The 144,179-nt window shown below is 45.6% G+C and overlaps 1 protein-coding gene across 1 annotated transcript; it reads left to right on the top strand.

The window, feature by feature from the left end:
- The first annotated feature begins 54,360 nt into the window (after positions 1 to 54,360).
- On the top strand, positions 54,361 to 123,005 carry LOC138516599 (sodium-dependent phosphate transport protein 2B-like). Its single transcript, XM_069631853.1, has 13 exons — positions 54,361 to 54,505; positions 71,265 to 71,377; positions 71,479 to 71,637; positions 74,170 to 74,298; positions 79,749 to 79,889; positions 83,815 to 83,926; positions 85,142 to 85,337; positions 91,532 to 91,627; positions 112,131 to 112,251; positions 112,959 to 113,126; positions 115,602 to 115,718; positions 115,801 to 115,925; positions 121,789 to 123,005. The coding sequence occupies exons 2-13, from the start codon at positions 71,272 to 71,274 to the stop codon at positions 122,347 to 122,349; spliced, it is 2,031 nt and encodes a 676-aa protein (XP_069487954.1). The 5' UTR covers positions 54,361 to 54,505; positions 71,265 to 71,271; the 3' UTR covers positions 122,350 to 123,005.
- The last annotated feature ends 21,174 nt before the right edge of the window (positions 123,006 to 144,179 follow it).

Here is a 144,179-nt window from a genome sequence, read left to right as displayed (position 1 = left end):
ACATTAAAAATGGTAGTGTATTTTGTATTTTCCACATGCTAAGCAAGCTAGCGAGAACTAATGAAGCTTGAGGTATTCTCAGGTAACATTGGACACTGCACCATTAAACCCGTATTGGCATACTTTGTACTGGTTACTTTGTGTATCCCTCCCATCAAATCGACCAGAATAGGGGTATCCTCCTTTTCCGTCCAAGCACCCACAATATGGAACATGATTCCCCTTAGAATCCTCTGTTTAGAGGATCGCCTTGCCTTCCGGAAAGGCCCTCAAGACCTGGCTTTTCCCCCCACTCGATCCTGATTGACCCACTCTGCCACTTGGGCTATTTAACTCCCTGCCAGATAGGTTTAGGCAGCAAGGAGTGCCTCAAAAAATGTACTCTATAACAAGGGGGGTTGTCCTACCCTCTATGGATCTTGGGGGTGCACGGGTTAAATTCCGTGCACACTGGTTTTAGACCCTAATGGGTGCCCGTGCAGTTTGGGCAACTGTTAAAGGAGGCAGCATCGTTGCTGCTGTCAAACAGATATCTCTAATGTACTATTGATGTACAACATTCCAATTCTTTTATACATAATTGCAGCTTTGTATTAATTAGCTGATACTTATTTTCTTTGTGCGAAGCATTTTAGTACATTGTTTACATATAACAATCTATAATGTACGTTGTGGAACACAGAAGCATAGTTCGACATTCACTATGACATCAATGTGGAAATAAATGGTCAAAGTAAAAGGCATGGCAACTAAAACATTCATTTATAAAATTTAACTAACAGTTTGTTTGTGAAGATGTTTCATGCCACTGAGTGTGCAGAACACAGGGTAAAAGTTCAGATGTAGGAGACGTTGGAGATCAGTCTCTAATGCCCGGCTATAGTCTGACCTCATATTTGGTCTAAAAATAGAACACTCAAGTTTATTGTCTTTCGGTGCAATGGTGAGGTCCAGGAAGTTAATCTTCTGGTTACTCCTGTTAATGGTGAATTGAATGGCAGTGGTGCGCAAGTTAAGCCATTGAAAAAATTCCATCAGGGTCGTGTCTTCTCCTTTCCAAAGAAAGAGAATATCATCAATGTATCGAGACCATAAGGTAACCGAGTCAAGATACGGGTTAGTCATGTTGAGGACATGTGTCAGTTTGAATTCGGACATGAAGATGATGGCCATGCTGGGGGCGAACACTGCGCCCATGGCTGTCCCACAGGTTTGGAGGTAAAAGGTGTTGTTGAACTCGAAGAAATTGTTTGTAAGTGCCAATTCGAGGAGTTCAATGATCAGGTTGATCGGCACCTGTCTCTGTGTCATGTGTTGTGTCAAGTGATGTCTCATACATTCCAGTGCTTCTTGGTGAGGAATAGACATGTAGAGGCTTTTGATGTCTAAGGAAACCAGAAGATCTTCTCAGGAATGGAATGGTTGGTTTTCGAATTTGGTGATAGTGTCCATGGTGTCCCTTAGGTATGTAGGAGTCTGCTGGCTCAGAGGTTTGAGGAAGTGATCGATGAAAATACCAATGGGTTCAAGAATAGAACCACATCCCGATACGATGGGTCTCCCAGGGGGTGTTTGACTATTTTTGTGGATTTTGGGAAGGGCATAGAGAACGGGTGTTCTGCCTTCAGATGTATTAAGAAAGGCTTCTTCCTTCTTGGTGATCCAATTATGTTCCTGTTATTTCCTGGATCTTGTGTTTTATTTCTGATGTGGGATCTTTTTTCAATTTCTTATAGTTGCCTTCCTCTTCGAGGAGTGACATCACCATGGTATTGTACTGGATGCTGCTTTGAATGACGATGCCCCCACCCTTGTCGGCTGGTTTGATCACGACAGTGTTGTTTGCGCCTAGGGTGGCGAGGGCTTTTCTTTCTCCTGAGGTCGGGTTCTGTCTATGTTGTTTTGTGACGGACTGTAATTTCCCAATTTCTTGCCGAATACATTTCTCAAACGAGAGGATGGACGCGGGGGACTCAGAGTCTCTAGGTTGAAAGTCTGATTTTGGTCTCAGGCCGGTGTCCTCAGGTCCCGGCGGGACGTCTTTGTCAAGGAAGTACACCTTCCTTCTAATATTACGGAAAAAACTGGTCAGTTCCAGGTCCAATTTGAACCAATCGGTGTGATTGGTCGGCACGAAGGATAATCCTTTTGCTAGTAGTGAATTTTCATCTTTGGAAAGTAGGGAGCCGGAGAGATTGAAGATGGGACTCATTGTTAGCGCCTCCGGTTGCTCCTGCGGCGTTGGTTGGGTACCCCCATTGGGGGAAATTGTAGAAGGGAAATTGAGGAGGATGGGGTGGGCCCGAGTACCCTCCTCTGGGGCCCCCCTGGCCTAAAAAAGGCAAGTTGGGAGGTTGTAAAAAAAGGTTGATTACGGCCTAAGTTGGCTTGGCGTCCTGTTGCCTGTGGTTGTTCACCTGTTGAGGAGTCGGAGCTTGAGGTGTCGGAGAAAGAGACGCCTCTGCATCTATTTCTTGAGGCCCCACCTTGTTTGGCCATGCATTATTTATCCTTGATGTCTTTATAATCTGCAGCGAGGTAAGGGTAGATATGCTCTATCTTGAAATTCTTGATGTCTTTCGCAAGTTTTTAATGCTTTTTTTCTAAGGTTGTTGCCATGAAGGTGTCAAGCTCTTTGTCGATATCTTTCAGTTTCTCGCGTGCGTTTGTTAGGGTATCGTCCGCTAGAAATTTGGTCTCTTCTGTCTTAAGATCTTTAAGAATGTGTGAATGTGTTCTCTGTGCAGTGGTGATTGTAAGAGCCATGAGGTCTCGGCTGCATTTCGTTGCTATTTTGCTAAAACCATTGAGGTATTCTTGATCATCTAGAAATAGTGCTGGCTCGTTCCGTATTGTGAGACCAAGGGGAATCATGTTCACACGAAGATATTCTCTGAGGAAGTGTCCGTGCACCTCCGTCCTGAAGCAGCGCTTCTTAAGGTTCAGAAGGTCTTCGCCTGTTGCTGTCGATGCTAGGTGTTGCTGGGCCCCTACTATATTGAACATGGATGGGCCTTGAATGATGTCGTTGATTTCTGTTTCTGAGAAACTCAAGGTGTGCTCCATAATCGTAGGTTAAGAAGCAGCTAGATTCGAAGGGATTGAATCAAAAGAGCATGAAGTGTGGATGAAAGGAGAGTGAGACTGGAACTTAGGAAATAGGAAATGTGGTAGCCCTATTGTAATAGGGGATGTCCGTGGAGTGGACCTTAAAGAGAAAAGTAAGGTTTAGAGGCCTCTATTATAGCAAGCGCTATATCATGACACAATAGAACAAAAAGGGGCTGCCCTGAATCGGGAAGGACAGGAGGGCTGGCCAAGCTATAACAAGGGGGGTTGTCCTACCCTCTATGGATCATGGGGGTGCACAGGTTAAATTCTGTGCACACTGGTTTTAGACCGTAATGGGTGCCCGTGCAGTTTGGGCAACTGTTAAAGGAGGCAGCATCGTTGCTGCCGGCAAACAGATATCTCTAATGTACTATTGATGTACAAAATTCCAATTCTTTTATACACAATTGCAGCTTTTTATTAATTAGCTGATACTTAAAAATGTAGATGCAGAGAAAGGACTCCAGCAGACCACAGGACAGGATCCGTACCACATCAACGAAACAAGAAACCAGCCAGGACTCACAGGTAAGTATGACACTTCATGTCAATGGAAAATAGCTGCAGTCAAGCCACCCACCAGCACACATCTGCAATCATACACTACGCTACTTGATGGCACATCGCAAAACACCTCTGCCATCAGAATGCAGCTAGGCCCCACTCCAAACATTTTATCTAGCTGGATACATCATTCTCCTGAACTCGCAGACTCTCCCCACAACCTCCCAGCACAGATCCACAGGCCAGCTCGACATGGGTCACTAGCAGTGACCTTGGCCACCCTGCCTACCTTCGTCTTGGCTAAATGCACACACGCATTCTAAACATCTCTGACAAACCTCCCCCACCACGGGCTTTGGTCCCATGGTGGGCATTCACCTACAGATATTTAAGGCCATACCAATGGGAATAGGCAATATGCAAATGACATATTACATTACATTCCGGGCCAGTCAGCCTAAGCAGCTATATTGAAGTGACTGTCCTGGCACTACATAGAGGTTGCAGAACAAATGTTTAGACTCTATGGGAGACAAATAGAAAAAACAACTTGCTTTCCAATGGGGTGTTTTTAAATCTTACACTACAATATGCTTTTAAAAGAACATGCAATATTTTTTAAATTACAGATGCCCACGTTAAGATTGTCCATGGCTAACACTGAGACCATATTTCATTCAACAGTATGTGTGAATAAGATTTGCTTTCCTAAAATGCATCTTTCAGCAAGGCTAGAAACGCGAACTGTTTCCATTTATAGAGCTTTTTATGATCCCTGCTAGAAATGTCTCTGTATCAGAGACATGGGTTCTCCCATACAACACCATGGTCGCTGACTCTCTGACTCCCTCGTAGACCTCTTTTTGCCATGTCTCACGTCCCATTGCTCAGGGAGGGCGTATTGGTATTCTCTATCAATCCTCTTTCTCACTCATTTCTTCATCTTTGGTTCTCCCTACTTACCCTTTGCTTGAATTCTCTTCCAATATGTTTTCTAAACCCTATCCTATTTCCTTTCTACTTATTTACCGACCACCCAGCCCCGTTGGCTCCTTTTGTGATGATATTGATCATCTTCTTTGCTATATTCTTCCTACCTCCAACCCTTTAAAACTGTTGGGCGATTTCAATCTCCACCTTTTGTCAACACACTCTATTATCCCTCTTTTCTCAATTCTTGGCTCTCATTTTCTCCACCCTCTTTCTACTCCTCCATCTCATAATTCCAGTTCCTGTCTTGATCTCATGTTTACCTCATCCTTTTGTGCTTCCCCTGTTTCCTCTCTCCCAGTTTATCTCTCTGATTACTATCTTCTTTCTGTATCACTGTTTCCTCAAGTTTCTTTGCATTCCTCTGTCTTCTCCCCCACGTCATCATTCAATCGGCGTGATTTACGTAACTTTAACTCCTCACTCTTAACCTCCACTTCCTCCCCATTCCTCTTTTTCATCCCTAACACCTGATGAGGCTACCTTCACTATTTCTTCGCCTCTCTCCTCCTCTCTTGATTCACTTTACCCCTTATTGCCTTTCCATCCCACTCACAAATCTTCTCAAGCACGGCTTTCCCTCCATCTCTGTTCTATGCGCCATTTCCTCTATCGTCTTGAAAGACGTTGGTTCAAGACCAAATTTACAGTGGATCATTCTTCATACTTTTCCTAAAATGCTTACTATGAGGACTGTTTATTCACTGCTAAACGTCTCTACTTTTCTGATCTCTTGCACACTCAGTCTGCCCACCCTAGGCATCTTTTTCAAATTCGTTCTCGACTTCTGTCTCCTCTCACTCTTGACTACTCTGCTAATTCTATTCTGTCAGCCTCTGACTTTGCCCAATTCTTCTCCTCTAAGGTAGCTTCTCTTCACTCTGTTATTGAAGCTTCCATTTCACCTGAAGTCACAACTTGTTTTAACCATGCTTCTTTTACTTCCATGTCCTGTTTTCAACCAATCTCCAATGCTGACACTTCTCTCCTACTGGCCAAAGCTCACCCCACTGCATCTCCTACTGATCCAATCCCGTCTTCACTCATTCTTAAAGTCTACCCTGCATTAGTGTCTTACCTAACCTCCTTCTTCAATATCTGTCTCTCAACTTCCACCTTCCCTTCGTCTTTTAAGCATGCATCTATTAATCCAATTTTAAAGAAACCTACATCGACCCAGTAATTCTTTATTTTCATCCTATTTCCCTGCTACCCTATCTCTCTAAATTAATTGAACGGTTGGTCGATTACTAATTTTCTACCTTTGTTTCTAACTCTTCTATTCTCCCACAATTTCAGTCTGGCTTTCGTCCTCTGCACTTCACAGAAACTGCTCTTCTTTCTATTTTGGACTCACTCCTTACTGCACATCTCTTCTTATTCTTTTGGATCTATCTGCTGCCTTTCGACACTGTCGACCACTCTCTTCTACTGGCGTCTCTTTCTTCTTTTGGTTTCGCGGGCTCCAATCTATCCTGGTTTCAATTTTATCTATCTCAGAGAACTTTCTCTGTGTGGTGGGCTAGTAAATCATGTGAATCTTTTTTGCTAGCCCATGGTGCTCTGCAATGGTCCGTCTTGGGCCCTTTTCTGTTCTCTCTCTACACTTCCCGTCTTGCTGCCGTTATTTCTTCCTTTGGTTTGTCACATAATTTTTATGCTGATGACACTCAACTTTTTCTCTTCTTTTCTTCTTTTTCTTCTGAGATTCACCACACTCAGCATGTCTTCTGGGCATTAAATCTTGGATGTCTTCTCACTATCTTATACTTAATTCTTGGAAAACTGAGGTTCTCTTTTCCCCCACTAAACCCTTTTCTCCTCTTGCCCCCGTCCTTTATCTCATTCCCTCCATCTCAGCTCCCAATCTCATCTGTGGCACAAAACCTTGGGTTCTACCTCGACTCTAGTCTTTCATTCTCTCATTAGATTTCTCTAACTTCGCACACTTGCCGCTTTCACCTACACAATATCCGTAAAGCTCATCTATTTCTTACTTTTCAAGCCTCTAAATTGTTGATTTCCTCTTTGATATTTTCCTAACTCCTTTATTGTTCTTCTGCTCTTTTCGGGCTCCCAATATCTCGTCCTGCCCCTCTCAAATCAGTTTTTAACTCTTCTACTTGTCTTCTTTTCCTACTTCCTTTACGAGACTCTATCTCTTCCTCTCTTGCTACTTTTGGCTGGTTATCTTTTCACAATCAACTTAAATTTAATTTCCTATGCCTTGTCTTCAAATGCCTCTATGGTCTTACTCCTGACAATATCTCTGCTCTGGTGTCATTCTATACCCCTTCTCAAACTCTCTGCTCCACCTCTCAATTTCTCTTGGTGCCACCTCGGCCCACTGGTGCTCAATCTCGTTTTTGTACTTTCACTCTTTTAGCTCCCTTGCACTGGAACACCCTTGCTTACTCTCTTCGCTCTATCTCTGTCTATTCTTTGTTTCATAAGTCATTGAAGACTCACCTCTTGCAACATGCTTGATTGGTTGTTTTCTCATTATTGTTTGCTCATTCATTTTATTGTACCATTCCCTGTTCTCTGTACAGCGCTTTGGCTTAAGGCACTATATAAAACATAAATAAATGCAGAAAAATACAAATACAATTTGCATGGTCCTGCAGATAAGGCAGCCATACCAGGCCTGCATTCCAGGCATAGCATTACTTCACTCAATGAAGTTTAAACTGAGAATTCTCCTTTTTTCTCTATGAAAATGAATGTCCGGTGTGCATTTCTTTGCTACTTATTTCCATCTGCACCAACCAATAAAGAAGCGTATGAGACTTCAAAAGCAAATGCACTGTTCCACCTCTGCATTATACTTCCAGTTAGTCCAATAAAACACGTCAACACATCCATTTTGTGTGGTTTTGAAATTGTACTAACAGTGTCAATCCTCTGTATTTTGTAAAGGCAGGCTTCTCTGAATGAGATTCATGGTTAAACACTGACAAATATTTCTGGATAAAAAGAAAGATAATGATATTCCTGGATAAAAAGATAATGCAACACTATTTTCCATTGACACAAATTAGAACATCTAATGTTAAATAAAGAAACCCGAAATACAGAGGGGAAGCATGACATCTTTGCAAAAGAGGGCAAAATGGTGACTGCCTCATGTTGAACACTCTCTTATATGACCTGCAGCTATTGAAGAAGCAGGGCAACTATGAACGTGTGGAGGGGTGAGAATTGTAGAATATTGTCTCTAAGAGAAACTTCACTTTTTGGCTGCCATATACATGTTCTGGGGTTATTTTCAGGAATTGTGATAGGTATTCAGCTGTTTTTAGGTTTTTATGATGGGAGTCCATGCCTTCCAAAGCACACTACCGACTACTGAATTGTGGAAATGGAGCGGTGTAAGTATTTCCGAGTAATAAGTGTGAGCAACCAGGTGTAGCAGAAACAAATCAGTGGTGCTCAGGGTGGTTCCCAAACCCTGACAAATATTTTAAATGAATGGGTTGAACAGAGGCAGTTTGGTACACTTTCTGGGAAACTTGTATAAAATGGCATATCGTTCTCAATTGGTTCTGGGTAACATGAACAAATCCAATAGATTCCAGAGCATCAACAAAGGACAGGTGCATTTACCAGTGCATTGTCAGGATGCCAGCGCCCACTCCATATACCAGAATTTCCACTGTAAGAACAATCTCATTTTAGCATCCCATCTCGGGAAAACTTCTCTAACCAAGAACTTTGCCCCTCTAAGAGCATCGGCATGTGAATAGGAACCGGCCTCAATCCATATGGCGATTGGGCAAACAACCACTATCATGTAGCGGTATCCCTGGCAGACCTGGATCATATCCAAATAATCCATGTGTAAATGTAGAAATGGGCCTACTGGTCTTGGTATGGCTCCTCTCACAACTCTCAGAGTAGGTCCTGCTGTAAACTGCTGCCAAGTGAAGCAATTACTTACAAATTCGTCCACGTGTTCCGTCAACTCAGGACAGCACTATGTTTCTCCAATGAGTGTAGCAATGACCTCCTTCCCCGTGTGTGTTGGATAGTGTAATTGTGCTAATGCTGTCTTCAATAGTGCTACTGGCATGACCACTTTTCCTGTCTTGTTCTGTTGCCATAAGGCATCTTTCGGAGACTTTGAGTACCCCCTCCTTACTCATAGCTCCTTCTCCTCCTTTGGTGCAGCTCCCTGCAACTCCATGAGCTGCGTCTCTGGTAATACATTGTAACCATTCTTTAGTACCATGGTTCTCAATCTTCCTTGTGCACTGTGTCTCTCTCTTAGTTCCCCTAAATATGCTGCACATTTTGCCTCCAAATCTGCTGCTTCATTCCCTCTTGAGATATGATCTTCTCCTTTTGTGTGGGCTTGATACTTCACTATTGTTACCTGTGTTAGATAAGCAATTACCTCAATCAATCTGTCCAGTAATGTTGCATGCTACACTGGAGTCATGTTTGCTCTCCTGAACCCTCCCCTGAGCCATTGTGCCAGTCCTGAGTGTACTGTTGACGTCACGTAGGTGTAGTCAGAATATATTGTTCACTTCCCTCTCTACGCTGTTTTCCAGTGCTAGTATGAGGGCCACTAGTTCTGCTGCTTGTGCTGAATAATGGGATAGTAGTTGTATACTTACAACCACCTCACTTGTTCTGTCTTCCTTCAGTCTTACCACTGCAGTCCCAGTATGTCTGACCCCATCCGTTTAATCAATTGTTGAAGAACCATCAATGTAGAGGACATCTCCCCCCTCAGGTGCATTCTCCTCTACCTTGCTTGTCTCACTGAACATCTCTATGTTCTTTGTGCAGTCGTGTGCATAGTCTCCTGCATGGAGGATATCTGCCAAAAATGTTGCTGGGTTTAGAGACCTGCATCTCACTATCTTCAAGCCTATATTGGATATTATCACCTCATACCCTGATGCTCTCTGCATGGTCAGCATGCTCTTTGGCTTCTGCAGTATCGCAAAGAGGGCGTGCTCCACGTAAAGACTGGTGGTGCACCCCATTGTCACTGCAGCTGAATTGTCAACTGTGAATGCGGCAGCTGCCAAAGCTCGTTTACACGAATAATGTCCTCTCATTACTGGGTCGAGTTGCCCACTGTAGTAAGCTATTGGCTTCTGGCCCATGCTTGTCCTTTGTGTCAGTGCCGCCTTCATCTCCACACCGTCAGTGTGGGAGAATAGGAAACATTCCTTCTTGTAGTCGGGGATCCCTAGCACTGGTGCTGTGCTTATGGCCATGTTCAGTTCCTCAAAGGCCTCAGCCATCGCTGTGGTTCACGTCAGTGTCTTTGTTCCTTTCTGGGCTTCTTTCAGTGTGCCTAATAGTGGCCTTGTGTATGTGCTGTAGTCAAAGATCCACGATCTGCAATAGTTGTGAAACCCTAGGAAGGCATCTCCCTCACTGTTGTGGGCTTGGGTGTCTTGCGTATTGTCTCTGCTCTCTGTGGGTTGATCTGTCGTCCATTTTGGGATATCGTTTGTCCAATGTATAGTACCTCCTTCTGACAGTACTGTAACTTGGCCTTGTCTACCTTGTACTCTTTGTAAGCTACCAGCGACAACATGTGAACTGAGTCCTTTCTACACTGGTCCCCTCTCGTGACGCAAATCACAATGTCATCTACATATTGCAAAACTGTGCTGTCCATCTGTATGTTGCTGAAGTACATCTGTATCACTCTGTTAAAAATAGATGGTGACTTGCAGTACCCTTGTGGTAAATGTGTGTGTTTCTACTCTGATTTCTATACATAATGTTGGTCAAGTCTTGTGGGTCCGGGTGGAGTGGCAATGGAAAGAATGCATTCTTCAAATCAATGACTGTGAAGCAGGCAGCTTCCGCTGGAATGCTGCACAAAATTGACGCTGGATTTGCAACTTAAGAATACTGTGCTTCTACAATGTGGTTAAGAAGCCTTAGATGAAACAACATGACCCCCCTGTTGCCTTACGCACTGGGGGTTAAAGTATAGTTCACATAATACCGCCTGATAATAAACATTTGCCTAAGCGCATTCGCATCGCACTGAAAATCGCATTTGAATGAACCTGGATAAGGCTGACTACACCGCCATTTTAGAATCATTGTAACGCTCACCTGATTCCCGTAGAGGCGCCGGTCTTGACTGGGCGTATACCGTATCTGCAAAGGTGATGTGTAACACACGGCTGGCTCTTTGGGCTGGACCTCTGTGCACTGTATGTCTGACTTGAAGGGTAAGATGTCTGCAGATAGAAAATATGGGATTAAGGAACTGGGTTATTGAATGTCTCTCTCTTCTTCCCTTTCTCTTCTCCTGTAGAACCCCAAAGGTTAACGCTCTCACCTTAGGTAAGGGAACGCCGTGCTCTCCATCTGCCTCGGGGCAGGGTGCTGTAACCAGTTTCTTCACTGGATAAGGGGAGCAGGCCTCTTGACTTCAGAGGACTGCTGTCCGTCAATTACTGCACGAACGGTAAGTTTCGAGTAATTCTAATGTCTTTAAAGTCTTTAGTAATGATGTTTCTTGTTTTGCAGGGTTCCGGCGATGGCGGATGACGGGCTGAAGTGAGTTGAAGATGGAGCCCGTGTGATGAATAGAAGCGCCTGGAAGCACGTAAGTAAGCGCTTGTTGCCTGCTTCACGATGCGCTCTAACTGTCTTTTTATTTTGCAGGTACAAGTTCGGAGCGGCTGCAGGGTGCCGGAATACCCACTGGGTTAGATGTGGAAAGGAGTAATGGCACGTGAGTATTAAAGTTCCCCAATGTCTTTAAACGCACCTTGTTTTGTCTTTCAGATGCAGGATGCAGTGCCGAAGGCCTCCGGAGCGTGCGAAGAGTTGGTAAGCCTTTGTCTTTCAGATGCCGGAATGCAGCGCGAGGCGTTGGTGACAGCCGATGGACCAGGTAAGTGAAGAGCTGTCACTGAAGACCGTAATGCTAACCTGTTCTTTCTTGTCTTTATAGGTGTTGCTGAAGACTGGATTCAGGATGGTAAGCCTTTTTCCTTAGGCCCAGGATCAGATGCAGAAGACACGATGAGCGTTCTGCTGCAGAGGATGCAGAATAACGCAAAGCAAGATTCATCCATCGGGTGTGGTTTAAATAGCCTCCTGTAGTGCTTAGGTGTCTCCTTCCACAGCCACGCCTAGGTAAGAAAAGAGTTCCTGCTTTCCAGAAGAGTTCCAGTGTTCTGAATCTAGGGAGTGGCTCATGCCCCACCCAACAGGAAAAGTAGTTCCAAACAGAAGAGGATCAGAGGCTCAACTGGCAGGCAAGTAAGCAGCATGGTCTGCTGCAGGTAAGTCCACCCAAGCATTATGAGCCCGGCGCTTCCAGCGCTGGGTCTGGGCATATTTATGAGCCTGGTGCCACTGGCGCCAGGACTGGGTCCAAAAGGTCCCAATTGGGACTGGTTGGCACTCGGAACCTGGGTTATGGATCTGCTTCCAAGGGAGTTGGGAAAACCCTGACCTCTTGGAAGCAGAGATCATGACAATCATCCGCCATTTTGATTAACTCCTATTTTTGCCTCATGTTAAACTTTGTGTTTTTGGTTCCAGCAGAGAAAAATGAACTTTTCACTGTGTCAACGCAGATAAACATGTTGTGGCCGCTGAGAGAGGATTGTTTGTCCTGCACTAAGAAACCTTGGAGCTAAACTAGAGTTGAACTGAACAGTAATTTAGATGTTGTCTGCACCAATAACGTCATCCTTGTTCAAACAGTGGAACAGAATGCTGAATAGCTGAAACCATGTGCCTTTTCAGAAATCTTTGTGTTCGTTCCTTGAAACCGGATTAACTTGAAGCTTGATAAGAAATGTTACCATTGTGTATAGAAAAACATATCTACTGTTTGAGGAAAACATTGAACAATGGATAGTTATTTGAATCTGTATTAGTATGTGAATGGGCTGTGAACCCTAATGAATATGTAACTTGAAGAGGGGTTGGACGAAGTGTTCGGGATTATGAAAGAAAAGTATGAATATGCTTACTTTGTAATGTCCAGCACTCTCTCATCTCACAGTGTCTGCTACCACACATTGGGAGGTGTTGACAGACGAGACAGCTGTTCTGTAGAATAAAAGTGTACTTGTACCATTGTACTCGTGACTGGCGTAGTTCTATTGAGTGGTATTTAGCCTCAATAGTTCTTTAATTTTTCATGGGCACACTGCAGTGTTACATGGAGATTCTGATGGTATGCGGATGCCTCTCTCAATCAGGGCTGTTATTGTCTCATAAATGCCCTCATCTGCTTCTTTGGTTAGGGGGTACTGCTTTGCCCTTGGAAAAAATGCTCCTGGCTTCAGCTTGATATTCACTCCCCCATGCTCTTTATCCAACCCACATCAAATGGACTTGTTGACAATAGGGTGCTGCGTACCTTAACCAGGTCCTCCTCCATGAATGCTGGTGGTGCCTCCAGCTCCAGCGCCAGCTCCATTCTCTGTGTCACTTCTCTGTAATGATTCTGTAACTAGTAGGTCACACTCATTACGAACACCATCTCTATTTTCAGCCTCTCTTCCCTGAGAGGTTCTTTGTGTGTCACTGTTGTCAACCTGCATCCTTCCGCCACTGCGATCACTGCTCTCCATGGCCATCCTTTGTTATCCATCCTATGCATTGCAGTCCAATCCTCTCTTGCAACTACTGCCTCTATTTCTATTGGCACTATTGTTCCCTCTGGCTCTTCCATTGGTGTTTATGGCCTGAATAGGCACTTGTTTGGAACTCGCCACATTTTCCCTGCAATGCCTGAAAGCCATGCAATGGCAATGTCAGTTCTATACTTGGTCTACTGGCACCCCCCTCTGTGCCGTGCATCCACAATATGCTTAGACAATCTATCTTACATTTAACATGTGAATTCCTGCTGTGGAGCATATTATTCCCTTGTCTGTGAATGAGATTGTCATGTTCAGTCTGCTCATAATGTCTTCCCAGAATGTTTACTGGTGTCTGTCGGGAGTAAAGCAAAATTAGTGATAGATTGTGATCTCTGATAGAAAGTGAGATATTGTGCCTCATTCCGAGTAGGGCGGTAAGGGATACCGGGCACCGGTAAGGAGACCGGTGCCGGTAATCCCGTACTGCCCTACTACAAGGTCCCTTAGCAGGTCCCTTCAGTAACACCTGGTCTGACCAGGCATTAAGGACGGGACCCGCAAAGGGACCAGGGCCCAAATAACGGGATTGACATGTGCAAGCCCATTATTAAATTGCACCCTCCCCATTCCCATTGAGCCCTATGAGGGCTCAAATGGGAAAGGAGAACAGTATTTTCAATGGGGACTTACCAGTCTCGCAAAGGTCGGAGTACACCGGTAAGTCCCCATTGAAATAGACCGGTGCCAGACCCGTTATTGGTGGCAGTCATGGCGCAAATAGCGCCATGACTACCACCAATCTCAGAATGAGGCCCATTGTCTGTGAAAGGAACAACTTCCTGAGCCCCAGAGCATCCTTGAGTGTTCATGGCATTGCCTGACAATGTAAATGCCCCTTCCCTAATTCAGGACCTAGTCGCCCTGGTGTCAACGAGAAAGGAAAAAGTCTTGTCACCTATCGACACACCTATGCGAGGTTCCTCTGCAGGTGTGATCGACAGGATGGGACACATCAAGTTCATCTGTGGCCTGTCCTATTGAGGGTACAAGGACATCCCATTTCCTGTAAAGGGGTTGTTCCCCACCATGGTCATTCCTCCCAGTTGTCTGATGGTTACTGTTGCCATTGTGTCCATGTGTGCTGGTGCATCCTCGTTCTGTATCTGTGCTAGTTGCTGTGTGTTCCCTCGAATCTGTGGTGCTTGTAGATACTGGGGTATTGGTGCTGGCATCTGTGGTACCTGCAACTGTGTTGGTGGTGCTTTTGCCATTTGTTGATAGGTGCTCTGCATCTGCCCTTGATGCTGCTGGTCCTGTGCATAATACTCTTCCTGCTCTCCTTGGTAGGGCTGCTGGCTGAAGACCGTAATGCTAACCTGTTCTTTCTTGTCTTTATAGGTGTTGCTGAAGACTGGATTCAGGATGGTAAGCCTTTTTCCTTAGGCCCAGGATCAGATGCAGAAGACACGATGAGCGTTCTGCTGCAGAGGATGCAGAATAACGCAAAGCAAGATTCATCCATCGGGTGTGGTTTAAATAGCCTCCTGTAGTGCTTAGGTGTCTCCTTCCACAGCCACGCCTAGGTAAGAAAAGAGTTCCTGCTTTCCAGAAGAGTTCCAGTGTTCTGAATCTAGGGAGTGGCTCCTGCCCCACCCAACAGGAAAAGTAGTTCCAAACAGAAGAGGATCAGAGGCTCAACTGGCAGGCAAGTAAGCAGCATGGTCTGCTGCAGGTAAGTCCACCCAAGCATTATGAGCCCGGCGCTTCCAGCGCTGGGACTGGGCGTATTTATGAGCCTGGTGCCACTGGCGCCAGGACTGGGTCCAAAAGGTCCCAATTGGGACTGGTTGGCACTCGGAACCTGGGTTATGGATCTGCTTCCAAGGGAGTTGGGAAAACCCTGACCTCTTGGAAGCAGAGATCATGACAATCATCCGCCATTTTGATTAACTCCTAGTTTTGCCTCATGTTAAACTTTGTGTTTTTGGTTCCAGCAGAGAAAAATGAACTTTTCACTGTGTCAACGCAGATAAACATGTTGTGGCCGCTGAGAGAGGATTGTTTGTCCTGCACTAAGAAACCTTGGAGCTAAACTAGAGTTGAACTGAACAGTAATTTAGATGTTGTCTGCACCAATAACGTCATCCTTGTTCAAACAGTGGAACAGAATGCTGAATAGCTGAAACCATGTGCCTTTTCAGAAATCTTTGTGTTCGTTCCTTGAAACCGGATTAACTTGAAGCTTGATAAGAAATGTTACCATTGTGTAAAGAAAAACATATCTACTGTTTGAGGAAAACATTGAACAATGGATAGTTATTTGAATCTGTATTAGTATGTGAATGGGCTGTGAACCCTAATGAATATGTAACTTGAAGAGGGGTTGGACGAAGTGTTCGGGATTATGAAAGAAAAGTATGAATATGCTTACTTTGTAATGTCCAGCACTCTCTCATCTCACAGTGTCTGCTACCACACATTGGGAGGTGTTGACAGACGAGACAGCTGTTCTGTAGAATAAAAGTGTACTTGTACCATTGTACTCGTGACTGGCGTAGTTCTATTGAGTGGTATTTAGCCTCAATAGTTCTTTAATTTTTCATGGGCACACTGCAGTGTTACATGTAGATTCTGATGGTATGCGGATGCCTCTCTCAATCAGGGCTGTTATTGTCTCATAAATGCCCTCATCTGCTTCTTTGGTTAGGGGGTACTGCTTTGCCCTTGGAAAAAATGCTCCTGGCTTCAGCTTGATATTCACTCCCCCATGCTCTTTATCCAACCCACATCAAATGGACTTGTTGACAATAGGGTGCTGGGTACCTTAACCAGGTCCTCCTCCATGAATGCTGGTGGTGCCTCCAGCTCCAGCGCCAGCTCCATTCTCTGTGTCACTTCTCTGTAATGATTCTGTAACTAGTAGGTCACACTCATTACGAACACCATCTCTATTTTCAGCCTCTCTTCCCTGAGAGGTTCTTTGTGTGTCACTGTTGTCAACCTGCATCCTTCCGCCACTGCGATCACTGCTCTCCATGGCCATCCTTTGTTATCCATCCTATGCATTGCAGTCCAATCCTCTCTTGCAACTACTGCCTCTATTTCTATTGGCACTATTGTTCCCTCTGGCTCTTCCATTGGTGTTTATGGCCTGAATAGGCACTTGTTTGGAACTCGCCACATTTTCCCTGCAATGCCTGAAAGCCATGCAATGGCAATGTCAGTTCCATACTTGGTCTACTGGCACCCCCCTCTGTGCCGTGCATCCACAATATGCTTAGACAATCTATCTTACATTTAACACGTGAATTCCTGCTGTGGAGCATATTATTCCCTTGTCTGTGAATGAGATTGTCATGTTCAGTCTGCTCATAATGTCTTCCCAGAATGTTTACTGGTGTCTGTCGGGAGTAAAGCAAAATTAGTGATAGATTGTGATCTCTGATAGAAAGTGAGATATTGTGCCTCATTCCGAGTAGGGCGGTAAGGGATACCGGGCACCGGTAAGGAGACCGGTGCCGGTAATCCCGTACTGCCCTACTACAAGGTCCCTTAGCAGGTCCCTTCAGTAACACCTGGTCTGACCAGGCATTAAGGACGGGACCCGCAAAGGGACCAGGGCGCAAATAACGGGATTGACATGTGCAAGCCCATTATTAAATTGCACCCTCCCCATTCCCATTGAGCCCTATGAGGGCTCAAATGGGAAAGGAGAACAGTATTTTCAATGGGGACTTACCAGTCTCGCAAAGGTCGGAGTACACCGGTAAGTCCCCATTGAAATAGACCGGTGCCAGACCCGTTATTGGTGGCAGTCATGGCGCAAATAGCGCCATGACTACCACCAATCTCAGAATGAGGCCCATTGTCTGTGAAAGGAACAACTTCCTGAGCCCCAGAGCATCCTTGAGTGTTCATGGCATTGCCTGACAATGTAAATGCCCCTTCCCTAATTCAGGACCTAGTCGCCCTGGTGTCAACGAGAAAGGAAAAAGTCTTGTCACCTATCGACACACCTATGCGAGGTTCCTCTGCAGGTGTGATCGACAGGATGGGACACATCAAGTTCATCTGTGGCCTGTCCTATTGAGGGTACAAGGACATCCCATTTCCTGTAAAGGGGTTGTTCCCCACCATGGTCATTCCTCCCAGTTGTCTGATGGTTACTGTTGCCATTGTGTCCATGTGTGCTGGTGCATCCTCGTTCTGTATCTGTGCTAGTTGCTGTGTGTTCCCTCGAATCTGTGGTGCTTGTAGATACTGGGGTATTGGTGCTGGCATCTGTGGTACCTGCAACTGTGTTGGTGGTGCTTTTGCCATTTGTTGATAGGTGCTCTGCATCTGCCCTTGCTGCTGCTGGTCCTGTGCATAATACTCTTCCTGCTCTCCTTGGTAGGGCTGCTGGCCCTGCATTCGCCACTTCTGCTGCATTCCCCTGTATCGACACACTCTTGAAATGTGTCCCGTCAGCCCAAATGTCCAACACTGTGGTGGCTCCCTCCCTTGCCCCTGGAAGCCCCCCCGAAAAGTCCCCTGGGTTCTGCTGTATCTGTTGCCCATTTCCCCGAAACCCCCCCGGAAACACCCTTGGTTGTGATGCATCTGTGGCCCAAAGCCACGCCCCCTATGTTGGCCTCCCCTTCCTTGTATCCCTTCATGTGGGCCGCCCGGAGTAACCCTCCTCCCATGGGCGGTGCAAACTGCTGTGGTGGTGGCTGTTGCTGCTGTGCTTATTTGGTGGGGCTGGTCACGACTGCCCCTTCCATGGCATACATCAATAGTTTTTTCTGACTAGTTTTGCTTCATCTGCCTTCCTTTCCTCTTCCTTTTTCTTCACCTTCTCCTGCCACAGCATACAATGGTGAACTATTGTGAGCTGTATTTCTGCCCACCCCTTCACTTCCATCCCGACTAACTTCCTTAAGCTCTTCTGCACTGCTTCTGGTAGCTCTTGCACTAGTATATGACAGAATATTGCTACTGTTTTGTCCCAAGGCTCTCAAGTTTTGAGGCGCCTGAGCTCTTGAATCTCCTGAATGTACTGTAAAGGGCCTTCATCTTCCTGCATTTTGTGTGACGTAATGGCCCCAATGTCTGACGTGTCTGGGTATTGTGATCTCAGTGCACGCCATACTGCAGGCCTGCAGTTTGCAAATGGTGACCCGTCATGGGCTGTGTTTTGTATCGTCACCCCTGGGAACCATGCCCTCTTCCATACGTCATCAGCTGCATCTCCTAAAACCGATACTAATAGTCCCTTTACATCACCCACTGCTAGCCTATGGCCAGCTGTCATTTTCTCCATCTCATATAGCCACTTCCCAGCGCCCGCACTCAACGATGGTAACCTACACTTCACATTCTCCTTGTCTGTTTGTTTCTATGGCACATACAAAGGTTGCACCCCTCCTCCAGCTAATAAGGGCATCTGTGTGGATGCTGTCTCCTCCTTGTGTGTCCTTCTGGTCAGCCTCACTTGACGGTCCCCCTCTCGCTCTCGATGCCTGTGCATACATCTATTGGTTCTAATATGGGCACTCTCCTGTTGTCGTCATACGCTCTAGTCAATTGTCCTGTGGAACAAGCTAGGGCTGTTTCCCCTCTCCTTATTCTGGAGAGATCTCTTAGTCTATCGATATATGTGTTGTGTGAGGTGCAAAAGTAATTTGCCTGCTGTACCTGCTCCTCCGAGCAGCCCCCTCCTTCTTCCTGTGTATGGTTCCTAAACTCCCATGATACCCATTTGTCTGTCCCCGGCCCTGCGGGCTGGGATTCAAACTGCTCTCCCCTCTTTTCCTCACTATACTTTTCCTCATTTTCAGATCCAGTGTCCGAGTTGCTACAGAAATCATCTGAAAAACTCAGTCTCTATGACGTCAAGTCTGTGTTGTGCTTCATGCTGAGATCGATATCTCTTAAGTCATACCTACTTCCTCCCGACCAGGCTCCTAGGCCTGCTCCTCCTCCTTCTGTTGTGCACCTGTCCTGAGAGTTTGTGCTGTCTGGCTCTGTCCGTCTGTCCTCCTCAAGTCTATCTTTTCCCCTATCTAGCGCTTCTTGTGTCTTTACCGCCCTTATTACTCGCTCGTCCTCCTCCCTGCACTCCCTCCCTCCCTTGTCTGTCAAACTGTAACTTCCTCTCTCAGCTAGCTTGCGTTTTTTCTTGCTCTGCTATCTCTCTGTGTCTTTCTGTCTTTTTCAGCTCCTTTTCCCTTTTCTCCCTCATCTCTCTTCCTTTCTTTGAGATCTCTCTCAAACCTTTCTCCCTGTGCCCTTTCCATGCATTCCTTCTCCTCCTCCCTCCTTCATTCCCTATCCTCCCTTTCCAACTTCTCTTCTCTCCTTCTTTGCCTGTCCTCACGCTCTAATCTCACCTCCCTGTCCTTTTCCCTCCTATCTTCTTTGTCCATTATCTCTGACCAATCTGTTGCTTCGCTGCTCCTGTTCAGGCCTTCTACCCCTTCTGCAACTCCATTTGTCTCCCCCTTGAAGTTTCAACAGTAGCTGTGCTTCTATCAATTAGTTCATAGTTATGCCTTCAAACCCCTCCTTTGCACCCTGCTGAGCCTCACTGCTTGCCTCTGGGTCAATAGCTGGCTGCCCCACGCCTTTCAGCTTCTCCTCCTTTGTATATGGTGGAGGTTTATAAGTTGGATTTGAATACCCCTCTACTGCCCTTTTTTTCCCATTGGATACATCTCCTGTTCATCATCTGTATCATCGGAGGCTACACTCAAAGGGGCAGGATGAGGTGCGGAGGCATGAGTCCATGGGTCCTTCATCTCCTGCTGCCCCCTCACCCTCCTGAAACAACTTGCCATAGCTCGAAAATAGCCATGAAACACTTGTGTATAGTCGTGTTTTAAATGCCATATCATATCATGCGCTTGGTCAACTTCTTCCCCTTCTAGGCACCCTGTATGTGTGTCAGCAGACATTGCAGCATGTCTTTGGAGAAACTTCCACAAGGTGGACATGGTTTGGTTAACTTCCTCTCTGCACTTTTGGTCCATTCTATACTATATTTAGAAATGTTCTCAATGTAAGGCGGTAATGTTTTACACAAGTGCTGAAAGGACGTGCCCCCCTACTTTCCCTAATACATTATTCAGTACCCTTACCCGACCTTGAGTGGAGGATTTCGAAAGTCCGCTGTTAAGGGAGAAAGGCACAATACAATAATGCTACTTTTCAGTTTCTACAAGTCTCTCTGGCCCCACAACTTATCAGGTGTGCTCCACGCACCACCCCTCCTTCACAATCACTGCCTCCTCAGGCACACCCACAATCTTGCACATGCGCCTTCCGCGCACTGCCGCTTGTTCACCTTGTCTGCCAATCCCGAGTTTCCAATACTAGCTCCTCACTGTCTCAAGCTCTCTGTGTCCTATGTGCAAACCTAAGGGTGATATCACCAAGCTAAAAGGATAATTTACAGAGATCAAGTACTGCGCGCAGACTATAATAGCCTGTTACTCCCAAACCTCTCAAAAACCCCAAAGCTATCTTCCTGCGCTCCAGGTGGAGTATAGCAATATTCTTTCGAGATCAAACTGCACCCGCTGTGTCGACTAGCATGTGAAACGTCTCACTCGAGGAGATTTAACCAGTCAACTCACCTTCCAGAATCTAGGCTAGCTCCCTTGCAAACCCTCACAGGGATACCGTCATATATGACCCAAGCTAAAATGCCCAACCCACAGCAATCCCTTTATTTACAAATCTTCTGTCATCCAAGCCCTCCAGTCAATAGTCTAGGTTATTCAACAGAACCTTTTACCTCTAAGACCGAATGTGCCCTAAACATAGAAAAGGGACTTCTACCTCCGCTCCTGTCCCTACTACTTTAAAAATGCTAAACAATACTTTGACAATACTCAACACTACTAAACAATACTTCACAATACTCAATACCCTCCCACACACACAGTTGCTGTTAGAATGGGTCAATACTTACACTCCGAGGACTGCTGGCGCAGCTCAGCTTCCGACTCCTCCTCAAGGCGTTCACCTCCCCATCCTGGCCTGCCTGAACAATTCACTGACATTGGGCAGGAAGGTTCACAAGGTGCTTCTGACGGCCTTTACACGGGCACGCATTTTGCTGTCTAATCGAAATATGCAAGGGTCCTGCAGCCTCTCAGCTTCGGCGGCAAACCATGACCTCTGCTAGCAACTTGTTGGGAAGAACTTCCAGGTATGCCAGAGGAACACTGGAAGTCCTCTGACTTGGAGAGCCCAACTTCCTCCTTCCAACACACATGGCGGACTCAGTCAACGGCAAGTTCAAACTGTGATTTATTACAGACAAAACCAACAGGGATCAGCACAGGGACAAGGAAAATCCATGCACAACTCGCTCTTCCTTGGCTCGCAGGCCGGTTTTGCACTCCAGTTACATCAGAGTGACATCATAACCTGAGCCTTTCTCCGGAAAACCTACTGGGCTCCACGATTGGGTGTTGAGCACCTTACCACCTATAGTGGACACTACACATGTTAGTCTACTGGCCCTCGCATGTCAGGTGGCTGGCCTGGTCCATCCCCAAGTTATTATCTACACCAATGTTGCAGTGTGGTGGGCATACCATTGGTTCTTGCCCGTTGCTACCCACAGCTAGGGTATTGGCTAGAGCTGACATCCCCAGCCTTGGGATCTGCAACGATTCTCAGCACTCACTGTACCTTTTCAAGGTATGAAGAATTTCTCTGGGCCTCATTACAAGTGTGCTGGTCCGGAAACAACGGTGCGGGTAAGCTTACCGGCACAGTTGTTTGCAGACTGGCACACTATGGATTTGCCTGCCGGAGCCGCTGTGCCCGACAGGGATGACCCTGCCGGTCACAATGGCCACGGTAGGCAAGCCGTCACTGAAGCACTGGTGCTGTTAACAAAAGTGCCCCTGCTTCCGTGGTCCCCATTCCCATAGAGTCCAAGAGGACTCTATGGGAATGGGGTCTTACAAATTGCTGGTGGCTGACTTCCTGGACAGCCGGGGTTGTAATCCCCCAGCGTTACTGGGAAGTCAGGTGCAGTAATTCATTCTGAGTCAGCGGCAACTTGCCAGTAGCACTGGCATGGTTCCCGCCATGCTCAGAATGAGGCCCTGTGTGTCTGCACTGTAACTTGTGTATGCCACCTTAGTCTATGAGAGTGCTCTCCTGCTTGGTGCAACACTTGTCTCACATTGTAGCATATCTGTTGCAGTCTTAGTTCTGGTAGCCTGAGACCGGCTGTCTTTCAGACCGCTGGTCACTGTCCATTGTCTGCTTCGGCCTCGTCACGTGTTCAGAGACAACGAATTTGAGCAGTAGAGCTCTGAATTATGAAGAATTATTCGCATTTACTGCAGCTGGTGCCTTTGTCGTCTGTGGATTGGAATGTCATCCGTATCTTGTGGCCTTGGCTGCGGTCCCTGTCTCACATGTCTTGCTTCTTTTCCAGGCTGAATCGGCTCAGCTTGTCTCTTGCTCTGAGGCTCGGGCCTGCTGTCATTTTCTTAACCCTTATAATGCAGGTTCTACAGTGTCTATGCTATACTGCATTCTCCATGGGTTAGTCACACTTGGTTCTGTCAGGTCCCAAAGGTGTTCCTGCAGTTCCATGCGGTTATTTGCATGTAAGCATCTACAAGCTTTGCTCATGATCTCTTGCTTTTTGTGGTTTCTACGTTACTGCGTTTGGCTAATAGCAAAAATAATAAAAGCAATGACAGTATTTATATGTATCTGTCCTCTAACTATAGAATTGTACACTTGTGTTCTTCATGTATTCGAGTGCGTGTTTGTGTCCTGAAGTGCGGATGGCACGTGTGCTTCATGTCTAATGGTGCCTTGTCGTGATGTCTCTAACGACGTCAGCAACATGGCTTTGTGCTGCTTAGTCCAGGCTGTCAATAGAGGTGTCGTTGGTCATGGTCTGTAGCTCTTCGTCCACGCTGGGGTAACTTCGCACAGTACCTGGCCTATAGGGCTGGCTGAGGGAGTATGGTTAGCTGAGGGGATATCTCTCAACATACTTGGCAATCATGGGACTACTGGGAATCGGTCCGAAATAGAATTTATTTATTTAACATTTATAAAGCGCTCACACAGCCCGCAGGCATCGAGGCGCTGTTACAGGAATTGTTTATTTTTCTTAGTTGTGTAATTGTGTTTTTTTTTGTCTTACTTACGTATTTATAACGCGCTTAAACACCCAGAGGTTTCTAAGCGCGGACCCGGGGATCGAACCTGTTGTTGCTTCATGTCGTCTTGCTTCCAAGACGCGCAGGCTGCCGCTGAGCTATCCTCCCGGACGAATGGGTTATGGGAGTGCTTCCTGGTCTTCTTACTTGTCATGAAGTTTGTAGGAGGGGTTAGTCTTCCCCATCCCTCTTCACCTGGAAAGACAATTTCAGCTGTATCCTCCAGGTGGGTGGAGAGACTTCTTTTGATGGTGTTGACCTGGACAGTGGATTTGAGGTAGTGGTCCTTGACTCTGAACACTACCTCTTCCCTCCTAATGTTACAGGTCACCTCTTCCACGCTGTAGGGGCAGGAAGAGTACACCAGGAAATTCCCCCCATGCCTAGTAAAAATCTTTTCTGGAGGAATACCATTGCTGATGTCGAAACAGTCGTTTGGGATTGGTCCCATGATTCCATTAGCTAAATCAATGGAATAATGTTGACATCAACCACCATTCCAATAAAGGTGTCTGTGCCCAAAGTGATACTTCGAGGGTCGCTGTTATGCCCAATATTCAAATGGTGTTGTGTTCTAGGTCGACTAGAAGTGTCAGATTTAAATAAAAACCTTGCTGTTGGAGATGGGAATTTAGATTTATATATGCATCCTGATGTTTGAGGTTCTGTCCTCACTTAATTTTGAGGGTAAGAGTAAACTGTCACACCTGTCCTGGGATAGTAACCTCCTCTCACACTTGAACTTCAACTGCATAAGGCAACAATTGAGCTGACCGGAATGCTTTTTCAATGTTGTCAAAGCACATGGGGCTACTCCCCAGTCGGGACCAGACTTTATTATTAATTAGATCCAAATTGATTGCGAATCGTTTGAGAATGTGACTTCCCAGATAAAAGGCAGAAGGGACATCTCTCAAGACCCAACAATTATGGTCTATGCTTTTGTTGCCAATGTACATTTTTGGCACATACCTAAGGAGATGTTTGGAATTAGGGGGTTCCAAATCTACTTGCCATTTGTCAATCAATTTAAATGTGGGAATGGTCTGATCTTTAGAGAGTTTCCTGAATAATTCTTCGCTGATGAAGTTCCTTCCATTATTCAGGCATACTCTGGTGAGCATTGGTTCCTCCCCCCATTTAACTGAATGGGGAAAAACAACTGCTCGCCCTTTTTCTGAAAGTCTGTCAGACTTTGAGCTGACTCTTCCTTGTCTGGTTTCACAGGACTCAAGCTTTCTTCTGATTTTGGACTGATGTAAAATTTTAGGGCGTTTCCTTCCATTGTGTATGTCCACTTAAAACTGGGAGGAAGGTTGATTTTCAAGAATGGAGAAGGGTTCCTATCAGCAGTTTGTTCTCCTACTGAGATGATTGCGATGTCTGGGACTTGGTTATTTTTGCATTGAACATTTTTATTTTCATAATAATAAATAAGAACAAAAATAGCAGTAATCCATTAAACACACACATATTCAATCAAAGTCAAAACATACTAAACAATTCATCGTAAACCAGTTCTAAATATCATATATAAGAAAAAGATTAAAGGTGACTGAAGGAGAGAAAAGAAAAAGAAAAAGAAAAGGAAGAAAGGAAAAAGAAAGGAAAAAGAAAGAAAACATTGGAACCAAGGACTGAAAATTACATTTGCAATAAACTATACAAAACACAAGAATATTAAAAGAAAATTGCATAAAACTATAGGTAATCGTACATAACACAAGAATATTACAAAAAAGTTGCATAAAACTATAGGTAATCGTACATAACATTTTTATTTTCATAATAAAAAATAAGAACAAAAATAGCAGTAATCCATTAAAACACGCATATTCAATCAAAGTCTAAACATAGTAAACAATTCATCGTAAACTAGTTCTAAATATCATATATAAGAAAAAGAATAATTGTGACTGAAGGAGAGAAAAGAAAAAGAAAAAGAAAAGGAAGAACGGAAAAAGAAAGAAAACATTGGAGCCAAGGACTGAAAATTACATTTGCAATAAACTATACAAAAGACACAAGAATATTACAAAAAAATTGCATAAAACTATAGGTAATCGTACATAACAGTATTCAAAGTTAGGGATGTATTATCCTGGATCGAAGTCCAGATTCATCCATAGACATCAAGAAAACAGCTCCAAATGTCCCAAAATGTACCAATTTCATCTGTTTGTTTGTAAATGGCCTTTTCATACGTTGAAACAGTAAGAAGCTCCTCCACCCAATCATCAATATTAAAAGAATTACTAGATTTCCAGGACCTCAATATGAATTTTTTAGCAACCATGCATGCGTACAGCAGCCAAATTTTCTTACCAAAGTAAATTTCATCCAGCAAAGAAACATTGCCTAGAATGTTTATCGAAGCATTCATGGGGATCGCAATGTTTAAGACCAAACTCGATCTTTCACAAACCTTTTCCCAGAACTGCATTGTTTTGGGACAAGACCAAATCAAGTGAATGAGGGATCCTCTTGAGCACTTACACTTCCAGCAGAGATTGTTGTCCAATGACTTGGTTATTTTTTAAATGGAACTCTCAGATCGTTGATCAATTACGTGACAGGTACCATTCAGGCTTACATAATTGGTACTCATTTTTAATTTTATAGGGTGCTTAGTCTGAGTCCACTCCTCAGGAGATCGTTCCCCAGTAAACAAGGTGTGCCCTCTGGAGTCACAACGGTCACCAGATGTTTCAGCCGATGCTGGCCAATTTTTATGTCCTGATCTGCAGTCTCTTTAAAGGAAATATCATTGTCGTTGAAATTTTGGAGTTGTCCGGGAAGTGGGATGAGTGGAATTTGGTGGCCCTCCCCCTGTTCTGAGTTTAGTTGGTCAAAGGCCCTTTTTGAAAGGATGGTGGCTTGGGATCCAGTATCCACCAGAGCTGTTAATTCACACTGACCCTGCACCTTAACAAGTGCATCAAATTGGCCTTCCCTTTCCTCCAAGGTGCAAAGAAAGTGTGAGTGAAATGACAGCCTGGTGGTCATTTTCTTAATATTAAACAAAGTGGGTTCTTCTTTGGCCTTTTCTACTTACCCTTTATGCTCTTTGGGTTCTCACATTTGGGGGGTAGAAGAGATTCATGTTGAGCGGTTTTTAGGGGTTCTGGTTGGGTGATAAAGGAAGCTTCCTCAAGGGCTTTGTGTCGCTCCTCCTTCCAGGCCCCCTCCTCCGGAACCTGTGGTTTCATCCCGTCATTTCCTCCCTGGGCCATCAGACCTGGGTGTTGGGGAATTCTGGGAAAGAGGGTTAGCTTGAGAATTGGACTGAGTCCTCAGCTTGTGCCCTAGATCATTGGTCATTTGCTGGACCTGTCTCTCCAGTTGCAAGACTTTGGGTGGTAGGGAGGTCTCAATTGATACCTCTGCTATTCTGGAAAGGGGTAACTGGCCCTTCTCCCGGAGTAGCTCGGGTACTGGATATTCCCCCCATAATTTTCCATCCTGAATCTCCCTTCTCCCGGGTTCAGGGATCTATTGTCCTGGAACCAGGGAGAGAGAGGAGGATTGTTTTGAAAGTTCTGATTTGGGGGATATATGGGGAAAAAGTTCACATTGGGAGGTGTAGTGATACTTCTCTCATGAGGGAGGTTTGGAGGGAAGTTTCCTGGGGCAGTACTTACCTGAGTAGTCACCCGCCTTGGGCCGGGCGAGTGTATACATACCCCAGGATTGGTTTAGTACCTTGTACCTTGTACCTAGGACTTATATAGGTGGCAGGGTCAGAGGGATCATTGCTCTGGGCCCCACCTTACTACCATTTGATTGGCTTGGGTTGGGGGGGTCCCTTTTGCCTTCCATTTTGCTTGTTGGCAGGAAGGTTACTTTTAGGCCCCCCATCTCCAGATCCAATGGAGGGGTAGTTTTTACCTCCGCCACCTTTGCAGCAGCAGGGTTGTTAGATGGTTTGGGGGTTTTGACAGTAGTTTTATTCTCAGCGGGCTTTTGGACATCATAAATCATGGTGGCCTGTTCAATCAACCAATCCAGGGTCCTATGCTCATGAAAGTCATGCACCAACTGAGTCATTATGTATGAGAGCATGGAAATATGTAGTTATGAACTCCCTAATATTGGTGTTCACCCGCTAGGAAGTCTAAGCAAATGCGCGCTTTAGCTCCTGCACAAACTCCCTTGGCACCTGATCTTTCCCACACTGCAAGTTATATGGAGCCTTATGGGCCTCTTCTGGGTTCCTATGGGTGGAAAAATGTTTCAGTGTGGGCGCATTATAAGTGGACCAATTATAATGATCCTGGTTGATAGGTAAGATTTTTACAGAACTGGTAAATCTTCCTGACCTGGGTCAACCCCATAACTTTTTGCTTTACTAGTGGGATATTTTTCCTTAATACATCAGTGAGTGGAAACCTTTTTTCACACTCACAGAATCTTTAACTCTTTTTATGGGTGTCATTTTGACTCTCCATAGTGTATTTTTTAAATTATCCTCTTTAACAACGTATTGGCAATAAGTGCCTGTTGTTGCTGGGTTGCCCTAGGGACTCCACTTTTCACTTTCTTTTGCTAACCTTGAGTGAACTACAGTTCCCAAGGGTAGAAAGGATCTTTGGAACCCTTTTACATTTTGTTAGGTGAAACCAGCACACCCCACCTTATGTGGAGTGCTGGAGAGATACAATGTATCCCCTTTTACATTTAAACTGTAACAATTCTGTTACAGGGACAAGCTTACCTTCAATGGCTGGTGGTAGTGATACCTTGTATTAATTTGGTGCACCTTTACCGTGGGATGTGTTCACAGCAGCAGTACAGGCACCTAAGGGTGCTATTTTTACCAAAATGGCCTTTGTCTTCTTTTTTCACTGTTTTAGTGTTTCTTGTCCTTTCTTGTTCCTTCCCCTGACATCCAGGGTGGGAAATTCCTTTGTGATTTTTATCTTTGGCGGGAGTCCCCTGGACTCCCCGCCCAGGCTCCGGTCTGTCTGTGAGGGCAGGAAGAGTGGAAGGAGTCCAAAACTCCACAGCCCATTGTCTTTCACCTTGCCTGAATGGAGACAAACCCCAGTGGGGGGCTGGCTGTCCTGACTGGACAACCAGACCGCCCCTTCTTCTAAAATGCAGGGAGAGAAGGCAAAGGTTGTGTTGGAATTCCTGATAAATACGGTAAACCTGGAAGATGAAGCGAAGTCGACCACTGGAACTGAAACCAAAGACGATGATCAAGGAAAAGCAGCAGAGACGATTTTCAGCGACCGGAGAACCTGCTGTGTAACCTAGGCCTGCTGTAGCCCTTCCTTCCAATCAATCTGGGGACTCTGAAAAGGAAGATTCTGAACCAGAGTCTAATCAATCTCACTAGAATCAAGAAGATCTGCATTTTGAGCCATCCCACGCATTGCTGCGACCTTGCGTTGCTGCAATACCCCAATACCCAGTGAACTCAAGCCACTGTGTGGTGCATGGTCTTCCGAATTCTGAATCCCTCTGAAACTTTGTGGGCATCCTGGTGGATATCCAGAGACACAAATTGAGTCCGAAAAGTCCCCTCAACAGAGTCCTGGACCTTTTTAAAGACAAGAATTCAACTGCAATATGTTGTCTTCTTCTGTGCTCCTTGAAAAGGTGCCAAATCCGCAGAACCACATTCAGTCACGAGGAAAACCTTGCCGAGAGCCTTCTTCATTGATCCCTGCTGAAAAGTTCCTTCTGAGGTCTTCTTTTCAGTCACCACAACAAGGAATCCACTGACCGGTATTTGGCTGCAGACCCTGAAGTCCTCCTGCTGCTAAATCTTCTTTAATGCTGAGGTACTGTGTTGACTTGGGTATGTACTTACCTTAAGTCTGTTAGGATTTCTGTGTAGCTGTGGGTTCTTTTCTGTGATGGGGAGGCCGCTCATCCAGTGCACCCAGTCCTACTGCTAGAATCCTGCTAGGGTGTCTTCTGCAAAGCCCCTGGACCCCCTTCTAACTCAGAAGTAAAGTAATCACCTGTTTGCCCAGTCTTGCTACTTAAGAACCTAGCTTGACACTGCCTGTTGGTCATTAGATCCTAGTGACCCCCCTTCTGCCACTGAGAACACTCATGCTCCAAGAATAAGGGAAAGACTTTTAAGGGATTGGGACTTTCGCCTAGAAAAGAAAATAAGTGTTTAAAAGTGACTTACTTGTAAAGAGTTGGTTGGTAACTTTAAGTCTAAGAGTGAACATTTACAAAAGTTCTTACCTTGGATGTGTGATGTGACTATGGTTAACATCTTTTCTTCCTTAGAAACTGTTTTGCCATTCTAATAGAAAGTAGATGTGAAGGTATATTACTCTCCTGTGATTAGGTTGTGCCTCTTCCCAAAAGTAATGTGTTGGTTTGACTAGATTATTCTTTCAGGATAATTGTATGAGTGTCCCCAGCGGGGTCTCACTTCCACTGACTTGCCGATAGCCTGTCCACGATAAGTCTGTATTCGGTTGTTGCCTACCTAGAATAACTTTGAGTCATTCAGTAAAGTGTAACATTGGGGTTTACTTTCCCTGTGCTATCTAACCCAGAGTCTGTGGTTCTAACTGTCCCTTATAAGTCCTATATCAGTCACTTGTATAGTTGGGGAAAATTTAACCTGGACTACTTGTGAGATTTAAAAAGTATATGGGTTTTACTTACCATGCGTTAGCTGTGGGCCACCCAAAAATAAGTTACCCGAGTTACTGCTTACCTCAATCTGTGTTTCACTGATCTCAAAAGCACCTGTAATTCAATGGGCCTCATTCCGAGGTTGGTGGTAAGTATTGGTTTTTACCGGCATGGCGGAAAGAGCGAGTCCGATCTGGTACCACGCCGCTATTTACAGGCTATTCCGACCTCGCGGGCACGAGCTTACCGCCATGCTGGTAAATCCCCTAGCGGCATACCGCTAAAGGGCCCGTTAAACCCCTTAGCGGCATGAAGCGAGACGTTCTTTACAACACCGCCATCGAAGCTTTGCCGTCCGTAATTAGCGATGACCGTAAATTACAGACACCGTAAATTACGGTCACCTCTAATTAACGGATACGGAAATTACGTCATCGCACAGGAACGGGAAGGAGTGCGGCGGCCATCTTAAAAAACACAATCCATTGCCATCGTCTTCATACAGGACCCAGAGGCATATTTGGATCAGAAAAATAGCCATTAGAGACCAGCATCATGCTGAAGGCACTGAAAAAGGGTGCCGCCCGCATAAGGAAGGAGCGCTTTACACAGGACGAGCTCCAGGTACTGCTGGACACTCTGCACGAACATGCAGAGATAGTATTCAGCAGTGACATGCGTAGGCCCACCGTCGTCAGGAAGAAGGAGATCTGGGACTTGGCTGCACAGAGGGTGAGCGCCGTAGGAAACACCCCCCGCACCACGAAGGACTGCAGGAAACGGTGGGATGACCTCCGTCTCAGGGTGCGGGCCATCCTATCGGCCAACCGAAGTCAGGCCCTGGAGACAGGAGGAGGCCCAGCTTCTCCCATCAAAATGATGCCCTGGGAGCAAACGTGTGCAGACATGATGGGCACAGAAGCCATAGAAGGGGTTGGCGAAATGGAGTGCGGTGCTCCGTCATCCGCTGATGGAGGTGAGTGTCATGAGTCAACACAGTAAATGCATTCCTTATGTAAGGCACCGCCAAGGGCTGGGCAAGCTGTCACATCATGCATGGGAAACCCCCCCCATGAAATCATGCCGTAACAAGTGGGACCCAGGCTGATGCCAGGTGCAAGGCTGCAACCCATATAGGCCATACCACACAAAGAGGCTGTCAATGTGAGTCACCACAGTACTCCGCCAACATGAGTGACCCAGACATCTGCATGCATTTTCCATCCAAGCCCAGATCACTGTCCCACTCACCACCCAAATGTCAACAAAATGCTGCAATCCCATTGTGATACCATAGGCTTGAAGAAATGCTGACCCCCAAATCATTGCTCATGCCGTCTCTCTCTTCCCCCCCACAGGCAGTGGGCATGAAAGTGAGGACCAGGAAGCCACCCAGGCCAGTACCTCCAGGGGCAGAGCCAGGGGACACCGTATACCTGCAAGCAGGAAGATAACACATGCAACACCACCTGCTCCAGCAACCCCCATGGAGGGTGCACAACCCCCACCCGCACCCCTACCCATGCCTGCAGTGCCGCCGGACACATGCCCCACGGTGCACTCTGAGGAGTCCAGTGTGGCAGGGGAGAATGCTGCCATGTGCCTCCTCGATGTGCCAGATAGCCCAACATCAATTTCTGTGGCCAACGTGGAGGACCCCAATGACATTGGACATAGCCCAGACACTCCATCATACAGCCAGGCGGCACACAGCGACTCCGGGGAGAGTGACACCCCAGGGCTCACAGGCCAAGGAGTACCACCTGCCTGTCCTGGATCCAGTTACCCTGCAGAAAGTCCCGAAAGGGCTGCAGGCTCAATACCAAACCTGCCAAGCACATCAGCCACACCGGTCATGGATGCAGTGCGCTCCCAGCACCTCACGGGCCTGATTGAAGAGTTCATCCGGGACAACCGCGAATCAAGGTTGGAGTGGCACAATGACCTTCAGGCTCTGGGCGAGGTGATCACTGCGAGCACAAACCGGCTCTGTGAGGTGCTGGGCCGGATCGCTGATGCCCTGGAGGCAGTATCCCCCAGACCACAGCCCCAGTGGGAGTACCCACCCTCCCAAAGCTCCTCCACGCAGACCAGCCCTGTCCGTCGGTCACTGCGTACATTGCGCCGCCACGACATGGATCCCCCTGGCTCTGGGAGTGCACATTGACCATACTGCCACACACATGTGGCCTATGTTGCACTGATGGGACTATTGTGGGGTTGTTGTGGGGGGAGGTGAAGGGGGGAGGGTGTGTGTGGGAGTTGGGGGGAGGGGGGTGAGGGTGTGTGTGGGAGTTGGGGGGAGGGGGAGGGGGGTGAGGGTGTGTGTGGGAGTTGGGGGGAGGGGGAGGGGGAGGGGGTGAGGGTGGAGGTTTTGTTGTACACGTTTCTACATTATTATTCAATACACTGGTTGATAATCCCTAAAAAACAGAGTGGACTTTGATCATTGTGCATGTGTCTTTTAATGTCGCACGGTGCATGGTGTACATGTATCCCCACACCCAGTGCCCAATGTCCTGTCATCCTCACACCCACAGCTGACTTGTGAGTCAGAAATATTATCCGATCAATGATTGCCACACGGAACGTCCCTCCTGTGCATCGGCACTGTGATGCTGTCCTGCCATTCCTTCCTCCTCCCCTCATCATCATCTGGTGGTAGCAGTTCCACGTCAGGGGGCAGTGGCACGTTCCGACGGATGCACATGTTGTGCAGTATTACACATGCCATGGTGATCTTGGACACCTTCTCGTGGCTGTAGATGAGTGCCCCACCCGACCGGCCAAGGCAACGAAATCGTGCCTTCCACAGGCTGAAGGTCTGCTCTATCACCACCCGTGTACGGGTATGGGATCTATTGTAGTCCTCCTCGTGCCTGTTCTGTGGGTTGCGGACCGGGGTCATGAGCCACAGCTTCAAAGGGTAGCCAGCATCACCTGCATGAGAGTGTAATGAAGGTAAGTGTTTGTGCATTCATGGTGGAGAATTGTACTGGTCTCACATGGCCGCAGGTGATCACTGGCCATACACACATGTCCCAGGATACAGTCACCCCATTACTGGCCCGGCTATGTGTCATGTGCAATGGAATGATGGAGGGGGTAGCTTCTCCCTGATGGGTCATGGTGTGCACTCACGTCTTGTTGCATGTGCATCGTATATGCATGCAACAGTGTTGGACTGCATTCATTGATGTCTTGCGCGGGACTTGGTGAAAGGGGGTGTTGGCTGTAGTTGGTAGCATACTCGTCATTCTGCACGGATCCCTACCATGGTGACTTGCAGCAATCCTATGGGGGTGCAGGACCAGTGACACGCTGTAGGATCCCTGTTAGACTCACTTCTATGCACTCCCAGGGATGACTGTCCTGTGTGTTGAGATGCAGGAGTCAGCGACATGGTGCTATTGCACTGCATGGTGCAGGATGCCGCTACGGTGTGTAAGGGCCGCCGATGAGTGGTGCATGTGTTGTGGTATCTGGCCAGGTTTCCTGTTAGTCATGTAGTGTTAGGTGTCGGCTCAAATTCATCACTGTGTGGTTATGTGGTCATGTGCCGTGTCACTTGCCTTGGGGCACAGTGTGCTGTGAGGTGAACATCGTGCACTGGCGACGACATTCCCACCCAGGTGGAGTATGCATCCCCCCCTTTCCCACTCAGGTGGAGTATGCATCCCCCCCTTTCCCACCCAGGTGGAGTATGCATCCCCCCCTCCCCCACCCAGGTGGAGTATGCATCCCCCCCTTTCCCACCCAGGTGGAGTATGCACCCCCCCTTTCCCACCCAGGTGGAGTATGCATCCCCCCCTTTCCCACCCAGGTGGAATATGCATCCCCCCCTTTCCCATCCAGGTGGAGTATGCAGACAACCTACTCACAGCCCCAATGCACTGCCATGGCCCATTCAGGTTACTCACCAAGCAGCCAGGCACGTCGTCCAGCATGTCGCTCCATGTAGCGTGGTAGTGTTGAGTTCCGCAGGACCAAGGAGTCATGAGTTGATCCGGGGTATCGGGCATTGCAATGTGTGATGGCTTTACTGGCATTACACACCATCTGGACGTTGATGGAGTGGTATTGCTTGCGGTTGCGATACGGCACCTCCATGGCATGCGGGACCACCAATTCAACGTGGGTGCAGTCGAGGGCACCTATGCAATTTAGCATGCCTGCCAGTGCATGGAAGGCAACTTTGGTGTCATATATCTCCTGGGGAGTCTGGGGTAGAGATATGTAGTCCCTTGTGTGGTTGAGGAGGGCATCCAGCACTTGGTTGAGTATCCGGGAAAATATGGGCTGTGAAATGCCATGCATGTGCCCCACTGTATGCTGGTAGGTGCCTGTGGCAAGGAAGTGGAGCACAGACACTACCTTCAGTAGAGGGGGGATGGCAGTGCTGATTTCTATGCGGCTCACTATGTCGTCATGTATCAGGTCCACTATGGTGGTAATGGTGCCCCGGTCAAGCCGGTACAGGGTGTGGATCTGCTTTGGTGTGAGGTTGAAGGGGGTGGCTCTGATGCAGGGGTTTGGGGGCTGCCGGCGTGGTAATGGTGGCTGCACCGGGAGGGCATGCTGGGCCTGTCTCACCCTCCTTCTCCTCCTGTGTATCCTCTGTGGTGGGGGCTGTGGTTGTTGTTGTTGTTGTAGTTGCTGCCTTGCAAGCAGGGCCTCCAGCTCCAGGAATGCTGCTACAATTGGTATCATCTTGGTGTGGGAGGGGGTGTGGTGTATGGGTGTGCTCCTTTTGTGCTGTGCCAGACTCCATTGCCTCCACCTGTGCTGATTGAGTGCACCTGTTCCTCTTGGAAACACTGCTCAGGGTTCTTTACACCTTCACGGCGATGCCGGTATTTACTCCATGGCGATAAGGTACTTTGCGGTCTTGTGGAGGCCGTTTTTTCCATGTCCGCTTTACTTGGGATCAGCTCAGGTTTACGCCATGCCGCTAATTTCGGCATGGCGTGTCGGGCGCGCGCCACTAAACCGCTATTTACGGCCTTGTACTTTACAGCGCTGTAAATAACGGTCTGGTGGGTCAGAATGGGCCGTAACGGGAAACGATGCCGGTAGTCCTTTACCCGCATCGTTTTTCCCTTACCACCCAACTCGGAATGACCCCCATCCTTAGGTTTTACTCACCTAGTATAACTGTGTGTTATCACAAAAGTAGTTATAGGTTTTTACGGTATCTAGAATAAGTGTTCCACTATTCACCAAAGGTATATTGTCCAGTGGACTGATTATGTGATTCGTACTGAGAGTCACTATACAACTGGTAGGGTCTAATGCCCTTGCATTACTAAATGTAATTGTGAAAGTAACCATGGGTTTTTACTCCCCAAGAATAGGTGTGACCTATGCTGAATGTGTATGAAATGGTTTTGAAATCCCTAGAACTACTGTCAGGGGTTCCAAATAAGGTTTATACGTTGGTCTGTGTACCGTCAAGCATAGTATTGTGTTTTTAGAATTGTGATTTCATATAATGTGTTAGTACTTATTTACCCCTAGATTTATCTGGGCCTACCTGTATTTAAATAAATAATGTCTTTTTACATACATAGGGCCTCATTACACGGAATGCAGTAAGGGTTTACCATTACCGGTAAGGGTACTGGTACCGGTAAACCCTTACCGCCTTACTACGAGGTCCCTTTGCGGGACCCGACCTCAACGGCTGGTTTTACCAGCCGTTAAGGAACAGGCCCGCAAAGGCACCTTGGTGGCAATTACGGTACCGCAATTTGCGGTACCGTAATTGCCGCCTTCCCTATTCCCATTGAGCCCTATGGGGGCTCAAATGGGAATGGGGAAGGGCCTTGGTGAATGGGGAATTACTGCCCCACCAACCTTGGAATGGGGCGGTAATTCCCCAATTCACCAAGGCGGAATCGGTAAAATACCAGCGGCAACCATGGTGCTATTAGCGCCATGGTTACCGCCGTCCGCGTAATGAGGCCCATAGTGTTTCAGTGTTTCTTTGGACCATTTGTATTACAATTTAATTTGTACTGATTCTACAGAACTCTCTCCCTTCTAAGATAAGCCTGGCTGCTCTTTCTACACTACCATGAACTCTACTGTCAGAAGCAACAAGCTCTCAAACACACTTTCGCCCTTTTTTAATAGTCAGATCGGGATTCTGTGGACTAGCGCCTGGCACACAAGACACATTAGGGGCTCCTGAGTTCTCATCTGCCCTTTATCATACAGCATTGCATAGAACTACACTAGTTAGGTCCACTTCCTGTTAAGAGCTTAATTTCTTGTTCCTGGTGCCCATTCTGCATGGTGCGGTCTAGTCTTTGGGTGTGGCTGTCTATATAAGCCATACCCAATCAGCATCCTGTGCTTCGTGTGACTTTCTGTTTCCACACTCACCGCAGCTCCGAAGATCCTCTGCTGACCTGGAATCTTCGATCCGACTTCATTATACTCCGCCTTACCTTCGCTTGGTAGTGGCTCAGCTTCTTCTGCCCGCGCGCGCTACACCTTACCTGTGATGACTCCAAACCGTGGCACGCTTCCTTCCAGCTACTCGCCGCTGCTTACCTGCAGGAACTCCAGCTCGCGACCTCTTCTTGTCCTTCACTGCGTCCCCAGCGCGGATCCAGTCAGCGTCGCAGCAGCAGTAAGCTTACCTGGAAATTCCTTGACGCGGCCTTTCCACCCACGCAGCTCCGAACTCGTACCTTCTTCTCCGCTCGAGGCACCTAGCAGCACGGCTCACCTCGAACTCGACCCTGGAAGACTAAAGACAGTAAATAGACAATTACCAAAAACTGTACCGGAAACTTACCTGCAACTGCAGGGTCTTCAGTCAATAGTCTTCGATCCACGCCGGCAACAGCTACCGCAACCCACGATCTGAAAAAGAAAGGAAAACACTTATAAGAGGACAATCGCATAGGAAGACATAACCGGACAAATACTTGCCGAACCAGTGACGTAACTGGTTTAAAGACACCTCTTGTTCCAGCACGCACTCCTGCTTAGCTCAGGATGGAGAGCTCTTCAAAACATTGAACAAGGTGAGCCTGATTGAACTCACACTCACACCCAGGCACTCGGGGAAGGGGTATGGTGTGACACTGCATATTAGAACACTAAACCCATGATTGTTTCCACAGACATACCTTTGTGGCTCTGAAGAACACTAGAACAGGGAACCAGAACTCAGTCCAGGGGTCCAATCCCTTGCTCCTGCAGAATTCAGGTGAGTGTGACAGAACACGAAGCCACCTCAAACTATTCTGCCTGAGCGATGGAAACCTCGGAAGTAGATCAGTTATCCCAAGTCCTGGGGGAGCTATGGGCGGAGGTGCATGCAGCCCGGTCTGAAACCAATGCACTCAGATGAGAGTTGGTTGTGAACAGAGACAGAACTGAGGATTTAGCACGGCAAGTGTTGCAAGCTCGGGCTGGTCAAGCCCCTCTGCTAGGAGGAACGTCCACAACTCCGGCTTCACAAGCTTCGACCCCTTTGCAAGTAGTTATTCCCAGCAGCATACCGTTAGCACCTCCTGAGAAGTTCACTGGGGACCCAAAGAAGTTTGGAGTATTTATGAATCAATGTCGTCTGCACTTTTTGTGTAGGCCAGAAGTATTCCCAACTGATCAATCTAAGGTAGCGTTTGTATTGTCTTATCTGGGGGGTCATGCTGCAGACTGGTCAGTCCCCTTAGTGAACCGGGATGATCCCCTATTACGAACCTTCCCGGGGTTTCAGCGGGAACTTGAAAAGCTTTTTGCTCACCACAACAAGGGACAGACCCTAGATAATCAAATGCTTTCCCTTCGCCAAGGCAGTCAGGATCTACTGGCGTATGTGGCGACTTTTAATCACTTAGTGGCAGAAACCAATTGGCCCGAGGAAAAGCGCACTACCCTGTTCTACAGAGGCCTGCGAGGGGAGTTAAAAGACGTTCTCGCACAGGTGGTTAACCGCCCCGAGGGGTGTGCAGAATACATAGACTTAGCCATACAACTAAATCATTGGTTACAAGACGGGAGGCAGACCGCTCCCGCTCTGAAAACAGACTGTTTTATTTGCGCGCTAAGGACTCGCTGGTGAAACAACTGGCAGACACTCACCCCAAACCCATGCAGTTAGGGGTCCTCAGAGGCCCTCTCTCCAAAGCCCAAAGAGATCGTCGACGGTCGGAACAACTATGTTTATATTGTGGCCAGCCCGATCACTTTCTCCGGAACTGTCCAGCTAAGCCTCCAAGTAAGATGGTTGGTGCCATGGACAATAGTGAGGAGAAAGGCGAATCGGGAAACTCCAACGCCTGGCAGGCCTAGAGGCCACTCTGTCGAGCATGGTCAAGAGCTCTCTGGTCTCACATTTTGCTATACCTGTGACCTTGATTGATCAACAACGCCCTTTGGAAATGCATGTCCTGGAGGCGTATATTGATAACGGGGCTATCGGTAACTATATGGATCAAGAATTGGCTGGTAAAATTGGACAGCCCATCTGCCCAAAGACCACACCAGAGAATGTCACAGCAGTAGACGGAACGCAACTTCTGTCAGGTCCTGTAACGCAATGTACAGCGCAGCTAGTACTGGTATGTCAAAATGGAAACCGAGAAAAGTTGTCGTTTGACCTGATCACAGCACCACAGTTCCAGTTAATCCTTGTAATACCGTGGTTAGAGAAGCACAATCCCAGTATTGATTGGCGAAGGAGAACGATCACTTTTTCTGACGAATGTGACAAGGGGCATATGGAGGAAGAACATAAAGCAGAACACCAGTTACCAGTCAGTCAAAAGTTAGTTTCAACCCTGGGAATAGTGGGAAGCCTCCCTTCTGAATATCTGGAATTCCAAGACGTTTTATGCTAAAGAGCAAGCCAAAGTCCTGCCGCCCCATCGTTCATACGATTGTCAAATTGACTTAATACCAGAGGCTCAAGTACCATGCAGCTGCATATACGCTCTAACAGACAAGGAGAACGATCACTTGAAGACTTACCTAGACCAATATCTGGCAAATGGCTTTATCCGACCTTCAAAATCTCCCGCGGCCTCCCCCCTCTTCTTTCTCCCAAAAAAGGAGGGAGATCTAAGGACATGCATAGACTACAGGGCGCTGAACCAAGTAACAGTCAAGAACAGGTACCCACTGCCTTTGATCCCAGTGTTACTGGACCAAGTCAAACAGGCACAGGTGTTCACTAAACTAGACCTCCGTGGAGCGTACCACCTGGTGCGTGTAAAGAAGGGAGACGAATGGAAAACTGCGTTTCGCACCAGGTACGGGCTCTACGAATACCAAGTATTGCCCTTTGGGTTGTGCAACGCCCCAGCAGCCTTTCAATACTTTATGAATGACATACTACCTGAACTGCTAGACGCCTGTGCAGTCGTATACATCGACGACATACTCATTTACTCTACGAATCTGCAAGAACATATAACACATGTACGAGCAGTACTCCAGAAGTTGAGAGACAATCACCTATATGCCAAACTCGAGAAGTGTTCATTCCATGTTACCGAAGTGGAATTCCTAGGCTTTGTGCTCTCTCCCCAAGGCATACGAATGGACAATAGGAAAGTGGAGGCAATTCTCACTTGGCCAGCGCCTACGTCTCTGAAAGGCGTTCAGAGTTTCCTCGGTTTCGCAAACTTCTACAGGCGATTCATACTGGGGTTCTCACAATTAGTCTATCCTATTACCTCCCTGTTATGAAAACATTGAAAATTCGAGTGGACACCAGCAGCCGAGGAGGCCTTTTGTGCTCTTAAAGAAAAATTCACGTCTGCTCCGGTTCTTCAACACCCACAACCTGAGCTTCCCTACACAGTAGAAACAGATACCTCAAGTGTGGCCATGGGGGCGGTCCTTTCCCAACGTAACCCAGAAACTGGTCGCCTTCATCCGGTAGTCTTCTAGTCAAAAAGGTTCTCCCCGGCAGAATTAAACTACGCGGTTACCGACAAAGAACTTTTAGCCATCAAGGAGGCCCTAAAGGAGTGGAGACACTACTTACTGGGAGCCAAACACACAGGCCCTCATTACGACCCAGGCGGTAAGGGGTTTACGCCGGCGTAAACATCGCAGACCCTTACCGCCTGAGTACGAGTTCCCTTAGCGCCATGGCGGATTTAACACCTGCTTTTAGCAGGTGTTAAAATCCATGGCGCTAAGGGACCTTGTTGTTAATTACGCCACCGTAATTTACGGTTGCGTAATTAACCCCTTCCCCACTCCCATTATGCCCTATGGGGCAAAAATGGGAATGGGGAAGGGTAAATGGGGATTGGGGACTTACCGCCCCGCCAAGGTCGGAATGGGGCGGTAAGTCCGCCAACCACCATGGCGGAATTGCACCCTTAGCGGCATGGACCATGGTGCTGATAGCACCATGGTTCTCCGCCAAGGTCGTAATGAGGGCCACAGTGACAATCATAACGGACCATCAAAACTTACAATACCTGCGATCTGCCAAGGCTCAATCATCTCGTCAACTGCGCTGGGCCCTGTTTCTGGCTGAATATGACTTCGTAATCACATATAGACCCGGAGTCAAGAATGGTAAAGCAGACACTCTATCGCGCATCGGAAAAGGTGAGGAAGCATACACTACACAAGACCCAGTAGACATCATACCGGGCCACAAGATACTCGGGACATGCGGTTATGCCAACACAGCTTGGGAAGAGCTGAAAGAGAATATTAAAGACAGCACGTCAACTGCAGAATTACAGGCATGGGCTGGGAAGGAAGCCCAGTTTACCATCAGGAATGGGCTAACGTATTACCGAGAGCGCCTCTACCTCCCTACGCAGGCTTTACGAGAACAAGTGATTACTAGCTACCACGACAACCCTTTAGAAGGCCACCCTGGAATATTCAAGACTTTGGAAAAGGTTAAAAAATCATACTGGTGGCCAAGTTGGAGAAGGGATGTTATGAGTTTTGTTAATTCATGTGGCACTTGCGCTCAAAACAAGGCAGCTAAGAACAGACCAGCGGGCCTACTACAACCATTATCAATACCACCTGCACCCTGGCATACAATTTCAATGGATTTTGTTACAGACTTACCTTCCAGTGCCGGATATAACACAATTCTTGTAGTCGTAGATCTATTTTCTAAAATGGCCAATTTTGTAGCTCTGAAAGGGATTCCCTCAGCTCCACAATTGGCACAAGTATTTTTAGATTGGATAGTGAAACTACACAGCTTCCCTTCAGCAATAGTATCCGACAGGGGTAGTCAATTTGTGTCACGATTCTGGAAGAAGGGTTGTGATTTGGCAGGGGTTAAGATTCATCTTTCCACAAACCATCACCCACAAACAGATGGCCAAATGGAGCGCACCAATCAAACCCTCGAACAATACCTCTGTTGTCTCTTACATCAGACGGACAAAGACTGGGTGGACGTCTTGTGGATGTCGGAATATGCCTATAAAAACTCTGTGCACTCCTCTACTCAGTTAAGTCCATTCTATATACTACACGGTTGGCATCCACAAACTTCTATATACGACCCGCCTGAGGCCATTGAAATGCCGGCGGTCAAAACCTTACATGAACGTATAAGGCAAGCCAGTCAAGAAGCCTTATACCATTTGGAAACGGCTAAAGAAACCCAAAAAACCTATGCCGATCGTCAACGCAGGCCAGCACCTAATTATCGAGTGGGCGATTCAGTGTGGTTGGCATCCAGGTACATCCCACTAAAGGGATCTAGGAAACTCCAACCAAAATATCTAGGACCTTTTACTGTGGAAGCCATAGTGTTGCCAGTGGCTATGAAATTAAACTTGCCATCTCACATACGCATTCACCCGGTCTTCCATGTTTCCTTATTGAAGCCAGTCTACCCAGAGATTCGTCTGCAAGCACCTCCTGCCCCAGTGATAATCGAAGAAGAACCCGAGTACGAAGAAAAGAAAATATTAGACTCCAAGGTGGTTAGAAACAAGCTATACTACTTGGTAGATTGTAAAGGGTACGGTCCACAGGATAGGTCCTGGGAACCCAGTGAAAACATCCACGCACCTCGTTTGCAAAAGCAATTTCATCGAAACAATCCCTCTAAGCCAAGGATCATACACGCACACTTGGGAGGGGCCTTGAGGGGGAAGACTGTCAGAAGCAACAAGCTCTCAAACACACTTTCGCCCTTTTTTAGTAGTCATATTTGGATTCTGGTGACTAGGGCCTGGCACACAAGACACATGAGGGGCTCCTGAGTTCTCATCTGCCCTTTATCATACAGCATTGCATAGAACTACACTAGTTAGGTCCACTTCCTGTTAAGAGCTTCATTTCCTGTTCATTCCTGGTGCCCATTCTGCATGGTGCGGTCTAGTCTTTGGGTGTGGCTGTCTATATAAGCCACACCCAGTCAGCATCCTGTGCTTCGTGTGACTTTCTGTTTCCACACTCAACACAGCTCCGAAGATCCTCTGCTGACCTGGAATCTTCGATCCGACTTCATTGTACTCTGCCTTACCTTCGCTTGGTAGTAGCTCAGCTTCTTCTGCCCGCCGCGCGCTACACCTTACCTGTGAGGACTCCAAACCGTGGCGCGCTTCCTTCCAGCTACTCGCCGCTGCTTACCTGCAGGAACTCCAGCTCGCGACTTCTTCTTGTCCTTCACTGCATCCCCAGCGCGGGTCCAGTGAGCGTCGCAGCAGCGGTAAGCTTACCTGGAATTCCTTGACGTGGCCTTTCCACCCACGCAGCTCCGAACTCGTGTCATGATGCCTACCCCTGGGGACCCAGACCAAGTCCAGCAACCCCGGAAGCAGGCATCAAGTTATTCTAAACAAGCCCAACAACCCCTGCTAGTGGCTATTTGGGTGCAGTCCTGGTGCCTATGGCGCCAGGCTCATCTTACCTGATGCAGACCATGCTGCAAACTCACCTGATGCAGACCATGCTGCAAGAGCGCCAAGCCTAAAGAGGCTTGGAAGGGACTACTTTACCTAGGGACTATTTTTTTACTCAGGTGGGGCTGGGGAGGAATACTTACCTGGGACTACTTTGGAGGCTATTTAAACCACGCCCGAAGAGCAGCACACGCTTCGCGTTATTCTGCATCCAGCAGCGTAACGCTCACCGTGCCTGGAAGTCTGCATCCAGTCTTCTGCCACGCCCGCCTCAAGTCTGGAGCTCCTAGAAAAAGGGAGAAAGAAGGAGAAAAGGTTAGAACAAGAGCAATACCTTTGATCCTTACCTGAATTCCCGATCCATCGCACCTTCAAGCTGGAAGAAAGAAGTTATTTTATGCGCAACGCCTCGCCTGCTGCAGCGCCGCGCTGAAATCACCGGCCTTCGCAGCATCTTCACATTCCACTGCATCCTTCTGCATGTTCCCGCCGCACTCCGGCACCTAAAGGGGAAGTCAAGAATGGCAAGGTGAGCCAAGGGAATACACAGAGGCGATATTAGTTACCCCCCATAGACTTACCTGATTTTACCACCAGGGGTACTATTCCTCTTCACGGGTCGGCGCAGCTTCCACAGCATCCTCGCCGAACCCCGACCCCTAAGGGGAAACAAAAGGAGAGCAAGGTGAAACAAAGGGACAAACAAGGGGAAACCTCCTCACCACACAATAGACTTACCTGGTTTTACCGCCGGAGGCATTATTCCCCGAGACTTCATACTTTCTCTCAGCGCCTGAATAAGGGAGAAAGCAACAGGTTACATATTGACATTATTTTATCGAACTGTGTTGGATAATACAAATCCTTACCTGAATATTACCGGTTGCCACGAGGAACTCTTCGCTAGGGTCAAGCTGCAACCTGCAAGGAATCGGACAAGAGTGAAAGTCAGACATTTGAACTCTTACGAACTACATATGGCGTCTTGCCGGGAATCTCAGAGTCAATATTGTTCTGGAACTCACCAATTCCTTCGAGCCAGTGAAGTAACTGGTTATCTACGCACCCCTGCGCTCAATGCAGGTTGGAGAGCTCATCTTTCCAAACCATCAGGTGAGACTATAAGAGGGGACATCAAAGGTGATCAGTGGGGAGAACAGCGGGAGTGGGGGGGAGTTAACGCTCACTCCATGGGTGGTTAATTCCCTTTCTCCATTTTCAGAACAATATTCCTAGGGGCCAAGTAAACGAAGCTAGGTGGGTCATCACGGCACTACGCGTCACATTGGTGGAGACCGCAGCTGTCCAGTTCAGATTGACGCCCCTGTGGGAGCCAGGTGAGCGTAACACTCGTGCCTTCTTCTCCGATCGAGGCACCTAGCAGCATGGCTCACCTCGAACTCGACCCTGGAAGACTAAAGACAGTAAATAGACAATTACCAAAAACTGTACCGCAAACTTACCTGCAACTGCAAGGTCTTCAGTCAGGATTTTTTGATCCAAGCCAGCAACAGCTACCGCAACCCACAATCTGAAAAAGAAAGGAAAACACTTATAAGAGGACAATCGCATAGGAAGACAGAACCAGTGACGTAACTGGTTTAAAGACACCTCTTGTTCCAGCACGCACCCCTGCTTAGCTCAGGATGGAGAGCTCATCAAAACATTAAACAAGGTGAGCCTGATTGAACTCACACTCACACCCAGGCACTCGGGGAAGGGGGAGGGTGTGACACTGCATATTAGAACACTAAACCCATGATTGTTTCCACAGGCATATCTTTGTGGCTCTGAAGAACACTAGAACAGGGAACCAGAACTCAGTCCAGGGGTCCAATCCATCGCTCCTGCAGAATTCAGGTGAGTGTGACAGGTGGTACAGCTTTATACTAAGAGTGGAGCCTTGTACTGCCTCAGTTGAATGATTTTACTAAGCCCTTATTGGACTTCAGAAAAACTGTCCTTAACACTGGTCCTCCAGTCCTGCAAAGAAACTGGAGTACTCAGGTGAGAATGTCCATTTAGCAAATGCTATACAATGCACATCATTCCTGATCTGGAATGATGCCATCATCTGCTCATAAAGTTCCAGGTGCTCTAATACTGAATACTTGGCATTCTTGTGGTATGAGGTCAGGAATCTCTTTATGGCTTTAATTTGTCTTATTGGGTCTTGGACAAAACCCTTCTTTGTTTCCCTTGATTTTTCTTCTTCTGCACCAGAGTCCATTCCCCTTCTGACTCAGAACTGCTACCGGTACTCCCTTCCCTGTCTTCTCAGTGCTCCCTATCTCTATGAGACTGAGAATATCTCCCAGAACCCCAGGGGTCTGGACTCTTCTTGCATGGACCCAAATTAACTCTCAGGGCCACTCTCCCTGGATTTCCTTTCAGGCTCAGGATAGAACCCAGTTTCTTCATTCCTCCTACCAGGGAGTCTGGGGAATTCTGCCCTCCCCCTGAATATACAGAGGGTTTTAGAATGACCTTCTTAGGCTGAGGGTCTGGCTTTTCTCCTTCAGCGAAGCAGGCAAGGTGGTCCCTTTGTAGTTGCATCTTCAGCCTATCTAACTCCCTGACTTTCCCCTCATAAGAGTTTTCATGGTCTGAAGTACTTACCGCATTATACCTTACTTCCCAGGACACACTGGTCCGTCCACTATCCCTTCTGTGTGGTAGAGATGAATACTCATCAGTATCACACAGGGACTGGCCTTCTTGATCAGTTGGACTAGGCCTGGGTAAGTCTAACTGCCTCTAGCCACTCTGCTCTTGATAGGTGGCATGCATGCGGTTGGTGCCCATTTGTGCATGAGAGGTTGTAAATGACTGGCATGAGGCTTCTGTTGGGAAGGCTACCTCTCCTTGACCAGTGGGCTTTCCAGAATATCATGTTTGTTCAGGGTGCCTCAGGTCCTGTTTATAATTTCTGATTTCCTTGGTGAGGCTTGCAAGCCTGTGTCTCTCTTTATTTATTTGCTCTTGGTAGTCAGAGAGCTGGCTTTTTAATTCTGACACTAAGGCCTGATTAATCTCATGCACCCTGCTCTGAGCTACCAACCAATACTTTGTTTGCTGTACCTCCTGCTGAAGTGATTCATTTTCCCTCTGTGAGCCTTGTATGCTGCATGCATATTCAAGACACTTTTCCTTCAGGAGACTAATCTCTTTCTCTTGTTCATCCCTACATTTTGCTGCCTCTAATAGTTCAGCTTCTATTTGCCTCACTCGCTCTTCAAGCTCATTCCTTTCTTCTATAATTCTGGTCAGTTCCTGAGAACCTGACTGTTCCTTTCTACCTCCATTTCCAACTGATTTATTCTCTGTAATAGGATGCTGTTATCCTGATTCAATATGTCTTTTTCCGGAGACGGCTGCATCCTCTGTTGTTTCAGAGTACTTGCATGCTGATGGGTGTGATCAAAGTCATTTTTTTTAATCAAACCCTTTGATAATTGACTAATTTCAGTTTTCAATAGTTTTGTTTCTGATTGAAATTCGATGATGTCCTCCAAAAAGACTCTATTAAGAGCAGATTGGTCATTTAGCTTGTGTTGCAGTGAGCTCAGATTTTCTACACACTCTTTTTGTGAATTTTCAGTGCAAAGAACTGGGTTTCACACTCGGCACTCTTTTGCTGCAGTGTTTTTAACTCAGCTTTGAGTTGTTGCACAAGATCCTAGGCCTGTGACAGGTCTCCAGCCTGATCCATCCTACTAGCCTCACTATTTCCCCAACGCTCTTCTACTAACAGCAAATGGAAATATAACTGAGCAGTTAGCTGAACCATTTGTATCTGTTCATCATGAGCAGTTATGGTCATATAAAATGCTTCAAGTGCTTTGGCAATATTGCGGCTTCATGCCAAATATCATTGCTTACCGAGGTAACCTCCCACACAATTCTGGTTTGCTAGTTTCCTGCATCGTCCTCAACCCATTTTCCTTTGAGAAATAATTTAGTTAGGAGATGCTCCCTGGCTTTACCATTTTGCACAGTAGTCATTTTCACAATTGGCTTTTTGCACTTAATAAAACGTTCTTTATTCAGGGGGAATATCATCTTGTTCCTGCTTGGTTTCCTCACTCAAATAATTTCTTACACACTCTTAATGTTTTTACCTATACACCTCCCTGGAACTCAGGAGTCAAGTCATAGTGGCGCTTTAACAAAACAAAATGACGTTTTCCTCAACCTTATTGCAATTGCATCAAAATGAATATACTGTCACAATGTACTTGTCATGGGTCAAGAATAGGAAGTTAAATCCCGTCCCGAGCCCCCAATTTGTAACAGTTTATTGAGAAACCACCCTCAACACAGGGAGTACCTTCCCTCCCCACTCAAGTGGTGACACAACTAACTGTTTAATAGATTCTTTCATTTAGCCCTCTATCTCTTGGGTCCCTCTCCCCTGAGCTAACAATGAGCCAAGAACCAGGCTAGTGTATGGGAAATATATTGGTATTTATTTAAATTAACAGTAATAGAAACTAGCACGAAAATATCAAAAACACAACTTTATCGGTGGCACAACACAATCAACTTCTCTCAGCATTAATAAATCACAAAAGTGAGGTAAAAAGAGCAAAGACACAATTCTTACTTTCTGCAAATTTCACTTCACAAAATAATTACGCTGATCAATACAAAGGCACATATGTAATGTTGTGCAATTTTGATTTTCCTGCAGGCTTAAAAGGGTAGCAGTAGGATTTCAAAATTGGTAAAAATACATATGGCAATTATAATTTCGCCCACACTTTAGGTTTATAATAAACACAGGGTGATCTATCGCTTTGTTTTTCAGACCCTACCTTGCTTTGGTCTAGGTTGGGAAGTCAGCGAGAATTATTGGAATGCTTTGGGGGAATTTAGGATTTCAGACCCCCGCCCTTACTGAAAGGCCTGTGTTGGGGAAGCTGGATAAAAATTTTGGACTGATTTAAGAACAAAGACACGCCTCTTCCTTAAGAAGTCGAGGTCAGCTGGACAACCGGGATTACCCAATTAATGTATAGGCTGTAGTTTTCAGCACACACTGGGATGTGAGCTTTGTTAATTTTGAATTTCAACTAAATTCACCCTGTAGTGTTCTGCCAAATGGGAAATTAATTAAATTAATATTTTTAGTTGGATAGGCTAAGGATCTACACCGTTTTGCCCCCCTGCCCACTATAAAGGGAAGGGATTCAAGGCAGGCAGACCCCTCCCCTTTGGGCTTTCCCGGCCCCATCTCTACTTATATAGCAAGCCTCTCTTTATGGTTCAGGAAAGCCAGCTACATCTCAGAACACTGTGGAAAGATAGGGCATGGGTCAGGTCACTCCACTCTCAAAGATGGCCTCCCGCTCTCCACCATAGGACCCAGTCAGCTTTGAGGCCTTCCTAGAAAATTGCAGATTCACCCAGATGCACTCTCAGCAATCTCCTCTGGTGTCTCCTTACAGCTGTCAGATGGTAAGTTTCAACAGAATTCCTGATGGCCTGTCTCTTGTCTCTTCGTCCTGTCTTTCTCTTTTTTCTGTCTGTTCCCTGTCCTAGTGCAATCCCCCTTATATAGCAGCAATGACACCACCAATTTTAAAATCTTGGGGAAGTACCCTGCAGTAATCCCTGCCACAAGGATTGGACAGTTACCCTTCTCTCTCCTTCAAACCCAGCATCCAAGTCAGGATTGATTTAGGGAACTGGAGCAACATATGGCAATTCCTATTTGTAATCGCCCCTTTGTTCTCCTTTCAACTTATTGGCAAAAACTAGTTATGTATCACAACTTCATAATTTTATTAGAAACTGCCATACTAAACATATTTTCTGATCCCGCTATGGAGAATTAGATAAGCCAACCACCAAATCTGTTTCATGTAGCAGTAGCACGGCCATGTGGCACCTTTCTTCCATTTCCATAAAAGCACAACAGTTATGAATATGTAAGTTATTAAGCATATCCCTAATTTCATTGTCCACCCGCTCACCAACTCTCACATTTGGACCATGTTCAGATCAGCCCAAAACCTAGTTTAACTGGCCATTACAGTTCCCAGAGTCACAGGAAGATGAATTGTATATCCCCAAAACCATCTGGAAATTACATAAAAACAGTACATAGATGAAATCCTTCTGCCTTATCATGGCTAAGAAAAAGGCCTAAATGATAATAGTCCTTTTAAATAAATTGTGAATTTATATGTGGGACAAGTGGTCCTGCCTCCTGCCTTCCAGCCATTTGTTTTCCCTGGCGCAGCTTGTGCCTTTATCAGTCTCCTTTGTGTTGGAAGCTTGCTCTTTGAAGTGGGTGCCCCCATTTTCACACATATTAGTCGTGCTCCACCCAAGGGTGATTTTTCTTAAATTCCATGCTTTCAGAGCCAGCAGGTCTGGAGAACACTGAATTGTGATGCCTTTAGCAGGACATTTTACAGCAGTGGGTCATTAGATGGGAGATGTGACATCCAGGTTGTGAATGTCAGTTTTCCTTTTTGATGTTTTGCCCACAGCCAGCAAAAGGGTCTGCCTTGGGCTGACATTTTCCATGACGACAAGGTGGCTCTTCAAATGTCACTGGAGTTTTGTGGGTGAAACATAATATACATTGCTCTTTTGGTCAACCCACACATCATGTTGTGTTTTCCTGACATTTTCCTGTGCGTAGTGATATTTTTTTCACTTTGACTTTTAAAGATGTTATTCTTTGCACACACATGTGCAGGCCGTTATTGTTTTCAATGTTTAAAAATCCTGTTTTTCATGTGATAGGGATCTTTGATTCCTCCCTCTTTTGTGAATTAAAATGCTGCTTGTCCTTTCTTAATGACAGGTAGGCCCATTTCCACATGGCTCTTTAACTTTACTTGAAAAACAAAAACAAATGCCAAGACGTTTTTGTTTCAATGTTTAAAATCTTGCTATTCATGTGAAAGGGACTTCTGTTTGGGACCTTTAAATGCACCCCACAACATGCTTTGAGTGGGGAGTGTTTAATGACTCGGATTCAGGGTGGTTCCCCAACTTTAAGGTTGGTGGCAAGGCAGGAACCTTATGGGAATGTTGGTTCAAGTGCTGCCTCTATTGTGGCTAGTGAGAAACCTTCAAATTAACTACTGGGCAATGTTATTACCTTTTAGGGGGTTATTCAGTTTGCTACCACTGATCTTTCCCCTGCTATTGCTTCTGTTTTTTCTTCTGTTTCTGCTAGTGCTATTGTCAAACCAGGTGGAGATGTGTGTCTACCCTGGTTGAGCTGAATGGATTTTCTAGCGCTGGTGCTATTGAGCAGGTGGTTGGGCCAACAGCCTACGGCTTCCGGTCATGCACCCAAGAGTCTAGGGATATGCCATGACCACCACAGCATAATACAGCCATGCACCCAAGAATCTGTCCATTGGCCACAACCAACAAACGACAATTTGCCCTTAACTTTCCAATTTAAACACCATATGCAGATATCAAAACAGACAGCCAACCCTATTTTTCACCAATGGCAATATCACCATATCATCTAGATTCCACTCCCTTACTCTAACAAGCCCTTGTGCTGTCATCAAATAACCCCAAACATGTTTCTCCAACTGCCCAAACACTACCTACTGCAATAGTTGTGGGCAAATTCTTGGTTGCATGGCCGTATGCTACTGCAGTAGTTGTGACAGTTCCTAGATACTTGGGTGCATGGCCTATTTTTTTATCTTATGCAAACATCCTCATATAATCTACATTCCACTCCCCTACCCTAATGAAGCCTGCCTGCATTCACTTGATAAGCCGCCCCCCCACCCAAGACCCTGTCTGTGGACTACCGCGGTGTCCGCGAACTGCCACGCTCCTCACACTCTTCTTCCATCTAAACAAATACATGATATCAAGCATCTTTCACTCCCCATCCTTCCCAGCCCCTCTTCCCAACACCAAATGCCCCAAAACATGTTTCCCAGTCCTCTGCCCCACTGCACTATCCGTGGACAGCCGCTAATATACGTGGATAGAACATGGAGGGCGTTTTGGAAAAATATTACACACATCACGCTTTTCACCAGCCAATCAGCGGGTGAATTGAGTGTCCGTGGACATCACTCCGCCCTCCGGACCAATCGGAGTCTTGTACGCAGAGCAAACAGGGAAATGGAGCAGCAGAGCGGACCCAGCTATCACTAATTTTTGGGGACCTACATTTTGCCTGTTTTAAAGAAAACTGGACGGATTCACACCAAATTTACAAAAGCACACTATGGGGACCATGCCACCACTCCTGCCGCAAATTTGGTGAAAATCCATCCAGCGGTTTTGGCTGTAGTCATGAGCACAAAAAAAATTCCATTGCGGCTATGGAAAAAAAATGGGTACCCACCCTATAACTTTTCCCCCGTTGACAAGACCTCACCAAACTTGCCAAACTAATTCGGAGCGGGTCATATACTTTTTTTACAAAGTTTGGTAAGGATTCATCCAAGGGGAGCAAAGTTATAAGCCGCCAAAAAGAGCTCTTCCTGTGAGTTGAGCAACTTAACCATAACTACACGGCCACTACCGCAGGCCATGTAATAGAGAGAGGGAGATTGTTTATAGAAGCCAGTGAATGATGTGGGAGAGAATCCGGTAGCACATTTCAGAGAAAGTGAGATAAGGTGGAACTACTGCACTTAGCATATTATAACAATGCCTGCTTTATTAGGTACTATTTAGTATACTATGGCTATACTTGGCATATGAGGCTTTGACAGATGTGAGAGGCTGTACTGGCATAGGAAGCAGGGGTCCTGAACTATGGTGGCTCTCTTGTGTGTGCTCCCAGCATATCATGACGATATATGCATATATTTTATTTTATTAATTATAAGTGTAGTACTTATGTTTTACTTTGTGATGTCACTTCCTGTGATGACACCAGGTCCAATGATCATGTGTTTTCACTTCCTAGAATCTCATCAGGAGAAATGGTCTTGTGATGTCACTGTTACCGGTCCGTCCTGCTTCCCACGCTACCAGTGCACCCCAACACCAAAATAACGACGCAGAGACCAAAAGTAGTTAAGCAGAGCATGTAATGTAAGCAGGAGCCAAATGATGGGGGCACTGCTCGAACCTCGCAGCATGCATGTCCATCCATGCACACAGATGGAGTGGCTTGCCTCTTCTGTGCCAGTCACAGTGTGCATGTGAACAAAGATCCATATACGGTAACGGAGGAAGAGAGGGGAAAGTGTTAAAAACTTTCATTTTCATGGAAGAATGGTTTCCTGCTAACGAGGCTGCCCATGTCTCTGTCCTTGAGGGTCTTGTTACACACAGCCTGCAGTCACGTACACCATGTACTTCTCAGGAGGGAGCCCACTCCCAACCCCATCTCCTGAGGCATGTCGAGCATGCATTCCACAGCACTGTGACCTTGCTCGGCGCCAGCCTGATGACTTCTCCCGCAGGGATTCAGAGAAACAGGAAACAGAATGTTTGAGATGTTAACAGTCACTTCCTGTGATGTCATGAGCTATGTGATGTCACTTCAGCTACCACTGTCATTTTGGTGAATTGACATCCGTGATGGTCAGGTTCACAGCCGAAAAAAACAAATGGGGTCCTGGGAGTCTCTCTGCCAGACATTAGTCCTGGTTATGAGAGCCTTACCCAGATTCTTTAGCTCGCGATCTTTCAAGGAGAAGAAATATCCCAAACATATCAGTCTTTGTCCTGCCCAGGGGCAGTCCAGCATCGAAATGCTTGGCAATTCTCCTCTGAGCAATAGTACCAACAGCAACCCCAGACATGTGTTTCTGTCTGGTTGGACCTCATCAGTAGGAGGGAGCTGTGACTCTCTAAGAATAGTGAGCAAGGGGTCCACGTCTGGATTCCCTTAGTAATTTAGGGTGAGACCCAAACTTACTTAAACATGCAAAAAACAAGGGGGGTCCTGGAAGTTTCTCTGCCAGACATTAGTCCTGGTTACAAGAGCCTTACCCAGATTCTTTAGCTCACTATTTTTCACAGAGGAGAAATATCCCAAACATATCAGCGTTTGTCCTGCCCAGGGGCAGTCCTGCACTGAAATGCTAGCCAATTCTCCTCTGAGCAAATTCTCCTCTGAGCAAGAGTACCAACAGCAACCACAGACACGTGTTTCGTACTGGTTGGGCCTCATCAGTAGGGTGTAGCTGTGCCTCTCTTAGAATAGTGAGCAAGGTGTCCATGTCTGGATTCCCCTAGAAACTTAGGGTGAGACCCAGAGTTACTTGAAATATGCAAATAACAAGGGGGGGTCCTGGGAGACTCTCTGCCAGACATTAATCCTGGTTACAAGAGTCTCCTCAGAGTCTTTAGCTAACTATCTTTCACAGAGGAGAAATATCCCAAACATATCAGTCTTTGTCCTGCCCTGGGGCAGTCCAGCACCGAAATGCTAGGCAATTCTCCTCTGAACAAGAGTACCAACAACAACCACAGACACCTGTTTCAGTCTGGTTGAACCTCATCAGTAGGGTGGATCTGTGCCTCTCTAAGAATAGTGAGCAAGGGATCCACATCTGGATTACCCTAGTAACTTAAGGTGAGATCCAAAGTTACTTAATTATGCAAAAAACAAGGGGGGGTCCTGGAAGTCTCTCTGCCAGACATTAGTCCTGGTTACAAGAGCAGAGTCTTTAGCTCACTATCTTTCACAGAGGAGAAATATCCCAAACATATCAGTCTTTGTCCTGCCCAAGAGTACCAACAGCAACTCCAGACACGTGTTTCAGTCTGGTTGGACCTCATCAGTAGGGGCATTGCCTGCTGAATGTGCAGCAGTCACACATTCCAGCAACGGCCCTGGTGGGAGAGGTAAGCGTGTGGGTCTAACTGGGACAGCAGTCGCCCATTGTTTTCTGTCACACAGCGACATTATGAGAACAGGTCACAAAAAGCACCCCTACACTAGGGTGTGCATTAACATATAAAAAATCTAGTCAATCAGATCGAACCTCCAGCGCTAAGTGCCAGTTCCACAGCTGACATGATGCTGCGTGCAAGGCCGCCATGTACCACACAGCCCACATGTAACCTCTGTGGTTTTGCACAAATCACCTACTCCTAAACTCACACCCATCACCCAATTGGAGAAGTGGGCAGCACACGCCACGTGTGTATACGTGCCCGTTTAGCACATGTGATCAAACTGCGCTTGTGCAAAAAGCAGACGTTGTTTACGCTTGCGCAACTAATTCGCGCTAATTTCCAAGAAAGGCCAGAACTTTGAATAGTTTCTTTTTTCGTCACCTTTTCACTGGATGAGCCATGTCAATTGAATGCTTATCGGGAAGGCCCGCAGATAAGACCTCCTGACCGGCCCGCGCGCGATGGAAAGCCGATTTCTTCAGCGTTCTGCCTGACGCCTTACTAATGCCGGGTGCTGCTGACGGAAAGTCTCCAGCATTCTGATAAACGCCGGCCCGTGCGAGGTTTTATGGGAGGCGGGGGTGGGCGGAAGAGATTTCCTCAGCCGCGTGTCCACCAGGATCACCGAGTGTGCCCTGCAGACGTCCAGGTGGGTGTACCTCCCACAGTGCAGGGGAGGAGTGTGGACGACAAGCGGCCGCACTCAGCGCCTGCCTCCCTATATATAGCGTCTCCAGGAGCACCTGCTGCATTCCTAACGGCCGCTGTCTGGGAGGAACAGGTAAGTCTCACCTGCTCGGGAGGCGACCACCCGTGGAGAGGGTTAGAGGAAAGACGGAAACGGAGCTCATAGGCTGCTTCAGAATAGGAAAGGAACAATTAGAGTTCCCTTACTCTTAAGGATAGATGTCCGCAACTTTTTTCACCCTGCAGCTATGTGGAGCACACAGCGTGATTTTCAAACTTCAGCGCTGAGAGGAATAGCGCGTTCTCTTTCTGGAGGAACAATTGTGTTTGGATTTCAAAATTATTGACAATGATGGATATATATTCTGTAGCAAAAATGCAAGAAGGGAAACACCGTGTACCTGGACAGGGTTATTTATAGAAATGGTGAAATGTGTTGTTCTAACAAATATTCTGAGCATACGTTAAGTGATTTCAGATATATGATTTTATGAGGAGGTTGTTTGGCACTGGGGAGAGGTTTTCGGTGGGACCGTGATGGCTGCCGTGTTCAGCAGTTTGCTCGCTGCCGCCCACCCAGATGTCTTGGGCTGGATGGAGAGTGGTGTGTATTCATGAGCACATCAGATAGATGCGCGGGAAATGGACTCGCGGAGGGTGTGGGGGTCTCCCTCGAGACCAGGGAGGCGAGGGGTGCCTGTGTATTGTGTGCTGGGGTGCTCTCGGTGTAGCCTCGCTGTGGATGCATCGTGAGACCCAGGTTGTGTTTCCCTGCTTTCACTGAGTTTCAGTTTCTCTTAATTTGGTTAAGTATCGCCTGAATCGCAGTGTCTGACAGTCTGTCGAAGAGTTGGCTCGCCATTTGTAGTGTGTGGGTAGGGCTTGGGGGAGAGGGGCGTAGAAGCGGGAGCTGAGTGGTCCTTACTTGCCTTTCCAAACCCCACCGCATGTTACTTTTCCACGCAGAAGGCGTTTGATCGGGCCTATTGCCTTTCTCATTTCCTCTGTTCGTTCCTTTGCTTCTCGGTTGGACCCACCTGGGCAGCCCAGAAACTGGGGGCAGGGGGATTGACGTAAAGGGTTAACCTTTCGATGCTATTGAAGCATGGGTGCAATAAGACAACGAACCGCATCCTAAATGCGGTTGCCACCGATAGAGACGTCTGTGCCGCGTGAATGAGGCCACCTGACCCGTACCTGTATCCGGTGGGACATACTCTCGGGGTAACTATGCGAAACTGCTGGAAAGACCTCAAATGCACGTGAATGAGTGCAGTGTTTGGTGTGTGTTTGAACACAAGCATTAGACGAGGCTGTGGTTGCAGAAAAGAAAGGCGCGCTTTGTTCTAGTCCAGGAGGAGCTTACCTTCATATACTCGTGACTTCTCTTAGCAAGATTGCTTTTCATAAATTTCCTCTGGCATAGCGTGTTCTGCTGTATGATTTATTTTTATTGGGTACGCACATTACTGAGGGCCGTATGGGTTGGCTCAGAGGCCTACTTCTGTTTTGTTTGGGAGAGACAATGGCTGCCTCCTCTTGCCTGGGCGGTGGATACAATGGTGAGAGTGAAAAGGCAAGACACAACCCATAAGGACCTTTCAGTCCATCAGATGGAAATGGTTTCTACTGGATCCAGTTGCAGCATATGGGTTTTCGGACATAACGATACAGTAGAAGGATAACAAATCAAGTGGCATTGTACTGGCCAATTGAAAATACCAACAGACAGGCCATCAACACCAGTAACTGCATCCAGTGCAGAGCAATTGTAACTGGCCAACTACAATGCCCACCAAGTAAAGATTTGGTGCTGGGTATGCTTATAATAGGTTGTTTGGGCACTGCAGTACATTAGATGGTATCAGCCTGGGTTACTTGTCAATAACCTACACTAACTGCTTTGTGTGCAACTATTTGTGTTTTTTATGGTCTTATTGTTTTCATTTTTAAGAATAGAACTATATCCAACTGTTCAAATAAGGCCATGAATGGATTTCCAAGTCTATATGAGTTTGATCAGACTCTCAATAATACACAATAACAGTTAAAGTTAAGTAGAAGAGTTAACTGGGGGGCTGCTGGGGGCCTGTTCAGACTCTTCCTTTAATAATTTGTCAATGAAAATGGCCGCAGTGGTCAGTCTCTGGTTTCACTGTTGCTCGTATTCTGTTAATGTGTGCCACTTGGTGCTTAGAGTTAACAACCTTCCCAAGTTGGATTTTAATTGGTGTTTAGACATACTAAACATTCTATCATGTGCTTACACCTACTGGGAATTCTGTGTGCTCAAACATACTAGTAATCCAGTATGGCTAGTCACGCCATACATAAATTTGCTGGTATTCCTGAATGGTCTGTCATGACATCTTATGTTATGTTATTGTAATTTATACCGGACACCACTGCCATTTTCATGGTCTCCAGGCGCTCTGGTGATTGTGAAAAGGAAGGAGGGTTGGGAGGGTTAGTGGGAAGGAGAGCGCAAAAGAACTGTGCTGTGTTGTTGGAAGAACAGGTCGCTGTGTGTTGGGTCCTCTTTTGGTTGGTGTGGGATTGGTGGTGTTTTGGTGTGTGAGTGTGTATCGGGTTGTTTGCGTATCTGTGGTTTAGTTTTCTGTAGTGTGTTGGGTTGAATTGAGTGTTGCAGAATGTGTGCAGTTTGTGGTGGTTTCAACTTTGTGCTGTGGTAGAGGTTTCTGTGTGTTTAGCTTGGTAGCTGAGGGTGAGTTTGAAGGAGGCTCAAAAGGCATACTGACAATTAATGGTATGCATGTACAGTTACTCATTCCATATATATTTTTACTGTCATTTCTGTTTGGTTATTCAATCTGTAGTTATATTTGCTGGTAGTCTGCGTGGTTGTTTCCCCAGTGTTAACACTTACTGGTATTTCTGTTTGGTTAGTTATTCCTTATGTATTCCTGCAACTGCTCGTCTCACGGGAAAGCCACCAGTGTGGTTCTGTAAAGGTGGGTTAATAATGCATAGAGCTGAAGATATCGCTGTCATGTTTAGGCAGAACTTCACCAATACCTAGGCTGGCATTTCAGAGGCAGCCACTCAGTAGTTCTGATTAGCTGCATGTATGTTATTGTTGGTAATAACATGTTTACACCTGCTGGTGTTTATCTCATGATGGATTTCCCCTCTTCAAAGCACTGCAGCAGAAAGCTGTCACACACAGAAATCACGCTTAGTGTTTAATAATTGATTCAAAGCAGAATGGTACTGATGCCCAGAACAACAACCAGAAAAAAATATCTTTCGGGTTTTCACTTGCTTTAAACAACTTGAACTTTTGTTATAATGACATATTGAATATTGATACGAAGATCAAGCAGTTAATCAGACGCAAGGACGGTGCCCACATGGCCAATACATGACACTCACTCCATTATAAAGGCTTGTGGATTTTTTGAGGTATGGTTTCTTGAAAGAGGTTGTTCTGAGAAGATGCCTTGGTTTTGGTTGAATGGTGAGTGGCATTTTAAAGAGGGGATGCGGAACACCGGGAAAGCAGTATTTGGGACTGCGCCTACACTTTGGGATCGAACTGCCTGCCTAGACCTGGAAATACATTTTGAATACTACCAGCTGCTCACAATCATTTGTCCCGGGGGCCATGGAAACGCTTCTGTTCTTGTGTTTCAATGTGTTCATCTGCTAGGGAAGGTTTTCATTCCGCCACTTAGCTTAGCCTCCAGAGACTAAGGCTTCGCACAGGGTACTCTGGCGGGGAACTGGTTATGTGTTAACATACCCTGAGGATGTGAGAAAACAGAACCTGTGCAAGGGAACACTTAGCCATTGCTTGGGGTGCCACAACAGACAGATGGGGCTTGGGGTCCAGGTTGGCTCAGCAAGCATTATAACTGGCTGGCCTTAGAGCAATTAAGGGGGATACCAGGCGGCATAAATGCTTGCATCAACCACAGGAGGCAGGGGGTCAATGGACCTTGATTAGGCCCTTGCTCTGCCAGTAGGAGGAACATGAAGAAATGCTGATAATTACTTGCCACAAGATATAACGCTTAACAAGGTTAAAGTCAACAGTGAGGGGCTTGATGTTTGACTGATCAATATAATGGAAATACAGAGATACACTCTAGCATAACCTCAAACAATGTTTATGTTTTTTGGGGCTTTAATGTTCGTGCATTTAAATTGTGCTCAATTGTGTGTCTGGGAAAGTGGTACCATTGTCCTGTCTGCTCCAGTGCTATGTGTGTTGTTGGTAATACAACGATGCCAGAATCTGTGAAAGACAAGAGGGAACACATGACTGTGTGACCTACATGGGCACAGACCTGGGCCTGTTCCTTTTCCTCAAATGTGTTCCTTGCTAGGGAACAGTCCTGGACCTTCCCTTTCTCCTGGAATGTGTTCCCTGCACAGGCACAGTCCTGGGCCTGTGCCTTCTCCTGGAATGTAATCCCTGCACAGGCACAGTTCTGGGCATGTCCCTTCTTCTGGAATGTGTCCCCTGCGTGTGCATTGCCCTGGGAATGTCCCTTCTCCTGAATGTGTCCCCTGCGCGGCCAAAGTCTGAGGCCTGTCCCTTCTCTTGGAACGTGTCCCCTGCCTGGGCACAATCCTGTGCCTATCCCTTCTTTTGGAATGTGCCTCCTGCTCGGGCACAGTACTAGGCTTTCCCCTTCTCCTGGAATATGTCCCCTGCACATGCGCAGTTCTGGGCTTGTCCCTTCTCCTGGAATGTGTCCCCTATGCGGGCACAGTCCTGGGCCTGTCCCTTCTCCTGGAAAGTGTCCGCTGCACGGGCACAGTCCTGAGCCTGTCCCTTCTCCTGGAATTTGTCCCCTGCGCGGGCACAGTACTGGACCTGTCCACTTTCCAAGAATGAGGGGAGAAGTTGGAGCACCCTGGGACAGAACAGACTCTGTGCAGCAGCACAGGCATCAGATTAGGTGGCTCCCATATTTGCTCCTCTCTTCTGTACTGTGAATGGGGCACAGCGGAGCAGTTGCCTTTTTTTGTGGTCAGGTTAGTGAGTATCCTCCACTTCTCAGAGACTACTGGGCCCGTCAATACTATGAACACTAGCCCTGCTTCTTTTACTAAGGACGTGTTAAGGTTTCTCGTTTTTCCAAACACTTCCATGCAGTTCAAGGCTTCATAAGCAGCACAGAGCTCAATCATTCGATTCTATGTACAGAGAAGTCAACCCCCAGATAAGGCCACTGATGGGCTTGGGTGGGTACACCTCAAACCAGAAGTCTCCGCCATCGGTGCATCCAATTGCAGGCACTGATGAGCAAAAGAAACAAGCCAGCTTCTCTAGTTTGGCATCGCAGTGCTCAGGGCCACTACAACGGCCAATAATATGGCAACTATACAGAGGACCTAAATACAGTCCTCTCCTGGCTGTTTATTAAAGGGAATTTGTCTTTCTTGAATGTGCTCGTCGGGCACATACATGCGTGTGCACACACATATGTTCCCTAATCAGCTAGGGAAAATGCTTCTTGGTAAGAATTGCTATGCACTGAAGGATATGGAGTTCGGTGTACACTGCCTTGCAAGGATATGCAGTTCGGTGTACACCGCCTTGCAAGGATATGCAGGTCGGTGTACACTGCCTTGCAAGGATATGCAGTTCGGTGTACACCGCCTTGCAAGGGTATGCAGGTCGGTGTACACCGCCTTGCAAGGATATGCAGTTCGGTGTACACCGCCTTGCAAGGATATGCAGGTCGGTGTACACCGCCTTGCAAGGATATGCAGTTCGGTGTACACCGCCTTGCAAGGATATGCAGGTCGGTGTACACCGCCTTGCAAGGATATGCAGGTCGGTGTACACCGCCTTGCAAGGATATGCAGTTCGGTGTACACTGTTCGGTGTACACCGCCTTGCATGGATATGCAGGTCGGTGTACACTGCCTTGCAAGGATATGGAGTTCGGTGTACACTGCCTTGCAAGGATATGGAGTTCGGTGTACACTGCCTTGCAAGGATATGCAGGTCGTACACCGCCTTGCAAGGATATGCAGGTCGGTGTACACCGTCTTGCCTCCGCACAGTAATTCTAGATTGGCCAAGCTAGGGCCATCTGAAGCCGATGCAGAGTGTACACTCCGAGCTGGTGGTGAGGGAATTTATGCACGTCAACGAGTCGGGAGTCTTTCAGGTTAGTTGTGGGGTCAGCTGGCAAGCGCAGCACCTTAGATCCCAATCCTATTTCTTGGCATGGAATGTGGGCGCATCGCCGCGTCCTGTCAGATGTGCCTATTGATCCAGATTAACTTTCCTGAGTAATTATTCACCTAATGGTGTTACTGATAGACCAAACCAAACAAAAGATGCCTTCCCGCTCCCTCTGCCAAACACATGAGAAGATCAGTGTTTACCCACTGGGAACAGCAGCCCGCATACATTGCTCGGTAGGTCCTCTCAGGTAGTTGCCTGTCTCTTGCAAGCAAAGCACAAAGGTGATTTTCTTCGTGGCCCACGTCACCATGTCACATTTTATTATCAGCCCTTTCCCTCGTGCACTTTGTATGCGCCCGGGGAAAGTTCAGGTGCGCAGAGCCAGTGCGGACACTTTCCCTCTCTGGGCCCCCTGATAACTTGCCAATAATTAAGCAGTATTATTTAAGAACCAGTAGTAGATTACAGCTCCTAAGGGAACGGGTTTAATTTTCTGACTGTAAATGCAGAGTCAAGGCCATGTTACCCGTGTACGTTTTTCTGTTGTAGATTTCCGGACAGGTTATTCTGACCAATCTACAAAGCAACCGTTGATTTATTGATTGGGATTTTGTAAAAATGTTTTAAAAAGTTCCCTTTTCTACAGAACTACCGAAGGAAATGTGCTCTGCCAGAAATTATTGAACAATTCCTATGTTTCTGCTATGATATGCAACTGGCAAGCTCTGCGGCTGGGTCTGTGGACTAATGCATCGATTACAAAAGCCTATGTTCACCCCAGGGTCACAGGTTCTACTCCTGGCAGCTCCTCTCAGCTTTTCATCCTAAATTAATAACATGAGTACCATTGAGTTGTTAACAATAAGGGGCCCATTAATGGAATTTTTGCACTGCTGAAAAGGGACTTTGCACTGCCGACAAAAGCCTGATTCATGGAACTGTGCGGGACTTTGCATTGCCGACAAAAGCCTGATTCATGGAACTGTGCAAAGTGTATTTTTTGCAATGCAAAGTAATTTTGTGCTGCAAAAATGACCACTTGCACTGACTTTGCACAGTTCCACGAATCAGGGTTTCTGTCGGCAGGGCAAAGTCACTTGGAAAAGTGCAAATATTCCATGAATCGGGCCCTTAGTGGCAATAGTGCCAAGATACCTCTTTGGGGGTGGGCATGGACTCTACAAACCTGTCAAGGCGCTGTTTGCAGAGACATTTAATGTGAGTGCCATAATGGCAGAGGATGGCAAAATCAAGACTCATTATGGTAAACCATATAGGTCTGGCTTAGGGCTGCATCAGTTGTGCAGTGTGCAGATGGGCGTATTATTGATTGTGTGGTCAAGGGGGATGTTTCATTTGTCAGTGCTTCAATCTTTGTTGTGTAGATTGTATATGTGTAATGGGATGACAGGAAGCTTGTATAGGTAAAGTGTTATATAAAAGTATACATGTATGTTTCTTGTTTCCGTCTATTGTTGTGTAACTATTCCTTCACTGTAACCAGATATGTTAAGCCTTCTCTAACCTACGCTCTGATACCTCAGTGTTTGGGTGTATAACAAATGCAATACAGACATTTATTTAAAAAAAATGTTTCCGTGATGCGGTGTAGCTGCGGTGAAGTAATGGTGCTTTTTTGCCAAGCACTGCCACGCAGGGGCAGACGCTACACTCCTATGTCAGAAAGTTGAATATAATGCACATGTCCCCGGAGCAGTCATCATAGGGTGTGTATTGCAATCATTTGGCTCACCACTCCCACCACAGGGTCAGTATTGCCTTTGCCATTGTCATTCCTTGCTCAGGTGGTGCCATAACATGCTCTAGGGCTACTGTGAGCTGCTAAGTGCAGCCATGGCATGACCAGGCATATATAACTATATGCTGGGTATTCTCACTGTGTGCTCGAGCAGTGCCCTCAAATGACATGCATTACCATTCTGTGCCCATGTACTCCCATCATGCACACACACCACACATTCATGTACTCACAGCCATAGTTATTTGAAGTGTGGTGGATGAGAAAATGGACACGGGCACTGTGATGACATTTTCACAAGTTATTTATGAAATAATAATAAGAAGGCCTATCTTTCCTATTGCTATGCCGGTGTTCCCTGCCTATATAAATAATTAAGGTGCTCGCAAGTCCGAAAGTCCGAAACATATCAGTTTGCCGTCCAAAATGAGTTCTAGCCGACCCTACCACTATCCCAACCAACTTAACTAATATCAAGAGGATGCCTCCCTCCTCCTGATTATGTTATGTCAATGTCTCTCCTTCTTTCCAGGACTCCTTGTTGGTAGGCTATTTTTAAATAGTCTCTTGTCACTTTCCGTATGGGTTCTTGCCACTCTTTCACAATGTCTTTGGGTCTTACTCCCTCTTTAGGGATATTTTCCCAATACCCCGCTTTTGGTCTCTTGCTTCTTCTCAGGTTCAGGTCGCTATTCCCCTTTCCTTAAGCCCTTGAGTCTGAGTATCTTTTCCCTTAAGTGGTTACCTTAAGTTCTCTTGGTAGTCCTATAGGTCTGTCTCCGATATTCTCCACCCTCTTTACTTCTTGGATTATGGCATATCTTCCCCTCTTCTCAGGTTCAGGTCGCTATTCCCCTTTCCTTAAGCCCTTGAGTCTGAGTATCTTTTCCCTTAAGTGGTTACCTTAAGTTCTCTTGGTAGTCCTATAGGTCTGTCTCCGATATTCTCCACCCTCTTTACTTCTTGGATTATGGCATATCTTCCCCTCTTCTCAGGTTCAGGTCGCTATTCCCCTTTCCTTAAGCCCTTGAGTCTGAGTATCTTTTCCCTTAAGTGGTTACCTTAAGTTCTCTTGGTAGTCCTATAGGTCTGTCTCCGATATTCTCCACCCTCTTTACTTCTTGGATTATGGCATATCTTCCCCTCTTCTCAGGTTCAGGTCGCTATTCCCCTTTCCTTAAGCCCTTGAGTCTAAGTATCTTTTCCCTTAAGTGGTTACCTTAAGTTCTCTTGGTAGTCCTATAGGTCTGTCTTTGATATTCTCCACCCTCTTTACTTCTTGGATTATGGCATATCTTCCCCTCTTCTCAGGTTCAGGTCGCTATTCCCCTTTCCTTAAGCCCTTGAGTCTGAGTATCTTTTCCCTTAAGTGTTTACCTTAAGTTCTCTTGGTAGTCCTATAGGTCTGTCTCCGATATTCTCCACCCTCTTTACTTCTTGAGTTATGGCATATCTTCCCCTCTTCTCAGGGTATTTGTGCCCCGTCACAGGGCTCTCTCTTTCAGGTTTAGTTGTGAACCACTTTCTGATATTAATATAGTTCCACTTTATCGCTTTGAAATTTAATGTCTTTCTAATTTAATTGGGACGAGTTTCTGTTGCTTTATAACGATTCCCTGGTGGCCTCCCGGTTCCCCCACTTTCCCTGTTACCTCTGATTCTCCAGGGGAAATGTCACCGGGCCTGCTGTTGCTTGGGTTCGCCTCGTTCACTCCTGTTCTCTGTGCAGGCAACTACGCCCACATCTCACTCGGAGTCCTCTCACTCCCTAGGCCCAGGTTCAGCTGTGGGTAAGCGGAAGTCTCGCTGCCTCCTTGGCGTAGTGGTTTTGGTGTCATTGGACCGGCGCACTGGCCACCACGAAATGTTCATGGTCATGCCACCACCTGGATTCGAATTCCCATCTCCCTTTCTCCTCACTGCATATAGACGCTGGACCTTTAGCGTCTTGCTCTCGCACTCAGACCACGTCCGAAAGTTGTGTGCTCCACGCTCTCCTTGGTTTCACCTCTCGCAGGTGTCATAGCATGAAATGGCTTTGTCTACTTACGCTCTCCTCTCCCTCTCTGGACTTGGCTATGTCGCTGCGAATGCTGTTCCTCCCTCATCCCTATCATTCCACCTATCTCAGTAATGTGGAGGTCTATCCGTAAAGAGACAGATCTTCTTTCTTGTTGGCAGATGTCTATTTCAGTTTGGGCTTTTTCCCCCAATCTCCGGCTTCAATAGTTTCTGCATATCTGATAGTCCCATACATGTCATCTCGATTTGTCACAGAAGTCACATGCTCAAGGGAAGATGGTTAGCATACACCTTCCCAAATATACTACCACACCAAATCCATTATGGATACAAATACACATACTGACACTGACCCAAGCAAACAGACACACAGAAACTAATGTTCACCCACAAACACACAAATTCACTCACACACTTGTACATTTACACACACTTTGACAAATACATGTATTCATACAATCACCGTAAAGGACACACACATACATTGTTTAACAGACATACACACACATATAAAATAACACAACTATTCCATGACACACACACCAATTAACAAACATACACAACCACATAGAGGAACCCAACTATGCCAGGACACAACGTCTCCGATGCATTAAGACACATGGATTCTTAAACAAACATACACGGCAGAGTCACTTTGATTCAGCTGGATCTGCCATGTCAATAAATTATTTAATTACACGTGCCTGTGAACAATAGTTTATTTTCAGGTCATCCCTTGTACCCGATACCGGGGCAAAGGAAGCACCGTCTATGTCAAGGATCAGAGGGGTGGAGTGGGGTATGGAAAGCAGCTGGTATGAGATATGTCCTTTGAGCGGGTCACAAACCATCCGCAATAATGGGAAGGCAGCATATGGATGGGACTACTCATCCCATATTTTGTCATCTATTTATAAATGTATTACATGTATGTAACGCCCACACCCTGGGGTATCACAGCGTTCAGTACAGAAAAAAAACGTTTGAGGAATGAACGGGTCACAGGGACCTTAGTCATATTTGTCAAATAGCCAAGTATTTACAAGATTTTTGAAGGTCGGGTAGGACTGTTACCAGGATCTGCCACCTTATTACAAACATCGGGCATCACATGCCCCTGAGGCCCACTATGAAGGTATTGCCATCACAGGCCAAGTAATTGCCATAATATGGTCTGTTACGCTAGTCATTTGTAGGATACTGCGACAATCAGTCACACCTTATGTAATCTATTGCCATCATATACAAATATGTATGAACCATATACAAGGCCATTGCCAAGTGCTGCCACCATATATTCACCATAGATTCCCACACTGCCTTCAGGAAAGCCATACAAACTATGCTTTTCCTTTAACACTGCCCTTACTGTTTGCCTCTACTCACCATGCATTGTAAATTAAATGAACAAAGATATGTAACCAGTTATCTAGCTAAAAGCTTACATGGTACTGTGTGTAACATTCTCTCCATTACACTGTTTTAACGCTCATTGTAACCTCGAGCAAAGAATCTTCATGTAACTAAGACAACCTCTTGCAACAGCGCCTCGATGCATCGGGGCTGCTAGCGTGCTTTACAAATAAAATAAATAAATAAAATATATAAATATAGCTTTGTGTCTTGGTATACTCTGGTACTCCACTCAAATACCCAGGCAGTGGCACTATATGCACATTGACTCTCGCAAGCAAGAAGATATTAGCACATGCCCACATATACACTCTCTTCCCTCATCTGTATGTGCAAACAAATACACATACACTGTCTCGGAAAATGCACAGAGCCACACTGCGCAGTGAAATTCTCTCTCTCTCTCCTCTCTCTCTCTCTCTCTCTCTCTCTCTCTCTCTCTCTCTCTCTCTCTCTCTCTCTCTCTCTCTCTCTCTCTCTCTCTCTCTCTCTCTCTCTCTCTCTCTCTCTCTCTCTCTCTCTCTCTCTCTCTCTCTCTCTCTCTCTCTCTCTCTCTCTCTCTCTCTCTCTCTCTCTCTCTCTCTCTCTCTCTCTCTCTCTCTCTCTCTCTCTCTCTCTCTCTCTCTCTCTCTCTCTCTCTCTCTCTCTCTCTCTCTCTCTCTCTCTCTCTCTCTTCTAAATGCCAGGACAGAGGACACTTTATTATAGGCTGGCCTAATCATTAATTATACAATTATATTCATCACTCTAACTTGTACAGTGGATATCCTGGAGCACTTAATAGTTAATCTCCTATTCAGTGTCCCAACATGCCTTGTTCTTGCATGAACACCTGGGTGCTGTTCATTATCAAATGTGCAGATAATCAGGTGTTCAGTGTATAGGGAAACAAACTGATCTGTATGAATGCATGTGGTCGCAGGGCATGCTGGTCATTACCCCAGATGATAATTGACTGTTAGTGTCCCAACAATCGCCTTACCTAGCACGCTATATTGGGAGATTAGGGGCAATGAAGAGCTTGCTATGTTATGAGTTGGGGCGATAGGTCAAGATGGAGCGCCAGAGACTGTGTTCGACAGGTCCACGTGCAGTACCTGGGGGTATCTTTCTCGCAAATGGAGATTCCCCGACTGCTTACTGAATTGCAATGCACAGTTTTATGGTCTCTGAAGGTGCAGGTGGAGGTGTGAAGATAACAGACTTCGGGCCACGCACTGTGACAGCGCATCTGTGCAGTGCAACTGCAGATACGTTAGCCGCATGCACATCGCATGACTGCCACAATGTCATATGAATGATAAAACAAAATGGCCTCCGAGCTGGACAGAATTCATTTCAGAAAGAACAAAAAGTGAATTTAACCCTTTTACCATTGAAAAAAACAAAATGCAAGGGGCCAATCAACGAGCACTGCCACAGTGCAATGGACCGACCGAAAGCAACCTACACTTCGAAATTTAAATAAGCCATTCAATCTGTGGCATGTCTGCGAGAGAGCAAGCATTTTATTTCAGTGGATTAGATGTCCCATTTCTCCACTGAATATCTCCACAAAGAATTGGTAACTTCTTTTTGTGGGTATGATACTGCAATGCATACACCTTGCAGTTATTAGGAATGACATTTACATGCCAACTCTGTGCAATGTTAGCTCTGTACATTGACTCCGCCTCAGTGCAAAATTCCAAGAACTGGGAGTGAAAGATGTTAAGCAGCCTTCTATATCTGATGTCCCTTAGAACATGAAAGATCCGAAACTCCTGAGTTTCCAGCACACACAACAATAAAACTCACACCTCCTTCACTGCAGCTAGACATTGTGCAAATCCCAATTCAAGGAAGACCAGACAAAGAAAGATGGTGTACAGAATGTTATCGTTATTGTTAGATGGCTTCACAGGGAATAGCCTACATTAGCTAAACATTCCAAATAATGATCCCCTGTGTGGCAAGAGGTTGGTGGCAATCTGTTCCCCCAAGTAAAAGAGATTGCTTGCCTGAAAATGCCAAATCCCCTCAAAGAATAACCTTAAGGGAATCCTAGGGCTCGGCTGTGCAGCGGTTCCACTATCTTCTCTGCTCCACTCATCAGATCCAAAGCTTGGACCTGCCCAGCTCAATAGTTCTGCCTAGAATTTCTTGCACGCAAAATTAACAAGGGAAACACATTGAGCACAACTGAAGTAGGATAGAATCCACAGTTAATGCAATCATCTGAAGGGCCATTGGGTCACGTACAAATAAACCATTGTTTCTGACAAAGGCACTGCTCACACAATACTCGCTCAGTTCTCAATACAGTCTGTAATTAGCTTCTCTGCCTGAGCAAGACATGTATCCCTCTCCTGCTAGAGTGCTCGGTCAAAGATTAGGGGCCGTTATGAACCACATTCTAAAGCGAAGGGCCAGGATCCCTCGCATTGAAAAGCCCGGTTTACATGTGCTGCTCATCATTGATGCCAATAAATCTAATTTCCATATATCATTAGACTCCCGTGAAATGATGCCCTCCAGAAATCAACTACCCAACAACATCTTTCATGCCCATGACCTGTGGGCCATGAGTATTTTGGACTGTAGGTCTATGTTCCTTACAGCTTGATTCACCCAATCAAAAAGGGTCAAACCACCTAAATCCACGGTGTACCTGATGTCAGAATGACTATCCCAGCACCATGGGACTCGCATCTTCCCTTTTCTGTTGGATATGTGTAATCAATCATTGTGTGGATGGGATGCACCAAACTCATGGGGCTTCCATCGCTTAAACGCCATGTAGCCAGGCTTCCAAACAGGCCTGGGGCAGACAGGGCTCTGGTTGAGGTATATGATGCAATTCTAACCACAGCTGACATTGCCAATTTCTGCAGGCCAGAGCTCCTGCTGTGATATCATGGACTATAGCTTCTTAGCTGAATGGTTATTGGAGGAAAATAAGCAGTCGCCAGTCTCTTGAATCAATTAGATCCTGTCTCTTAGAGCTTAGCAGATAGATTGGAAATGGCGCTTTTGGCTGTTAATCTGGCCCATAGTGTTTCATTTCTGTCCCATACACGTTCCCTCTCCAACATCCTATTTCCAACTCAGGTTCGTATATCATTCTTAGGCACATGATACCCAGCTCTTTGTCATAGTTAAATATAAGCCAGAATAATAGGTGCAACTATTGAGGTGTCTGCAAAATTAATTTTGGCGGAATAAGAACCATCAATTTCCAACTAAATGCCCCATAGGAGAAAGCGGTCCTGTTTGTCTGGCACAATATTGTGCCCAATCGGGTGTGGTAAGGTTCTTCTATTATTTAGGAGGACTGTAAAAGATTGGATTATTGTAATTCTGTGTTTGACCATCAGCCACGTGGCTCATGAACAGCTCCAGGCAGCCGAGATGCATACTTAAGATTCACCAGAGGACTATGCAGAATGGAATGGGCAATAGCTACGAGTGGATCATTACACACAGATCCCAGTGTATGATCCAGTTAAAATGTGTCACTTATTCTAAACACTGTGTGGGGCAAATGCCCAAAGTACCTTCGAAACAAAGTAGGCAGGAGCATCCTTTTGCTAGGAAAGCAATTGTGGGGGAAATGTTGCATCAGATTGTAAACCACCTCAGTGTGAAAGACACTTCCAGATGAATCAGGACTCGTAGCCCACAAGACTACCTGAACAAAACAAACTATTGGTACACGCCATTGTTCACATTTTGGGGCTGGGTGCTCAACGCTCTTAGATGGTTCACACTGTAATTGTGTGGTCTGCAGGAACACAGGGCTACGCTTCGTCAGGCATAGCCTGTCCCAAAACAACCCTGACCTTTTTCACCACAATGGGGTGCACCTGTCACAGAAAGGGATGGAGGTGTTCACGGATAACATTTTTAGTGCACTAGAAAATAGGGGGTGCAGATAAGTGTACTTTTGGGGGAACCTGAGCGGCCGAGGCTACCACTCAGGTGTGGTGGCATGTATCTAAGAAGAGGATGCCAATTGGGCTGAGAAAAGGAATTAGCCAAGAATAGAAGAGGAAACGGCAAACGTCTGACTTACATCAACGTAAAGAAAGGATTTACCAGCAGACCTCGAAGAACGGTGAAAAGACCACCACCGAAGAGCGAGGGCGAGTTATGAAGAAAAACCGGCTTCTGGAAGAAATCACTCCCCTTGGACACAGGGTGTCCAAAAGCACACCTGTTTTTAGTTTTTTTATTATTGCTGTAAATATTAAAAGCCTACAGGCAATTATTAATCCACACATAGTGGTATGTGGTTTTTTGTAACAGATTAGGGGTAAGAAAGAGAGCAAGGGTGCCTGCACTAAATAGCCTTGGCCACAGGCCCTGACCGTCCCATGGGGATGGGAAGATAGAGGGCCTTGGAGGTTAGGCTTAAGGGGTAGCCATAGGGGCTCTCCCAGGGGGGTACAGCTAATAGGTGCCGTCACCAGAGATTATCATGACAACCTGGCAACAAAAAGGTGGCCTAGAAGAGAAAAACAAAGAAAGATGTGAAAAATAACAACAGCGGCTAAGGAGGTGGCCCGTCCCCCAGAAGCATAACAAAGACAAGTGGCGGAATAAATAGGATTCCCAGGAAGGTGATAGGCATGGTAGAAAGCAGGCACATCCAGTTTGGGTAAGCTTTCTAGAAGGAAAAGAAGGGAGCTTTTTGTTTTCCCACCAAACCCACCCTAAAAAAGAAAGGAGAGAAAGAGGCTCTGGCTAGCAGGCTCGGTACCCGGCCAAGTCGTAGGCGGCACGTGTCTAAGGAGAGGATGCCAATTGGGCTGAGGAATGGAATCAACCAAGAATAGAAGAGGGAACAGGAAAGGCAAAAGTCTGGCTTACATGAACACAAAGAAAGGACTTACCAGCAGAGCTCGAAGAACGTGGAAAGATCACCACCGAAGAGCAACGGCAAACTCTGAAGAACAACCGGCTGGTGGGAGGCATCACTCCCCTTGGACAGAGGGTGTCCAAAAGCACACCAGTTTTAGTTTGTGGTTATTATTGCTGTAAATAATAATAAAAGCCTGAAGATGCGAAGGAATGAGTGACCCAATGGGGCGATTGACTCACTTTCTCGTTCACTCATCCACTCACAGAGTGGAATATTGTGTCTTAAAGAAAATGTTCCTCATATGGAAACGGAAAGCAAGATTTTTTCTTTTTTACTGATTGGGTGGACATATTTGGTTTGGGAGGCTAAAAGGGTAACATGGCAGTTTCCGAAGAGAAAGCATGACTATTTTGATTCCACCACCCCCACTGTATCTGCCAGCATGCAATGCTGGAAAATTATTTTCAATCAGTGCCCATGCGAGTGCAATATATGGTTCTCAGCCTATGATTGGCCATGTCGCGGCTGTTGCATTGGATGTCTAGTTAGATGTTAGTACCTGCTGTCCTGCTAGCCCAATCTATGTTTTGCAGGATACCAATAACCTTTGAATCGCTAGCTTTAAGTTGTATCATTTTTCCATTTAGCTACAAAATGCCGCCCTTGCCTGAGGTGGAAGCATCTGCCCATGATGGAGTAAAATTGGAAGGTGCACCTGCTCTCGCGTCACAGTCTCAAAATGACATTGCAACCACCGATGGTAAGTAGGACAATGAACACGTACTGTGGCATGAAACGGTTTGTTGGTCGTCCTCATGAGAACGTGATGTTACATTACTTCATTTGACCGTTCCTCCTTAGGTAACATACGATCCGATGACGCTGGACCACCTTTACCTCCGGCCTACTCTACCCTTGCCTTAGTCAGTAAGTCTTCTGAGATTGCCGATGATGGTGAAGAGGAAGCAGTGGACCCATGGGACATGCCCGAACTGAAGAGCACTGGGCCCAAGTGGTCAGGTACAAACGCCAACACCTCATCATTTGTCTATGGTTTTATAGTTTCTGTCTTTCTCTTTGCCTTATTTCAACTTTGTGTTCTGCCCAGTCGTGCAGTGAGGCACAATTCAGTTAGATGTTAGTACCTGCTGTCTTGCGAGCCCAATCTATGTTTTGCAGGATACCAATAACCTTTGAATCGCTAGCTTTAAGTTGTATCATTTTTCCATTTAGCTACAAAATGCCGCCCTTGCCTGAGGTGGAATTATTTTGATGCCTGGGTATTCTTTTACCGAACTGGAACCCTAAAGATCCATCAGGTGCACTGGCATCAGCAGTGCTCTTTTGGCGGGTGCCATGTTCTGACGGGGCTTTCGTTGCATGTGGTTATAATCCACCTATTGGTTGAGGGCCTGAATGTATCTAGTCGTAATCACCAGATGACCAAGGCAGTGTTTAAATACAGCAGAAAGGCTCCCTAAAAAGTGGGGCGACTACTAGTCATTATCAGGGTCCTTGTAAGTCATGGAAGAAGGGAGATTCCTCTGCTTTTGCTAAGATTAGCAAGTGTGTTTTTGTGCCTTCTGCTGACATTCCCTACAGTTCATGAAAACCTGCACGTCAGTTGTCCTTCAAGCCATAGGGCTATTGCGCAAGGGTTTGGCTCGGCCAAATTGATAATGCCTCATCAATCTGGGAGATACAAGGCAAGTCAATACATGGTGCAATGTTTTGTGAGCCGGCTATATGATTGATTTATTCGTTGCCACCCTCTCCTTATTTGCTAATCACCACAGGCCTCTGGCACCATGGGTGGCTTCAACACTGAAATTCATTTTGCCTTTGTTTATATGACTTTTGAGTTTAATTTCTAGATTTCGATATAGGCTATATTGTGAATCTGAGTTTCAGTGAGGGTATTTCTGACGATTGACGCTACATCTATGCTCCATTAGATCGCTCAAATTACACAAGAAAGCCTTTCGATAAAGACACTGCCGTGTTTCGCTTTTCATCTTTTGTGTGGTTGAACTCTATTTATGTCGGTATATAGGTTATGCATTGTGCAAACAATTTTCTCGAGGCACAAATGAAATTGTGGCCAAACCGTAAAAGTTATCCATTTGAAATAGCCTATGGGGCGGGTAGCATGAGATCTTGGGGTTCATGCCCCCTTTTTGGTCATCATAAATACTTTAAATCCCTCAAGTATCCATAGCCCGGGTTTGGGTTTCAGCGAGCATGGATGGAGTCACGCTGATTTCAGCAGGCCACTGTCCTTTGAGGCACAGCCACACATGACCCAAAGGTCTGGCCAATGAGCAACACTTTCATACTCGGTTTTCAGTGCACCAATACATTTCACAGATGGACCCCACACAGTCTGTAAGTCCCCTTTGTGCATTTTGCACTTGCTCCTTATGCCCTATGTCAGCGGTCTCCAACCTTGAAGCCTCTTGCCCTATTTGTAGAAATTTCGGAAGAATCTCTTGTGATTTTGGCATCAGTGTTTCCGGTCACACTTATTTCTCCCTATCGACTGACTGGCAGCCATCTTGTCTACTCAAATCGCTTCACTTAGTGCCCAGTCGCATGTTCCTAGGACAGGCTGCTGAATAGTTCAACATTTCATCAGCATTCTTGAAAAGCTAGGGACCGAGTGGTGGATGAGGCATAATAAAAACTATATGATATTTTTGGGTGGATCCCTAAACTACAATTAATTTGGAAGAATGTCAATAGTTACTTTTTAGAATAGAACACAAAATAAAGGGACTTTGTGACATTGACAAAGGCTCAAGAATAGGACACCCTTAGGTTATGATTAGTAAAGATGTAATCAGAACAAGTACTAACAGCGATTAGCTAATAACTGCCCCCAAACCCCGTCACAACACAAGGGTCACCTTAGGCAGGATTCCTACCGAACACCCCTTTGTATTATGAGAAGAATTAGATCATCCCTGTAATGGTAAAAGGTACGATCCAAGGCCAGAATACAAAGTGCTATTGGCCAGGAAAGGGTGGAGGAGGTACAACTGACATGAGCTCTATTCACAGACAGGAGTCTGAGCCTGGGCTCCCTCCCTTTCAGTGGCTTATCCAGGCACTTGACTGGGATGGTCCAAGTGGGGCACTGACTTATGCAGGGGTGGCATGAACCGCGCGCGCACACACACGCACACACGCACACACACACACACACACACACACACACGTCTGAATATCTTTCATGTACGCTTTGTCTCCACTACACATATCTACTTTAATTACTAACATTAGTGTCTTACATTCCTGTGTTAAACTTTAATGATCATAGTTGTATGACAATGTGGTGGCACCTGGGGTGGTCAATCAGATTCCAGGGGTAGCAGTGCCACCCCAGGCCACTCCCTGGACACAACACTGCTCCCTTTGCAGCAATTCAATTCAAATTGAGATCTGAAAAATAGTCACCGCTCGTGGGCCTATGGCCAGGAAAATGCCCACAACTGTACACTTGCAATTGCAGAATCATAGAAATAACGGGAAGCTGTTGCACGTGTTTTGCAGAGCTGGACACCAAAGGCAAGATCTTGGCAGTGCTGAAAGGAATAGCAAAGTTCTTCATCCTGCTGGGACTGCTCTACTTCTTCGTCTGCTCCTTGGATGTCCTGAGCTCCGCTTTCCAGCTGGTCGGAGGTACAGTATGCTGCCATTTCATGACACACATGACTTGCGGACAGAACATGTTATGATGATGCTCTCAGTAATTTCAAGGGAACACATGGTATCCCCTGCAGACACATTGATGAGAGTTGGGGCCAACTTTAAATCCAGAGCTTTTAGAAGTCAGGAATCATGCGTTTACATCCGAGCTTCACCGCTCAACACAACAGGGACTGCATTGGGTAGATATGTTTCACAAGTGCAAACTACAGCTATGTTTGTCTGCTATCACTTTACCCAGGCTGTTTCGTACAGGTATCTTTTTTATTTTTAGACCTTATCATTTAAAAATGATCATTGCAGGTTCCAGAAAAGATAACAGAGAGGTGTTTATGTAGCTGTATGGTGCAAACCAAGCATTTTTCACTGGCTGATACTTTCATGCAATCCAACCCTTGCAAGATATTTTAGGAAATGACACTGTCACTTAAGTCATAGTAATTGATCGATAAACAGTATGAGCACACATACACACAGCTTTAGAAAAAAGAATAGACAACTGTGTTACACACATGCCAACGTGCCCCATTCTATTTGGGAGAGGTTCATCCAGTCCTGGTTTTAACTTTGCTTTCTGTGAGCAGCAGTTATGAGTTGATGATGGGGAAATTCAGGACTACAAGTACCAGAATGCAAAATTAAAAACAGAGCTGAAGTAGCATCCCCCGAATAGAAAGGGGCACGTTGGCATGTAAGGAGTTCATTCACATAATCATGTTGTGATCTAGATTGTGCAGTAATCAATATTTCCTATTGATTGTGAAACATCTCAAAGGGCTAGATCACTGCTGTCTATGAACTCATCTCACAGCAGTATAAAACCTGTGTCCAGGATGATGGTCGGATACCTTCCCTCAGAGGTGTTGACGGGGGGGGGGGTCTGAGGATGCTATAGCCCCCGTTCTTTTGGTTGTGGCCCCGGATAGAGGTTCAGGGACTGCAACCAAAAGGCTAGCTAGCCCTGAGTCCCGACAGTCCCAACGTTCGCGTAGCCCCAGATCTTTTCCAGACCCAGCAACACCCCTGCCCTTGTCTTCTTACGGTGATGATCACAGGCTGCTTATGATCTCTTATATATAGGCTCTCTGCCTATTTATGATTCCTCTTAATAACACCTATCAGAAAATAGGTCCCACCACTGGATATTTGTATGAAGTGCATGTTTCTATTTCGGATGCCAACAAAAAACGTCCACACACCCTTGACCTACAATTAGGAGTCTAAGTCACAAGCAAATGCACAGCCCTGCCCAAGAAACGTGTAACTTCCCGTGAAAATCTAGCAGCTAGATTAGTAGCAATCGCCTCAGTTTATAACTAAATCCTGACAAGGTGGCCAAGTCCTCACCTGAACCTGGCCACGCGGCCATGCTGCTGTTTGAATGCAGCCTGCACTGCCTATGCTACCGGAGTTGGACAGGTATTTGATTTTGTTTTCACTTTGTGTTCTTTCTTTTATTCCATTTGTGCCTCGTATTATTTGCCCAATTCCACTTTTGTTAGTTTGAATTCGTTGATTATGTTGATCTGCTGTGTTCATTCCCTGGCTTTTGCTTTAGCTTAATAGCCCTCTTTGGGGCCTGACGGGAACGCATTCAATACACCTATGCTCTCAGCTCCTCATACAGGGACCAGGGGAGCACTCACGCACAACAAACCCAAGCCCACCTGCAATATTCTGCTCCCAAGGAGTGTGTGGTGAGACCCTAAACCATGTCTAAGCTCATATGCTGCACCTCAATCTTGAAGCTTCTCTACTCCCATCCTCCTCCTAACCCACCTGAACTCTATTGAGACTTGTCAACACTTACGTCTTGTATTGTTAGGTCCTGTCCTCCGTTCTACGTAGGGTGATTTCTCTGGCCCAAACTGAATCTGATCTTTGCATCACCCCCATCTGCCATCAATGCCATCTTAAAAAGCAACTCAGCCTAGCTGCATTATCTTGGTGCACCTTGGCCTACTACCTCTAGACTTAACAGACAGCACTCATTTTAGGCAGGAGAATTGTCAAACACGTGCCAAATATTCAATACATTTATCATTACTATTAGTTTGCTTTGCAGGTCTTCTGTTGACAATTTCATTGCCCAGGTAAACTTAATGCTTGATCCCCATAGAAGTCCCCAACAAATCTGCATGTTACGCAGTGCTGGTGGTGTCGAGGCCATGATCATGCGTGATTCATCAGCGGCTTTCAACTTCATTGACTACTCTCTGTCTTAATAAAAGTCCTGCATGAGGCAAGAATCCGGGGCTCTACTCTTGAGTGGTTTCAATGTTTATATTCTGATTGTATGCTAACTCAAACAATTAATCAGTATATCTGAAAACCAGCGAAAAGAGAATTCACATGCTCTGTGGATTATTATGTTTCGTGAGCTGACTTCATTTTTGTTCATGGCATGTTTGTGGCAATCTTGTTGATGGACTATCTCTTAACATTGGAGGGCAAGGTTTCCCTTCTCTGATATATGTAGATGACACAGAACTCGTCTTCAAAATACCAATCTGTTTTAAAATAATAATGAAGGCCCATGGGACACATACAAGTGACAATAAGTATTCAAAACTTTTTATTTTCACAACAGTAATCAACAACGAAAGCAAACATTAAGCAGCATGAAAAGCAACAAATCATAAACTACCATTAAACAACTCATTAAAGGGAAAGAATAGAGATACACAAAGGAAAGAAAAGAGGAAGAAAAGGAAATAAGAAAACAGAAAAAAGGGCAGAAATTCATACCGCAAATACAAGAGTATCATAAGTACAATGTATATAACCATGAACAATGACCGATGACAGTAATCTACAGATTCAGGGACACAGTAGTCCCAAATGAAAGTTCGAGACTATCCATAAACATCAAGAAAACATCTCCAAATGTCCCAGAATTGTCCAATTTCATCCTTGCATTTATAAATGGCTTTTTCATACATCAAGACAGTTAGAAGCTCCTCCACCCATTCATCAATATTAAAAGAAAGGCTCGACTTCCAGGATCTCAATATCATTTTTTTTGCAACCATACATGCACGCAGCAACTACATTTTCTTGCCAAAGTCAATATCATCCAGTATGGAACTATCTCCTAGAATGAACAGAGAAGCACTCATGGGGATTGCAATGTCCAAAACTAGACTCAACTGTTCACAAACCTTTTCCCAAAAATGCATTGTTTTAGGACATGACCAAATCAAATGACTGAGGGAACCTCTAGAATGGTTACACTTCCAGCAAAGTTCAGTGTCCAAAAGTTGTCTCCTGAACAACCTCTCCGGAGACCAATAGGCCCTAAACAGTAATTTTGTTTGAGAAGCTCTGAGACCCCAATCCAAACTCAACAGGCGAGTGTTCTCACAGCACCTTCTCCAACATCTCAAGGCAATATTTTCCCCCAACTCAGCAGCAGTGACAGTAAGTTGACTATCAATATTAAAACAACTGTTTTTGGGATTGTTACCCACAAGTGTGGCGGCTTATGAACAAGACATTGATGGTAGCCTTGAAAGGATACTGTGTCTCGGTCTTACCAATCATTACCAAATACCAAAATTTGCTGAGAAAACCAAAAGAGGGTTCAACATTGGAAGGCCTTGACACTCCAATGCTTAATAATAAAGTTGAGCGGACAATACTGTGGGTCAAGTATGAGGGCGTATGATGTGTGTATATCAGCAAAAGCACTGGATAGATTGTACATTTGGAACGGCAAACCAAGCAGGGAACTAGAAAGACTAGGCAGGCAAGTTCTAGGCTTGTTCTCTATATACGAGGAAAAGCCATAAATGGTTTATCAAGCCAAATCTTCATGCCCCACCCCCTACGTCATTTGGTCAAAAGACTTCTATGTTAAAGACCTTCTTCCTTGGATGAGCCAATCCTCTTTAATAAATTGAACATTTTGAGAAGATGTATGCAAATGTCATGGTTTGAATCCACAGTCACCAGGTGATATCGAACACTGGGTGAAATCGGTCTCTAATGAATGTGGCCGGCAAGATGATGTTACGCACGTACACAATATGAAACTATGCCAAGACTATTTATACCAGAGGCAAGACGAGCACATGGAAAGATACTGGCGGGAACTGCCTGGTACTGTAAATCGCAGACCTTCCTCTAGTCGGGTATATGCCAAGTCAGGGTTATGCCAAGTCAAGATTATGCCGAGTCGAAGTAAAATGATCCTCAAAGCAATATAACAGACCGATAAGATACAAAACTTGCTTGTCCACCTCCAGGTACCCTCAGGCCATGTCTCAATGGACTATGTACCAAACACACCTAAAACTTTACCCCGCACACAGAGCCAGGTTCCTTTCTGATCTGCACACATCAACACAACAGCAAAGCAGTTTTACACTACTTCCTTTGTTCCAACCAACTAAACCATCCATGTTCCTGCAGCTCCCGAAGCATCAAGAGACTATGGGCCTCATTACACGGTAGGCGGTAAACCATGGCGCTATTAGCGCCATGGTTCATGCCGGTAATTTACTGGTACCGCCTTGGTGGAAAGGGGAATTACCGCCCCATTCCAAGGTTGGTGGGGCGATAATTCCCCCTTCCACCATTGCCCTTCCCCATTCCCATTTTTGCCCCATAGGGTATAATGGGAATGGGGAAGGCGCTAATTACGGTACCGCAAATTACGGTACCTTAATTAGCTCCCTGGGTCCCTTTACGGGTTGGTTTTTAACGCCTGCAAAAAGCAGGCGTTAAATTCCCCAACCCGCAAAGGGACCTCGTAGTAAGGCGGTAAGGATTTACCGGTACCGGTAAAATACCGGTACCGGTAAACCCTTACCGCCTACCGTGTAATGAGGCCCTATGACAATGGCACTAGTGACCTATATAAAGCCCAGTTACAAAGCCTAACAAAGCATAAGAATTAAAGGACATTCAGAAAATAAATGTGCGGTAAGTGAAGTACTGGGTTTCAAACCAACACTGGTACTATTATGCACAAGCAAATTGTAGTGTACAAATTACATGTACAAAATGGCAGCCATGATTTATCCCCTACCGTAACCGCATCTCACAAGCACATTTATAACAGGGAAAATAGGCACTTTGCTACCGTGAAGAACCCCACTCTGGCTATGAAATGGCGTGGATCTGTTTCAAAGGGAATGTATATGTTTTGACCAATGTTAGAAACGTAGAGTGTTTACAAGACTTAATATAAAAAGTAAGTTGAACAACAATCAAAGGACTAATCATATCATTTGCATACTTTGCAAGAAAGCAGTTTATTGTCCTTTGTATAATCGTTGCGGTCTACCGTGAACTGCTTAGACTCTTGTTATGGTGTGAGGAGCGTTCATTTACTATGTGCCTGATTGTTTATGAATAGCCAATAAAAGTATACGTTTTGTTGGCGGTAATACTGAAACATGGTCGTTGTGTCTATGTAGGGAAAGCGGCAGGAGACATTTTCAAGAACTCTGTGCTGTCCAACCCGGTGGCCGGTCTGGTGATTGGCGTTCTGGTGACCGTCCTGGTGCAAAGCTCCAGCACGTCTTCGTCCATCATTGTCAGCATGGTGTCATCTAGCCGTAAGTGAATAATCAACTACTTCCAATGTACGCCTGTAAGACGCATATCACAGAGTAAATGATTACCCGAGAGGTGAGAGGCGTTGACGTTGGGTGTGCCGCTATCCACACATCTATTAAGTTATCAATTGCTGGTGAAGCTGCTAATAATTGTATTGAAACCAATTGATATCGTTGAAATGTCTTATGTAAGGAAATAAAAGTCACCATGATGGTGCGGTTCTCTAGAACTTGGAAAGTAGGAATGGACCAGCTCGGCCACATTTGAGAATGAAAGCCCCGATAGCCCAAAAAGCAGAGGCGTAGACATGGTAGGGCCTGAGCGGGCAAGGCCCCACCTAAATCTGTGTATGCCCACTCAGCAGCACATTGTGGGTATTTACAGATGTTAATGTCACTGTGGTGGGCCCAATTACATTTGCTTAAGCCCCAACTTGTTAGAAAATCCTGGCTACGCCTCTGCCAAAAAGGAAGATGCTTTACATGAGTAGAAATATGAGTTATTACTCAACAGCAGGTGCAAAGACTCAAATGCAGAAAGGGGCTAACCTGACGGAAGGATGAGGGCGCTGTGACACTGATAATGTGTAGAGATGGAGATGCGAGGTACAAGAAAAGAGCAAAGTGGTGGAGGTGGGGTGGGGGGAATTTGAAAAAATAGCAAATGGCAGGTCAATTGGAGGGATCACTCTGGTGTTGTATAGTGTTGGTCTAAGTCCTACATAATAAACGTTGCTCGGGTCTATGACACCCAACACTCTTTGTGGACTTTCAACAGTCTTACCATCATCTTTCTGTTGGCTAAAATAAATCTACTTACATTGTACTATTGCTTTCCGATTTGAAGATTAATGTCATGCTGTACCAAAACATTTAGAGGCAAGGCATCAAATTATGATCCTTAACAAGTCTACTAGGACATTAGCGCAGGACATTAGCGCAGAAGGATTGCATTCAATCGCAGTGGGCTTTATGGGAAATGGTGGAAAATGAAGACGTTTGAGGTTACGCCATGGGGACACTCTGATGTAGTATTTTCAGGAGGCAATAACATGTTCTTTCTTAGTCGATGTACACTCTGTGTGTCTGAGTCAACATTGGGATAGCGATCCACCTCACAACACCCGAACCTGCACATTCCGAACTATCAGCCCCCTGTTTACCCCATGGTAACCCTGCATTGACAGATTTGACTTCTGCAAACCGAGCAATCAAGGTTCAAATCAAAGTCCTGTCCCATACAAAGGGACGTGGTTAAAGCGATCCGCCACTCTGCAAACACACACACACACAACCTAGAGCTGGGGGAGCCGGGGACTTCATGGGTAGGGCCGAGCCAGGGCCGAGCCTGCGGGTCATGGCTGACTCTAGGAGCCCACCACGGGCCGAACCCATGAAATCCCTGGCTCCCCCAGGAAAAGGAAAACAATGAAACGCGACCCCTGGTGAGCCACCATCAGGGCTGCGCTTATTTTTTTCCATATATGAGTATCTCTTTCCATTTTGCAAGCGCGGCGTAGCCAAAATGGAAAGAAATGGTCAAATATGAAGAAAAAAAGCGCATTACTTTCCATTTTGTCTGAGCTGCACGGGCAAAATGGAAAGAAAGGCGCCATTTTATTCATATGCTCAAATGTGGAGAAAATAAATGGGCATTTCTTTCCATTATGCCAACGCAGAGCAGGCAAAATGGAAAGAAATGGTCAACTTTGAAAAAATAAATGCGGCCGTGGTGCCCACTCGGCACCCGAGCAGCCATCAGGGTCGCGTGTATTTTATTTTTCTTCATATATGGACATCTCTTTCCATTTTGCCACGACAGCGCAGGCAAAATGGAATGAAATGGTCGAATATGAAGAAAAAAATGACATTTCTTTCCATTTCGCGCGCGGGGCACAGGCAAAATGGAAAGAAATGCCCGTTTATTTTTATTTTTTTTGCACTGGGCAGCACATGGTGGGCCCCGTGGCAGGCTTGTGGCATCCGGGGGTACCCGCCCAAACGGAGGGTCGGGCTGGAGTCCTCGTTCGAGCCTGTGTCGGCCAGGGCCTCGCCAGGCACGCCCACCTCTAACGCAACCTAATGGTTGCCATTCAATGTTTGTTGCCCTACTTTCGAGCTCATTTTCATCAGGGGCGTAGCGTTAATGGGAGGCTTAAAAGCTTTGCGTAAGGGTTTTAGGCCTTTCATTTCTATGTTGGTGCAAATTCTCGGGAACCCTATGGAGCCACATAAAATGCTGTCTGCCATGCTCGAATGTCAGGAAGCATTTACAATTAAAATACTGCCTACCATGCATGAATGGCAGGCAGAGTTTAATGTTAATTGTAAACGCTGACCGCCATGCAAACATTTTGAGTCGCCAAGGCCCACTGACTTCCCAGAAACAAGGCTAGAGAAATAGCACACATGAGATCAGAGAAGGCTGCTAGCAACTCTACAGATAATCTGCATGCCTGCCACTTTTACAGGCAACTAATCCAAACAAAAAAGAAATAACACAAAATAAGAAACCACTGACAGATAGGCGCCTGCTCAATCCTTTCAGCCACACACAGCCATGGAGGCACCCTGATAAGTGGTTTCAGCAGAGCAGCGCCGCTGGAAGAAGCTCTAATATCATTACTGTCTGATTTGGAGAGGGACTTTAAGATAAAAATGTATCTTTTAATTTCAAAGAAATACTAGGTGTGAATAAATATGGATTATAAAAAGATAGCTATTTTAGAGGTAACACACAGTTGTATTAACTCACAAAAAATAACCGGATTGGGAACTGGGATTACCATTTTCCTCCCTAAAAAATGTTTTTATACCAACTTTAAATACAATACTCCCACTTCTAAATATTTCATAGAGCCCGGGCTGTTAGTAAAAGTGAGGCCAGCACCCACTTAGAGGACTGAAGTGTGTGTAAAGCAGTAATCGTCATTGGCTTCAAGGCATTGTGGGTCTTGACCTTTACCAGCAAGTGGAGACATGTGCCAGGTGCAGAGTGTCTATGCATGTAATGGAGTGGTGGCCCAGTGGGCAATGAGGAATCTAAGCGCTGAATGGGTCACTGGGTGCATTAAGATGACACTGATGATGGACTATAACAGGGTTGTCCAACTCCAAGCCTCGAGGGACAGAATCCTGACTGGATTTCAGGATATCCCTCATGAATATTCATGGCATAAAATTGCACACATTTTGAATCATTGTATGCAAATGTATTATGAATATTAATGAGCGGTATCCTGAAAATCTGACACGTTTGTGGCCCTCGCGGCCTGGAGCTGGACAACCCTGGACTTTAAGAAGGGTGGAGGTGAAGAAAGCATCAGGAGGGAAACATATCAGACAACTCTGCTGCCCTTTCTGTACCTGCGTGTGCATGGGTCCGCAACATTTGCTTCTCCAGTAGTTTGGCACTACAACGCCAATCACCCCTAGCCAACATAGTCAATGAAGAGTGAGCATGGGAGCCGTAGTCTGGAGAGCCACAAGTGGCAGACCCCTGCAGTCTAGTGAGACACTGTGCCAACAATAGCACCCACAGCTAACACTGTCAACAACCTGCTTCAGAGATGCGCCTGTTAAAGGTCAACCTTTAAATATAGTGTACGCTTTAGATAGAAAAAATCACCTTTGCGGGTTAATGTCCCAATCAGGTGTTCCAGCCGCCTTCCAATCCCTTCCTGGTGGGACCCAGGCTCCAGAATGCATAGAGGTCTAGGTCCTGCGTCTCAGGTTCGAGATGTTGCTGCTGCAGTCAGTGTTCTCTGTAAAGGACTCCATGGAGCTCGATGTGCACTATGTCAAAAACCGAAAAAGAAATAAAAGAAAGAATGAAATGTTCTGTATGAAATAACCTGGCTATGTGCATGTTTGTTGATGGCACCTCGGCAATGCTGTATTACCACCCCTCTGTGTTTGTTCGCAGTGCTTACGGTCAGAGCGGCCATTCCAATCATCATGGGGGCAAATATTGGCACCTCTGTCACCAACACAATAGTGGCCCTCATGCAGTCCGGGGACCGGAATGAATTCAGAAGGTATGGCAGATCACCCCTTTCATGTTATGGCCTTGACTGTCACACTTTCACTGTCTGCAAGAGTCCACTTGGCACAATAGCCGAACAATTGCTTACAGTGTGAAATCGGAAGTGCAGATCGCAATGTATTGCACTTTATTTGTGGAACGCATGCTTAGTGCAAGGAATGTTCCTTCTACGATGCTCTGATAAAATGTATCTATTTTTGTGCGGGATTTCGACAGTGCAAACCTAGCAGGGCTGAAATGGCACCCAGCCATCCCCACAGAGGGTATGCTCCACGTTATAACATTGCATTGCCCTCCTTGCCCCCATTGGGGGTATTCCACTGGATATACTACCAAACTCTATTATTGTTGCCTTCACTCAGTCTGGCAGTGATTCCGCCAAACTACCCGAGGCGGGGCAGCAGTGTTAGTCCACCATTTTGGTTTCTCATAGGACTCCATTGGGAGCAGTTACCACGGCCAGTAATTGCGCCTGACGTACAGTCTAATTTTTTTCTGGAGAAAAAGCCCCCAGCCAAATGCTGGTGGATTTCTCTCCACCCACATTCTCCCCCAACCCCGAGATATGGAGAAGTAAAAGTAGCAGTAAATCAGTTACTTCCACTTTTTACCAGTACGGCACTCAGAATGCAAATCAATTTGCCATGTGCCCTTTTTAGCTTCCTCTTCCGGTTCATAAATAAATGAGCATCTCGCCTCCTTTCTACCCAATGTATGGTAAAAGTCTCTGCCCCTTGTACTGAACTTCCTCTGAGCAATGGGCGATTATATGAAAAATATACTACGAAAATCGGCTTGTAATTATTAAACACAGCTATTGCAGAAGCTGAACAGGACACCGGGTCTAGTTAGACAGAAGCTGAACAGGACACCAGGTCCAGTTTGAGATATGTGAATTGAAAGCACATGATCGAATTTGAGCCCAATGCCGTGTGTTTCCTTGGTCTGTGCCATTAACTCTTTCGTGGCGATTGGCTAAAAAGACCTCTGTCTACGAGAGAGCCAGTGGGGAAGCACCAGCCACTCTGGTTTCTCTGGCCCAGCAGAGAGCGTGGTTAGGCCTAGAGTAATCTTCGTAGTTGAACATTCCTGCTGGATGGCCACCATTTATTTTTGTTAGCTTATGAAATATTATAAATACACAGTTTTGAGAAAATGTTCATGTCTGTTATTTCCTACCGCTGCATTATGGTTTCTTTCATTGCAGGGCCTTTGCTGGTGCCACAGTCCATGACTTCTTCAACTGGTTGTCCGTGCTTATATTGCTACCCTTGGAAGTGGCCAGCGGGTATCTCTACCTCCTCACGGACCTCATTGTCAAATCCTTCAATATTCAAACTGGCAACGATGCCCCTGACCTTCTGAACGTCATCACCGATCCGTTAACAGAACTCATTGTTCAGGTAAGACAGCACTCAAACCAGCATGCTGCATTGTCATTGTAATTGCTTATATATAACGCGCTTAATACCCAGAGGTTTCTAAGCATGGACCCGGGGATAGAACCTGTGTTACGCCGCTTCATTTTGCTTCCAAGGGGAGCACGTTGCCCCTGAGCTATCCTCTCGTTACCATGCTCTCCACTTTGAACATTTTTTCAGAAGAGAAGATGCACATCCCCAAGAAGTCTGCAGGCACTTACTTAATATCAGCGAAAGCACTTTTGCTAATTCGCTTGGCTGCAATTCACATTAAACCACTTCTTTGTGGTTGAGCTCCTTGACCAATCCAATGGTTACATCTGGCTTGCAGAGGCTGCAACTAAAGTCTTTTTCAACAGCCAGAGTCAACACTTTAACATGAGGCAGTTCTAAGTAACTGCATTAACTGACGAGCGTGGTTTAGCCTCAGATCAGTTTCTTTCCCTTGATCATGTTAAGCTCACATGTCAATTTCAGCCGACGTCTACACTGGTTTCGGGATAGATTTTGATATATAAGTACACGACACAGGGATCTGGCGCCACATAGGTAAATGTCCAGGGTGAATAAAAGAAGCTAAGTGAGAGATGATGGCTTTGTAGCCTGATATGACCTGCTCTTAGTCTTTAATCGTTGCCATGTTCCTCAGGTGCCCACCAACACCACCAGCCTACAGCAAAGTGATCTGCATTTCAGACATAGGAATCCCCAGTCCCCACTGTTCTTGTGTCCCACAACCCCCGTGGCATTCATCCACTTCGAATCCCGGGCATGGCTGCATTTTGAAAGTCAATAAAAACTTTCCAATACGTCTTACAGATCCGAAAATTATTACTTTAGGCTGAGTGTATATTTTCCTTTTCCAAATATGTGTTACAATTTTGTTTAATTGACATTGAATATGTGGTGCAAGAGATTGTCATATGCACATGACTAACACACACTTTCCCTGTATTCAGGGTTGATTACATACACTTCTAAGACATTTGGAGAAAATCATAACTTATACTTATCCCAAATTAGGGAAATGTTGAGAACTGTAAAATGCCATATATTGACATAATTTAGTTGCATATAGCGGTCCCTTGCTTCTATTGAAATCAGGGTGCACCTTAATTTATGCTTTATATTTCAAATCAATATGCATTAAAACAAGACATTAAAAGTAGTTACATTGTAATTAGTTGTATTAAATTAGGGGTTTGTGAAGGCTTTTTATTGACAATAAAATATTATATTTTATGAATACTTATTTATTCTATTTTAATGTACACATTTTTTTTCAAACTTTATTTCTTATTTTCAACAAGAAAGAAACATATCAAGTACAAAGAAAAGGTTACTAGGCCAGCAGGCTATTATCCAGGTAACAGCATAAACCTGAATCAAGGAATACAATAAACAATAACCTCGAAATACATATTAACCCCAACACATTTAAAAACATAGCCATGAGCGGTGGCCTGACTTTGACTCAGGCTTTATATTATTCCATAATATTAAACTGCACTGTTGGTCCCTAATCCCATCAGCATAACATGGTACAGCCAATCAATATTCACATTCTAGTTCCTCCTTCATTTCTACAAACAATCTAATTAAGCTTTTGGGCGTATTCTTATATGCTGTGTTTTGTGTTAGAAGTACACTTGGTCTCTCTTTACATGACAACGTGTCCATCATAAAATTGTGCAAGACCCAGGTTTCCAGTACTAAGTAAAATAAGGGATTTAATTGGCTTTTTAAGATGGGTGAATGCATAACATATTGAAGACGGAACAAGAAAGGCTTTATCACACACCCCGGAGAATATCCTTAAAAATGTGGAGGACCAAGCCATTGACACCAATGGCCACCACAGTGTACCTCTGCCACATTCATGACAAAAGCTTAAGGTTACCAGATGACTCCATGTCTCTGTCTCAGGACACCTTATTCCAGTCCTGGAATTTGATTTTACTTTATTTTACTTATCTCAAATGTATTCACTTGGACTGGCCAAAGACTCTAACTACCAGAATGCTAGTGACTAAGAAACACAAGTCCAGCACTGGGGCACAGGGCACCGGGGAACCTGGAGTCATCTGCTAATCTACCAAAAGCAGCCATTTGTCCAAGAAGGAGAGACAGGGACCATTGTGTTTTTATTTTTACATTGTTAAAGTGTTGAGGGTAAGACTCTGAGATTACACAGTGCCCCTACATTGCTTCTCTTTATCATCAAGGAAGTAATATGCGATATCAACCTCCTCTGACATCCAAAGTCTGCAGAGATCACAATCAGGTTTAGGTAATCTCATAACCAACATGGAAAATGGTCATAATTAGGATGAGTAGTGCTGAATGTAAAACATTTTGTATATAGTGGAAAGGAAATCATAATCCTGTGAAAGTATATGGATGGCGATGTTGCAGTTACTGTGACCGTTACACTCAACTTTGGCTACTTGACCTTCTGTGAAAATCAGATCTCCATTTGTAAAAGAAGCAAAGCATTTTCGTGTGCAAATTCATGACCTTTAAAGTGACATTTACATTTTCTGGGGAATGCTTGAGCAACAGTAATGTTTTTATGCTTTCTGGGAGGCTGATAGGACAGACATCTTTTGATGAAGTATGTAATTCAGTGACTGTGTGAGAACCCTTTAGCAGAATCCTGTCTCTTTAGCCCTGCATTTCAGATGGAGCACTGGGAGTAACTGAATTCTGAAAACCTCTGAGGGCCTCTCTTCTCTCAACTATGTTTGGGAACACCCCTAGCGCAGACACCTGGGGAAAGAATAGCAAATCACTACAAACGTGGTGTCTCACGAGGTTTTGCATTTATTCAAAACAAGGCTTTTGATTGGACCAGAAAAGTTTGGGACAGCGAGTTTCTGCAAAAATTACATATTTTATTTCTATAATAATAACAAAAAACACCTATCCCTCCCCCTCAAAGCTGCAACAAAGATGCAAACTGGTGCAAGAACATTCAAAATGCTCTATAAAACAAAATCAGTCACCTCCAAACTACCATTGAAGCCAAATAAAAACAGCCTAGACAAGCTTCACAAATCCCCACCGCCCCCTGCCACCTCCAGTCTCCCTAATGAGCGTCCTCCATTTGAATTCACAGAGGTCTCCATCCCAGAAGTTCGGAAAATCATCCTCAGCTTAAAACCATCTCGATGCCAAGGCGACCCTTGCCCACCCTCAGTTATCAAAGAATGTGCATCCCAACTCACCCCTTTCATCACAAACCTGATCTATTCCTCCTTCAAATTTAACTGTGGTGCATTCAACCTAAAAAATCCTGGCTACTACCCCTACTAAAAAAAACAGCTCTGGACCCTAACATTCCAACATACGACCACCCAACAATAATAGTACTGTTTCTTTTGAAAATTCTTGATCTTATAGCATAACTACAGTTCCAGAACTACACCGAAGCCAATAACATCCTAGGGCTACGTCAATCTGGTTTTTGTCTAAGACACATGACGGAAACAGCACTGTTGGACTTAAAAATCCAAATGTACAATTTGAGAGACAATGGGAAACTAGCTGTGCTTCTTCTCCTAGACCTCTCCGCTGCTTTCGATCTTGTGGCTCACAATATTCTCTGTGAACACCTATCATCAGCAGCTAACTTGTCCCCTAACGCCATACTCTGAATGAAGTTTTTCCTCAGTGACAGAACTATGAAAGTCTTCTCCCCTAAAGCCGAGGCATCCCACTCCCCAGTTACCTGCGGAGTGCCACAAGGTTCCTGTGTTGCCCCCATCTTGTATAATATCTTCACAAAGCCACTCCTTGACCGCCTTGACGACATGGGTGTCATATACACCAATTATGCAGATGACACTCAGGTCCTCATACCCATCTCAGAAGACCACGACACCGACACAGCCACCATCAACGTCATCTTCCGAGCTATCCAACACTGGATGGCCAACACGGTCTCTGCTTGAATGAGGATAAGACCGAGTTTCTCATCATCGGCTCCCAAATCAGAATCGCCAAACTCAATCACCTCTTCAAATCATTCACCATAGATGGACACACCATTAAAGTCTCAAACGAGGTAAAAACGCTTGGATTCCATTTAGACTCTTCACTTAACCTCAACAAACAAACAAACACCACTACTTCAGCCACCGCATACACATGCAAACTTATTATATCCTGCAGAAAATCCCTCTCCCCTGACAGTTGCCTCACTCTGGCCAGAGCCCTAGTCCTCATATGCCTTGACTACTGCAACGCGCTCTATACAGAGACATCAAGTCAGACAATCAGGAAGCTTCAGTTAGTACAAAACAATGCCCTTAGGGCCACGCTCAATGTCCCCAGATCGGCACACATCTTAGCCACTAGACACCAGCAACACTGCTACCAGTACAGGAACGCATCATGTTCAAGTCACTCGCCCTCACACATAAGTATCTCCACTAGATGGCAACCACCTACCTCTCCAACAGCTTCACGCTGTCACATCGTTCCAGACCCACCCAAGCAACATATCAGCACTGCCATGCCACTCCCAGATTCAATATCCAAAAGGCTGGCAGTTGCAACTTCCCCACATTTGCCAACAAACTCTGGAACTCACTTCCTTTACCACTCAGAGCTCAAGACTCTTTATGGATTTTCAGGAAACAACTTGAAACTCACCTATTCACCAATAGCTTAAGCCACCCAGCCACACATCTCGTCTAGCTACTCACCACCATATCATGCGCCTGCCTGTAATCTATAATTCTGAATGTTAAGTATTACTCTCTGTCCAATTGTAAAGTCTTTACTTGCTGTCTCCATTTTGTATTTCCTGTGCAACAAATGTAACTGCTACTCACTGTAAGTAAGCACCCAGATGCCTCTGGGCTTGGTGCGCTTTATAAATGTCAAAATAAATAAAATAATAAATAAAACCATTGTTCACAATAAATTGAACATAAAAACACATATGCATAAAAAAAAATGCACAAGACAAACAATTCCCATTAGGCCGGGGGTTCAAGGCTTGGGTACTGTATACACCTTTCTTAACCCAGTTTGCCCCCCAACACATAAAACTTCAATACACCTCTGAGACCTTACAATACTTTACTTCTCTCAAAATACATCAAAAAATTCAATGGAGAGAAAAGGCCTCATATAAAACAGTCATTTGTCTACTAGAAGAGGTCCCAATCATCTTATTGGTTTTTATGTCGTATGGACCTTCCCATCTCCCAGTTTCGACTAAACCGCATCCAGAACGACAATAGTGCTGGCGCCTATCTTCATCAGGACTAGATTGTCTTTCAAATAAAAAAACTTCAAGAGCCTACACTACCTCTGAGGGCCTATCACTGAAAGTGTGGTAACCATTACTGCCGGAAGTGTGTGGTATTTGCTCCCGGGCATACAATGCCACCCATTATAGAAGGAAAAATTGCATTAGTGCTGATACTAAGGAGACCACTGAGGGTTAACGCATTACCATTGATGGTCATTTAATGCCCACAAAAGAAAATGACCCCTATAAATGCTAGCAATTACCTACCGAAAAAAGATCAGTTCCTGATTGATCTAGATCATATGGCAGAAGTCAAGGCTAGCTGCCACTAGCTGAACTGCAGCCGAGAGATGGGCCATATGCATTCAGCTAAGGATGTAGAAGTGATGAGTGCTTCGTGGTCCTTTTCCCTGACATTTTTAGATGTTATTGCTGATAGTATTTCTTTCCGCAGGTGATGCCCCTAGAGAATTACCATTAAGTTAAAAACCCTAAAGTAATGTGTGATTTGTTGTTGGTAGTTCGAGTAACTGGTAGTATTTACCAGTGGTAGGGTGGGTCCGTTTTTTGTGAGCTGCATGGCTAAGGATAAATACTGTGAAACCGGCAGCCAGATGTGGGTTTAAGGATCTCTGGTTATTTGCTTTGCCTTCCTTCGTCTTGTGAAATGTGTTTAGCATTACAAACATGGATTGTTGATGTGGGTCAGTAGCAATCAGTGGGTCCCAACATTAAGTTATAATTATTCAGAATCTATTCTGATGTGCCAGCGAAGGAAGCAGCAAATGAACTTCCTGAGTGCCCTTTAAGGCCAGAGGCCAGATGCCAAAGAGGTATGGACTTTAAAGCTCAGGTGTATGCTGCAGATCTTTGCTGTACGCGCATTCTTGATGGTTCCTTTCTCTTACTTTAGCTGGACAAGAGCGTGATCAATGGAATCGCGACTGGAGACGAATCAGTAAGAAACAAGAGCCTGGTGAAGACCTGGTGTGTGGTTGACAAGTTAACGGTAAGTGGCGTTTCAGCAGATTTACTATTCATTTACCATAAATTGAGACATTTATTTTCTGGAAAGTATGCTTGTTCATACAGATTGGTGTCATTGTTTCCAGTAGCAGGCAGGTTGTTCACAGGTTATTAGCGGTGTTAGCTGTCCAGCTTAAACTAAGTCTTATCGTTACACTGCTGGTGTAGAACTTAGGTCAAACTGTGCACAGTGTAGATGAGGGATGTATGCAGTGCCCCGTATCGCAGTGAACCTTCTTCAAACATACACAAATCTCTAAGTTTTGGCCCAATGACACGATCTTGCAGCAATGACCAGAGATTGCTGGTCTCGATCATCTGGAGAAGAATGGAGAGAAATGCTTTAGTATTCAGTGAGCAAGTACTGCCTCAATTGAGAGGTACAGTGAGAAGTACATGGAGCGTGACCGCTTCCTTTGTGTCACATGCCACCGTGGCAGACTCAGTATGCAATTTTTGTATTATGTGTTTTGTTGGTTCTAGCAGAAGTTGTTTTGGATGGAAACACTGTGATGGACAAACATGACAGCAGAAATCCCACTTCTGATTTTCTAAGAAGATGCTCAGTGGAACAACTTATAAAGGACACATGGAATGGAAAGATTTGGTGAATCTTCCACTGAAACTGGGAGATGAGGAGTGAGAGAAACCCATTACCAGCCCACTTGTAAAGCGAGTGGGAATTAATAGTGTGGGGAGCCAATAATGATCCTAGTGAAAATTGATGTTTGGGAGCCATGGACCAATCCAGGGGTGTGCAAATGGGCCAATACAGGGATTTAGGGTACAGGAAAGAACCAATGGAAACAAGCAAGTGCATAGCTTTAGTAAACAATTGGTTATTGGAGATGGCCAAGGAGGGTGAAGTCTAGTTAACTGGTTGTACCCTTTTCCATGGGCTCTTCAACAGGCCACCTGGGCTGAAAGCGGCAGTTCATCCCATTTCATTGATCCACGTGTCTGGTGCAGAGCTATATGATTAACAAATAGTGTAGTGCCTTGCCCGACAATGTCTTCAGTCTTGGGATTGTGGTGAGGAAACATGGCGGGTATATCACTGAACCTGGTGGACGAAAAGCATTGCCTACCCCCCTTTGATCTCAGAGGGTTAGATCTAAAAGGTCTCAGACCCTTTTGCGGGTCTGCTCTAGAGCCGCACATGCTCTTCCAGCACATGGCATTGCACCATGCCTTGCAATCCCTTCCATGGTGGGATTGGGGTGAGGAAGGGTGGCATGCAGCAATGCATTGGGGAGGCAGGCAAATGGCAAAGCATGGTCTACTCCATGTCCTCAGAGGACTAGATAGCAAAGGGGATATATTCAAGGTGGTACTCATGGAAGAGAGGGATCACAAACAGTGGAATAGATATGACCTTTGCCAGGTTGAAATCATATATTATGCAAGAGGGGTTTTAAAGGGCCTTCTGACATTTTGGATCAAAGAAAGGATGAAGCTCTGGATTCTAAATTAGAGGGCAGAGTGTTGATGCTGTTTTTCATATTGTGTTCTTTTAGTTTGCTGGCTCAGCTCTTTTCTCTCAGGAATAGACAGCATGTGCGTGTGAGCAAGATCTGTCCTGTAGAGCTCATAACCCACACTACACCGCCTCTCCACCGTTGAGAGAATTAAGGAAGTAGAATAAATCAGTGAATGGTGGAAATTAAGGAGATTGAGGGCCTCATTCCGAGATTGGAGGTAGTCATGGCGCTATTTGCACCATGACTGCCTCCAATAACGGTACCGGCACCGGTCTCGTTCAATGGGGACTTACCGGTGTAGTCCAACCTTTGCGGGACCGGTAAGTCCCCATTGAAAAAACCATTCCCCATTCCTATTTGAGCCCCCATAGGGCTCAATGGGAAGGCACTAATAACTGTACCGCAATTTGCGGGACCGTTATTGGCTCTGAATTCCCTTAACGGTTCCCATCCATAACGCCTGGCAAAACCAGGTGTTGAAGGAGGGACCCGCTAAGGGAACTCGGAGTAGGGCAGTAAGGGATTACCGGCACCGGTTTCCTTACCGGTGCCCGGTATCCCTTACCGCCCTACACGGAATGAGGCCCAGAGACTCAGGTTGAGTACAGCAGTGGATTCCTTTCACACTCCTAATCACTGTAAATGAAACCTGCTTGGGCCGATGAGAGAGCACTTCAATGCTCATGCTCAGGCATGCTCAGTCTGGACAGGAGATGCTCAGAATGTATTTGGCTCCTGATATTCTCAAATAATTCTCTTGTAAAACTAGAAAGTGTGGGACAACATCATTAAAAGGGAGAACTTGAATTCATCCAAGTAAATTATCATCCTCTGCTAGCCTGAGTTCATTGTACAATTGTACCCTTCTTTTCATGGCTGCAGTATGTAAGGATGTACAACCCAAGCCCACTACTATATATAAGAATAATGGTAATATCTTCTAAGCATACAACACCAGCAACAATAAGGTTTAAAAGCCTCCATAGTGTGAATTAAATGTTTGTATCTTTTTAAACATGGAGCACATTTTTAATGTGCACTTTATAATGACCAACTCCAAAGAAGAGTTAGCAATAGTGAATCCTAAATAGGTTATATGATCCTTCTCAGTCAACAACTACCATTGTACCACTTCAAGATGTTCTACTTGTTTTAAAATAACGCTCCGTAAATTAGACTGTATATGATTTTGAGGTAGAAATTATCAAACCATTGTCATGAAAATATTGGCAAACAGTATCTAAGCTACGATGTAATATATTTCATATGAGGTCCAGAATGATCAAATTATTAGCATATTCCAGCCAAGTATATTTACATTGTCCAAACTTCGCAGCAAAGGTATTAACCTTCTCTAGTCTCCCATCTGGATCTGTAAAATACAGAATAGATAAGCAGAGGGCTAACACACACCACTGCTTAAGGCCAATCGTTGCTCTTATGGGCTGGTAGATGGAGCCTTCAGAGTCTAGACCGTCATGGAAGTGCAAAGTGGATTAATACATTAAATAGATCCCCTTGTAGGCCCCAGTGTAGAAGCTTGTGCCAAGGTGATATGTAACCACTCTAGCGAATGCTCTAGTAAAATGCAAAAAGGTGACATACATGTGTTGTGTTGCCCGCTCATAAAGTAGCAGATATTCGCGCCAACATTTCGGGTAATGAACAGGTGATGGTTACTACCACCCCTGGAGATGGTTTACCCATGGAGAGCAGTAGCTGGAATAGGTTTGCAGTCTTTCAGGCCTCTAACATCCATCAAGCTGTTGGGCGTCTGAAGTCGGCCGCCTCTTCTGATCCAATTCCTGTGGCCATCCTTAAAAAGATTCTGTCAGATATAGTGCCTTGCATTGTAGAGGCAGTTAACGCCTCTTGCTGGGACGGTGTGGGGCCTTCGGAGCTAACATGGGCTACAGTGATCCCACTCCTGAAGAAACCTTCCTTGGATGCGACGGTACTGGCTAAATTTCATCCTATTTCACTGCTTCCCTTCCCCATGAAGTTATTGGTGTCTCGAATTGACCCGCTGCTTTCTTCTTTTTTGCAGTCATACTCTTTCTTTGACCCCTTTCAGTCAGGTTTCTGCCCGAGCTAGGGTACTGAGTGTGTCCTAGTGTCTGTAGTCAATGATTTTACCATGTTAGCTGATCAGGGCGTTGTGGGAGCCCTGATACTATTCGATCTGTCAGCAGCATTTGACACTGTTGACCATGCCATCCTGTTATCTAGCCTACAGGAAGCAGGCCTCTCAGGATGGGTCCTGGCTTGGTTTTCTTCTTTTCTTACTGATCGTGGTCAATCTATTTCTTTACCTCCCTATTTCTCATTTTCTCTGATTCTATCTTGCAGGGTTCCTCAGGGTTCAGCCTTGTCCCCCATGTTGTATAATATCTATATTTAGCCACTGATTCACCTCATCCGTTCCTATGGTTATCGATGCTACTCTTATGCCGACGACACTCAGAGCCTCGTCCGTTTGGATCAGGATCATGATACTGTGTCTGCGAAATTTCAGAACTGTCCCTCGGCAGTATGAAATTGGATGAGTGCAAATTAGCTGAAGCTGAATGGGGACAAGACCAAAGTTCTGGTGGTGGGTTCTTCTCTGATCATGGCTGAATGGCCAAGTTCCTTCTGGCCTTCTACCTTCGGTGATTGTCCTACTCCGGTGAAGGTGGTTAAGAATATTGGGGTCTTTCTTTCTTCTGATCTATCTATGTCACCACAGGTTAATGCTGTTTGCAAGACTGGCCATTTCATTCTTAGGGTTCTTTGCTGTATCATGCCTTTTCTGACGGAAGATCTGCAACCCCTAGTGGTGTCCCCCAAGATTACCAGTTGGCTGGACACTGCAATGCACTCTATTTGGCGCAACCTCTTTTGGTGGTGCACCATCTCCAACTGTTGCAAAATCTAGCAGCCGGAGTGGCAACTGCGTCGCCTTATAGTGCTCATATAAACCCAGTACTTGGGACACTTCATTGGCTCCTAGTGATGCAAAGGATCAATTCAAGTCCCTGTTTTTAGTACACAGTGCTTTCTTTAAACAAGAACCTGAATATCTCTAGGATAAGTTCTCTCTGTTTGTCCCTAGCAGATCTCTGCAGTCAGGAGATGCTAAGTTAGTGGCCGTCCCAAAGATACGTAGGGCTCACATAGTTGGGCAGGTGTTTCCTTATGCAGCCAGTCGACTCTGGAATGAGCTACCTGTTGGCCTTAGAGCCGTAGCAAATCATCTTCAATTCAGGAAATCTCTGAAAACATTGTTGTTCTAGGGTCCTTGCTATTGCCCGCAACTCTCCATTGTCATCGCGCCAAGGTGCCTTCGGGAGATAGTGCGCAAAATAAATTGCCTTAACATAACATGCTTCCTATCTGATGGTATTAAGTAAAATGCCATTGGCTGCCATATTCAAACCTCTCCTGAAACTTGTTTAGAAGGGGGGAAAGATGTTATTTCCGTAAATGCATTTTTCGCATTGGTTACGGTGAAGGGAACCGAAGAACTTACTTGCCACATTTTATAGTGCAATAGGGCGGTAACTGGTGGGAACACGCCTGCATCCCTTTTATAAAATTGTGGCAATGTTAATGAATGTCCACGTGGTTGTTAACTGAGCTGTTTTTGTAATGTTATAAGATAAAGGGCCTCATTACGAGCATGGCGGGCACGGCTACCCCCATGCTCACTACCGACACCGCCTCCTGCGATTGGACAATAACCGCCCCATTACGAGATGAATGGCCAGGTAATTGCCCATTCACGGGTGGCGGTGTTGCTGGGCTCTCGATCCCCATTCTGCCCCATAGGGCAGAATGGGGGTGGGAGCATGGATGCAACGGCACTGTTGATAACGGTGCCGGCGGCATTACGAGTTATGCTCACGGGTGCCGCACAGCCCGCGAGGTAAGACCTGGCAGTCTGTCAGGAACCCGCGAGCAGAACTCATAATACAGCGGGACGGTATGAACGGTGCCAGTGCCTTACCGGCACTGTTCATACCGTCACCACCAGGGTCCTAATCAGGCCCAAAGTATAAAACATTTTAGACCAGGATGCTGGTTCGGCTTTTAAAACCACATTAGAAAGTACATAAGAATCTGCATCCCTAGACTGCTTCAATTTTCTGATGCTGCTATAAATGTCAAATTCTATAAAGGTATCACTCCAATGCCCTCAAGACGGAATTTCGATTCTGAACCATCCAGCAGGGGTATCAAACCAGGATTACAGACACTTTCAGTACTGAGCAATGGTTGAATCAGGGAGCAGTGGCAATGGGTTCCAATGATGCAGTACTGTTCAGCAACAGTGGCGACTTGTGGGACAGAGACTCTGAGAATGGCAGGCGATGTCTGGTCAGTGATGCTGAAAGAGTTGACAGCCTTGGGTGCAGAGAAGCTGAGAATTGTCTTTGGCATTGAGCTGGCTTGGCTGGGTCAACATGTTATTGAGGCAGCGTCTGCTTGGGCTCGAAGAAGCGGTTGCCAAGGCTGCAGTGTCGAGATGGGGATGCTAGAAGACTCGGCGGGTCTCAGATGTGGAGACAGCAGAGCTTTGGTATTTGCATCGATCAAAACACAAAGCTGCACAGGCGGTCGAGCATCAAGATCAGAGAGAGAGAGCAGAGCTTTGGTATCTGCATCGAGTAAAACACAGAGCTGCATAGGCGGTCGAGCATCAAGATCAGAGATAACTCTGGTGGTTCCTTTGCAGCAGCTTAGATGATGTCAAAGGTGCCTAAAATGGCATTGAGGTAGTTTGGATAAGCAGGGAGAGCCAGGGGTTGCCTCCTTGGTTCTGTGGTTGCTGGATGACCAGGTCCAGGGTCTCAGAGACAAGGTGAGTTATTCCTTCTGTCCTTCCCAACCTCAAAGGATTATAGAGAGCACTTGCCGGTTTCTGTCACCTCCATTGAGCAAGGTCCTGGCTATCAGAGTGTCAATTGGAGTAGGCCTTGTTCAGCCAGCTTGTCATCCCTTATAGGCACTGGACATGGTTAGGGACAAGAGCTTTCCTCCTGCTTGGAAGTCTCTATTTTTAATACTATGGCAGAGGACTGTGGAATAGACTGTATCCCCAACAGAGTTCCAGGAGAACCCTGCTTATCTTAAAGTTCATAGATGAATCAACTAAAGGGGCGTCTCCCCTTATACAGGCAAAATACTACACCAGATTGGTCCAGAGCAAGCCTGTTGTCGAGTATCCAATCCAGGGTGCTATAACCAGGCAGTCTTTTGCTTGTTGGTGTCGCATTCCTGGTGACTTGTCTAAAGGATGTGAGGAGAGGAGACAGGAAATTTGGGGAACCCGAGAAAATCCAAGATGGGGAGAACGGTCTATGGTCTGAACCTCTCTCCTGGGCTACTCTAACTCCACCACCTTCCTCTGTCAGCCTGCTTCAAAAGGACTCCAGTAAAAAGACCCCTGCTGTGAGAGGGTCATTGCCATGACAGGTCTATCTTTGAAGCAAGAGTGCCCTGGGAACCTCTCTGGGAGGGTTCCTGATATCTGGTGGAAGGTGTTGACTCTCCTCAGGGGATCATCGAGAAACCTTGTAGGCTGGATACCACATGGCTGTTATCGGTACACCCAGGACAGACATAGAATACACACGCAGCACTGTCATACCTGACCCACTGCTCACAAAGCTAACAATAATGACATCAAGATACTTGTGGCTGTATAATTGTGTTATCCCAGTAGCCACCGTGTCAGAGACAGACATGGCTTATATTAAGATTTTATTAAGATTTGAACAACTCTCACTGGGCTGTCTGGGTTAAATAATTATAATATTTTGAACCAGAGGAGCTGACTGTTGAAACTTTGTGTCCCTGCAGCTTTGTTCAGGAATACACGTGTCCTTTGAACCTGTCCTGTTGTTGCTGGGGATGTCAGGAGAGAGTCTGAGCAAGGCACATGTGCATTATGTTTTTTAGCATTGAACATTATGAATGTTTGACCTGATAAACAGACCACATCCTCAGAAACAAAATTACCTCCATCATTTTATTATTAAACATCAAAGAAGCTCTGGTCGTTTTGCCCTCACCAGAACGTATTCTGTCAGACTATGTGAAATGCGAATCCCAAAACCATTTATATGGGAGTGTGGCAACCTGATACTCCCTGATAGTCCTCTCACCTCTGCAGAATAACTGACAGTGGCATACTGCCATATTTACAATAGCACACAGAGAGCCATTTTGACATATAAAACAGCATTCTTAATGTTGCATCAACAAAGATATTCAGGAAAACCAAGACCGGGCCCAGTGCTGCCTATGAAGCAGATAGTGGATGATGGTTTAGTGCTGTACCCAAGCCATTCAGTGTGAAATGTTTGTCCATTAACAGAAGCATAATTGCTGCAAATATTGTGAACACAGGGTCACAGTGAACCGGATGTGCATTCTTACCTAAGCGTATTGTTTTTTGGGCACGCGGATGTAGTGTGACTGGCAGTACTTCTGCTCTGAGAACTCAGCCTCAGGGCCAGAAAAAGAAAACGCATTTTATTTGTTCACTGTCGCAGTACACCCTGAAGCTGGAAGCAAGTGTACGCAGACGGATCAGGCCTGCAACTTGGAAAAACCTGTGGATATTAGCGCTAACGCCCCGCCCCCCTCCCGCCGCACCCTCCTTTTGATGCAGCAGGTATCACTCTGTGGTTATGCCCAGCCCTGGGCTCAGACCACTAGAACCTGTCACATTTCTCACCTCAGAGAGTGGTGGATTCACTTAAGCAAGTACATTGCTCTCCGAGGTGAGAAAACAGGCATTGAAGTGAAGGTAGAGGCAGAGGATAAACGCCTGCCATGGGGATATCAGTAGACCCCTCCACCCCCACCATGTTGCAACTACAGGCTTAACAGCTGGCTCAGCTTTTGCATGGCCCATGCTTTCAATAATTACCACTAACAAAAAAAAGTGTGCATGCAGGGATTGTATGTATGCATGCATCCGTGAATGCGTGCGAGGGAGTGTGTAAGTGGGTGTATGTATGCTAGGTGTCACCTATGAATGAATGCAGTATGAATGGTGTACACTGCGTGTGTTCATAAGCGCACAGTCTAAATGTTATGGGTACTCCTGTGAATGACAAATCAGCTGTGTGGGTTCGTGACTGGTGGGTCAATGTGTCTGAATGTGTCTATGTCTCTGTGTGTATCTTTGTGTATGCACGCTGGGACCTGGGGAGGAGCATTAGAGCATGAACATTTTTTGACAAGAGCATGGCTTGTTTTACTGCCGTTTTTGGGTCAAGTAAAGCCAACTTGAGTGTTTTTATGTGATGGTGGGGTGAGGGTGGGAGGGAATACTACAGTGGGGCTGGCCTGACTGAATCTTACTGTGGCATGGAATGTTGTACTCGCAGTAAGGGCAAAGCCAACATGAGTGTTCCTACTTGGGGAAGGCATGTTTCCTTATTTTGACTTGGCTTTTTATTTTACTGGTGTTAAGGTCAAAGGAAACATATTCTTATTATGGGGAAATATTACATGTTGAGTGCAACATAAGTGTTCTTATATGGGGGGGTTTGTGTAATGATATGTTATTTATATAGTGTTTTCGCCAAAGCGCTGTACAGAGAACATGTTTACATAAAATGTATCACCCAACCGAAGTTTGCACTCATTTAATGAGCCTCATTTATTTATTTATTTATTTATTGAACTTATTATCGTGGCCCAAACCTGTAAATATCACAGCAGTGGGACTACTTGGTGAGCAGGGAAAACACAGTACAGTACAGCGTAAGAGAGAGGTAACAAGGTGCAAAAGCAACATAATAGTACAAAGTCCATCGAGGAGGGTAGAGATCAGGGAGGCACTTTGAAGTATGAAAAGCTGAGGTGGCCTCGTCAGGATGTGAACCTGCGAATCACACTCAGATTAAAACAGCATGCGCTCAGCCCGCTGAGCTATCTTACCGGCTAGCCAGCAAAAGCATATGTTCTTATTGTGGCATTGCAGTTTATTACTGGTGTTAAGGCCAAAGGCATCATAAGTATTCTTATATTGGGGTGCGGGCATTCGTGCAGTCTGCAAGGCAATGTTTTCTTTACTGTGGCATGACATTCTTTACTGCCATTAGGGAGAAAATACAACATGATGAGAATTCTTATATGGGGTTTGGGGGATTTCTGTAGCCAGCCATAATATTTTCTTACTGTGGCATGGTTTTTCTTTTACTGGCATTAAGGCAAGGCCAACAGGAGTATGTTCTTACATGGGGATACTGGCATGTATTGGCAGAGCCAGCATAAACCTGCTTTGTTATACTATCCTTACTGGCATTATGGACAAAAACATGAGTGGGAATAGTGTCATATATAGGTGCACCAGAATGGACATGTGTGATCACAATTGATATGGAAATGCTTTTTTACACTTGCAGAGTACTGGCATATAGTGGGCTAAGGCCTTAGGAAAATGCGTTTGGAAATGCTCCTGTGCATTGTTGGTGGCTTGGCATCTAATGGACTTTGTATGTCTTACCCTGCAAACCGATTGTAAACTGTGTGGCTTTTTACCTAATTTATCACAGAAAGAAATGCAACATTTTACCCATTATTTAAAAACTTTTCTCAAGGGGACACCCCCCCACGCCCACCTGATTGGTTCGCCCTCCCTCACTGCTCCCTGTCACTCCTGTGCATTTGGTTCGGGGCAGAACACGTGCCCTTCCTTCTTTGGGCTCTTCTTAGTGTGGGCCCTTCTACATTAGCTCCAGGACCCACTTGTTACAGAATCATGGCAATGGCTCTGGTGAGTTGGATTGAAATATGGACCTAATGGGCCAAAGGAAAGCTTAATATCTACTCCGCCTCCTGGGCTTGGGGAGGGGGCGGTAGAATGGGAAGGGTGTAATCAGTAGCGCAATAGGTTTGATTTTCCGTCTCACTAACGGTTTTCAAAACAGCCATCCACTCCCCCCACCCCCCAAATTTTGAGGCTGGCCCCGGCCCTGGATATTAGACGACATATTGGGCACGAAACAGAAGAACGTGATATTTTTGATGGGCTGGCTTCTTCAGCTGGATGGTAAACCGACCAGCCAGCATATTCAGATTGGCCCTTAGTATTTGTTGACTTGTCCTTGCTGTGCTCTAGAGCCATAGCAGAACAGGACACAGATAATACACTGTGCCTGCAGCTGCAGACTTAAGAAAGGCCCAGAAATTACTCATGTGAAGCGTTGTATGGCAAGCATCTGCATTCGTATGCATACATTTTCAGGCCATTGAAATCATGATGGGGTGTTAGCACTTGCATGACAAGGGAGTGATAGGTAGGAGGGGGACATGAGACAGCTCATTCTCTCAGCAGCTCTTAAGTGTTTGGCTTCAGACGTGAAGGAGAGATAGCATTGAAGCTGTACCTTTTCTCAGAATGTGTAAAGAAGTTCGATGCCCCCACACAAGTAAGTTTGTCCTTCCCCTGTAGCCTCTGAAGTTAGTCCCTCTCACAATATTTGAAGGGGTAGCCTCCCCCACCCCTCGACATGTCATCCTAGTGGTGCTCCTGGTAAACAGTCATGTTATGTTAAACGGCGTGTTCATGAAGTAGACCGACAACACCCAAAGCCCATTGAAAACCAGTTTGCTGGCCCTGCAGTTCTGCTCTCACTCATCAGGGTGACACCTCCCCGCCCCTGGTATCTGTCGCTGTGTGCTTCTCTAATCACACCGGGCAACCTTTGCTTTCACGCCCTTCCCGTCCCCTCCTCGCAGTCTTCGGAATGAACCCGGCAACCTCCAATGGTAGGATAGGCCCCGACAGTGGCATGCGCAGTAAACCCGTCTTATCGCGAGGCTTTTATTGACCGTTGAGACGTGTCTACTCAGCAATGATAAACTCGCTGCCATCTCCTGGATCTGAGTATCGAGCAGGTTCTCATGAAGACGACTGGACTGCCAGCACTGGTGACGTTGCTGTAGGACCAACGAACACGATGAACCGAGTTTCTGATGGTTTGCTTTGCCATCTTCACTTTCAAAGGGAAGAATTGACGACCTTACTTTATTTCTTTCTTAAAAAAAATATAAGTGCATTTGCCACAAAATAAGTTTCATAATTAAATATACTTCATTGTTCCTGAATTTTCTAATTTGCATACGCGGATGGGTAAGGTTGCATGTGAGAGATCTTTAAAGCCGCGTGATTTGCGCAGACAGGGGAAAGCGGCTGGCCTCTCACTATCTACTGTGCGAGAGGCTGCGTTGAAGCCTCGCCCCTTGTCCACGTCGACAGGCCTGGAGTCTACTTCCATGAGTAGGTGCTAAGGGTCTATTCGCTAAGGTCCATTAAGGTGAGGTACAGACTGGGAAAGACACAGATCTGAACAGGAAATGTAAAGGATAGTCGTGGAAATGTCAACGGTGCAACCACATCACATGCCTGCTTTTCAGCAGGAAAGGCTCTCAGGGGCAAGGGGAGACTTCATAAACTTGATTTAAACCCCACTAACAGGTTTGCACATTGTGCTGTTTACTTTGCAGGGGACGCACGTTGCTATTACTCAAGAGAGCCACACGGCCCTGTCTGCAATACCAAACGGGTTCCCGGTGTTGTTGTTACAGGGGTACATTGGGAGGAGGGGTTCCCTCTCTGCAAATGTTGGGATCCCATTTGGCTGCCTGGATGGTGTTCGTACAGAACATTCCTTCTCTTCATTTGTAAAGCGCCTTTTACTATAGGCATGGACCCAATGCGCTGTGAGTTGAACGCCCTCAATGGGGTCCGGGGGGGGGGGTGACGGGGGGACCGCAGTCCATAGTATGGGAAATTGGGACGGTGCAAATATGCGTGTGTGCATAATGGCCATTAAAGGTTATGAGGGGTGGCCAAGCCCCTGCATACAGTCAAAGAGTCCCCATAGGGTAGGTTTTAGACATTCAGTGCTCACCAATTGAGTGCCTTTTAGGGGGGCCTAAGAGGATCCTGGCGATTGCACCCCTTTCTTGATGGGGGGCGTGTTTTAGTGTTGCACCAACCCTAAAACACTATCCGTGCAGCAAGACCAGTACTGACCATTTTAGCGCAGCAACCACACGCATCTACGGAGTGGCAGGGTTTTCAGCCACTCTTTACTGTGTGTTCCCGTCCGCGGCACCTGAATTGGCAATTATTTCTAGAGCATGGGTCATGCATCGAGGTGTTACTGGCACAGCCTTTGTGTGGGTACACCAGTGCCATTGATAATCCCTGCCCTGATGGCTCTGAAAGATGCCAGTACAAATAATGGGCACTGGGAAATGATATATAGAATCATATAGATCACCCTTTGACTGGCTGCGCTCTGCGCAAGTTTAAGACCCTGTGACAGTCCTGCATACAGGGGCTTCCATATTCTAAACGTATCACTATCAAATGTCAAATCTTCCAGGTCTTGCAGGATAGACATTTATTAAACCCAGGTTCTCTCTAAGGTGAACATAGCTACTTCTAAGGTTCTCATATTAAGGGCACTGTCATAAAGAACACAAGCTTTGTGGGCACTCATCACTAGACGTTTGTTAATGATTTGGAGCACACATTTACCCAGGGACAGTCTCAGTCAAGTCTACGAATCTCCTACAACCAGCTCTGTTTTGTTTGATTTCAGCTTGAAATATGTATTTTCCACATCAGCCAAAGAGTCAGGTAAAGAGCTATGGGTCTCATTATGAGTTAGGGGAATTTTGGAAGAGGACAACTGCCCGGGGTAAATACCATCTGTGTGGGCGGTATTGCTGAACATCCACCCAATTCAGAATGGACCACTGGCCCAGCGGTAGAAGAAGTAGAATTGCTGGAATCCCACTGTTGATATGCCAGCAATATCATTTTGGATAATTAACCTTTCTTAAATCAATGTTCTACTATCATATTAATGGTGCATATGGATAATGTACAGTGGGGCATACCCCTAGTTTGCATTTATTTTTTAATGCACAAATGGGTAATATCTGAACATTTTCTAATCCAACCTTTTTTCTTCCTGTAAAATGTTAAAGGTATTTTTACTGTGCACCGTCACTAACGGAATTGGTCCCCAGGCGCTCAGGTGGATCTGAAAACAAGAAGGCGGGGTGGGTTAGTAGGGTGAAGAAGGAGTAGGAGAGTGAGAGACGTGGTGTGATGTTGGCTGCTTCGTTTCTGTTTTCCCCCTTGCACTGAGCTTTGGTGTGAATATTGGACTGGTGCGAGATCTCGTGTGCTGTTGAGGCGTTTTATGTGTTGTTTGTTGATGCGGTGTGGTGAAGTGCGTGCGGTTTGCTGAGCGAGAAGATGGTTGTGTGGATTTTCGTGTGAGTTAGGTATGCAGGGATCTAACCATAGGGTTAGTGGGTTATATATCTTAGCCCTTATGAATCTTGTTCTATGCATCCGGTTGTACTACAGGCATATTTCCACTTTCTTACCCCACTACTACTTGCTCCTCTCCAATCCATTACAACTTCATCCCACCATCTTGTCACGCACCCTACTTTCACTCTCTCTGTTACTTTCCACACACCCTCTACTATTTCTCTTAACACTCTCTTTCACCCACCTTACTCATACACTCACAACAAATTACCACATACTCTCACCAACAAATATCTCACCTTCTCTGCAAATCGCCACCACACACCTGTCCATCATCTTTCCTCCTTCTGGTCTTTTGGTATGCCAACTCCTCCTCCTCTGACTTCACCCAAACATCTCACACTTTTTTGTTTCCTGTTCACCTTCTTAGCTTCCCCTTACTTCTCACATTGGTCTTCTTCATCTGGCCAATTTCGCCCTGTCTTCCCTGCTCAGGAGGTATTACAAGTGCCAAAATACATAAAAAAGGGGGCTAAACTCCACCCATTTATACCTTGTGGGTGCGCCATGCTGGGATAAAGGCGTCCCATGTTGGAAAGTATTGTAGTGAGTGTCAGGGAGCTGCACCACAGGGGAATATCGATACGTCTCTGGTTTCCTTGTCAGGGAGATGCTCTGCTGCAGGTTTGTAATAGTCCATGTTGGGGCACTCCGCCATAACTGTTGGATCACAGCGTGAGCTGGTGTCAGTTGTTGGTATGCAGCTTTCCTTCAAGCCTCGCAGGCTCTCCAGTGCTCCACATAGTGACTGTCTTTCTGATGGTTGAAGAAATCTGGAAACCGGAGTAGTCTAACTGTATGCTCTGGTGTGCTGTTTTGCGAGCAGTCCACCCGACTGTTACTACATGTCATCACCTGCAATGAAAAGAAAGAAACTGGCCAGAATTGTAATGGGGAGCTATGGGGTGATCTACAGTTGCACTGTCCAAACTCATGCATGCACTTATGGGGGGAACAGGAACTGGGGCCCTCCCAACTGCCACCTACTCCCTATAGCTTTCACTCTGATATGACTCCCAACCCAGGCTGAGATTAGAAACAGACAAACTAAACTCCCTCTCATTCAACTAGAATGGTATGGCTGAACTTGGAATTTCTAATTTAATCTAAATAAGGCTTTCACAGGCCAAAAGTCTAATAACCCTCTGTAAAGTGTGAAATGTACACCTCTGCACAATTCCAGTTTTAAAAGTATTTTGGTTAACATGACTACTCTCAGAATCACAACATGTATTTCACACCAAAAATGCAATGGAGCATAAATTACATTCCCAAAGCCTATTCAGTAGCATACGTGATAATATTCCAGGGAGACCATTTGAATTGTGCATGTTTTTTTTAATAATCTTTTCTGGGTTTGTCTTTTAAGGCACAAACTGAGCATTTCACAGCGCTAGAGAGTCACCCAGTCAGCAATGCCTCCTGGATATCATTTACATATCTTTCTCTGGGGATCTTGTCCTAGGTAGGCAAAGATCTGCTTCAGGATTTCCCTGGATAAGTCCATCATAGGGAGTCCTTGCATCATCTCAACGAATTATCCCACTTCAGCACTGGTCCTCTTGGGCAAATATTCTTCATCTACAGACTTTCTAGAATCCCACAGCTCCATCTTTTTCCTTTGTGTTTGGGCTTACATAGAGGCAACATTTCCCCCATGCAGTGTTATATGACATACATTTGCATTGGTTAGGTTTTCTTGTTGTTTCCCTTCAGTTGCTGGCACTCCCTTTATTTGAATAGCTCCAAAATATTTAGCCATGAGACAAGGGGATGTTCCATTCAGATTTAGAGCCACATCCATTGGTATCCTATATTGTTCTGATTGTATCCCACTACTTAGAGGTACATTATCAGAATCACACAACAAATCCACATTTGTGGACCCGTTACATGCTCCAATAGCTTAAAGAGAACAAAGTTACACAATTATGTAAATATATAAAGGTATTAAATAATGGCTATATACTGATATATCAAGGGTATGCTCCCCCAAGTCCGAAACAGTCTTCACTTTCTTAAAACAACAAAAGTATTTCCAAGATATAAGCAACAAAACATGTTTTACATTAGTGTGCAATGTAAAATGATAAATAGTTTTGTTTATTTATTTTGTACATGGAAGTCCCATTTCAGCTTAATTATTCACTTGCGCAAATCTGGCTTTATTTGTCTTGGCACACAAGCCATCCATTAGATATGCAGATAGTGCTTGTAGCCGTGATAGGAGTCACAAAAAGTCAAAGTTGAGTGGATCCATTGTGCTGTCAAAAGATCAACTTTTTTCAAGTTCTGGATGCATTTCTCTGATCCAGTGGTAAGGTGTCTGTTTGAATAGCTCATGAGAAAAGCCTCTAACATGGGGAAAATCAGAGGTTTTCCAGTTCAAATCCTACGGCAGGACCAGTTCAGCCATTCATCTATCCAATGTCGAATAATTGGGTGATTGCAATACCTGTTATTGCAGCGCTTAGAAGTTTGAGGAATTAAGCTTGAAGTACCAGGAGACCATGAATAATGGCAGCGTTGCATGGTGCAAGTCCCAAAAACATAACATACCTTATATTTATTGAATTAGGTTTAGACAGTAATATTGGCACACACACCTTAGTGATTCACATGCATCTAAAACACTTGAGAGTTTGAGTGTGGCAACTGCAGCCACATAAAACAAGAAGAATGTCCTCCTATTCTGGAGCAGCAGGTTTGCATTCTGTGCTGCCAATCTCCACACTAGACAGGCAAGACGGAGCAAGACCCATTGCTACACCTGTCCATCTAGCCATGAAGACGCACCACACTGTATCTCTGCTGCTTTGTGGATTTCTCTGTTTATGCACAGCCCATGTGTGTGTCGCTTTGGGCCAGTTTAGAGAGGATGAAGCCTCGATTGTAATTTCAAAACATTTTCATGTACCGTTACTGCTTATTATTTTGCTGTTTTATTACACAGCCATCAAACATATTTCATAAAAAATCTAGAGGTGTTTTAGTTAATTCAGTACAATTGGACTGGATAAAAAGCATGTTTTTGCATACACAATCAATGTAGTAAATACACTAAACAATATACAAAATTGCCAGCAAAACAAATATCAATACATTCCTAAGCATTATAAACACCTGTGCTAAGGTTGATCGTATCCCAATTGTATGACGTTCATTCATCGGCAGAATATATTTCGATGAGTTTTTTGCCAAATATTTATTTTTGAAAATACTCATCGAATCATATAGGAGGGGGTAATTGTATATAAGGTGGGGGGGCGGGTTTGGAAATAGGGTTTAAATTATAGGGGGTCATTTGGGGAAGCCCTCAAAAATGTAACTTTTTTTTGATGAGTTTCAAAAAACAATATTTGGAATAAAACTCATTGAAAATATTTTGGCGATGAAGGAACATAGAACCATACCAATACTCACAGTACCCACAGCTGCTCATACAGCCCTGTTTGTAATACACCTTACTACCCTTTCAATTGACAAAGAAAGAGCTCCTACATTAGGCTGCTCTCCCCAGTCCTAGGCAATCTCACCTGCCACAGTCTGGTTCTGATCTTCCATGCTGTTAGGAAAAATGGAGGCAACACCGAAAGAAACTGCTAGGGAGCTCTTCTTAGTCCACTGCAGCCCCGCTCAAACCCCGCCAAAGCCCACCTTTCTTCACAAAGGGACTTAAGCCCTTTCCTCCTTCCTCCTAGGAAGTGGACTGGCATTTTCAATGACCTATCGTCGCAGGTACACTACAATCCCAAGCATTCAATCCTTCCCAGTGCCCAACTGCAGTTATCAAAAGGAGGAGGTCCAAACCAAGCTTCATGTAAAGTGAGGGTCAGTCATATCCTCTGGATACTTCCGACATCCTCTTTCATGTCAGAAAGCAAAATAAAGAGGTTGCCTAGATACCAATAAGACGTTTACTAGCGTGGAACGTTCCTGGCGTTCTCAGAAACAGTACTTGATTCTGGCGCTATAGTTAAGTCATCAGGGGAATGCCGCAGGGCTGCACATGCCAGCACCTCGAGCTCTATATAATGTGCCCAGAGCAACGGTGATTCCCTGCTCACACAAGAGATGTTTTAACCTTTCGGAGCCCCTGGTTATTAAGCTGGCATGCAGGCTATAGATAGAGGAAGGCAAAGCATCCTGAACACATTGCGGCACCCTACAAACCCCTCATTGAACTGCCAGCCTAAAAGAGTAGACACTTGTTTCGGTTACATGTCTTTATAACGACACATTTTATGTAGAATGCACATGTACCGAAACTTTTATAATGAAAAACACGACACATTTTATTTTTGGGGGTGTCCCCCACCAAACCCCTGTTTCTCATCCCAACTGTTTCCCCACTATATTTAACCCTTTACCCCACCCCCACATACATTTTCCTTATGTTTCTCGTTATATGTGCATGTCTACATAACATTTTTGGCATATTTACGCCTCTTAGTGTTTTAAAATTCCATCTCACTCTTAAAGCAAGACCCTCCTATAAGCAGCCAGAATGCAAGCTCATCCAACAGTATTTAAACTGGGGGCTACCAAACTCACTCATACTAAGAGAATGAAAAGCCAATGGGAATTTCAATACCGACATTGTGCCAACAAATCCAGAAACTAATAGTCAATCAAATAAAGTCCCAAAGTAAACAACAAACAGCATGCTTAAAAACATATTGATATCATTTACAATTAGTTTACTGAGCAGAATTTACTATCCTGCTCCCGCTCTAGTACCCACCAACTCCAATACCTCAAAACCCTCTGCATTGTCCACAAGGCCTTCTGGGGCCTGGGTCCTAAATACCTTCAACTCTCTCTTCCCAAACATCTTCCCTCCCGAGCCCTTCGCTCATCCGCCTCCAACTCCCTCAGGGTTAGCCGCTTCTCGAAGCAACGAGCTGGGGGTAGATCTCTCTCCGTGGCAGGGGCCTCCCTCTGGAACAGCCTTCCTGCCTCCCTGAAACTTGAGGAGAATCATCTCCGGTTCCGGAAGCACCTCAAAACCTTCCTCTTTGCTTCTGCTTTCTCTCTCCCTCTCCCCTGCTGAACAGCTAATTAATTCTTCACTGAAACTGCACTGATCCTGCAACTGGACCACTCTAAACAGCCTCGGTCCTGGGCCCAGCCACTCTCCACTTGCACTGATGCCCTGGAACCCCTCTGCACTGCGGGACTGTCTCTGTATCCCTACAGCCCCCCCCCTTCCCCAGCACTTGTTCTGCACTTATCTTGCACTTGCCACCAGCTGGCCCTATTTATTTATTACTTTACACCACTTACCTTGTACTGCACTTCCCCCCCTCCCCTTCCCCTTGCACTTTTCCCGCTCCCCCACCCCTGCACTTGCGCGATCTGAATGACACCTGGCCTAGTAGGATCGTTGTCTGTCTCCCCTTGTTCCTCCCCTCCCTGCCTCGTCGCGCCTTGAAACACCTGTGTATAGGCGCGTTACAAATACCATATCATATCATATCATATCAATAGGGTCACGTTTCTTACAAACTGACCTTGTGAAAGCCTCCACACTACTAGGGCCTGCTTGAGCACCTCTCAAATCCATCATGCAACCCCTCGGCAGCATCATCTAGTACCACACGTTTGCAGATATAGATTCTGCCTGGTCAGTGCTGCTGCACATCCCTTGAGGCCCTCTCATGAACATTGATAACTAACCTTAGTTATCAAACACATATCCCTACAATCATATTTTCCCTTCATATCTGTTTATCTTATTGTCAACTCCCTTTTTTTCTTTTTACCTCCAGATTTACCTTCTCCCCTCATCTCCTTCCCTAATCCTACTCTTTGTGATCCACAGACTCAGATCTTGCAACATGCTTGTTGTGGGGTTACACTAAGCTAACATTTGGACAAGGCTATCTCGAGCAGTAGAAATAGAAGAAACAACATGCCCAACGCTATAGGCACGCATGATAGTCATGGAAAAAAAGAAGACATCAAAAACCCCTCCGCTCTGTGCCAGAGAAGCAAATCAAAATCGCACTTCCCCAGCAGAAGTAGAATAAATAATTAACACAGCTCTGCCTTGTATCCATATAGCTCAGCCACTCAAGCGCAATAAATAAGGCGCTTTGGAACACAATTTCTTGATGTATAAGCGCTTTAGAAATGCACACTAAATAAATAAGGCTAGTACCTATCTTCTCTGAGCCAAACAAATAAGAAATCCTGGCCAGTAGCCATGAGCCATAACCTATGAAAATAAAACCCACACAATATTCCATAAATCAGAGAAATAAAAGAACATGCCATGCCACTTTTCGGGACACTTACATCTATATATCTGAAACAGAGGAAACACTAACTGCACCAATATCAATCAGTCAAAGAAATACCAAAAGATCCAAAATGAATTAAGGACATGGAATAGAAAAAATAACAACAGATCCATCAGCCCCAAACCAAATAATGCAAGAACTAACATACGAGTCTCCATTAGCCCCAAATCATAGAAATAGAAGTAAGACAGAAGTCTCCATAAGCCATTAGTCCTAGAAAGATGTATAGACGCCATTCCACTAATCATTGTAAGCCACAGAAACAGAGAGAAGAAATGATGCAGCATCACTGTGCCTGCTTTTAAATTACAAACTGCATTATGTCATTTTCTTTTACAGGTTCTGAAAAATGTTACCCTACAAGGCAACGAGACCTGCGACCAACTACTAAATTGCTGGACTGATGGAAACGCATCATGGGTTGAGAAAAACGTAACAGAGAGCATTAATAGAGAAAAATGTACGTGTCAAAATGAAAAATGTATTTTTTCCACCTATGGTGTTTTATTCTTCCCCCCTTTGCAGTGTCCCCAGTCTGTGCATGTTCATCGTTATACAAGGTGTGGCCTAGAGTGCTGTGAGTGTATCCTGGGGAGCGTTGGGTGTGCCCCCTGCGTGCTGTAAGTGTGCATCCACTCTGTCCTGTGAGTAGTGCGCATGCCCCGTGCACTGTGTGAGTGTGGCACTATTCGGAATGACTATTTTTCATATTTAGAATACACGTAGAATCTGCACTACTGGAAAAAAAATCAGCTAGTATGTTGTGTTGCCAACAAATATTTTAGTCAGATCAAAACAAGTTCCTTTAAAAGCTCTAATCGTGGTTCAAATAAGTGGTAAACGGTCACTGCTTGTCTGCATGAAGCTGCATAGATATCAACGAAAGACTGAGTTGTCAGAGAAAGAAAGCTCTGAATAGCCCTGAAACGCCAGTCATCGTTTTAACTATTAAAGTGGCAGCTGTCATATTGCTTAGTGAGCTGCATGCCATTGTGAAGTTACAACTCAGCTGCGATAAATCATGATTTTCACCCAGCATTTGACACTTTCCACACTGCACTCCCTGGCATTAAGCAGTCTTTGGAACACTCCCACGGACGGTGCATTGACACTCCTGAATTTGGTGCATCATCTGCTTGTCTTGTCTTGTCTTGTCTTTTTCAATAGGTCAACACATATTTGTCAACATCAGCCTCCCAGACCTTGCTGTGGGACTGATCCTGCTGGCCCTCTCCTTGTTGGTTCTCTGCACGTGCCTTATATTAATCGTCAAGCTCCTGAACTCCATGCTGAAAGGACAAGTTGCCATTGTAATTAAAAAGGTGCTCAACACAGGTGAGGGGTGGCAGGCACGTTATATTGTCAAGGCCTTTGTAGTCGTGGCTGGTATCCGAAAACAGAAAACCTTGGCATTGAAGTGGCTACGCCTGGCAGTTTAACTCCTTAAATTCCCAGGACATGGCTGTGAACGTCCTGTGATAGATAGTGGCGTGTCCAGACTCTTTTGACTGGGGCGGCTCGAGTGGGGCACTGACGTATCTAAGGGTGGCATGAAATAGAAGCGCACACACACAGAATGATCATAGTTTAGGATAATGGGGTGGCACCTGGGTTGGCCAATCAGATTCCAGTGGCAGCACATGCCACCCCAGGCCACTCCCTGGACACGCCTCTGGTGATATACTGCTCTGATGCCAAGAGTAGGGGCGGCCACGTCCTGCTTGCACTGACTTAAAACAGGCATGGCACTGCACAAACAAGAGATGGGATGTAAAATGGCTGAGGGTTGAGAGTGTGGTTTGTGAACACATGACGGATAAGGACCACATGTTGGTTACAGCACCATCTGCAGGAAATTCCACAACCGAAATGCGACTCCACGGAAACTCTGAGTAGGTGTGAATTTAAAGTTGCATATAACCATGAGGGTTTTTTCAGATTCAATCACACCATGACCAAGACCCGGTATCACCCCATGGACCAACTACACTCACCTTTCCCCTGGGCTCCAAAACCTGTCACCTTCAAACTCACTCTGATCACACGATCTGTGGCCTGCTGCACTCGAGAACAAACATTCATTTATGTTTATTCTCCAGAGTTCACCTTTTTCGATCTCTTTCTCAATATTTGCCCGTGGCCACAGGCTAACATTTAGCAACACCATGGCTGTGACTACCACTGGTAAACATGTACTTTTCATAGATGAAGTGTTCTGGGGGCAACTATCTAGAGCAGCAATTCCGAAACATAACATCCCAGGAGGCCTAGGCAACATCTTGCTGTGGATAAACAATAACTGCATCCTTTGTCTGAACGGGGTAAAGACAGAGGTTCTCAGGAATTGACCCATTTCTCAGACTAATTTTCCATTTGTATGGTTTTTAGCCATTGGATTCATCCTTCAACCAGTATCTGATGTCCAGGATATATGAGAGTAATTTGGCAAAGAACTTTAATGTCTACCTCACTGTAGGACGGTTGTCAAAAAACGCATTGCTATTTCCGATTGACTGTCAATTATACACCTTTTCTTCGAATGGAAAATCACATTGACCTAAATAGAGCTATTGCATGTAGATTAGATGAGATTCCAAATAATATTACTAATTGTATTACATATCTGGATTAGAATATTGTAATCTGCTCATCTCTTTCTTTGAACTCTTATTAGTACCCGTGGCGGGGGACAGGGGGGTTGCAGCCAATCAGGATCACGGATCGCAGACTGAAACCTCTGATCTCAGTGTGCGTTCCACAGAACCCATAGGCTTCCTCCCCCATCTCGGACTGCCATAGTGTCTTTATCCTTCTTTCCTTTTTAACCCCCCGCTCCCCACACCGATTTACCTGATGATTGTTGCGGTCGCGGCAACCTCTGCCACTGCAACAGCTTCCCTTATTTTCGCTTTTGCATCTGCAATTGAAATGGAAGAGGGGCTCCGGACAGAGCCATGCCTTCTACAACCATAGGGACCATCTTGGAAAAGTATTTTCATTCATTGAACGGGACGTGCACAACGTCCCGTTCAATAAATGAAAATGCTTGTTTTTAGCACTCCAGGTTACCGCTTTGGTAACCCGGTGTGCTAATAGAATAAGTAACGCGTTCCATGGGCTATACCGGGGGTAAACGTCCCGGGGCCCTCGTTAACCAACCTTGATTCGACCGGGCCGTTAACTGGGGCTGCCGGGCTGTTTACCTCCGTTATAGCCCATGGAACGCATTGCTAACGCATTATTCAGAAACAGAATCCATCAGATGATTGTTTATAGTGGCCAGAACATATCAATCCTATTCTTGAGCAGTTCCATGAGAATTATCAATGGTCGGGTACAAGAAGATTTGAAAGGAAACACAGGGAAATGTTGGTATAGCGTCTGATGCTCGCAGAGCAAAAGGTTGAATTATTTTTGCTCAAATTCTTTATTCGAATTTGACCCCCAAAATATAGAAGGTGAGTTGGGGTCAGGTAAAATTGGGGGTGGTGGCAGGTTGGGGAGAGGTAGTGTGAGTGTTGTGGGGGGTCTCGCCCCACTTTCTATCAGAAAACCTTTGACCAAAAATCCGAGAGCACAACAAATTCAGCCTTTTTTTGATCTTTAGACATAACTGAACCGAAAAATTGACCTTATATAAATCTGAAAGATAGCCTTTTCTGTTGCAAGGCATTACAATATAGGTCTCGTTATCTCAAGATGCCTCTTTTGTTTTAGAGTGTACTCTATTAGATTAAATTGCTAGAACATTTAATCTATTTCAGTGAAATAATCTCCTACTAACCTAGGCATGTATTAATTTTGTTTCAGATTTCCCATTCCCCTTTTCTTGGGTCACAGGATACTTGGCTATTTTAGTTGGGGCTGGAATGACCTTTATTGTTCAGAGCAGTTCTGTTTTCACATCTGCCATCACACCCCTTGTCGGTAAGTCATCTTTCTCTCTACACAGTTCACAGCGTCCTCTTATATGGGAGCAGTAGTTCACGTGATGTTTCCCTTCTTCTAGGTATCGGTGTCATCAGCATTGAACGTGCTTACCCCTTGACTCTGGGCTCCAACATCGGAACAACGACCACCGCTATACTGGCCGCGCTTGCGAGCCCCAGTGAAACCCTGGTGAACTCCTTGCAGGTTGGTTATCTTTCATTATTCCATCACGTTAAATTTACTTTTAGGGAGGCCCTCAGTAAGCAGTCAAAGTCCCTGCTGAAGGAATGGAGGGAGAAGCAATGGACATTCATCCATTCAGCTCATTAATAATCATTCATTGACAAATAAGACCTTCCCCACATTTGGCTGTAGGAGGTAGAAGCAGTCCCAGTTCATTTATTGTTAGGAGGAGATTGGTAGATGAAGCAGAGAGACCACAAACTTGACCCAACTTGAAGAAAGCTGGCGATTACACATGCTCTACAGATAGGGGATGTGATCATCCTTGCACATGTATCCTTTTCAAAAACATGTTTGGAACCTACAAAACATACGTTGACCCCCCTCACCCGCCCCCTCACATCACAGCTCGCCAATCATAGCAAATATGCTTGGGATTCCACCACTGATTATCCACTCAGGAGATTTGTATGAAACACAATACAAACCACAAAAAGGATGAAACAAAGAACTTTGTTATAACCTCTGTACTGAATAACACATCACACCTACTTCATACCATTATCTGCTATTCTCATCTTCAGACTTGTTAGGTTCCTAAAATGCACTGGCAGGTCTATTAACATAACGCTTGCATGGTGATCAAGTTATAACATTCTTATCTTGCAGGTATTGGCCGAATGCCTAGGCTTGCAATGAATGTCGTGAAATGTTGAAAGAATGACCCTTGCAATGCTCTAAATCAAAGTCCTCCTGTCTCTAAGCTCTGCTTATCATCCTCACTGGGTTGCATTGGTCGGCCACAGCGGCGATCTGTACTAAGCCTTGTGATAAAATGGCCATGATGCCTCATGTGAAATTGAAGGTTTTCTTTTAACCTGGGAGAAGGTAGGAGGCGATTGCAGATTTCGGGAACGTGGTCCGGCGACCCCATCCCTGTGCTCATCATTTTTAAAAGAGTGACTGCAAAACCCTCAATCGAGCATAGGGGTACATTTTGTCTTTAAAGTCTTTGTCTTTAAAGTAGGCTATAAAGAAGCAATAAATTACGCTGGGGACAACACATGTAACTTAAAGGCGATCTAAGGGGCAGCGAGCTTCCAGTGCAGGTTCCGTCCTTGATACTGGCCTACTGAAACCAACTCAGATTTGCGGCCAGTAAATACCAGAGCCAATGCATATATGTCTACCCTTTACCTGTGGCATCCTCCAACCGCACCTGCAGGACATGGTGGCCTATAGTATTACATGCCTTGAAGATCTTCATGCAGAAGATTACCACACCCATGATGTCCAGCACATCCTCCCATGCCATCATGACTGTGACCTCTGTTCCATGGGAGGGCAAACACCTGACTATGCCCAGTGAACAAACCAATTGTGGGTACCTAGAAAACAGTGTAAACAGAGTACCATGCTTGTTGTACATTTTGGCCAGGATCTAAAGAGGGTGATTGGACAATGGCTCTGCTCTACAAGGGGTCCACAGATATTTCTTCGGGTGTGGGCATGCAGCCCTTGATTTGCAAGAACAAGCCACCCCTTCCATGCCCAGATGCCCTAAAAGGGACCTGTACGAATGGTCCAATTTCCGAGGGTCCTCCTGTAGGTTAAGAGATCTTAGTAGTGGTTCAGATCTCTAAATAGCAAAGCTGGGCTCCCTAGTGGAAGGATCTGGGGAGTTGTTCTTGGCAGATAGGTGCATTCGAGGACACATCCGGCTTAACTATCGCCAAGACATGCCTCTATTGATGTATTATCTGTCAAAGTATTCAGATGTGGCACCCCCCAGTCCATGAGTCCTTGAGCCTGTTGGAGTTTGGGTGGATATCCCTGGGTTCCAGAGTTATGACGTAAAATGCGAGATACAGAGAGTAGTGACACGTAGAGCAATGTACACTGAGTAAAAGGTGAGCCTTTACCATTCTTCTGGGCTTGAAAGGCGGGGTTGAAAGTAGAGGTTTAGCAAGAGTGAGTTCCGGAGAGACGAGTATACTCATTTTTCAGCTGGTTCAGTAGAAAAGGCTTGGTACTTTCATGTTGCAGTGGGGAGCAGAGCTGTGAATAGCTTTATGGGTCATTTAAGCGATCTTTAAGTCTTAAACCAGTGACCTGTTTGGTCAGTAGCCAATTTAGCAACCTCACAGCCCAGCTGCTGTTGTCTGTTCTCTTTAGGCAGAAGACTGAGTCAGGTAGCCCATGTCTGCGCCCTTTATAGGCTGTGCAGTATTTTGGCAGGAAACCAAGCATTTATTCCATTGCAGTTGTCAAGCCGCGATATGACCACTGCAAGGTCCAGTTGTAGTCCTTTACAGAATGAACAGAAGATGAAAGGTCCACTGTGACAGCAACAGGTAGTAGCAGACTATGTTATTTCGTTCACTTTCTGACATGAAGGACACGTCACAGTTGAATATCACTGCCAACTTCTGATGCAACGGCACAAGAAAGGCAGATAAATGGTCGGCCAGAATGAGTAGAGGGACCTAGCTCATAGGCCGCATTAGCATGACGCCATCTTTGAGGGATTGAGGCAGAGGTCATTCACTGCCTGCCACACATGGATATACATGAGGCATCCAAGACCAACCAATGCCCCCATTGGCCCTCTCAGAGATTGATGAACATTTGGGTGTCACCAGTCAGCATGGGGAAGCCAATCCGATAACAAATTATAATAACAAATTGAGAGAGCGGACCTCTGAGATACAACACAACTGAAGATAGCGGTTGGGGACCAGTAAGTGCCACATTTCCCATGGCGGTGCGATGTGTCAGTGAGGAACTGAGTCACTGTGAACGGAAGTGACCTATGACTGTAGTCTCCTTCAGACAACGTAGGATGATGCTGTGGCATCCAATGAGGTTGGCAGCAGATAAATTAAGCAGGATCAGAGCACAGGCGGGTCCCTGGACCTCTCCCTGGGAGCCGCTCCTCTCTGAAGTCAATAGATAGAGGTGGGGGCTGCATTGGATAAGGAAGCCAGATAGAATGTCACTGAGTAACCTATTTATCTCAACATGTGCAGAGAGTGGAACATGCACAGTATCTTCAAGAGTCTTGAGTGCACAAGGGAGATTAAAAATGCCTGAAGCAACCGAGGCCCCTGTGTCTGCATTGGGATTTTTCAGTATGAGGGGACACTGCTGCAGGGATTACATCTAAGCTCAAACTTGCATGATCCTCGGTTATAACTCATTTAGTGGACTATAAGGTTCTCCTTGCTTTATCACATCGACAGGCACAGTGCAAGCCTCAATGGGTTACCCGTTGGTGTGCTTGATGCCATTGGAAGCAGCTCCTTGCCTGCCAAACTCTGGTGCTCTATGAGTGACCGCATTCATAAACTCATTTAGTAGCTCGATTTCTCTTGCTAGCCAGTTTGCCTTGTATTGGAGTCACAAAACATGACTCTTCCACTGTCCTTGACTGGGTGGGACCATCAAATCATTACATTCAGAATCTTATTATTTTTCCTTTTCTTAGAATCTACCCCTAACTGAGAGCTATCTTTTTGACAGACCTCTGTGTTGCTGCTCACATGCGTAGCACCCTCCTCTAGGGCTACAGACCATGTGAAATACTCTGCAAAACATGCACTGTTACAAAATCAAACATGAACTGGCAATGCCAACAATCTGGGCTTTTGAGTGGGCATTGCAAAGGAATTTGCCAGGCTTTGCTGTAGTGGAATTAACTGCTCCTCGATGATAGCGCTGCAAAATGGCGCGAGTACCTGAGCTTATAATAACAGTGGCTGGAAAATGCCTATTACTTATACAGAAACCAAAACTGTTGGCTTTGCCAATACTAGGTTCTAAAAGGACTTCAATGAAGGAAACGCATAGTGCTTAAAAATCGAGTGGGTGAAGGCAGTCCTACTTAAGACATTTTTTTCACACCATTAGCATGTTTACAGCTTCAATGAAGTCCTTGACTCGCAGGAGACTGCTTTGGAAAAACACTGGCAGGCACTTTGAGCTCAAAGTTTGATGGGAAGGCTTAAGGGGCAGGAAGTGGGGTTGAAATGGCTTTAAGTATCAGCATGGCCATGGGTAGTCAATTGGTGGGTAAATAACCAAACATCCCCTACAAACGTGGTGTTCCTCCACATATGCCCTTTCCCCATAGCTGCACTCTAATGCAATAGCTTTGACTTATAAATGGAGCTTAACTAGTAGACAATGCTACAAAGGTTCTATTTTCAAACACATCTCCCTAAAATCGTCAGCCTGAATGCCTTCAGCAAAAGTGGAGGTTTGTATTGTCCATCATTATAAGCACACAACCAAGTGGCCATCTCTGCAATGTTGTGTGGATAACATTTCAACCTTCACACACAGTAATACCAATACATGTACCGTGTGTTGCAGTGTTTTTGTCAATTGCTTCCATTTTGGTTCCCCCAGGCGACTTCCGAAGACACTCGAGCCTTTTTCTCCAGGCCTTCCCAGAACTTCCTCAAAGACTTCACTATTATGATAGGTTATTTATAACGCGCTTAATACCCAGAGGTTTCTAAGTGCAGACCCAGGGATCGAACTTGTGGTGCTCTGTGTTTTCTTGTTTCCAAGGCGAGCGTGTTGCCGCTGCGCTATCCTCCCAAGACACTGCTGCATCTTTGCAATAGCCCCCATTGCCCCCTTTCTCATTCTCCTGCTGCTCATGCTTATTCTCGGGCCTCAGCCTGCCTTCCTCCCACCACACTCCCCACCACGTTTATCACCTCCATCCGCTTTTGGTTTCCTGTGTGCAGTTTAGCAGATGTGTTTAAATTCCGATCGCTGCTGCCTTCCCTGAAAAGTGAGACCTGTAAAGTCTTTAAACTCAGGACTGCTTGAATTTGTACTGACCTTCGTCCACTGTATGTCTCACCTATTTGGGGTGGAAGATGGACTGCCGGTATTCCCCTACATCCCAGGCCACTGCCTTCACTTCCATTTGTCCTCCTACTAAGCTCTTTGTATGCGGGGGAGCACCCTCTACATCCCCATGCTTTCAGGTTCCTCCACTGTTGGCAGTCAACACTGTTCCTTATCATTGAACCCATGGCAGGACTGCCCCCTGCAGCATTGTTTCCAGTTGGGTCAAAGACTCTCAAAATACAGAAACATGACCCCTGTAGAGGGAGTCCGTGTTATGATTGTAGGTATACTTGAGGCAACAGATAGGTTATGTAAGCTCCTTTATTCATAGTCTTCAATAAGGCGACATCAGGTACATCACTCACAGGAGATAGGAAGGGAGCTCAGGGAATGGAGCCCACTGGCTCCCACCACCCAGACTACATCATGGTAACGGCCACAGGTGGAACACTCAGGGTCTCAAGCATACTGAACATTCCAGCACTCATACCAACATTCCACTGATGACGGCACACATACAGACACCATGGGGAACAGGGGCACATCAGGAAGCAAGAGGGAAGGCCAGGTCCTAACAAAGAGAAGGCAAGTCATAACAGCAGATCCTAACAGTTCGCATCATAGACAAGGGAATCCGCCCGCCTTCAAGTTACATTCTTTTGGGTTGCCAAGTTGCAAAGTTTTGTTTGTTGAACAAAGACCTTTTCTGTGCCCTTGTGGCTGGTGCAATTTCATGTCTTCAGACCTTATTTCTGCATGTATAATAAAACACCAAATCAGTCCCTCCACAAGGGATCTCATGTTTATCCGACTTGGGAGGTATGACGTGGTGGCAGAGAGAAGTGGAGACATTCAGCAATACACTGCACAGAAGACTATATTCTAAATGTAAAAGTCAGAAAATGTAAAACTACTTGAAGACCGCATGCTGATATATTTTCTGACTGACGTGTTTGAAGGAACTGTGTAAACACTATTCTCCCTAATTAATAACATCTTTTGATATTGACTCTTGCAGATTGCCCTGTGTCACTTCTTTTTCAACATTTCCGGGATTCTGCTCTGGTACCCTATTCCATTCACCCGTATCCCGATCCGACTTGCCAAAGGCCTGGGAGACAAAACGGCTAATTACAGATGGTTTGCAGTAGTGTATCTGATTCTCTGCTTCTTGGTTTTGCCTTTGGCTGTTTTTGGACTGTCAGTGGCAGGTTGGCAAGTCCTCGTAGGGGTAGGAGTCCCAATCGTAGTGGTTATTGTTGCGGCAATTGTTATCAACGTGATGCAGAAGAAATGGCCCAAAGTGCTGCCGGAATTTCTGAAAACGTGGGACTTCCTTCCCAAATGGATGCATTCTCTCCAACCGTGGGACAAGATCTTTTCTGGCATGAAAATATTTTGTGGTCGCTACTGTTGCTGCTGCTGCAAATGCTGCAAAAGAAAGGAGGATGAGGAGATGGTTAAAGAGAAGCAAACTAAGACTTTGGAAGTTTATGAGAACACTGTTTCAATAGACGATGAACTGCCAAATGGAAAACCAACCAAACCTAGCCTGGGTGATGCCAACACTAGCTTCTAGCACAACCTTCTCTGTAAATACCAATGTGGCAGAATGGCTGTCGAGATAAACCGAGATGGCAACTTTTGCATCTGGGTGAACTCTAGAATGATTCTTTTGTTCAGATATTTTTAGAGATGTTTATGGTCCAACACTTTATCAAGGAAGACAGTGACCCGCTGAAGAGAGAATTAGGAATCGCATAAAGAGGATTTGGTCAATTCACGAGAACTTTGGAAAAATACTCAGAACTCACATCAATGTGGCCGGCGCACAAGGTTGAGACGTTTGCCATTTTTGGAACTGGAATAGAAACATCACCTCCTACTGCAGAGTTCCATGCCAGCAGCGTTCATCAGAACCTTAAACCCAAGAAAGTCTTCACTCAAAGCACAGATTCAAAGGACAATGGCAGTAATATCCTGCGGCTTGGAATGGCTGATGTAAGACCTTGTGGCAGTGTCGCTGTGGTGCCCACTGTAAGAACAAGGAGGCCACATATAAGAAGGAGTTAATGACGACCAAAGCTGAATGATACAATCCGACCAGAAGTGCATTAAATATGATGAATGAGTGACTTAATATTTTGTTAAAAAAAACAATTGATGCTCGACCAGGGAACAATAACAGGAACCTTTTCCTCGAAATACAGTGTCATATATATATATATATATATATATATATATATATATATATATATATATATATATATATATATATATATATACATATACATATATATATACACATATATATAGTTCATTATGCCAGTTCAACATGTTTAAATTTAATTATTCACTGGAGCAACTCTCTAAAAATAGCTAACCTAGAAATCTGTGTGCACCCAGGACCTCGTTCTCCTCCCATGAGACGCGTGGTCTTTGATGTTCATTTCCCTATTCCAAAGTTATAGAAATGGCACTACTCACGTTTCTCGTGAAAAAAAAGCAAAACTCACAAAAAGAATGACATGAATCAGTTAGAAAACAACAAAAATATATTAATTGTATACACATGTTTTAGAAAAAGGTTGAATTTCATAGCGGTTGGGCCATATTTGCATGCACTTACCAGCACTTGCAAAGTCTCCCTCTCAATGAACCTTTTTGCAAAAACTGAAACTGCATTCTGCATCTCCTGGGAGTGTTCTGTTTTTGACAGATTGGGCCTCATTACGAGTTTGCCGGTCCAGAAACAACGGTACCGGTAAGCTTGCTGGTACCGTTGTATCTGGACCGGCAAACTCTGAGTTGTGCTCGCGGGTGCCTTTCATTCCGCCAGGCCTGGCCTGGCGGAATGAAAGGCACCCGCGTGCACATCAAGCCTGTAGCAGCAGCATGGTAATGAACCGCGCCAGTGCTACAGGCATCCCCATTCTTATTGAGCCCTATAGGCTCAAATGGGAATGGGGATCTACCGGTTCCGGCACTCGTGAAAGGGCAATTACCGGCTGCGGCGGGACCGGAATACCTCGGTAATTGCCTATTCACGGGTGCTGGTTATTTTTGGAAGTTTGGCAGCACGTTTTTACCGGCAAGGCTACCACCAAACTCCTAATGCGGCCCATTTAGTGCAAGACTTCATTATCTCTTCTGCTAATCCAGGTTGGCTGCATATTTCCAGAAATGCCCAGGACCAAAATGGGTCCTCTACTTTCCAGCATCTGGTTCTATCTCTGGTGTTTCTTTTGATTTGAATGTTACCATCTTGCCTGTTTTTTTTTTTTTTTTTCGGTCACGGATGCCTCTAGGAACTGACTGTAGAATCATTAACCTCTTTGTAAAACTCTAATGCACAAGTATACTGAGAAAAATACCTCATTGTTCAAATGTGACGGTCCAAGACTCTTGCTAATGGTTTTGTAAACATGCAAATTAATGTTTAAAGTGCATTTTTGATTGCAAACTATTTTAGATGACATGCTTAGAGATGCTCCTTCTGTAGCAGACAAGAAGTGTAATGAATGAAGCCTAAAGTCCTTCCCTCGTACCATCATTTTTTCTAATTGGAAGAGGATGGGTTTCCTTTGTCTCATTCATCACTGTTCCCCCCACTGTATCTCCTTTCCTTTGTTCCTACCTGTCAGTCACTTATCAGAATTCCTGTGAAGTGAGGCAGAGCCGGCCTTAGGGCAGGGCGGGCATGGCAGCCGCCCGGGGGGCGCTCTGCCATTAGACTCCTACCACGCCAGCTGGGGGGAGTCTTATAAGGTCTCCCCGAGCAGGCGTAGTGGGTGAAGGCACGGCGAACGCCCTATTGAAATTAAATGTGCTCCGCCCAGAGCGTATCTAATAAAAACAGGATGCATGGTGTGCCTATTGAAAAATGTGGCGCTCCCCTTCCACCTGCAGCCCCCTGATTAGGGGTGCACGGGAGCGGGTAGGGGAGGAGCGCCACATTTTTGATTTGCTGCACAGGGCACTGCGGCTTCTAAGGCCGGCCCTGAAGTGAGATGTGCTGCTTGGAGACCCGGACACATTTGCATATCCTGCTGAGGGTCATTCTGGTGCTTGTGTAAGACATCTCAAACACTGCTTATTGGTCTCTGACATAAGACGGATTTAGAAAAGATCCACCTCTTCTTGAATATTTGGCAACATTTGGGAAATGTGACTACAGGGACGCAAGTATCTGTGCTTGAAACACATGATCTGGGAACTCCCTAGGCGTCAGTGTCCCGGCGCAGGTTAAGGTACAAAGTGCTATGGCCTCAGTGATAAAGCGTTTGTCATCATGTCAACTCTTGAATTTGTAAGGTTGATCATATTAAAAGCACTCCTCCTGAAAATTCTGTAGTCAGAGCAGAACTTTGTGCTGCTTTCATTTTAGACCATGCCAGAGCCTTAATAGTGGTATGCCAGAAAGACACAGAGGACTGTCCACCAGCTCATGGTGAAAGAGTTTGAACCTCTCCAACTCAATATCATAGCTTCAAAACTGCTCATAATATTTATAAAGCCTTCTTCAGGGCCTTCTACATTCACAAATCTGGATAAATGTACAAATGCGCCCTAACAAGGCACCTTCGTTTCACTGACCTCCAACAACTATTCAGCCCAAAAGGATCAAATGCATGCACACCTGCAAGTTCCTCTTCTTCATGCTGTCTGGCCTGTTTAAATCCCTCAGAAAGAAATCCTTGAAATCCATCAAGTTTTCACAATTCAGACACCAGCCCTTAACGGCTCGTAGAAATCATGGAGCTTGCTGTGCTGCCATTATGATGCCTCATTCAATTTATGGTCTGTGTTAGTGCCACTACCATTTCCTTCTGACGGCAAGTTGCTGCCTACCAGAGCTGCAAATGTAGCAGCGTCGTATGCACTAGCACAGTGCTACATAAGTGCAAAGGCAGCCGGCCATAGCTCACTAGCGCAGTGCTATATAAGTGCAAAGGCAGCCGGGCCATAGCTCACCAGCGCAGTGCTACATAAGTGCAAAGGCAGCCGGGCCATAGCTCACTAGCGCAGTGCTACATAAGTGCAAAGGCAGCCGGGCCATAGCTCACTAGCGCAGTGCTACATAAGTGCAAAGGCAGCCGGGCCATAGCTCACTAAAACAGTGCTACATAAGTGCAAAGGCAGCCGGGCCATAGCTCACTAAAACAGTGCTGCATAAGTGCAAAGGCAGTGCTACATAGGTGCAAAGGCAGCCGAGCCATAGCTCACTAACGCAGTGCTACATAAGTGCAAAGGCAGCCGGGCCATAGCTCTGCGATGAAGTATCATTACTGGTATGTATTGTTTTCGTCATTTACTCCCAGAACGACATGTTTGTGCTCTTGGAACATGCCATCCTTTGCCTAACACCCTTTAATCCACCGCGCCAGTTAAAAATCCATGTGAAATTAGAGTTGCACAAATGCTTACACAACGTCTCTAATTCTGTTACCTGCTGCAGGCCACCCTGCTGCAACTACACAAGAGCCGCTGGAACTGAAGTAAACAGCAACACACTCGGTTGTTTATGCCCGGCACAACCGCCTAGCATTCATTGCCTTACCGTAGCACTCGCCAGACCTCTTTTTGTACAGTGAACTTCCCTTAGTGACTAATTCGTGTTTTTCTCCAGTTTTTAGTCAATTGCTATCTTATGACTTGATGGTGTTTATAGGTAGATTTGAATGCAAAGCTCTGCTAGTTATGGTGTTAAAATGGCCGGGCAGTGAGAGCAAGTCTACCAACAGGACACTAGTCTTTCTTTATTCTAGCCATGGTACTTTAAAAACATTGCAATGACTGATTCAACTTTATTTATTATTGTCTAACTGTAAATTAAGTTTTACACATAACAAAGAATCCACTGTGTATGTGATTAATTACATATAGGAAAGTACTGTATTTTAAGAGAGTTTTTAATGTAAACACATCTGTTTTTGAAGTTCTGTAAATGTATGTAAACCTTTCATACCTCCTGTGTGTATAACTGTTACCGAAGCAATTAATAACACTCACCTTGTAAATAGATGGATTTTATTTTCATGATGCTGCAGAAAGGAAAAAAATAAACCTATTTTTAAATGTTAATAATTGTGTTGTCTTCTGGTGGGAAGTAAGGGAGCAATTACCATATCACCCAATCTTCTCATATCAATGAATACAGGATACCATTCTAAATCCCCTCCAAGTTTAGTCTCACTTTTCCTACATTGTTGAGATTCTGATGCTCATTATCGTGTCTGCAGATTGGGGAGAAAGAAGCAGCAAAGGGACTTCTGGGATGTCCTACAATATCTACAGAATCTCTGGCGTGCGGGTGTTCGACGGCTGTCTCCCCCAATGACCGCGGCATGGTGGGAGAGGTGGCATGGGCTGACCCCAGCAGACTGCACAAGCCTGAACCTTCCGCTGAAAGTGGTACTGCCATGATTGTGCAGGCTCTTCTGGGAGATTCTGCGCTACTTCAAAAGTGGTAAGAGTGCAGCTGAGGTCCTTGCCTTTGGTCTTCCTGAGGGTCTTCACATGCATGCTGAGAATTCAGGATCCACATCCCTGCAGTGCGGATCACAAGGAGAATCCCATGCCTAGAGCCTGACCCAAGGATCTCTTCTCCAGAATTTTCCTCACTCAAAAGAATGAGGACAGCAGAGTCTTTTCCAAGCGAATATAAATAGATAAGTTTCAACATCTCCCCTTCAAAAATGGCTCCTTTTAACTTATTGTCTTAATAATGGTGCCATCAAATATGCAATAATGTCTACAGAACAAAAGGACTCAGGCTAACATGTAGTTTTCATATCCAATACGCACTTCCCACATTTTCAAGAAATGAGTTCATTCATTAGTCTAACTCCAGTTTCAGCATATTGGGGCGTTAGTACTACATGGAGTTTTGTTTCAAACTGGAGATCATTTGTTGTGGCTATTATTATGTATCACTATTTTTAGTGGATACTTTGGGGAAATATTTCCGCCATTCAATAGTGCAAACTTCTCCTTCAAAAATGAGGCCATAGAGTGTTTACAGGAGCATCTGACCTCCAGTCTCATACCAGGTACGCTAGCTCTAAGATTTTGTTTTAATGTCATGTTGGATGTCATTTATTCGTGGTGTGACCACTAAAGTTCATCAATAAAATGACGTAAAATGATTACAATTTTTTTTTCAAAAAGCTTTTACTTGGGGATGGGGCCTGACATTGTCAAAAAATATTATTTTAAGAACCCAGATATAATCAACACATTCAGCGCAGAATCAATACACAAGGTGCCACACTGAAAAAAACTGATGTGTTCAAGGAAGGATATAGAATTCTTTAGTAGAGAAATCAAATGGACCTAGGATCATAGCAAAAGCCAATTTATCATGCGCATCTCTCAAATGAATGTGCAGTGACTGATGTCCCGATACCTATGTCATTTTTGAGACACAGCGGCTAACACTTTAATTCTAAAGAGTCTAACAAGAGATGCATTTTACTAAGAGTTGGGCTAAGATTATCGAAAGAAGGGACTCATCTGAAAATTGACCAGCTTCATTCTGCACATCTTCAGCCTTCTTAAAAACTATACATCGAGCTCACAACATGTAAAGTATTTCCAGAATACACTGGTGTTAAACATTCAAGTCAATGAGTCAAAAAGCCTGATCCGTGGAATTTTTTTGCAGGCTGAATAGTGGATTTGCGCACCATTCAGCACGCAAACTCCCCTTCGTCGATTCACCTTTGCAGGCGTTTTCGAGACATTAGGGAGCCATTGCACAGGTCCGGCATGTCTCTGCATGCAGTCGACCATGTTGCACGAGATTCCACTTAGAGTGTGGGTCGGGTCTGCGCAGAGCTTTACATAGGGGGAGGAGCATACAAATTCTGCATGCTCTGCACAGAATGGGGAAGAACAAGGTAAAATGTTGGCGCATCGAGGGTTGGCCTGCATAAGGAAATCACACTCCCAGGACCTCACAAAACCAAGTGTATTTATTGATCGGACTGCGCAACGTCACGTCGGGAAAATCAGCATGCAAAGGTTGCGATCTCACCGCCACATGAAGGCATGCGTAAAGTGGCAATCACTTAGGAATCAACACGCAAAGGTAAGCTCCGATTGGGAATTTAGAGGTGCAGGCACGCAGTTGGGAAACCAATTGCAGTTACGGGTGCGTGTATGCAGAGTAGCGTAGTGAAGCCACGGTTTACGGGGGATCGCATGCATATTTACCGGGGACTGACTTCGGTTATGAAACATGTTATGCATATTGCCGCGGTGCTGCAGATAGTTACGGGGACCCCACACAGTGTTGTCCGGGTGCTGCCTTGGTTATAGGGGTTTGCATGCAGTATTGCTGGGGTGTATTACTTCACGGACGAAGAGGGCACAAAGGTTGGTGGTATACATGCCTGGATTTGATATGCACGGGGGCGCTACTTGTGCATAGAGTTACATTGCATGCAAAATTCCATGAATACGCGGAGCACGCACACAATCTTATGCACGCTGGGATGCGCAAATTCGTTTTTGGCACGCTGATTTTGAGGGATCAATGTGCACTTTTCAATGAATCGGGTTAAAGTCTTTACCCAAGAGAAGTGGTGGAAATGTCTTAAAGACTCTTACAGCCACGATCTGAGAGAACTCCATGGTTATTGCCCACGTTTGCAGGACCCGGAAGTTGGGCGATTATCTTAGTAAATTAAAGTATGTGCTCAGTGTCTGAGTGTTTATCTAAAATCAGAGACCATGATCATCACCTCAAGTGCGGTCTGGCATTAGGTTCATCTCTTGCATCCGCCTGGACCACTTAATCCACGCCATAGGAAATGTGGTGCTTTTGTGACTTGACAGTGATTTGATGAATCCATCCATGTGTTATCCGTTCACTAATGACATGATGCAGCAAACCAGGCCTTCTGTTGACATCTGAGTTGGTCTTGCACACTCACAGCCCTGTTGAGAGCACCAAAATGGGAAGCACCTCCGTAGAAACAGGGAATGCAAACTGACACCTCATCATTTACTATTACTGAAAACAAGCAAAGCCACTATAAAAATACACCACTTACTGTCCTCCAAGGAAGCAAAGTCCTGTACTTTCATTCCATAGACTAATTAACAGTTGAGTGGTCTTAGGAGGTCAGTCCCCGATACTGGGAAGCAGGTCGATTAGAAACAATGTTCCATGTGGTAATGCAGATTTATTTTCCTCTCCATAGTGGGTAACAAAAGAGCCCTCAGCTTGGGTGTGAAAGGTACAGCTCTATTTGAGATGGAAGTTCAGCCTCCAGAGTGGGATAAAAGACAGCTATTTCTACAGCCTTTCTTAAAAATTATTTTATTTCAGGGCCCACCTGTTTATTTCCCTCCTCCACCTCCTAGCTGCACAGGCTTGCAGTCCTTTCCGAGTGAGGGTTATTGTTTTAGATTCACACAGAGATTGGAATAGGTATAGTCAGCTGACCAAGTGAAAAGAGACATGACACTTAAGTCTTATGGGGTGCATTTGCAGGCTAGACCTTCCGTCAATGTCCCGGAGACCAAGCTCAAGGTCCATATGAAGTGAGGGCCTTTAACACTGTCTCATACCACATTAACAGTCAGCATAGCCCATGGGTTATAATGCAAGTAGCATTAGTGGGAGCAATTTAGGACCTTCTTGCTTGTTCGCTTGCTCCCGCTGATGCCAATGAGAGAGATTGCAGCAGAAATGGAGGCTTGGATGCGGCACAGGAACACAGGGAGGACAACACTAGTAAGTCAACTGGAGAAAAGTGAAGATAGGTGAAAGATAATCCAGTGGAGTTTGGTAAAACTTCCCGGCAGCTGTTGGAGGAAGCAACAGTGAGTTTGTTGGGGGTACAGTAAGGGAAGATGATCAGTATGGAATAGTACGCACCACTCTCATCTCTTTAACTCAGGAGACATTGGGGGTCATTCCGTGTTTGGAGGTAGCCATGTTGCTGTTAGCACCATGGCTGCCTCCAAACGCGGGTCCGGGTAGTCGGAATGGGGACTTACCGACATTCCGACCTATGCGGACCCGGTAAGTCCCCATTTCGAAAACCATTCCCCATTCCCATTTGTGCCCCCATAGGGCTCAATGGGAATGCGGAAGGAGCTAATAACAGGCCCGCAAATTGCGGGCCCGTTATTAGCCCCATGGTCCCTTAACGGGTCCCGATAGGGCCGCTGGTAAAACCAGCAGCCCTAGCGGGACCCGCTAAGGGACCTCGGAATGCGGCGGTAGGGGGTTACCGGCACCGGCATCCTTACCGGTGCCGTTAACCCCCTACCACCATACTCGGAATGTTGACCTCAGCAGATATTTCTGTAATCCAATAAACCTGGTTGATGCAAACCCCACTTCTTGATAGCTTTCTGATTTAAAAAAAAAAGGTTTTTATAACGGAAAAGGCAGACCAAGCGCCAGTCTGATGGTGGGAGTTCGCGGCGGGATGGGTTTATATGCTAAAGAGTTGAAAGCCCTGAACGCGTACGTTCAAACAATAATGCTGGTATGGGTAAGGGCTATGTATCTGGATAGACACCCAATTTTGTTAATTAACGTTTATTGGAACCCTGCAGTGATTCCTCTAGAGGATATGTTGAATGTGACCTAAATGATTTTGGACGAAAACAACTGTAAAACCGATGGGTTAGAAATTATGGTTTGTGGTCACTTTAACTGTAAATGTTTGCTGGAATTTTCCACTTTTGAGCCCATATCTACATACTCGAAGACCTCTATAGAGTGAGGGCGGCAATGGTCAAACCTGTTTGACACATTGGGTCTGTTTAGAGTTAATGGGAATGTCAAAGGAGACATTCCGTCCAAATCAACCTGGAAAAATAGACTGTTAACTTCAACTATTGACTATATATTCGTGTTTGAAGCTCTTCTCTGTAGTTATGACACCATGCCTAAGGTTTACCTGGGAGGTTTCACTAAAAACCAATTGTAGGAAGCATGACTACTATGATGTAAATGGTAACAGTGCTAGTAATCATTTAGTATGGAGGGTAAAGATTGTAGATACATTTAACACTTTAATGATGTATGTACTGGATGAAGCAAATTCGAGAAATGAATGATATCAAAACACCCATGTTGAATTCTTAGATGATCTATATCAACAGTTATATAAACCTACATCTAGTCGAGTTAGGCATCCTCATGCTTTTGACTTCGAGATTCAGGAGAGAAAGAGGCTAATGAGGAGAGAAATGTGCACATTAAATGGAGTTGCCTCTAGTAAGAAGGAATCTCTATGGCAAACATTCGAAACAACTATAATAACTGGTTACGCCAACACAAAGTGCGTTGGCACTGCGCAATGCAGAACAGATGTTAAGTGCCTTGAGTAACCGGAATACTGGGCAATTCTGGGGGATTATCAATAACCATTTTAATCCTCAAGGCAACGCACAGACGAATCTATCAGGGATGGCACTCTATTAAGAGTGGCACAGGACACCCAGAAAGGGTTTGGGTGGTTGTGCCAAAATAAAGTGGACAGATAAGTACACACACAGCTGAAAGGAAAGAGAACGAAGAGTAGGCAAGAGTAGCAAGGAAAAAGGTACAGAATGAATTCCCTCTTGGGGTGTATGCAGATATAGGAAAAGAGTATTCCACGAACCTTAGGAAAAAACTCTAGCCTTCTGCACAGTTTGCTATAACAGAGGCCCAAGCTGTTTGCTCATGGCTTGGAACAGCAGCTATGGGTGTCTGTAATGTAGAAACGAGACAAGGGAAGGGGCAGAGGTTGACTGATGGGAACCAACAGACAAGCTATGTACAAAAGGGTCTACAAACAGTACAAGAGAAGATACTTACAGACAAATCCAGGAAAAGGAGGTTGATAGCAAACTAGCAGAAGGAAATGAAGGGAAAGTCGTGTAACAGGATAGGATAGCAGAGGAACAAGGTTGAGAGCTCAGAGGAGCAGGAAAGCAATGAGCAAGCCCACAGGAGCAGGGCTGTAAGGTAGAGAGCCCAGAGGAAAAGGGCTCAGGGCAGCAGAGTAAAGCAGGCTGCACGGCAAGGAACCCAGAAGGGCCGGGCAGCAAGGAGTGGGCCCTGAGGGGCAGGGCCGCTGACCGTAGGAGGTTGCAGAGGACTGTAGAGGGCTGCTAGGCCGAGAACCCAGCGGAAAAAAGGTAGGTAGTAGGCAGCGGAGCATGATAAGCTGCAAAGTAGGAAGCCCAGAGGACAAGGGCTGTAGGCAGCCGGAGTGAGGCAGGCTGCAGAGCAGGGAGCCCAGAGGACAAGGGCTGAAGGCAGCCGGAGTGAGGCAGGCTGCAGAGCAGGGAGCCCAGAGGACAAGGGCTGAAGGCAGCCGGAGTGAGGCAGGCTGCAGAGCAGGGAGCCCAGAGGACAAGGGCTGAGGCTGGAAAGCAGCAGAGCGTGATCAGCTGCAATGTAGAGAGCCCAGCAGGGCAAGGGCGGAGGCTGGAAGGCAGCAGAGCGTGATCGGCTGCAATGTGGAGAGCCCGGCAGGGCAAGGGCGGAGGCTGGAAGGCAGCAGAGCGTGATCGGCTGCAATGTGGAGAGCCCGGCAGGGCAAGGGCAGAGGCTGGAAGGCAGCAGAGCGTGATCAGCTGCAAGGCAGGAGCCTGGAAGAGCAGGGCTGAGGCAGGGAGCCCAAAAGGCTAGGGCTGTAGGCAGCAGGGTGTAGCAGGCTGCAAGGCAGGAGCCTGGAAGAGCAGGGCTGAGGCAGGGAACCCAAAAGGCTAGGGCTGTAGGCAGCAGGGTGTAGCAGGCTGCAAGGCAGGAGCCTGGAAGAGCAGGGCTGAGGCAGGGAGCCCAAAAGGCTAGGGCTGTAGGCAGCAGGGTGTAGCAGGCTGCAAGGCAGGACGCCCAGAGGAGCACTGGAACAAAGAGCAGGTGGAAACAGCATACAAAGTTTGTAGCTCGAAGCAAATAAGGTGCCAGAAGGACTCTCAATGCAAGAGACTGAGCTCTCGCAGGCAGCAGCCTTTATACTGCCCAGCCCAGCACAGAGGCAGGCTAATTGGTTGCACCTGGCTCAGCACACCTGCAGACAATCGGCCACCTCCCTCTCTGTTCCTGAGCTGGTGGAAGCATAGCAAATCCCTAGGGCTTCTGGGGATTGTAGTTCTGATGAAGAAAAATAGGAATAGCCAGGAATAGATGGTTATAGCCAAGTGCATTATGGTAAGTGTAGTTTTCTGGAAAAAATAAAAAAGCACCAAAGTCTTGCAAATGGGAAATAAAGTCCAAATAGTGAATAGCGATTGATCCAAGAGGTTTCTGTAGATAAATGAATAACAATTTGTCCATATTGATCGCCAATGTATGCGCCCATGGCGCAGGCATGACAGAATCCAATCCTTGACTGTGATTGGATTCCCTTCTACTGTACAATCTAAACTAGCTCATCGATGTACACTCACATTGATGTGCCTCATAATGAGGTTCAGTGGAATTTATCACTGGATGAAGAAGACATTATACCTAGAACTTTGAAGAGCAGAAATTCAAGAGCGTCCTTAAAGGCAACCTGTCTTTGTGGTCTTATTTCTTTTTTTTTAATATAACATTTTATTGGTTTTTGAGAACACAAAACATTCAGCCCCGCACAGCAGAGTAAACAAAACTACCCATACCCGCCCACCAGCAACTCCCCGCCTTGAACACTTATAAGCAAGCTTCTAAACATATCACAGCAGTTTGTCTCATACATGTTATATTCACCAATTCATTTACAAGTCTCTGAATGGCGTAACTGCACATCCTTATAAGTTACTATTAGTGCGCCGCTTCCCAGCATTGCCATATTTTCTGCGCTTTCTTTGGACACCCCCTCGCAGTATAGACTCTTTTTTCCATAGCAATGCAACTGTCCACATCTGTGATCCATTGTTCAAAGCTCGGTGTTCTTTCGGAGCCCCAGAGCTGCGCTATATTCCTTTTAAGTATCGCTGTGGTGGTAGATAAGAGCGCCTTCTCATACCTCGTAAGGTCAACGTCCTCCTCTATCCCCAACAGTAAATGTTTGGCATTTGCGAGTATGCTCTTACCCAGTACCCTTGACAGTTCATCACAACATCGTTGCCAGTATTGTTGGATATTGGCAAACTCCCACAGAATATGACAGAAGGAGCCTTCCTCCCTCTTGCATCTCAAACAGTGTGGGCTCGTAACCTTTCCCCACTTGAATAGTGCCACCCTCGGGTAATAAACCCTATGTAGTATCTTCAATTGGATTAATCTGAGCATGGAGGAAATGGCCGTTTCCCTAGGGTACATTAAAGCAGTCACCGAGTCCTCTGGAAGTATGTCACCCACCTCCCTCTCCCATTTGGCTTGTAGGCTTGATAGCTCTTTCGTGGCAAAAGAGTTGATGGCACTGTACATAGTCGATGTGACTTTCTGTGTAAGCAGTTCTGGGAATATGTTGCGTTCTAGTGGGGAATAATCAGGTATGTCACTCAATGGCCCAGTAGTAAGTCTGTAATCGAGGGAGCCCGATCCCACCCTCCCATATGGATCTTTGCAAAGTGGTAAGTGCCAGTCTCGGGTGTCCCCCCTTCCATAACAACTTCCTAAGAATTTGATCTATCTTATGAAACTCACTGGGTGTTATCGGCAGTGGTGCATTCTGTAGTACATAGAGAAAACGGGGGAGAGCCATCATTTTGAAAGGCGCCGTGCGTCCCAACAGTGTAAGCGGTAGGGACATCCAGTGGCGAACATCATCCCTGAACCTGGCTGTCACTGGGTGTAGATTTTTCCCCACATAGTCTGTTAGTCTGTGTGTAATTTGTATACCGAGGTATCTGAATTGTTCTCTTTCAATGCAGTAGGGGCACACCTCTGGTATAGCCATTTCTGTATGCTTCACCGGGAATAGTATGGACTTAGACCAGTTGACACGGAGTCCACTGAACGCACCGTATCGTTCTAATAAAAGCGACACAATGGGACAGGAGACTCGCGGGTTCGCCAGATAGATCAACAGTTCATCCGCATATAAGGACACCCTGTCCTCCCATCCATCCGCCCTCGTGCCCTTACCTAACTGGAAGGGTTCAGAAGTGTACCCATTTACTTTTGTCACCGCTACTGGAAGGTGGTATAGTAATTTGACCCAACTCATAAAGTAAGGGCCTATGCCCATTCGTCGCATAATTTCCCAAACCGCCTCCCAGTGCACTGAATCAAATGCTTTTTCAAAGTCTATGGATAGTAGGGCCAGGGGGTTTTGTATCTGAGAGGTTTTCTCTAATGCTCTGTGTAGTCTGTATATGTTTTGCCTAGTAGATCTTTGTGGCATAAACCCACACTGATCTGGATGCACGAGTGTGTGTATGACTCGTTGCAGCCGATTAGCTAGCACCTTTGCGAGTATTTTAGCCTCGCAATTTATAAGAGAGATAGGTCTGTAGGAACTGCATATGTCAGGTGGCTTGTCTGCTTTTGGCAAAACTATTATTGTAGCTTTCCTGAGGTCTGGAGGGAGGCTACCCTGTGAACGCGAGTGTTGAAACAAGCGCAGGAGTTGTGGAGAGATCATGTTTGCCCCTATCTTTTGCCATAGTTCGACAGGAAAGCCATTCGGGCCCGGGGTTTTCCCTGACTGGAGGTCTGACATTGCACAGGTTATTTCTTCCTCTGTGATTTCTTGTTCTAATGTGACCAACTGTTGTTCGTCCAAAATAGGAAGGGTAATTTCTTCTAATATTTCAGTCGGTGGCGGTGTGGTTGGTGCACTATACAATTCAGCATATTATCTAGCAAATCCCTCCGCTATATCCTGGTCCTCTACTAGTGGGTCTGGATTCCCCGTCGTTAGTCTCCTGACTTGAGTAAGCCCCAAGTCCCTGCACTCCAGCCACGCCAGTATTTTCCCCGCCGTGTCTCCAGTTTCGTATATTTTCGCTCGCATTGCAGCATGCGCTTGTTTCACGTTATCTAAAGCTATGTGTTGTAATTGATTTTGTGCTAGCTGCAGTGCTCGGTGTGTCTCAGGTAGGTCCCGAGACAGGTGAGCAGATTCTGCAGCCTGTACCTCGCCTCAAGGTGCTTTTTCTTGTGAGCTGCAGTCCAGGCTATAATTTCACCCCTTAATACTGCTTTTAGTGCTTCCCATAGCGTTGTCGGGCTGTCTACAGAGTCTGTATTTATTTCAAGGTATGTTTCGGTAACCTTTTGTATACGTTTTACCAGTTCGGGAAACCCCAGGTAATAACTATTCAGTCTCCAACTAGGTGGCGGGAGTGCCCTGCTGGTCCTAATCATTAGCATAAGTGGTGAGTGATCCGAAATACCCCTCGGGAGCAGGTGTGCCTCACACGCCTCATGTATGTTACATGTTGGTAAAAAGAAGTAATCTAGCCTGGATAGGGACGCGTGTGCACCAGAGTGAAATGAATATTCTCTTATGTTGGGATGAAGAGACCTCCATGCATCATGCAATCCCAGTGCATCTGTGAATGTGGCGAGTTTAGTGCGTATATCTGGATTTATGGATCGTAAATGTGTCCTATCTAATTCTATGTCCATGACCTCGTTAAAATCTCCTTAATGGCCCTTCTTAAAATTGTCCTCGAAAGAGAATGAGGAGTTTAATGTTCACATACAGGTGTAATTGTGTTCAGTAATCATGTACTGGTGTTACCATTTTATCTCCTTTTTAATATATTTATTTGAGACTCAATGTATGTAGCCCTTTGACCTAAGGGCTGCACAATTTGACCCTACAGAACAAAATAAATGGAGCAATGGCAAAGTAGATAAATAGAGAACAGAATCATAGAAAGTGGCAACAGTTACAAGTCGGAAAGAGTGAAAAGAAAAGGGGGTTTGACACATGTGGGAAAGATGGCCGGCCGATGGGGAGGTGTGGGTTATTGCAAGGTTTTGGGGCCAGAAGAAAGAAAGAGCAGAAGCAAGATTAGCACAGGGTTTGGGAAAAGAGAGAGGGAAATGAGACTGGGAGTGGAGTGTGTAGAAGGTTGATGGAAAGAGACAAATGCAGAGGAAGAGGGGTAGAGCAGGGAGAGTTTGTGAGTACTCTTACATGAAATGCACAGAAACTGGGAAATAACACAAGGGTAAAAGGGGAGCCAATAGACTGAGAGAAGAGAAGGAGCAGTAGAAGTACCAAACATACAAGGGAAAAGAACAAAAAGAATTTTGCTCCCAGAAAAGAAGACAGAATGAAAAATGGCAAAATGAGAGTAAGGCAGTCTGACTAAGAGAGCAGGGCAGTAGTCAAGACAGGGAGAAAATAGAGAAGAAACAGGGAGCTTAGTAGCATTAAGAGGAAAGTGAGCATTGAGGACATAATAAAGTTAGAATTGACAGGTGCAAGCCGTATTAGAGATGAGAAGCAAAAAAGAAAGAGATGTGTCAAAGGTGACGACTAGATTAGGAGTATGGAAGATGAGGGAGGAAAGGAAAGATCCTGGGCGGGGGTGGGGTGGATGAAAGGGGAGATATAAAGGAGAAAAGGCATCCAGGACTAATTGGTAAGTAGACAGTTGACAGTTGGAGAGTTTTGTGTGATTCGGACAAGGAGGAAATGATCTTTGAGTCATCAGCGGCATAGAAGTGACAGAAAAGGCAATGAAGGTCTTGACTTGACAACAGAGATATATTTTGAACTCAACATTATTATTTTAAACAGTGGAGGTGGGAGTAAAAACTATTGGTCCCTCTGGTGCATCTGTAGAAATAAAAATCTCTAGTAAAAAGGCTTTGACAATAAAAAAGGTTATGATCCTCTTGGCCGTTGCAGGCGTTCCATCCCCGAACTTCTGCATAAGATTCCATATCTTCAGAAGTCCTTTTCTACAAATGAAGTTCCAAAACAATGGACAACAAAAGCTCAAAAAGTCAGAGAATTTGACAAAATCAATAGTCGAAGGTGGAGGTCTTAGAGTAAGACGCCTCCGTTACCCAGCAGGTCAACAACTGAGTCCTTCCACCTCTTGATCAGTCGCAGCGTTGCAGGTTTACTTTAAGAGCTGTTCCTTCTGATGGGCAGCAGCCTCCCACGCATCCTAGAGGGGTTCCAACAGGTAGAAGTAGTCAGGGGTTCCCTCATCCTTTCTGTAGACCCCAGGCTTCACAGCCTGAGTGGGTTTTAATAATCACTTCTGTCCTTCCTCGATGTGGCTGGGTCTGCGCCCATCTTCCAATATGCTATTTCCCTTTGGGTTTGAAGTACTGGAAGTTCATTGGTTATCCCCTCTGTAGCAATCCTTCCCTTCCATTACTCCTTTATTGGTATCTGACCCAGATTGGATGATTCTGTGAGGGTCTTAATTCCTTCTAATGAGAGCCTGCGAGGGTATAATGGGTGGTATAGTAGTTGGTTTTGGATCCTACACTGCTATGGGATGCAAAGTTCTGCCATTCTGCTTCTCCCTGTCCTCGTCTGCTCTGGGGCCCTTGAAGGGCGGCTAGCGTGCTATGGGCATGTTTCTCCCCATCCTGCTCTCTTTCCAGGTAACGCTCTTTCAAATATTTGATAAACGCAGGAAGCTCATGGCGTGTTACCAGCTTTGTATGTTCCTCCTGGGGTATTTGGGAAGTGTTGCTAGTTCCTTTTCAGCTAATAGCAATTCCATGATTCTCTTGAGAGTTAATCCTCTCATTGATTTTCAAGTAGTTGGGGGCCTCCTGGGACCTGTTGTTCTCTACTTCTCCATCTTCTATCCATAGATTCTTGGACGGGTTACCATGTCTTCTGAGGAGTAGCTAGCCCACGGCATACCACTTCATTGCGACCCTGCCCCAAGCAGCCCGCTATTCCTATAGATGAGAATAGGAAGTTCGGGAACGCACCACAAATAGCATGACCTAAAACTGATCAGCTTACCACATCTGCCAATAAAGGGAAGACGCAGAAGGAGAAGGAGACATGAGGATACCCAATGATAATAACTCAGTGAGCATTGGAAGAGGCACCTATTGACAGACAGAGGCAGTGGCCAGCTCTCATTGGTGAATGTGATACAGGTCCTACAGGACTGAAGGTCTCATATGAAGGGAATAATTTAGACAGGTGGGGTCAATGTCTTCCTGATCGGGGGAACGGGGGCGTCTCTTACCAGAGAAAGAGTTTACGGGATCTGTTGCACAAGGCCATGGCCTAGCACAGAGTAACATCAGTGCTATTGGCTACATTTATCAGCTGTAGGGACATAGATGCTGTGCTGCAGGTTGCCAAGAGGTGGGAGCCTATTCCATACGGTCTTGCTTCCCTTGCTGTCTCTTCAGTTTAGATACAAAAAGGTTTGATGCAATTAAAAAGTGCCTGTGGGACATGGAACAGAGGCACATGTGGTGGTTCTCAGCCCAACTTGGTTTTTCCACACTGATCCTCAGGAAGCATGCCAATGGCTGGAAAGGATGGGTGGGTGAATGCAGATGAGTGGAGCACCAATCCCATGCAGTGCACAGGGAGGATGCAGCGGCCTCACGGGAAGAGCCTTCCTAATATTAAACACCCAGGATTGGATGAGGGGTCTTCCTCTAGGCTTGTTGTTGTTCAGATGGGGATGTTGTTGCTAGTTTCTCAAACAGCCACCACGTTCCATTTGCAAGTAGAGGGTGGAAGGGAAAGGATCTCGCTGGACTGAAGCGTGTACACTGGGAGACGAGGCGCAACTGTTATGTGCTTGGTTTGCATACATGCATGCTTATGAGATCAGTGAATATGAAAGTATGGCCAGACTGCTTTTCGGTCTTACAACGGGTTCAAAGTGTACATAACAGTTATAGCAGTTATAGCAAAAAGAAGGCAATATATGTTTAAGATATCGAGGCAGCCTAGTGGATGGTTATAATTTATTTGATTACATTTGTTGCAATCCTGTTTGCTGGTGGTGGTGTTGAAACTGTCGTGTGTATTTTACAGTGGCACTGCACAGGCAGATTTCAATCCATATGTTAATATGGCCTGATTGTTTTGTTCTCTGCATATTACATACAGTTGTGGTAGGCAAATGAAACGTTACCATAGGCCGTCAGCACAAGCAACAAGCAGTAGGCCATGGTAGCTAACAAATGTAACTTCCGGTTGCTAGTGTCCTTGCATTGCCACACAGTGAAAATACGGGTATCTGGGAGGTGTGGAGGGCAGGGTTCATTTGCACTGTATACTCATATTGTGCTGCTTGTTTATTGCAACAGTCAATCCGACATGGGGAAGGCTATGGATCAGGAACTGTATGTGACGAGACTCTGTGGCTTATGGTCCTGACTTTTTGTGTGGTCTCCTCAAGAGACATGGTAACTAATACATCATCATGTTATTGTAATAAATGGGAGTCACACATAGCCAGTGCACGAGTGGTGCCCGAGACTGCAATACACGTCTCATTGTGTTCATTGTACAGAGTTTCCACACAGCTTATACAAGGGGCCTGCAGCACCCACTAATGCTGAGGGGTGGTCGCGGGAAAAGTGATGGTTGTTGCAGTGCACTCGAACCCCACTGTGGATGCTTTGGTGCTGATCACGCACTCCCCAGGCAGGGTTGCAGAGCGCATGCCGGCCCTGTGACCGGGAGATTGCCACTTCCTGGGACAAAGTCCGGTACTCTGAGTGGACGGGCTCAGGGGCAGGTGGTGAAGTGGTGGTGAGTCGAGGAAATGACACAACACATCTTGTGGCTCGAGAAGTGCCTGTTGAGGTTGTGTCTTCTCCGGGAGTGCTCGTGCACCTCAGAGAAAGAAATAAAAAGGGGGGGTTTCTTTCCCTCTCGTGCTCTGAGGGTATATTCACTGGGTCTCAGCCCATGTCCGTCCTTGGGTGGACAATCACTGCTGTGTGGCTTGTGGGCACATGACACATGCTGGGCCGTGCATGTTGACACTCCTTCTGGGGACCGTCAGTGGTCCCTGATCTGGGTGTGCATCGGCTTTTCCAGGAAACAGGGTTTCGGGGCTCTGTCTGTATAACATGGCTGAGGAGGCAGATGATGCGCTCAAAGGTACAATTACCCCTATGAAAGGCAGCAATGTTGCAATTCTTTATTGGACATTTGTATGGCGCCTAAATACAAGTATTTCCATGCGCCACAAGTCAAGATGGGGGTGGGGGGAGCATGGGAATCACAAAAGTAGAACAACAAACACAGTGATATTGGCCTTGCGACAATCCTACTGTGCAAGTGCATGACAAGGTTATAAGTGAAATGGGGTAGGGGGAAAGGGGTAGAGGGAGAAGTGCAGGAGTGGGTTTCCCCCAAGGGTGGGGGCCGGCAAGTGCTGGGCGGGCCAGTGCAGCCAGTGCCAGGGAAAGAGGTGGGGGGGGGATGAGTGCAGTGGACAGGGAGGAGCAAGTTGGGCTAGTCGGGGAAAGGGGGCCCGAAGGCAAGTGCTGGCAGATGATGCTGGGAGGACTGGTAGGGGATGGTCTAACCTCTGTATGACTGTGAAGGGAGCAGGCCCCAGTCACAGCGGCACTGGGAGAAGTTAGCACAAAGAAGGGGAGAGGGAAGCAAGAGGAGAAAAGGAGAGTCTTGAGAAGTTTCCAGAACTTAAGAACATCCGGCTCAAGTCTGAGGGGGGAAGGAGGCCGTTCCAGAGGGAGGAACCAGCCAAAGAAAGGGATCTACCTCCCACTCACTGCTTGGAGAAATGTTTGGCTTCAGAGAGTTGGGGAAACCCCCTTAGCTTTAAAGGCTAATGGGGGTATTTGGGCGTAGTGCTTCTGCGACCTCATTGGGGGCAGACGGCCTAGTATATGGTAGACATTGGGGTGTAAATTATCTCTTAATTTTTTCATTGGTCCTGAAAGGGACGGGTGTATGGATACGCATTCTGTACGTTGGTCTAATTGTTGTGTGTTTGAATTAGTTATGAGTATAGATAGATGTGAGGTTATGATTAATGTGTTCTGATTGTATTTAAATTGTTAGCAGTTATTTGGGGATATCAAATCTCTGTGTTAATCTAATGAATGAATGTTCATGTCTAAGCTAGAACAAAAGGGGAATGATTGGTATGAACAAAACAAGGAATATTCACATTTACCCGAAAGAGGATATTGCATTTCATGGTACGGGGCACATTAATTGGCACTCAACTGTAGTAAGGTTCAAGCCAGATGGAAGAACAGTGGGTATGCCTCATCCTTCTCTGCATTGGCTAAATGTATGATATAATGAAATTACTTTTTCCCCGCAGACGCTGAAGGATGAGTAGTGGCTAGAGTGCCTACTTAGCCCTCACACTTCTACAAAACAAGAGCGATCCCAATCATAAAAGAAAAACAGGCACAGTTGAGAGATATACCTTCTTTGCCTTTTATTGTAACGTAGGCAGAGGGAAGGTTATATTCTCAAGAGGACTGTGAATGTGGTCCAGTAGCAACCCAAACAGCAAAGTATAACAGTCCAAAATAAAGGTAATCAAGGTTCCATTCAAATATGTACACTTTAATTTAACACCATCTGCAATAAAACAAAATAGGAAAAACACTGTGCAAGACACTCCACTGTGAAAAGCATACAGACTATGCAAAGGTAGAAGGATGCAACACTTTGGGTAATGAAACATGGCTGAAAGGCAATTAAAACCACTATGTTCTTTAAAAGGATATGTTTTTTGAAGAAAAAGGAGCTACTAGGTAACTTATTCTCTAGGGTCCCAAATGCAGACCATGGGCACAGGGCCTCTTACAAGTACCTTATTATGCTCTTTGCTGGTTCCAGAGCATTGACCCAAGCTTCTGTGTGCTATGGTGCAGGTCAAACCGGTTTAAAGGTTAGAAGTGGCGGTTCAGAAATGAGAACAGCACCAAAGCAGAACTGAAGGTCCTGCATTGTTTTGAAGGGTGTTGAATGTGGTTCACATCCTGTTAAAAACTGTGTAAAGAGGGGTCATGTTTTGGTTCAAAGGGTGGCAAATGTGGTACGAATCTGGTTCAAACCTATGTAAACAGGGGCCCTGGATTGGTTCGAAGGGCGATGAACGTGGCTCAAATGCGGTTTGAACCTGTGCAAACAGGGGTTCTATGTTGGTTGAACGCAGTTCAAATACAGTATGAATACAGTTAGAAATTGTGCAAACAGGATTTCAGCTACTTTCTCTTATCAGGTGCCGTGAGTCATAATCCAGGGGCTCAATGACAAATTAGGTCCTTGTTCTCATTCTCCCAAACATGGGGAAGCCTGGCACACAAATTAGGTGTCCTTCAGCACAGTGCAGTCCAGGGTAACGTTATGGCTGGCAGAGAGGCATGTCTTTCTCCAACGGTAGGTCACCGCCAGTGTGCCCTTAGGGTGGTTAGGGAGCAGAGTTTGCCTCTGCCTTGGACAGTCAGCGTTCACCTACAGCTTTGGAGGGCTTTGGAAAAGTCACCTTTCCTAACAGAGGTCCAATGAATTCTTCCTTAGGTTTTTGTTTTAAAGCGAATCCAAGGAGTGAGTGACT

The sequence above is a fragment of the Ambystoma mexicanum genome, chromosome 6q (genome assembly GCF_040938575.1).
Source record: "Ambystoma mexicanum isolate Mex_15411 chromosome 6q, UKY_AmexF1_1, whole genome shotgun sequence".
NCBI classification, from domain to species: domain Eukaryota; kingdom Metazoa; phylum Chordata; class Amphibia; order Caudata; family Ambystomatidae; genus Ambystoma; species Ambystoma mexicanum.
This window is presented reverse-complemented; position numbering and strand designations above follow the sequence as displayed.

Coding starts and splice junctions, on each gene's coding strand:
- LOC138516599 (XM_069631853.1), top strand. CDS start 71,272: ATGCCGCCCTTGCCTGAGGTGGAAGCATCTGCCCATGATGGAGTAAAA. Junction 71,378..71,478: donor TGACATTGCAACCACCGATG/GTAAGTAGGACA, acceptor GTTCCTCCTTAG/GTAACATACGATCCGATGAC. Junction 71,638..74,169: donor CACTGGGCCCAAGTGGTCAG/GTACAAACGCCA, acceptor CGTGTTTTGCAG/AGCTGGACACCAAAGGCAAG.